General features: G+C 36.1%; 1 protein-coding gene across 2 annotated transcripts; it reads left to right on the top strand.

Annotated features, from left to right (window-relative positions):
* Positions 1–41,018: 41,018 nt before the first annotated feature.
* Positions 41,019–94,817, top strand: LOC101251361 (rab GTPase-activating protein 22-like). 2 transcript variants are annotated; one of them, XM_004234727.5, is made up of 12 exons: positions 41,019–41,208; positions 41,643–41,816; positions 43,796–43,894; positions 54,568–54,671; positions 87,713–88,524; positions 88,625–88,747; positions 88,835–88,923; positions 89,031–89,231; positions 89,947–90,348; positions 91,391–91,474; positions 91,656–91,876; positions 94,269–94,817. In XM_004234727.5, the coding sequence occupies exons 2-11, from the start codon at positions 41,694–41,696 to the stop codon at positions 91,695–91,697; spliced, it is 2,079 nt and encodes a 692-aa protein (XP_004234775.1). In that variant the 5' UTR covers positions 41,019–41,208; positions 41,643–41,693; the 3' UTR covers positions 91,698–91,876; positions 94,269–94,817. The 2 variants fall into 2 exon arrangements, with proteins under 2 accessions (XP_004234775.1, XP_010317875.1); XM_010319573.4 differs by lacking the exon at positions 91,656–91,876.
* Positions 94,818–142,802: the final 47,985 nt, after the last annotated feature.

Here is a 142,802-nt window from a genome sequence, read left to right as displayed (position 1 = left end):
TGAATATAAACATCATCGTCAATGTTAACATCAATGTCCACATCAACTTCAACATGAACGTTGTCGCTAATGTCAGCGTCAATAAAAACATTAATGTCAATATAAACATCAACGTCAATGTCAATTTTAACATTAATGTCAATGTTTTGATAAACAAACGTGATCGTCAACGTGAATGTAAACGTCAACATAAAAATCAATGTCAACATGAACGTCAATGTAAATGTGAACATGAACATTAATGTAAAAATCAATGTCAACATTAACATCAATGTAAATATCAACGTCAACTTCTATGTGAACATCAACGTTAACATTAACATAAAAGTCAACCTTAGTATGAACGTCAACGTTAATATCAACGTAAATATGAAAATTAACGTCAGTGGCAACGTAAACATGAATATCAACATCAATGTAAACTTAATGTCAGTGTGAACATCAACATAAACATCAACGTGAATGTGAATATGAATGTCAATGTCTAGGTAAACATAAATGTTAACGTGAACATCAATGTGAACTTCTAAATGAGAACGTACACATGAACAAAAATGTCAATGTTAATGCGAACGTTAATGTGAACGTCAATATGAACATTAACATTAATGTCAACATCAGCATCAACTTAAATGTAAACGTCAGTGTGAATGTCAATGTCAACAACTACGTGAACGTCAACATCAATATTAATGTAAACATCAACATAAATGTGAATGTCAACGTGAATTTTAACGTGAACGTTAACTTGAATGTCAATGCTAAAGTTAACGTCAATGTGAAATTTAACATGAACATGAATGTCAACATCAACGAGAAGATGAACAACTATGTCAACGCCTATGTCAATGTATATGTGATTGTGAATGTCAACATCAATTTCAATGTCAATGTCAACGTAAACTTCACGTGTACACCAACGTCAATGTTAACGTGATCGTCAAAGTAAATGTGAACGTAAACATCAATGTAAACTTAACAATGAATGTCAATGTCTACGTAGATTTAAATGTCAGTGTGAACGTCAACATAAATTTCAGGTGGAACGTGAATGTGAACGTCAACATAAATGTCAACGTCTAGGTTAACATAAACGTTAACGTGAACGTCAATGTGAATGTCTAAACGAGAATGTATACGTGAACAAAAATTTCAAAGTAAATGCAGACGTCAAAGTGAACATCAACGTGAACGTGAATGTCAATGTGAACGTTAACGTCAATGTCAACATTAGCATCAACGTAAACATAAACGTCACTATGAACATCAATGTCAACATCAATAATAATGTGAACGTCAATGTCAATGCAATGTAAATATCAACATAAATGTGAACGTCAACATAAATGTAAATGTCAGCATCAACTTAAATGTCAATGTCAACGTGAATGTCAATGTGAACATCAATGTGAACATCAACATGAAATTCAAAGTCATCTACAACGTCAACGTAAATGTCAACATCAACGTCTATGTGAATGTAAAGGTCAACATCAACGTCAACATCAAAGTGAACGTTAATGTTTACATCATTGTTAACATAGATGTAAATGTCAATGTAAATGTCAATGTCAACGTCAATGTCAACATCAATGCCAACATCAATGAAAACATCAGCGTAAACGTGAATGTCAACATAAAAATAAACATTAGCATCAATATGAATATCAACGTCAATGTCAATATCAACGTGAACATCAACGTAAACATCAACGTGAACATCAACATAACATCAATGTGGACATGAACGTCAATATTAATGTCAACGTTAATGTCACTGTGAACGTCAACGTCAACGTGAATGTATATGTGAACATCAACTTCAACATCAATGTGAACGTCAACATCATCGTAAACATCACCGTGAACATAAATGTGAATGTCAACATAAACGTCAATGTCATCGTCAATTTTAACGTCAACATGAATGTTATCCTCAATATCAGCATCAACAAAAATAACAATGTCAACATGAACGTCAACGTCAATGTCAACATCAATATAAACTTTGACATGTTGGCAAAACAAGTGATTGTAAATGTCAACATAAATATGAACGTCAATGTGAACATCAATGTTATCGTGATTATCAATGTGAACATCAATGTAAATGTCAACATGAACGGAAACATCAATATCAACGTAAACGTGAACTTCAATATGAATATCAATGTAAACATTAACATAAAAGTCAATGTTAGGATGAACATCAACGTAATGTGAACATTAACATCAGTGTAACCGTAAATTAGAATGTTAACATCAATGTAAACTTAAATGTCTATGTGAATGTCACCGTAAACATACACATCTACGTGAACATAAATGTTAACATGAACTTCAATGTGAACGTCTAAACGAGAATGTACATGTGAATGAAAAGGTCAACATTAATGCAGACGTGAACGTGAACGTGAACATCAACATGAACGTCATAGTAAACATTAACATTAATGTCAACATCAGCATCAACTTAAATGTAAATATCAACATCAACAACAATGTGAACGTCAACATCAACGTTAATGTAAACATCAACGTAAATGTGAATGTCAACATAAATTTTAATATGGACGTTAACGTGAATGTCAATGTTAACGTGACGTCAATGTGAACTTTAACGTGAACATGAATGTCAATATCAACGTGAAGGTGAACGCCAATGTAAATGTCTATGTCAATGTTAGAACATCAAAATCAAAATCAATGTGAACATCAACTTAAACGTCAATGTCAACATAAACGTGAACGTCACATGTACACCATCAACATTAACGTGATCATTAAAGTAAATGTGAACGTAAACGTCAACATCAACAAGAATATCAATGTCAAAATGAACATCAACGTGAACATTAAAGGCAATGTCTGTATCAACATAAACATCTATATCAGCATGAACATCAATGTCAATGTCAACATCAATATCAACGTTCACGTAAAATATCTACGTGATGGTAAACACTAACCTGATTATCAACATCAATGTAAACATAAACATAAATGTCAACGTAAAAATGAACATGAACATCAACGTAAACATCAACATGAACGTGAATAATGAATATGAACATAAATATGAACATCAATGTGAACATCAACGTTAACGTTAACATCAATGTAAATGTCAATGTTAGTATGAACATCAATGTTAATGTAACCGCTAATATGAATGTCAATATCAATGTTAACATCAACGTCTATGTAAATGATAATGTCTTGGTAAACGCAAACGTATCGTCACTTTCAACATAAATGCAAACATAAATGTCAACATAAAAATGAACATCAATGTAAATGTCAGTATGAACGTTAATGTCAATGTAAGCATCAGCATCAACGTACACGTAATCGTCAGTGTGATCATCAACATCAACGTCAACAACAATTTGAACGTCAACATCAAGGTCACTATTAACATCAATGTAAACCTAAAAGTCAACATAAATGTAAAGGTTAGCGTTAACATGAACATCAATGTCAACGTTAGTATGAATATGAACCTCAACGTCAACGTCAATGTCAACTTAAACGTGAATATCAATGTCAACATCAACTTAAATGTCAATGTGAACGTCAATGTAAATGTCAGTGTGAATGTGAATGTGAACATCAACATCAACGTCAATGTTTAAGAGAACATAAATCTCAATGGGAACGTCAAAGTGAATGTCTAAACGAGAATGTATACGTGGAAAAAAAGGTCAACATAAATGGGTACGTCAACGTTAACGTCAAGGTGAACGTTCATATCAACATCAACATCAGCATCAACGTTGTCACACCCCGAACTACCCCCAAGACGCAGACACAGAACCTAGGTCCACAAGTGATCCCAAGCTAACTCTGTTGGCAAGATCATGAGCATACTAAAGATAATAAACTGTTGCAAAAGCTAAATCATGCTTAAAATGAAAAGATGGGGAATACCCATATTCTATAACTGAGATATTTGAAAACAATGAGTTTAATACAAAAGAAATATTAACTCAATACTAAGCTGAATCAAACTATGTCCGAAAATAGCCTATAAACTAGACTAGAAATACTGGGACAAGCCCAAGCTAAATCTAGCAAAAATTGAAACTAAATGACTAAAGACTGAAATAAAACTCATGGCTGTTGTCCTCGGAGAATGAGGACCCACCAATGAATCTGCTGAACTGGAGATCGGGAAATCTATCTATGCGTGATCTGGATGTTGAGAACCTGAACCTACATCATGAGAAGATGTAGCGCACGTATGCGTTAGTACTTGAAAGGTACTAAGCATGTAGGATAGATTGAAGCATAAATAAAACATAACTGGAGAAGAACAAAAATAAGTAAAATAATTTGAACGTGATATGCTAATTTCTGAGGTAATTGGATGCAATGACCAATTTATAACATGGTGAAACTGAATACTGAATATACTTGATAAATGGTCAATGCAGAGAATCTGACTGAACTCTGTGAGCTACTAATAACCGATAATAAAACCACATGAGCTAAATGTGGAGTCCATTGTATATGCCCCATCGAGAGGACTCAATATACCCGGCCAAAGGTATAAAGGCATGTTGACGTGATCACTAAACTAATTTCCCACAGAGGGGACTTACAACCTACTTGGCTAGTAGTTCATGGACTATTAGGTACGCTAAACCCTAGTCCAACTCGGTATGATGCTACTCCCAATGAATTCTGTAAATTAACTGATTATATCTGAATTTCTGTAAATACTAGATAGCTTGAAACTGAACTTGCAAACTGAGAATGCAACAATTAATCTGGTAATTATGCATTTATAATTGAGGCATGTATATCTGAAGTGTCTGAAATATATGACCTAGCATGTGTAATTCAAGAACTAAAGAAATACAAAGCTAGGGTTCTAAAATTCATGCGATAATCTGAGTAATAACATGATTCTGATTTGGAACATATATTTAATAAATTCATAAAGTTATATCCAAGTTCGAGAAACCCTAGGTTTAATCATGATAAGAAAATCAAGAACTGACTGAAACTAAGGACTCAATGGGTGAAAGGAACCCACTAGTGAAATCCCACATACTTGGTGATGAAATCCATGAAAAGATACTTAAGTTTCGGGGCTGGAACTGCTGGAGCTTATGGCGTTCTTGAACTAGAGTTCTTGAGCTTTTTTCTCCTCTTTTGCTTCTAATTTTCTAAGTTTTGATTTAATGATTTGACTTGGATATGTTTTATTTATGTTTCTAGGCTTAAACTGACTAAAATCTGATAATTTAGGGTCAAAATGACGTAACTTAGGGTTTAAACAGAGTGGGAAAGGTCAAAAAGACCCCTGGTAAGGTTGCTGTCAGGCCTCACGACGGCCAAAACTGATGGTCGTTCGTGCGCCCGATGCCCTGTTGTTGGGTCCGTCGTGATAGCCTGTTCGACAGGCCTTTACTAAAATGGGCATAACTTTTTACTCGGAGGTATGAGTTTAGCAAAAGTCGGTGTCTATGGAAAGATAATTCAATTATCTATCTGTGTGTAGGTCATGGGAGACCTAATTCATTTTGTGCTAAGAGTTATGATCATTTTAAATTGACCCAATTGCATTTCCCCTAAAATAACTGCAAATTTTCAAACTACGGACCGTAGTTCCACGTACGAACAATGTTGGTCATCCATAGCTCTTGTAGGAGAGTGGTTGAAGGGAGTCTTGATCGACAGTCACGGACTACGGACCGTCGTTTGACCTACGGACCATAAGTCCGTTCGTCGTCCAAGACTTAACCAATTTTTCTAGGCTGGAATTTTTGGGAGTTTCTGATTCCATCGACGGTTATGCAGGATAGACCGTGGTTCAGGCTACGGTCCGTCGATGCCACCGTTGGTAGCACCTGAAGATTTTTCTGAAAAACTATTTTTTTGGTGTGTTTTGGCTACGGAGTGTTACAAACGTAAACGTAAATGTTAGTGTGAACGTCATTGTCAACATCAAAAACAATATGAACATCTACATAAATGTCAATGTAAACATCAACCTAAATGGAATGTCAACGTTAACGTGAACGTCAACGTGAATGTAAATGTCAATGTCAATGTAAACATCAACATAAATGTTAAAGTCAACGTCTATGTTAACGTGAAGGTCAACATCAACGTCAATGTAAAAGTGAACATAAATGTCAATGTCATCATTGATGTAGACATAAATGTCATCATTAACATAAATTTCAATGTCAATGTGAACATCAACGCCAACGTCAACATAAATATAAACATTAGCGTCAATATGAACATCAATGTCAATGTCAACGTGAACATTAATGTAAACATCAACGTGAACATAAATGTAAACATCAACATAAACATCAATGTGAACGAGAATATTAACATTAATGTGAATGTGAACATCAATATGAAAAACAACGTGAATGTGAACGTCAAGCTAAATGTCAATTTGAACATCAACTTTAACATCAATGTGAACGTGAACATCATCATAAATATCAACGTGAACATAAATGTGAACATCAACATGAACGTCAATATGAACGTCAACATCATCATCAATGTTAACATTAACGTCTACGTGAACGTCAATATCATCGTCAACGTTGATATCAACATCAACATCAACTCAAATGTTATCGGCAACGTCAGTGTCAACAAAAACTTCAATGTCAACATGAACATCAATGTCAACGTCAATATAAACTTTAATGTTTTGGTAAATAAAATCGTGATTGTCAACATGAACATAAACTTCAACGTAAAAATGAACGTCAATATGAACATCAATGTCAATATGAACGTCAACATAAATGTAAACGTGAATTTCAATGTCAATGTCAATGCAAACGTGAACATTAACATGAACGTTAATGTAAATGTCAACATAAACATTAACATTAGTGTAAACGTCTGCGCCAATGTTAATGTGAATGTGAACGTCAATGTCAATATCAACGTAAACATGAATGTCAAAAACAATGTGAACTTAAGTGTTAGCATGAACATCAATGTGAACGTCTAAATGAGAACGTACACGTGAATGAAAATGTCAACATTAACACAGACATCAACGTGAACATGAACGTTAACGTGAACATCACCGTGAACGTCAATGTAAATATTAACGTTAATGTCAACATCAGCATTAACTTAAATGTAAATATCAGCATCAACAACAATGTGAATGTCAACGTCAACGTTAATGTAAATATCAACGTAAATGTGAATGTCAACGTGAATTTTAACATGAACATTAACGTGAATGTCAATGTTAAAGTGAACGCCAATGTGAACTTTAACGTGAACATGAATGTCAACAGAAATGTGAAGGTGAAAACCAATGTCAATGTCTATGTCAATGTTAGAACATCAATATCAAAATCAATGTGAATATCAACTTCAACGTCAATATCAATGTAAACGTGAACGTCACGTGTACACTGTCAAGATTAACGTGATCGTCAAAGTAAATGTGAGCGTAAACGTCAATGTCAATAAGAACATCAACGTCAAAATGAACATCAACGTGAACTTTAAAGTCAATGTCAGTATCAACATAAATATCTATATCAGCATGAACGTCAATGTTAATGTCAAAATCAATACCAAAGTCCACGTAAATATCTATGTGATGGTAAACTCTAACTTGATCATCAACATCAATGTAAATATAAATGTAAATGTCAACTTAAAAATGAACATCAACATCAACGTAAACATCAACATCAACATGAACATGAATATGAACGTCAATGTGAATGTTAACATCAACATAAATGTCAACGTCAGTATGAACGTCAATGTTAATGTCAACGCTAATATGAATGTCAATATCAAAGTTAACATTAACGTACATGTAAATAATAATGTGTTGGTAAGTGCAAATTTAATCGTCAACATCAACGTAAACACAAATATAAACGTCAACGTAAAAATGAATGTCAATGTTAATGTTAACGTCAATGTTAGCATCAGCATCAATGTAAACATTAGCGTCAGTATGAACGTCAATGTCAATGTCAACAACAATGTGAACGTCAACATCAAGGTCAATGTAAACATTAATCTAAACATAAAAGTCAACATAAATGTAAAGGTCAGTGTTAACATGAACGTCAATGTTAACGTAAATGTCAATAGTAGTATGAATGTGAACGTCAACGTCAACGTGAATGTCAACGTCAATGTCACCTTATATATGAATGTCAACGTCAACATAAACTTAAATGTCAGTGTGAACGCCAATGTAAATGTTAGCGTGAATGTGAATATGAACGTCAACATCAATGTCAAAGTTTAGGAGAACATAAATCTTAACGTGAACGTCAAAGTGAATGTCTAAACGAGAATGTATACGTAAACAAAAATGTCAACGTAAACGTGGACGTCTACGTGAACATAAACGTGTACGTGAACATCAACATGAATGTCAATGTGAACGTTAACGTCAACATCAACATTAGTATCAACGTAAATGTAAACATCAGTGTGAACGTCATTGTCAACATCAATAATAACATGAACGTCAATATAAACGTCAATGTAAACATCAACGTAAATGTGAATGTCAACATAATCATAAATGTCAGTGTCAATTTTAATGAGAACGTCAACGTGAATGTCTATGTAAACATCAACATGAAAGTCAATGACAATGACAACATTAACATAATGTCAACGTCAACGTCTATGTGAACTTGAAGAACAATGTCAATATCAATGTAAAAGTGAATGTTAATGTCAATGTCATCATTAATGTAGACGTCAATGTCAGCATTAACATAAATGTCAATGTTAATGTGAACATCAATGCCAACGTAAATGCAAAATCATCGTACATGTGAACGTCAACATAAATGTAAATATTAGAGTCAATATGAACGTCAACGTCAACATCAATATCAACGTGAACATCAATATGAACGTAAATGTAAGCGTCAACATAAACATCAATGTGAACATGAACAATAACATTAATGTCAATGTGAACGTCAATGTGAAAATCAACATGAATGTGAACGTCAACCTGAATGTCAATGTGAACATCAACTTTAACATCAATGTGAACGTGAACATCATCATAGATATCAACGTGAACATAAATGTGCACATCAACATGAACGTCTAAAAAAATGTCAGCGTCATCGCCAATGTTAATGTCAACGTCTATGTGAACATCAATATCATCGTCAATATTAAAATCAACATCCACATCAACGTCAAAATGAATGTTATTGGCAACGTCAGTGTCAACAAAAACTTCAATGTCAACATAAACTTCAATGTCAACGTCAATATAAACGTAAATGTTTGGTAAATGCAAATGTGATTGTCAACATAAACATAAACTTTAACGTAAACACGAACTTGAACATGAACATCAATGTCAATGTGAATGTCAACATAAACGTCACGTGAACGTGAATGTCAATGTCAATACAAACATGAATGACAAAATGAACATTAACATGAACGTTAACGCAAATGTCAACATAAAACTCAATGTTAGTGTGAACGTCAATGTCAATGTCAATATTAACGTGAATGTCATTGTCAATGTCTTATCAACGTAAATGTGAATATTAAAAAAAATGTAAACTTAAATGTCAGCATGAACATCAACGTAAATATCAGTGTGAACGTGAATGTGAATGTGAATGTCAATGTCTACGTGAACATAAATATTAGTGTGAATGTCAATATGAATGTCTAAACGATAATGTACGCGCAAAAATGTCAATGTTTACGTGGATGTCAATGTGAAAATCAATGTGAACGTGAACATCAATGTGAATGTTAATGTCAATGTCAACATCAGCATCAATTTAAACGTAAATGCCAGTTTCAACGTCAATGTCAACAACAACGTGAACCTCAATGTCACGTTAATGTAAACATCAATGTAAATGTGAATGTCAATGTGAATTTTAGCGTGAAAATTAACATGAATGTTAATGCCAACATAAACGTTAATAAAAACTTCAACCTCAACATCTATGTAAACGTGAATATCAATATCAATGTGAAGGTGAACGTCAATGTCAACGTCTCTGTCAATGTCTATGTGATCGTGAATGTCAACTTCAATATCAATGTGAACATCAACATTATCAATATCATCATAAACATGAACGTCATGTGTACACCAACGTCAATGTTAACATGATCGTCAAAGTAAATATGAACGTAAACGTCAATGTCAACATCAACATCAACATCAACAAGAACATCAACATCAAAGTGAACGTCAACGGGAACATTAAAGTCAACATAAACGTCAATATAAAAATGAAGGTCAATGTCAAATTCAACATCAACGTCAATGTCCATGTAAACATCAACATGCTGGTAAACACAAACCTGATCGTCAACATCAATATAAATGTACACGTAAATGTCAACATAAAAATGAACATCAACATCAATGTGAACATGAACATCAAGGTTAACATTAACGAGAACATGAACAGAAAATAAAATTCAATATGTATGTCAATGTAAACGTTAACGTCAACGTAAATGTCAATGTCACTATGAACGTCAACATTAATGTCAACTTTAATATGAACGTCAACATCAACATTAACATCAATGTCAATATCAATGTCTATGTTGACCATAAGTTGGTAAACGCACGTAATCCTCAACATCAATGTAAAAATGCAAACATAAATGTCAACATAAAAATTAACATCGATGTGAACATCAATGTTAATGTCAATATGAACTTTAACATCAACATCAACATCAGCATCAACGTAAACATAAACTTCAGTGTAAACATCAATGTCAACGTTAACAACAATATGAACATCAACGTCAAGGTCAATATAAACATCAACATCAACATAAATGTAATTATCAGCGTCAATATGAACGTCAATATCAATTTAAATATCAATATTACTGTGAATGTCAATGTCAACGTCAACAACGTGAATGTCAACATCAACGTCAATGTCAACATAAACATGAACGTCAATGTCAACATAAATATAAATGTCATTGTAAATGTCAGCGTGAACGTGAATGTGAATATCAACATCTAGCTAACCATAAATATTAACATAAACGTCAATATGAACATCTAAACGAGAATGTATACGTGAACAAAAATGTCAACATAAATGCAGACGTCAACGTGAACATAAACGTGGATGTGAATATCAATGTGAAAATCAATGTGAACGTTACGTCGATGTCAACATTAGTATCAATATTAACATAAATGTCACTATGAATGTCAACTTCAACATCAATAACAATGTAAACATCAATGTCAACATCAATTTAAACATCAACATAAATGTGAACGTCAACATAAACATAAATGTCAATATCAATGTGAACATTAACGTAAACTTGAATGTCAACATGAATGTCAATGTGAACATCAGCGTGAAATTCAATGTCAATGACAACGTCAATGTGAATTTAAACGTCAACATATATGTGAACGTGAATGTCAATATCAACATAATTGTCAATGTGAACTCAATGATCAATGTAAACATAAATGTCAGCGTGAATGTAAACACCAACATCAACGGGAACATTAACGTAAACGTCACCATGAACATCAACGTGAATATTAATGTGAACATCAACATAAATGTCAATGTAATGTCAATGTGAACGTGAATATCCATGTGAACATGAATGTGAACTTCAACGTTAACGTTAATATGAACGTCAACGAAAACATAAACTATAGGATCCCCATAATATGTTACGGTGTCTAGAGCCTCACTTTTTCCTATGATCTTGTTAAATATTAATTTACTGTTCTAAAGTATGCATATGTTATTTGAAGTCATTTGGAAATCAAACATCAAGGGACGATCAAGACGTTCAACGACTAGTCACCTAAGGAACTTTATGTATTTTTATGTGCTTATGTGTGTGTAATGAGCTTATGAGGCCCTTATATTATTAATAATAATGTTCATAGGCAGTGACTTGAGTTTCATAATGTTTGAAGGTCAAACATCCAAGACGTTCAAAAGTTAGCCTTTGAGACGTTCATGTGTGTCTTGAGTGTGCCTTGCATGTTTGGATGTGTTTTATGTGGTAATCTTTTGTTAAACTTTCATGGAAGGTATTCAACATGTTAAGGTGTATATTTACATTGTAAACATCTGGGTATGAATTTTCAAGGGCCCCTAAGAGTCTCTCAAGAAGGACCCAATGGCTGTCGAGACAATGCCTTGGCCATGTCATCGACCAGCTTAAATGACTCCTTGTCGTCCACCAACGCCCCGTCGATGGGGAGGCGTAGATGGAAAATTATCCTGGTGTATGGAAAATTATCCTGGTGTAGGCTTAAGTCATTGTACTAGCCTCAAACCCAAACGACGTCCAACAGAATGGTCCGTCGATAGACCTACTGGGCGTCGAAAGGTCGTCGATGCAAGCCTGCAGAATTGCCATGCACACTGCCTAATTATGGAGTGAATGGAAAATTCACCCCACATGCTAACCTAAACCTAGACGGTTTATCTAACTATCTTTGGGTATATTAGGTTGATTAAAAACATGAATAGCCCATACCAAATCCTCCATTCAAAATCAAAACCTCCCTCTCTTAAAATATCTTCTCTAAAAACCTCCATTGAAGATGAAGTTCAAGCTCAGCTTGTAGATGGGATCTCCACGGGTTCTTCACCAAATATTAGTGGATTCTTCATCTAATAAAGTTATGGTGAACCTTTATCTCTATTTAATCTTTCATCTAGAGAGTCCTCTTTAAAGTTTTCAAAGAATTTCCATGATTAAGTCTCTTCTTCTTCAATCTTGTCATGGCTTCTTTCTTAAACTGATTTCGAAAGAATAATATTAATGTATTGGTGATCATATAATGATTTGGATGTGATTTTCATCCAATTGCATGATGAACCCATTCTCTTTCACAAACTCAATTTTAGCCTATGTATCGCTTTATGATCTTGATCTCATGTATAACGAACTGTGATTCAATTATGTTAATATGCTTATACTTACTACCTAGTATGTGTATTGATGATAAATTGTTGAGGAATGATCCATGAGGGTTAAGTTTGAAGGATTTTGAATAAGGCTGCCTATCATGTAGTAACTTGTGATCTTGACGTTAGGATGGTTGTCATGTAACTCTATCATTGTGAATTGTCTTATCTACTGCCTATATGTGTAATGTGATAATAATTACGTATAATTGATCCAATATGAATAAATAACATTAATTGGCAAAGATTGATTTAGGTAATTATAACCTATAGACTTGATAGAGTAATGTATATGTTGAGATCTATATTCTAGGGTGGATGAAACATGACTTAGATATGATGTTCTATATATTTAGATTCTGCCCTAAACGTATATTATTGATAAAATGTAATCGATGAACAAGACAAGGGAAATTGGTTGATGATATATAACTCTCTACTTTTTAGTATATATGTGATGTATTGTATTAGATTGTACTATGATCTAGTAGCCACTTGTAGATGGTTTCTTTCATGATTGAATATACATTTAGCTAATTCCCTATAATGTGTGATGATGATAAAGGTGTATTGATCAATGATTATCAAAGGTTGATGAATTGATAAGAATGGATCTTCCTCTATACTTTTCTATGTTGTTGTAGTTGATGAAGCCTTGTATGGCATTGTGTGGTATTCTCCACTTATGGTGGTGGTCTTTACATTATCGTCATTATATATGTGTTGACTATGGTCTTGAAGGCAAATTTATGAATTTATGAGTATGTGGTTATGACGATCACACTATGTGAATCTTATGCCTACTTTCATATTCTAGTTGTGATCTAGGTTGTATGGCTATTGTATAGGAATGTATATATCTATGTTAGGTTAAAGTGTAGGCGCTGCCATTGAGGAGTTATAATGTTTAATAATCCCTTACCTATATAGCCCTATGTGAGTGCGAGAATAGCTAAGGTTAGGAGTTTTGAATATAATGTGAAGATTATCTTGTCTCCTATGCTAAATTGTGTTGTGTGGTCTATGCTTGGTTGTGCATTGTGGTCTAAAGATTGTGGCTACCTCAATGTGTTGTTGATAGGTATTATGTGATCATGTTGACCTATGTACACACACTCACACATTATGCATGCTTATAATGTAGTAAAGGTTCATAGTGTCTAATAAAGGGTTAATCTCATATTCACTAAATGTCTACTACTATGTATGTAAGATATATGTATGTGAAGCACGTTATGTATTCCATTAACTATGATGACTTAATAGGTATACTAGTATGGTCAAGGGTATGGGACCTTGTCTATGCATTGCATATGTGTACCTTGATAGGATAGTTCCTAGGTTTGGTTTCTATGTACATTAAAATGAATGTATGAACATGTTATGAATATGACTTATATGCAATGATGTTTAGTATATGATATGATGAAGTATGAATGTTCGTAGTGTCTTAGTGTGTTTATATGAAAGGATTGCTTATATAGTTATACTTATGGACTTGTACATTGATATATGACCATGTGTGACATTCATTTGTTATGTTAAAGGTTTTCTCACATACAAGTATACACACACATGTATGAAGATCTAGTCAATAGAGGGGGCTTAAAAGCGTGCTCATGTGTACCCTAAAGCATGTTCAGACATAGGTGCTTGAATATGCTATAATAATATAAGGAATCAATATCCTAAGCCTATGTTTTATGAAGTAAAGTAATAAAAACTTTTCAGTAAAGGGAACTTATCTTAGTACTGAGTGAAATTTACAATGAGAGGTGTTGTCTTCCCTTTGAGGAAGATTCACCATTTGGTCCTCATATGGTTTTGACTTCCCTTGGAGGAAAATTCACCTATCATTCCACATGAGGTGTTGACTTTCCTTGAGAAAGAGTCACCCATGGTTTCTCATGAGATGAGACTCCAATGCCAATGAGCATGTAGATGGTTATGTATATCTCTTAGTTCCATAAATTGTGCATACCACATAGGATATAGAAAGTGAATTCACTAGTATGCTAGCATGTGTTAATGTTCTACCTTGGCTAGGTAAGAACACCATTCCATTGGTGTAAGTCTCTATAACACCAAATTCCATATTTAGCACCCATGGTCTTAGTGTCGGTTAAGGCTATAATTTTCCTAATGTAAAATGGGCAATGGAAGTAAAGTATAGACCCTAACAAGGATAAACTAAGGGTAGTTTCTTAGTGTAGGTGGGGGTATGGGACTTCATCTATACATTGAACAAGTGGCTCTTGAGGGAAGTCCTAGGAAGATGTTATGATGCATATGTATATGTATATGTTCCATATGCATGACTTTGTAGTAATTGTTTACTTGTTGTGATGAAGTGTATGGTATGAGTCCTAATGGATCTATGTGATGTGATCTTGTCCTTATATGCACTATGTTGATCTTAATGAATATATGATTAACGTTTTGTTGACATGAATTAAGTTCTTTTCACCTAATTGTTGATGTATGAAAAAGAGTGTTAAGGCTTGTGGTCTTATGATATGTTCACTTAGTATGTATGAGGTTATGGGGATCCACATATACATTGCACTAGTAGACTTAGAGTAGGATTGTGAGTAAGGTCTTATAATGCATTTATCTTAAGTGAAGTGAATAAGTGTGCAAAATTGATGTAGCTTACTGTAATATTTCTTATGGTATTAGCTTAAGTGTGTCTTCAATGTATTATACTTTTATGATGGTATCTGTTGGCTTATGTAAGTTGCATGTATAGTTTTCCTTGTTACCTTGAGGTGATGCATTGCACCAAGTATCACTAAAAGGTAAGATTGGAGTATAATGAGTTAAAAGAAGAGGTTCATTGTAAGGAAGAAGAGCTTATTGTAAAGTGTGAACATTGGGGAACTTTACCAAGTAACACTAAAAGGTAACATTGGAGTATAATGAGTTAAACGAAGTGGCTTAAATTCTTTGTATGATCTTATGTGAACATCAATGTCAATGTGAACGTCAAAGTAAGCGTTAATATGAACGTGATCATCAATGTCAACGTAAACGTGAACATCAATATGAACATCAACATGAGCATTAACGTAAACATCAATGTGAACATAAAGGTTAACGTGAATATCAATATGAATTAGGGGATCGGGTGTCACGAACCGACACGTAGAATTAGGGGATCGGGTGTCACGAACCGACACGTAGAATTAGGGGATCGGGTGTCACGAACCGACACGTAGAATTAGGGGATCGGGTGTCACGAACCGACACGTAGATATAGGGGATCGGAGTGTCACGTACCGACACAAGAGGAATAATGAATATGAGGGATCGGAGTGTCACGTACCGACACAAGAGAATTAAAGATAATGAATCTTGAAAGATGTTAATATACTCAATCTAACGAACATAATTCCCAAATGAGTATGGTGTTGAGGCTTGAGCCCTCATGGATGAACTTGATGGTACTTATTGATGATTATAATACTTGTTGTGGCTATATGTTGAGTTTTATAGTTGATTTACGATAATATTGATATATACTGTCCCCTATTTTGAGTTGGCCAATGATATCTACTCAGTACCCGTGTTTTGTACTGACCCCTACTTTTATGTTTTCTTCTTGTTTATTTGTGGAGTGCAGCAAACGTGCCATCGTCTTCAACTCAACAGTAATTCAAGCCAGTCTTACTACATCGGAAATTCAGGGTGAGCTAATGCTTCTAGCTTGGACTGGATCTCCTTCTTCAAGTCTTGATGCCTTGAACTTCCGGCATGGACTAGCTTCTTATGTATTTTTAGCTTTTAGAATACTCTTAGTTTAGTCATTTGATCGTAGATGTTCTTGTGATGATGACTTCCAGGTTTTGGGAATAATAGATGTTGAATATTGATAGTTATTGAATTGGTTTTTATTAATGAGTTAAGTCTTCCGCATTACTTTCTGTTGTTATTACATAGAAATGTTAAGGTTTAGATTGGTTGGTTCGCTCACATAGGAGGGTAAGTGTGGGTGCCAGTCGCAACCCGGTTTGGGTCGTGACAAACTTGGTATCAGAGCATTAGGTTCGTTGGTCTCATCACACAAGAACAGGTCTAGTAGAGTCTTAAGGAACGGTAGGGGGACGCCTTTACTTTTCTTTGAGAGGCTATAAGACTTTAGGAAAAATTTCACTCTTTCATTCTTTCTTTCGTGCTACTACTTGAGTCCAATTGGTATCTAGGCGATACGAATTGGTATCTGACCATCTTCACTCTCTTTTGCAGATGGTTAGAACTAGAGCAACGACTACGCCGACACCAACACCGGACAGACAAGAAACAACTGAACCAGCCACTGGGGCTGTGGCTCGAGGAAGAACAGCGACAAGGGGTCGTGGTAGAGGTCGTGGGAGGACGTCCTCTAGGGGAAGAGGACGAGCACCTAGCCCATCTGATACTAGGGCAGTGACTCCTCCACCGACTGAGGAAGTAATAAGAGAAGGGGAGGATGGGGAAACTGAACAAGTGCAAAATGAGGAAATGCCACCCCAACCTACCCCAGAGATGATCAATCAGGTTCTGGCTTATCTTAGCGGGTTATCTGATCAAGGTCAGGTACCTCCAGTGTTTTCTGCGCCAACACCTCCGGTTTCAGAAGTACAACATGCGGCTACTATGGCTCCCCGCATGGATGTTCCATTGGAAATAGGCACGTTTCCACGTCTGACTACTAGGCCTATAATGACAAATGATCAGCATGAACTTTTCAGTAAGTTCTTGAAATTGAAACCTCCAGTCTTCAAGGGTGCGGAATCTGAGGATGCTTGTGATTTTCTGGTTGACTGTCACGAGCTACTGCACAAGATGGGTATAGTAGAACGGTTTGGTGTGGAGTTTGTGACTTATCAGTTTCAAGGGAACGCCAAAATGTGGTGGCGGTCACATATCGAGTGTCAACCAATAGAGGCACCACCTATGACTTGGGCCTCATTCTCTAGTTTGTTTAAGGAGAAGTATATCCCCCGAACTTTGAGGGATAGGAAAAGGGATGAGTTCTTGAGCCTAGAGCAAGGTAGGATGTCGGTTAATGCTTATGAGGCTAAGTTTCGTGCACTATCCAGATATGCCACTCAACTCTATTTCAGTCCTCAAGAGCGGATTCACCGGTTTGTGAAGGGGTTGAGGTCAGAATTGCGGATCTCGGCCTTACAGATAGCGGCAACGGCAAAATCCTTCCAAGAGGTGGTAGACTTTGTGATAGAAGTGGAAGGAGTGAAGCCAGACGACTTCACCACAACATCGACATCAAAAAGGCTTCGAAAGGGAGGTGAGTTTAATGGTTCTTACACTAGAGGACAGGGTTCGGGAAGTTACTCAGTCCGACCAATTCAGTCTTCACTACAGACTGTAGTTGGGGGACCACCTCAGACCGGTCAACACTTCTCCGAGGGGCATATGATCGACTCCAAAGAATGTTATGGATGTGGGGAGATTGGACATATTAGGAGAAATTGTCCCAGACCTAGTTACAGACCCCCAATAGCTAGAGGTAGAGGTGGTCATGGTAGAGGCCGTTTTTCTGGAGGGCGTGGTGGTCGAGGTAATAGTGGTCACCAAAATGGCAGAGGTTATGGGCAAACTGGGGCCACTACATCACAACATGGTAGGGGCAACGGACAGACGAACGATAGGGCCCATTGTTACGCTTTCCCTGGGCGGTCTGAAGCGGAGGCATCTGATGCTGTCATCACAGGTAATCTTCTGGTTTGTGATTGCATGGCTTCTGTACTGTTTGATCCTGGATCCACGTTTTCTTATGTATCTTCCTCATTTGCTAATGGTCTAAATTTACATTGTGAATTACTTGATATGCCTATTCGTGTCTCTACTCCGGTGGGTGAGTCTGTGGTAGTTGAAAAGGTATATAGGTCTTGTTTAGTAAACTTTGTGGGGAGCAACACTTATGTAGATTTGGTTATCTTAGAAATGGATGATTTTGACGTGATTCTGGGTATGACTTGGCTTTCTCCGCAATTTGCAATCTTGGATTGTAATGCTAAAACGGTGACGTTAGCCAAGCCTGGGACAGACCCGTTAGTGTGGGAGGGTGACTACACTTCCAATCCGGTCTGCATCGTCTCCTTTATTCGTGCTAAGAAAATGATTAGTAAAGGGTGTTTAGCTTTCTTGGCACATCTCAAGGATGACACTACCCAAGTACCTTCGATTGAGTCGGTTTCAGTAGTTCGTGAGTTTCTGGATGTGTTCCCTGCAGATCTTCCTGGTATGCCACCGGATAGGGATATTGACTTCTGTATTGATCTTGAACCCGGTACTCGCCCCATTTCTATACCCCCTTATATAATGGCTCCCACGGAGTTAAGAGAGTTAAAAGCACAACTTCAAGAGTTATTGAACAAAGGCTTCATTAGACCAAGTGCATCTCCTTGGGGTGCTCCGGTTTTGTTTGTAAAGAAGAAGGATGGGAGTTTTCGAATGTGTATAGACTACAGACAACTGAATAAAGTAACTATAAAGAACAAGTACCCTCTTCCCCGCATTGATGATTTGTTCGATCAGTTACAAGGTGCTTGTGTCTTCTCTAAGATTGACTTGAGATCCGGTTATCATCAATTGAAAATACGGGCAACGGATGTGCCAAAGACTGCTTTTCGAACGAGGTATGGTCATTACGAATTTGTAGTGATGTCCTTTGGTCTTACGAATGCCCCTGCTGCGTTCATGAGCTTGATGAACGGGATTTTTAAGCCATATTTGGACCTCTTCGTGATCGTATTTATTGATGATATATTGGTATACTCAAAGAGCAAGAAGGAACATGAAGAGCATTTGAGAATGGTATTAAAAATGTTGAGGGAGAAAAAGCTTTATGCCAAGTTCTCTAAGTGTGAGTTTTGGCTAGATGCGGTGTCCTTCTTGGGGCACGTGGTTTCTAAGGATGGAGTGATGGTGGATCCTTCTAAAATTGAGACAGTGAAGAATTGGGTAAGACCCACTAATGTGTCAGAAATAAGGAGCTTTGGTTGGTTAGCTAGCTACTACCGCCGATTTGTCAAGGGATTCTCTTCTATTGCTTCCCAATTGACGAACTTGACTAAGCAGAATGTCCCATTTGTATGGTCGGATGAATGTGAGGAAAGCTTTCAGAAGCTCAAGACTTTGTTGACTACCGCACCTATCCTTACCTTGCCAGTAGAGGGTAAGAACTTCATTGTTTATTGTGATGCATCCTATTCTGGTTTGGGTGCAGTACTAATGCAAGAGAAGAGTGTGATTGCTTATTCTTCAAGACAATTAAAAGTGCATGAACGTAACTACCCCACTCATGATTTGGAATTGGCCGCGGTAGTGTTTGCATTAAAACAATGGAGACACTATTTATATGGGGTTAAGTGTGAGATCTATACGGATCATCGTAGCCTTTAGTATGTCTTTACTCAGAAAGATTTGAACTTAAGACAGAGGAGATGGATGGAGTTACTAAAGGACTACGATATCACTATCTTGTATCATCCGGGGAAGGCGAATGTTGTAGCAGATGCTTTAAGTAGGAAGGCGGGAAGCATGGGAAGTCTAGCTCACTTGCAAGCTTCTAGACGCCCATTGGCTAGAGAGGTTCAGATTCTAGCTAATGACTTGATGAGATTAGAAGTAAATGAGAGGGGAGGATTGTTGGCTTCTGTGGAGGCAAGATCTTCCTTTCTTGACAAGATTAAGGGAAGACAGTCTGATGATGAGAAACTGCGCAGAATTCAAGATAAAGTATTGCGAGGAGAGGCTAAGGAAGCACAAATCGATGAGGAAGGTGTTTTGAGAATCAAGGGAAGGGTATGTGTACACCGCGTCGATGATTTGATCAATACTATTCTGACAGAGGCTCATAGTTCAAGGTATTCTATACATCCGGGCGCAACCAAGATGTATCATGACCTAAAGCAACACTTTTGGTGGAGTAGAATAAAGCGTGACATTGTGGATTTTATTGCCAAATGTCCAAACTGTCAACAAGTAAAGTATGAACACCAAAGGCCCGGAGGAACACTTCAGAGAATGCCCATTCTGGAATGGAAGTGGGAAAGAATTGCAATGGATTTTGTGGTTGGTCTTCCGAAGACAATGGGTAAGTATGACTCCATTTGGGTGATTGTTGATAGGTTAACTAAATATGCTTATTTCATTCCGGTCAAGGTGACTTACAATGCAGAAAAGTTAGCCAAACTTTACATCTCGGAAGTGGTGCGATTGCATGGGGTTCCACTATCCATCATATCAGATAGAGGTACGTAGTTTACTTCTATGTTTTGGAAAACATTGCATGCAGAATTGGGTACTAGGTTGGACCTTAGTACTGCGTTCCATCCCCAGACCGATGGTCAGTCTGAGCGAACGATTCAAGTGTTGGAGGATATGCTTCGTGCGTGTGTGATAGAGTTTGGTGGTCATTGGGATAGCTTCTTACCCTTAGCGGAGTTTTCATACAATAATAGCTATCACTCAAGCATTGATAGGGGCCCATTTGAAGCATTGTATGGTAGGAGATGTAGGTCTCCCATTGGTTGGTTTGATGCGTTCGAGGTCAGACCTTGGGGTACTGATCTCTTGAGGGATTCGATGGAAAAAGTGAGGTCTATTCAAGAAAAGCTTCTAGAGGCGCAAAGTAGACAAAAAGAATATGCAGATCGAAAGGTTAGAGACTTAGAGTTCATGGAGGGTGAACAAGTCTTGTTGAAAGTTTCACCCATGAAAGGGGTGATGTGGTTTGGAAAAAGGGGTAAACTAAGTCCAAGGTACATTGGACCATTTGAAGTACTTAAGCGAGTAGGGGAGGTGGCTTATGAGTTAGCCTTGCCTCTAGGGCTGTCCGGAGTACACCCGGTATTCCATGTGTCGATGTTGAAAAGATACCATGGGGATGGAAACTACATTATCCGTTGGGATTCAGTTTTGCTTGATGAGAACTTGTCTTATGAGGAGGAGCCTGTTGCTATTTTAGATAGAGAAGTTCGCAAGTTAAGGTCAAGAGAGATTGCATCCATCAAGGTGCAATGGAAGAATCGACCGGTTGAAGAAGCCACTTGGGAGAAAGAGGCGGATATGCGAGAAAGATACCCACATCTGTTTACAGATTCAGGTACTCCTTTTCGCCCTTGTTTTCCTTCTTTTGATTGTTCGGGGACGAACGATGGGTAAATTGGTATCTAATGTAACGACCCGTTTAGTCGTTTTGAGCAGCAGACTTTATTTCTGGAAAAACTGGCAGAAGCGACGGACCCCACGACGGACCGTCATGGGAACGACGGACCGTCGCAGGGTCTCGTTTCAAAACACTTAGAAAATCTGAAATTGGGTACTAAAAATCGACTCTCTGAACTTTGTGACGGAATGGCTGGACGGACCGTCACAGGTGTGACGGACCGTCACAGACCCTTGGTGGAAATTTGGGTCTCTGAACTCTACGACGACCTGCAGGACGGACCGTCGCAGGCACGACGGCCCGTCACAGGTTGCGCAAATCCCAGGCAGAGTTGGATTTCTGGTTAAGTTTTAAGGGACGTTTTTGACTATTCTTGCCTTAATTATAAAGTTCGTGGGTTTATATTAATAACTCAAATTCTTGAGGGGTTAAAAGTGGTAACCCTAAGTTAATTAGTGGGGTATTATTGCCATCTTTTATTTTTAATTATATACTAATTAGGGTAAAAGAAAGAGGGTTGGAATAAAGAAAATAGAAAGAACAAGAGAGAGAGGGAGAATCGAACGAGAAGGGAGAAACAACAGTAATTCAAGCCAGTCTTACTACATCAGAAATTCAGGGTGAGCTAATACTTCTAGTTTTGACTGGATCTCCTTCTTCAAGTCTTGATGCCTTGAACTTTCGGCATGGACTAGCTTCTTATGTATTTTTAGCTTTTAGAATACTCTTAGTTTAGTCATTTGATCGTAGATGTTCTTGTGATGATGACTTCCAGGTTTTGGGAATAATAGATGTTGAATATTGATAGTTATTGAATTGGTTTTTATTAATGAGTTAAGTCTTCCGCATTACTTTCTGTTGTTATTACATAGAAATGATAAGGTTTAGATTGGTTGGTTCGCTCACATAGGAGGGTAAGTGTGGGTGCCAGTCGCAACCCGGTTTGGGTCGTGACAGGGTCTTACAGTGATATTGTGAAGTTCTTTATGTACTTGATTGTGTGATTGTGTAGCTTGGTTGTGTGGTTTGTGATTGGTCTGAAATTGTGAGACCGTGGAATTTATAATATTGAACCCTCTCTATCGGAGTGATGCCTTGAATAAAGAAGTTTTGATGAAATATTGTTAAATGAAGTAAAAATTGGTGATAATAAATGATAAATTAACGATATATTGAATCAGAAGCTAGGAACCGGCATGGTTTTATTGGATCAGGTGTCACGTTCCGACACGATATTATTGGATCGGGGTGTCACGTTTTGACACGGTAACATTAAACGAAAAAATATTGAATTAACTAAATATACTCAATCTCAAAGAAACCATTTCCCAAATGAACAGGGGGGCATGAATCCTCGTATGTGTCTTTGATATTGTGATTGATTGCATACTTGTGTTTGTTGTCACTTGTTCATGTTGTTTATTGCTTGTCACCTGCTAAGTGTCATAGTTTATTTTATACTATTATTCATTGCATATTAATTTCTATTTTGGTTTGGTCAATGCTACCTACTCAATGTGTGTTCCTTGTACTGACCCCTACTTATGTTTTCTTCTGTGGAGTGCATCAAGTATACCATCAACTTTGACTTGCCCTCAGCCCTAGCCAGTCTCTAACACATCATATTTCAGGGTGAGCTATTCAGTTTCAGACATAGACCATCTTATTTACTTATGTTGGTGTCTTTAATCCTCTTAGACTAGGTATTTTCGAACGGATGTCGTTGATGTGATGACTTTCACATTTTGGAGATAATATTTTATAGGTTTTAGAGGTTTATCTTATTGGTTACTTTAATAAGTGTTGAGCTTCCACATTATTGTAGTTATTCATAGTTGAATTATTGATATAGTTAGGGGTTTGATTTGTTGCTTCGCTCACTTAGAAGGTTAAGTGTGGGTGTTACTCATGGCTAGTTTTGGGTCGTGACATTTTCTGTGAAGGAAAATGACAAATTAATTTATGATTATTATATAATATTTAATTATTAAAATATTTTATAACTTGTTAATTTATTATAGGAGTAAAATGGTAATCCAACTTTCAATATTTGAGTTTTCAACTTTTAATAAAATACTATATTATTTATTACTTATGGTCATAAGATTATAAGTTAGGAAAATGAAGAGGTGTGAAATCGAATTTAAATGTAAAAAATATTTTTTAAATGATTTTAATAAAGTCAATTAATAGGTAAATGATATATATATATATATATATGATTCTCTTACCACATTTTAAATTGGCATCTCAATTGCGAAAAACATCATATGTAGCTTGTGCAACCATATTGAATCTAAAGTTATAGTTCTTGTAAGCATCAAATATCCCATGTCAAGAATGGAACTTTGTGTAACAGTAGAACGAAGATGAATTCTACTATAGAAAATCTGTGTAAATATACCTATATGGAGTTCTCCTAGAAAAGCCTGTTAAATAGGAAAATATGTTAGTGTCATCACTTCTCTTTCTTCGTTCAAACATGTTTTTCGAGCCAAGGGTCTATCGATAAGAACCTCTTTGATTAGAGATTTGCACACTAGTTTTTAATTGCAATATGTCGATTGACCAAGAGTTATAAAATTTCATTTTAATTACTTTCAGTAAAAATGTTGTAATTTCCCAAGTTGAATGTCGTCTACTTTGGCTTCTTTGAGATGAAGCATGACTTGATGCAAATGGAACATACCCACTTATGGAACCCAAAGGTACATTATCAACTAATTGTTTAAATAGAAAATCGAAAATCGTATTAGTAAAATATCATTACCACAAAATCCTAGGCTAAAACCATCGGTTACAAAATATTGCGTATGTAAATCTTGTCCGTATTTAAATGTATTTCAAGAATATGCTAAAAATACCAAACTAATATTGACAAAATGTAACGAATAAAATGAATATTAATAAAAGTAACAAATAAAATAAATGAAATGTAAAAAGTTCAACTTAAAAAAAAATAATGATTTAACCACAACATATTCAACTGATTGTGATTTAACTAATGTAAAAGAAATTAACCGATAAAAAATTAATATTTTGAGAAATAAGGATAATTACCAATAAATTGCATTTAAATTATAAAACATGTATTTTGAACTATTAACAAATAAAATACTTACAAGTATTAACTGTAAAAATATTATACCAAAATTTGGTTTCAACAATTTGCCCCTTAGTATGATTAGGATCAATGAAAGAGATCTTAGTCAAACAAAGTTGGTGAACAGAAATTTTGTTTGATTAACTTTGAACAAAACAATATAAGACATTAGTAGAGATTTTGAACAATACTATATATCCGCCGACGGGGCTGAAAATAATAAACAAAAATCAAGGACTGATTGTAAATTTAAAACATTAGCATACCTTCGATGTTACTTCTAAAATTGCACAAGGAAAGTAGTATACCTCGTTGAGAGAAAAATAATCTGAATAACATGTCATTTTGAACAAGGTTACAACTTAACTTGTCTCTTGAAAGGCAGAAGATGACCCAACTTGAACTTAAGGTGCCACTTAGAGGGAGGTGACAACCCAAGGTATCTATTGAAAGGCAGACGACCCAATTTTGAAGTTAAAGTGCCACTTAGAGAGAAGTGACAACCTAATATGTCTCTTTAAAGTCGGACGACCCAACTTGAACTTAACATGCCATTAAGAGGGAGGTACTAACCCAATATGTCTCTTTATAGGTAGACGACCCAACTTCAACATAGCATGCCACTTAGAGGAAGGTGACAACTAAACATGTCTCTTTAAAGGCAGACGATTCAACTTGAATATAATATGTCACTTTGAGGGAGGTGACAACTCAACGTGTCTATCCAAAGGTAGACGATCCAATCTTGAGTTTAACATGTCATTTTGAACAAGATGACAATCCAACGTGTCTCTTTTAAGGCGGATGAACTAACTTGAACTTAACATTTCACTTTGAGGGAGGTGACAACCCAACATGTCTCTCTAAAGGTGCGCGACCCAATCTGAAACTTAACATGTCACTTTAAACGAGGTGACAACTCAATATATTTCTTTAAAGGCGGAAGAATCAACTTGAACTTCACAAGTCACTTAGAGGGAGATGTGAACTTAACGTGTCTCCTTAAAGGCAGACGACCCAATTTGAAGGTAATATGTCACTTTGAATGAGGTGACAACCCAACATGTCTCTGGAAAGACAGACAAACCAATTTTGAATCTAATATAACACTTGAAAGGATGTGACAACCCAACATGTCACTTCGAAAGACGGACGACCCAATTTGAATTTAACATGTCATTTAAACATATATGAAAACTCAATATTGAACTCATATGTCATATGAAGGAATGTGACAACACAATGTGCTCTTTGAAAGGCGGATTACCCAACTTGAATATAACACAGTTTGCTACACAATTGTTAATGACAAAGGCAACATAAATTATGGAAACATGGGAACAATGAACAAGGTGATGAACCAATCTAACATTTTGAAATAATAACATACGGAAAAGAAAAGAAATTTCAATTTGAATGGAATAACAGATTAAATAGTATAATTTTGAATGATATGACAATTTAACGTACAAAAGAGAATCATTTTGAATGCCATGAGAAACAATTTTTTTAAAAAAAGAAAAATATCTAAAATAACAAATCAACTTCAAAATGTGTCATTTTAAAGGGTATAACTACCCAATTTTAAAAGATTAATTTTATTTGAGATAACCAATTAATTTTTAAAAGATGTCATTTTGAAAGGTATCACACATAAATTTAAAATGATGTCATTTTGAAAGGTATGACGACCTAATGAAACCTAAATTTAAAATGATGTCATTTTGAAAGGTATGACAATCCAAAAGAATATATTTAACAATGAAACATTCCACAAAGTCACCTTGGACAAGTATCAACAATGAAAAGGTCCACAAAGTTGATTTGGACAAATATAGAAAGTTTGTGCCAACCCATTTTTATTTTATGAACAACGAAACATATTTTAACTTGGTTAGCACCAACAATAGTATTGTACAAAAATTTCTCACAATTCTTTCTCTTTAAACTAAGGGTTACTTCGAGATAACTTCTATGGATTCAAGTGGCACCTCAAATATACTTAAGTAACGACAAAATTTGTTCATTTTGCTACAACCAAGTGTTTTGAACTTACCTAACATCATACTTCAAGTTTCCTAACCATAAAGAAAGTCTCAATTTTCACATATTTAAAGTGTTTTGGTTTGAGGACATGTAGCAAAAGGGTTAAGTCATATGCGGCCCCTTAAATTTGTCTGCTAGTTTCACTTAGACACCTCCATTTATTTTTGTACCTATTGAACAACTTATATGTTCAAAAAGAATTCCTATTAGACACAGAATAATGATCTAGCAAAAAAATGTATTCCACACTCTATAAGCACGTAGAGACATTAAAATTAACCTTTTTTCCTTTTCCTTTCCTACTTATAAACTTAAATTAATAAATAATAAATAATATTTATAATAATGAATAATCAAAATAAGTAAGAAACATCTCGTGCTAGATGAACTATTCATCATCACTCTCAAGTCTCACTCTCTTCCATTCTTCTCGTGCTCTTTCCTTCTTCTTCTTTTATGATAATTTAATTAAAATCTCAAATATTTTAGGAAAACTCTATTATTTATAATATTTCAGTGAACCATTTTACTATTTCTCGTAAAAATATATATTTTTTGTGCATTGTGATAAATGATTACTAGTGGAAACAAGATGATAATGCTATTAGAATGAAAGGTAATGAGGGGTTAGCTTAGATGAACAACAATGATATATTATTGACGCTGGTAGAAGTGATAAAATTCGGTGAAGAAGAATTATGAAAGGGGTTGAGGTGTAGTGGCCCAGTGAAAAGAGAACGTAGAATAAAAAGAAGAAGAGAAGCGTGGAAGTGATGGTTTACTAGCGGGTAACATAAATTAGTGGACATGAAAATAAGTTACTGCGGAGAAAAAGGAGAAGGTTGGGTGGGTGTGGGGTGGATTATTTCAAAAATTATTTGTTGTTTTCTTAAAATTGTTTTCTGATTATTTAAATAGAGTTATTTAAAAAAATAACCCATGTGAGACATGTCATAGTTTCTAGTTCCATTTGCTATATATAAGCGTTTGAGATCAATGCACGTATATTTTTCTTTTTATTGATTATCATTTGTGTCAAATAGGTATAAATTTGTTAAGATTTAAGTGTTCAATAGGTACAAACCCAGATCGAGGTGTCTGAGATAAATATATGGACAATTTTAAGGGGTTGCATATGACTTAAGCCTTTAGCAAAATCTACTCACACTAAGAAAAATATTCAACGCATGCAATTGTAATGTCATAGGCTTGACCTTCATGTAAATCTCCACTAATGTGAGATCATTTGAACTGAAATCGTGTAAGGCTTGTTATTGACTTGTAATGTAGGCTTAGGAACGGGTAGGATATTTATTTGGGAAAAAAATAACTTAATCACTCCTTGAGAATTGCTTACTTGAACTTGTGAAGTTTCTTCAATTTGTTTGGAGTGTTTTTTTCTTTTGTTGAAATTTTGCTTACTTGAACTTGTGGGGAATTCTGAACTCTTTCTTCTTTTTTTGAAGTCATTTTTGTATTCTTGACTTTTAGGGACTTTGTAAACTTTGTTTTTGACATATTTAAACTTTGAATCTTCTTTTGTAACTTGAAATTCTTCGGTGCGCTCAAGAAAGTTAGGCCAAAAGAGGGATAGTGCGTATAAGCAATGGAAAAGGGTATAAACTAAAATGTGATTGTCCAACGAAAAGGTTTAAAGATCAAAGTGGGGACATACTTAATCATTTTCTAGGCTATGAAATACTAGTGGCTTGTACACAACAACCATATTTTGGGATATTAATAAAAAATAATAAGTTTTCCGCTTTTATCTTTGGTCTTGTGTTATATTTCCACATTTTTTTTGTTGGGTTGAGGTTGACTTGTCTTGGTGGGAATAGACAAGTGTCATCACATCCATTTTTGGATCGTGACAATATATAAGTAGAGTTTCCAAATGGGGGGGGGGGTGTTAGACAGAATCTTGGCGGGTCAATTAGGTTGAGTGAATCAATAGACAGGTTATTGACTTGCCCATAAGCTACTTGGGCTGAAATGAGCTTTTTTTTTGTCATAATTCAACCCGCCAATTTTTAAAGGTTTAATTGTTTTATTTGATCTTTTATAATATATAAGAAAAAATTACACAACAAAATTATTGTAGGTAACAAGCCATAACATTTGTTTAGCACTTCTCCATAACAACTTAATAAAATTATTCAATATGGATAAAAGATCCATATTTAATGTAATTAATACAGTAGCCACAGTGACGACATCCATGTTAGTCTACTTGTACTAAAAATGATGAGCTTCAATACATAATCAAGAATATGTTTATCACGAAAGAGGTGTCCAAATTCAAGCCATTAATAAATAAGATTGGGCCACATGAAGCCCAACAAAATAGCCCAAAAAGCTGAATGCCTAAGTCCAAATTTCCTATTTTAAAAGTTTCCTAGTTTAAAATTTTCCTTGTTTAAAAAGTTTCCTAGTTTAAAGTTTTCTTGCTTTCCTACTTTGAAGTTTCCTAGTTTCAAAGTTTCCTAGTTTTAACTTTTCCTAGTTTAAAATTTTCACAAAATTAGAATGTAAATCCTATTCTATTTGGGATAGATTTTCCTATATATAGGGGTCGATTTTATTGTTTTGAAGAGACATGATTAATATTATTTGAGAATTTCTCTTCTTTACATGTGTGGTGACTATGAATTTATCTTACAATCTTATAAGAACTATTCTTCAAGAGGCAAGATTAATTCTTAATTCAGTATCTTTGGTTTCTTATTCGTAAGTTAAAAAGGGTAATTAGTCTTATACTAATTATTGTCTCTAGTTTCTTCGTAATAGGGGTCTAGACTACTTTTGATCTAAGTTCTTGAATTGACTCTATTAGTATCATAATTAGTTTTAGTCCATTAATTTTGAATATGAGATCAATTAGGGTTTTTAGCACTTTAACCTGAAATTGAAAATTTTATATTGAATTCCACATATCTTTCAATTTTTGTCTTTAAGCTTTATAATTTTACTTCTGCATTATTTTCTTGTTTATTTTGGTAACCAGATTCATATCAAGTGGTATCAGAGTCATTCTATCAAGGTCCCGTTTTTTATAATATTGAAAGTTTTAAAACAAAAAGGAAAAAATTGTCTTTTTATAGTTGTTTAAAAGCTAAGCTACAAGCTACAAAACAAAAGCAAAAAGCAAAAAGAAAATTAGGAGGAAATAAAAAGTGCAATTACTTGAGAAATAAGGTATTTCAAGAAACTTCAAATTTGATTTGATTCCTGATTTTCTACCTCAAAGAAGAAATCAAGAATAGGAAAATTTTGAAGTTTTACTTATTTCACAAAGTTATCTTTTTCTTGTCTCATCAATTCCAATTTATCTGAAGTTGATAAATTGTTTTATTTCTACATCTTTTTTAAAAGGTTGTTATTAGTAGGGTTTATATATAATTTATGAAGGATCCATCCAAATGTAGTAATTTGAGTGGAAAAAAGGCAAGAGATAGTGGGATCAATAGAGAAAAGAAAAAAACCAAATTGAGAGATATTTATTTCTTTAATAATGTTTGAGATGTTTGAAATATCTCAGGAAATTGAAGCTAGAATTCAAAACGAAATGAATTGTGTTGATGTGTTGATCAAACGATTGAAGGAGTTGAAGGAGAAGAATGTCACCATAGCTAATTTAAGAAGAGAAACAATTTTGCATACAAGGTGTGGGATTAATGGTAATCTTTTCTCTATAATTATTGATAGTTAAAGTGGTACTAATGTGGTAAGTTCATACGTTGTGGAGAAGTTGAAACTTACATTCATTAAAAATATTTTTCCTTATAAGTGGCGATGGTTAAATGATTTTAATGAGCTTAAGGTGATTAATCAATGCATAATTTCTTTTTCCATAAGAAGATATGTTGATAATGTTCTTTGTGAAGTAATTCCAATGCAAAATTGTCACATCGTGCTTGGGTGACCATGGAAGTTTAATAGGATTGCAATTCATGAAAGAAGAAAGAATACAGTTTCTCTTTAGCTAAACAAAAGGAAATATACACTTGCACCTTTAACTCCAACCGAAGTTTATGAAGATAAAAAACACGTGAAAGAAGCAATGAAGAAATTTGGGAGAGAAAAGAGTGAGAGGAGAAATGGAGTCAATTATGACTTTCCAAGAGAGGAAAAAAGGAAGAGGTTGTGTTATGTGAAGAGAATGAGATTTCAAGTGAGAAAAAAAGTTAAAATGAGTAAAAAGCAAAGAGAGATGACCATGAGAGTAAAAAAAAGGGTGATAGTGAGGTCGAGAGAGAAAAATAAGAGAGTTTGATTGAGGTTATCTCTTATTCTAAATCTAGCATTCATACTTTTATTTCTAGTTGTTTTGAATCTCTTGTAGATACTCATGGGAAAGTATGCATTGAAAAATTAAAGTCATTGGATGAACTTAATTTTGAAGTAGTTGGTACTACAAGTGCAATTGAGAAAGTGTATGATAATGAGAATGATAAAGGTAAAAATAATTATTTGAATATATCCAAGGTAAGGCTCATATAAAGAAGTTTGATAAGGCAATTGTGGATCTAACACCAATGAGAAAGGAAAAAAGAGGTGATGTTATTCCTTTGCTACATAAGACCAAGTATGATATGTATAATTAGTTTATTCACATTCTTGTTATTCCTAAAAAACTAATGTCTTCTTAGAGTAATGAACTACACTCTTAATTTTTATGTTGGTGACTGCATTGATTTTGAGGATGATGTGATATATAATAAGTCAATAACTTCAATCGACAATTTCAATAAAAGTACTGTGAGATTTTTTAAAGTTGAGCATTTCATAGTTGATTTTGAATTTTCACTTGTTGAAAAGATGTGTGATATTTGTGTGTGGAAGATTGTGAATGAGTTAGTTGATCCTTCTCTTACTCAAGTGTTTTTGTGTGATAACTTGTCGGAATATGATTCTTTATATATAATGAGTCATAATTCTGAAAGTGTTGGCTTTTGTGAGTTGAAAAAGATGTTTGCTACTAGTGATGGTGAGTTACATGATTATGAACACTTCAATGCTTATTTAGATACAATGTATATTGAATAATGGGTGAATAATATGTATGTAGAAGAATCTTTGAGAGGTATAATTGAAGATGCTTCCTTATATCACAAAAGTGTTCAATTTAATAGGAATTTTATTGTAGCAACCCACAAAAATATCGAACTAAGACTTGAACCGTTCATTGTAGTGATTAAGATTTTACCAGGGAATTGAAAATTTATTAAGTATTAATGTCAGTTCACTAGATTTAGCACCAAGAGTTCCAAAATAATTAAATTGGAAGTAGCAAGAATCGAAAAATTTACCAGTTAAGCAAAATATGAGTTTTGGATCAACTTCAAACGACTATAACTCCTAGAACATGGTGATTCAGGTGTGCTACAAGAAACCATAAGAAATATATTTGAATTATCTTTCCATAGTCGTCAAGTTTGCTAAGTTTCGAGTTCGGTTGAAAGAGATATGACCTTTTGAAGTTAGGTTGTCCAAATAAGAAAAGATAGCCAAAAATAGTGAAGGTTATTTTGGTCATTTCCTTACTCAATCAGATTTAACTCATTTTTAGTCATATTTTAGGGGTCTAATCCTTTTAGGTTCAGTTTTATAATCATAATAAACACCTAAGGTTTTAGTTGAGAGTTCAAAAAGAGGCAAGAAAAGAAAATAGGAGAAAAGAAGCAAGCATAAAGGTGTTCGTCGACATTTTTTAGTCTAGTTACGGATTTTCGCCATGGTTCTAATCCCAAAGAGGTATATAAGCTTCCATAGTATTGGTTTTGTTCACCCACACTGCAATCATGTTATTTTTCAGTGAAATTTCATGCTTAAAGTTTAAATATTAGAGTTCTTGATGAGTTCTTGAAAGGTGTTCTTAAAATTCATTCTAAATCTTGTTGTGTTAGAGTTTTGATGATTTATTGAGATCAAATTGAGTAATTTTAGTGTTTTTTACAGTATATTAGAGTGTAATTAAGTTAAGTAATCGAATTCAAGCGATTGAGAAATAAATCGTTTGATTTTAGGCGATTTAGGGTGACAAAACGAGCAAAAGTTCTCGGCAGAATTTTCTGGGTTGGGGCCTGGCATGGCGCGCCTGCCAGAGTGCCCCAAACCCATCTCTATCCATCAGGGGCTGGCGCCCCGCTCAACCCATAGCCCCAGGGTCGCCTTCCCCATTCAGTTTGCCTCTGGTTGCTCCGTTTGAGTTCCTTTAAAGTGCACCTTCACCTCTTTATTCTAAACACTTATAAATCATTCATAACCTGAATCATAACTTTGAAACAATAATTCAAATTCAAGATTAAGTTTTGAGAGTTTTTTCGATCTCAGTCCTTTTGAGGAGTCTTCTAGAACTTCTAGTTAATTGTTTCAAGACTCAAGCAAGTGACCATAAGAGTGAAGAGTATGTATTCATGACTCTAAAATATCACCTAGATCCTTCATATCATGAGCCATAACTCTTGAATTCATCATTCACTTTCAAGAAAGAGTTAAGAGTAAAGTTCAAGAAAGACTTTGAGTCCAATAGTAAATCCTTTGAGATCAACTACTGTCACGACCCAAATCCGGGCCGCGACTGGCACCCACACTTACCCTCCTATGTGAGCGAACCAACCAATCTAAACCTTAACATTTCAATGTAATAACAACAGAAAGTAATGCGGAAGACTTAAACTCATTAATAAAAACCAATTCAATAACTATCAATATTCAACATCTATTATTCCCAAAACCTGGAAGTCATCATCACAAGAACATCTACTTTAAACTACTAATTCTAAGAGTTTCTAAGAAGCTAAAAATACATAAGAAGCTAGTCCATGCCGGAAGTTCAAGGCATCAAGACATGAAGGAGAAGATCCAGTCCAAGCTAGAAGCGTTAGCTCACCCTGAAGATCCGGTGTGACGAAGACTGGCTTGAGTTACTGTTGAGTCGAAGATGACGGCACGTTTGCTGCACTCCACAAATAACAAGAAGAAAACATAAAAGTAGGGGTCAGTACAAAACACGGGTACTGAGTAGATATCATCGGCCAACTCAAAATAGGGAACAGTATATATATCAATATTATCGTAAATCAACTATAAAACTCAACATGTAGCAACAACAAGTATTATAATCATCAATAAGTACCATCGAGTTCATCCATGAGGGCTCAAGCCTCAACACCATACTCATTTGGGAATTAAGTATATTAAGTTGAGTATATTATCATCTTTCAAGATTCATTATCTTTCCTCCTCTTGTATCGGTACGTGACACTCCGATCCCCTACTACTATGTGTCGGTACGTGACACTCCGATCCCCTAATTCTATGTGTCGGAACGTGACACTCCGATCCCCTAATTCTATGTGTCGGAACGTGACACTCTGATCCCCTACATGTGTCGGAACGTGACACTCCGATCCCCTACATGTGTCGGAACGTGACACTCCGATCCACTAATACTATGTGTCGGAACGTGACACTCCGATCCACTAATACTATGTGTCGGAACGTGACACTCCGATCCACTAATATCATTCTGTAAATCATCAAGCCTTCTCTATTCCAAGGCATCATCAATCCCATTACTTTAATTCATCAAGCCTTCTTCTATACCAAGGCATCATCATTAATAATGTATATTAAAGTTTCTTTCCAAGATTTGGGATTCAATATTTTCATCATGCTTATCTTATCACAATCACATAATCATGTTCATGCAAACATACCATTAAGCATATAGTAGGGTTTACAATACTACCAATACATATCATTCACTATTAAGAGTTTACTTATGAAGCATGAAAACCATAACCTACCTTCACCGAAGAATTGGAATCAACAAGCAATTTCCCAAGCTTTGATATTCCCTCTGCCTCTTGATCGATCAATTTCTCTCTCTCCTTGTTCTCTCTATTTTCTTTATTCAAACCCTCTTTCTTTTACCCTAGTTAACATATAATTAAGTGTAAAAGATGGCAATAATACCCCACTAATTAAGTTAGGGTTACCTCTTTTAACCCCCAAGAATTTGAGTTATTAATATAAACCCACAAAATCTATAATTAAGGAAGGAATAGTCCAAAAACGTCCCTTAAAACGCGTAAGGAAATCCGATTCTGCTTGGGATTTGCGCAACCTGTGACGGGCCATCGTGCCTGCGACGGTCCGTCCTGCAGGTCGTCGCAAGAGTCAGAGAGTCAATTTCCACTGAACAATCTATGACGGTCCGTCACGCCTGTGACGGTCCGTCCTGCCATTCCGTCACGAAGTTCAGAGAGTCGATTTTCAGTACCCAATTTCAGATTTTCTAAGTGTTTTGAAACGAGACCCTGCGACGGTCCGTCGTGCCCATGACGGATCATCGTTTGGTCCGTCGCCTCAACCTGTTTTTCCAGAATTGAAGTTTGTTGCTCAAAACGACTAAACAGGTCGTTACAACTACTAAGTTTGAGCTATGATTTGAGGAAGTAAGTAAGAGAATGTAAGAGTCGTGTACATGAGTTCTATCTAGTTACTTGGACCTTCGAGTCAAGTCGTTCATGCCCGTAACTTTCGCATGAGTTCCATAAATTGAGTATCATTTAGAGGAGTAGTATCTCCAAATCTAAGTATTGAGTATTGAGTTTCTTATTCCTTTTGAGATTTTTTTTAATTATGGGACTATTACATGTCACTCATGAATTCCTTGAGTTGAATTGTTCATGCCCATAATTCTTCATGAACCATATAAGTCGAACAATCTTGAGATAAGAAGTGTCTTTGAGTCCTTGAGTTGAGTAGTTCATGCTCATAATTCCGCATGAACCCTCCAACTTGAAAATTATGAAATCATCCATAAATATGAGATCATGAACTTTGAATCGATACTTCAATTCAAGGAAAGTTAAGAGTCAAGTCTAGAAGTTAAGAAGCAAGTCAAAGTAAATTGATAAAGTTTTCTAAAGTCTTTCACAAACGTTTTCACTTTGTTTTAAAGGCTTAAAGCTTAAGTCAAGTAAAGAGTAAAGAGTTGAAGATCTTTCTTCAAAGTAATATAAGGGAACTAAGTATTCCCTAAGAGTGAAGTTTCGAGTTAAGTAAAAAGCAAGTTGAATTCATTTCTCAAAAGTTATAAGGGGACTAAGTATTTCCTAAAGGTTTATAACTGTTTCACATTTAAGTAAAATGGGAACAGTTCCAAAAGAGTTTTGAACAAAAATGGGCTTTTTAAAGCTACAGGGTTCAGTAAATTATCTCAACCCAAAGGAAGAAAGTTTTATTAAAGGTATGAACTAAAGTATGTTTGGGGATAAGTATTGAGCACCGATGTGGGGATGAAAGTTCATATTAACTCAAGTCTCCGTGTAAATCATTCAGTCATCATGGGAATTGATGGGGTCATACTTTTTAGATGATCATGTAAGTTTATCTAGTGGATTCACTAAGCTAAGTAAGGTCCTATATCGATGGTAAGGTATAGGACAGTTCTGGCAGCGTGGGAAGACGTATCACCACTTCGGCTTATAGTGATGGTTGTCGGTTTGAGAAACTCCCACAGTATTAGTTACATGGTTTCTCAAAGAATTCTGCTTAGTATGAATGGGGGATATGAGACTTAATTCATGCATTGCACAAGTAAACTTTGAGTGGGAGCATGATTATGTATTTTATGATATTATTATCTTAGTTAACATCATGTTTTTAAACATTTTTAATTTATAATGCACTTGTTTTAAACTGTTTTATATCGAAATGAGTTCAGTTAAGTAACAAGAGTTAAGTATTGTTAGTTGAATACCTTAGTTGAGTATCTTGAGTTCATTTGTGCTTCATTGATACAAGTATCATATATTTGAGTTGAATATCTAATCTTTGAGGTGAGTATCTTATTCTTGATTTGAGTTGAGTTGAAAAGAGGTAAGTATGTTTCCTTTTTATTTCAAGTATCAAGCTTATGTTATGTTTTAGAATTTCCCTTACATGCTTGTAGATTTCACGTACTCAGCCAATTGGCCTGCATCTTTTGATGATGCAGACACAGGTATTCAGGATCATCAAGAGGAGCTTTGTTGATACATCCCAGAGTTCGAGTTAGCCATGGTGATCCTCCTTGTTTTTGGAGGACTTCATTTACTTTTCATTTTAGTTAGGAGGTCGTGGGTTTTGTCCCGACTTTCATCTTTATCAATTTGAGGCGTCATACATAGTCAGTATAGTTGAGGAATATGTATTAATCATTCATTTTATTAAATGTTTTAAAGATTAAGTTGCCTATTTTATGGCTATTAATATATTAGTTTTATTCAAAGTTGTTCATTTTGGTTTTAAGCTTTTGTATGCTTAAGTTAGTCTTTCGCTTGTAGTCAGCTAGGATGAGTGTTTGCTTGGGGACCAGCGATGGTCTTTGAGTGTCGACCACGTCTAGGGAATAGACTCGGATCATAACATTTATATTTTCTTTGTCATGTCCATTGGAGAACTTTATTTATAGAGCTAAATTGAAGTTGCATGTATCATTCACAATGGCGTCTAGACAAGGAGTTTGTTGTGTTTATATAAGTAGGAGAATTTTCTATTGGGATGATGATATTTACATGCTTATAAGGGTGTACTTATACATGCATGTGGACACATGACCACTATCTTGTTTTGTTCTTATGATTGTTGCTTTCGAGTAATCTATGTTATTTGTTAATGCTTGTCTTCTTGATTTTGAGATATTTAAATTCGACGATGAACTGTATTCAAAAAGAGGGTAATGATACCATACATGTCGATCTACTTGTACTAAAGATGACAGGCTTCAATATAAAATCCAGAATTTGTTTATCACCAAAGAGGTGTTTAAACTCAAGCCCAAAATAAATAAGATTGGGTCACATGAAGCCCAATAAAAGAGCCCAAAAAGCTAAATGATTATAATCAAAATTTCCTATTTTAAAAGTTTCCTAGTTTAGAGTTTTCCTAATCTAAAAAGTTTCCTAGTTTAAAGTTTCCTGTTTCCTAGTTTAAAAGTTTCCTAGTTTAAAATTTTCATAAAAGTAGAATTTAAATCCTTTTATACTTGGGATAGGTTTTCCCTATATATAAGGGTTGATTGTATTATTTTGAAGAGACATAATTAGTATTATTTAAGAGGTTTCTTTTCTTTACACCTTTGTGTGTGGTGACTACTAATTTATCTTACAACCTTATAAGAATGAAATTCTTAATTTGATACTTTTGTTTTCTTATTCGTAAATTAAAGAAGCTAATTAGTCTTATACTAATTATTGTCTCTAGTTTCTTTGAAACAGGGGTCTAGATCACTTTTAATCTAAAATTTTGAATTGAATCTATTAGTATCATAATTATTCTTAATCCATTAATTTTGAATACTAAAATCAATCAGGGTTCTTAGCGCTTTAACCTGAAATTGGGGATTTTATTTTTGAATTTCACATATCTTTCAATTGTTGTCTTTAATCTTTATAATTTCGCTTCCGCATTATTTTTTTGTTTATTCTGGTAATCGATTGATATCACACGGTTTATCACTATTTAGCTATGATTTAACCGTGGCTAAATAATGCTATTAAAAACAAAAGCTTTTTTGTTGCACTTTTTATTTTCTAATCATTTCTCTTTTTTATGGAAAAATAGATATTTATATTGTTTTATTAATTTTTTTTTATTAAGGTGAGGATGGATGATAGTTACATTTATATAATTCAATACATGATTATACATATTTATACGATATCTATATTACATATACACTACATAAATATTTGTACATTATATATACATATTTATATACCATTTTTACAATATTAATACATATTTATATACGATTCGTACAATATAGATACATAACATATGCACTTAAAACTATTTATACAATAACGATACATCACATATGCTCTACATAACTATTTATACAATATCGATACATTTTATGTATATATATAAATTTGTTTATACATCACATATGCATATTCATACACCATTATACAATATCTATGCATACAACATTGACATATTACAACTACACTACTTAACGGTTAGTTATTAAAGAATAAAAAGAGTTATTTAGCCACGTTTAGCTAATAAAAATTAAAAGTAAACCGTGACTAAATAGAGAATTTGATCATGTTTCATCTTATTATTTTCGTGGCTATACTTTTCTGTAAACTAATAATTTTTTGGTACATATTTGAAATCATCCATTTTTAACACCTAACAATTTATTATTTATTTTTTATGGCTGTATATGATATATCAAATATAAAAAGAGAGAAATTTCTGTTGTTAAACAAACTTATACTAATAATTATTTATCATAGTTATAGTTTACCATAATTATCACTCGCGATTAACATTAAATATTAATTATGTGGCTGACTTCGAATTTGTATAATTAGTCATTTTTATATAATTCACCACATTTGTTAAATTCACATTTAACAATTCTTCATTTGATTTGTAGTTGTATATGATAGTTTCTATTTGTATATGACGACGATTTCCTTTGATTTTCTAGTTTTGTCATCATATACATTCAATTTTTTTGTGTATAACTTTTTAAAGTTTGTACAAATGCGCAGTTTTCGAATTTTGTGTAATATAATTTATGTAATGTAATTTGTACAATATATTTTGTAGTTTTGTCTAAAATTCATATGTTTATGTTTATATTACTTAATTATACAAAAACACACCAATTATACAAACATACCTGCGAATTATACAAATGAGATTTGAATTATACAAATTATTGCCCTCTCTAGCTCGCTCCTCTCCTCCTTCTCCCAATCTCGCTCGCTTCTCTCCTCCTTCTCCCAATCTCTCTCTCCAAAATATACAAATACGTATGTATAATATATAATTATCTAACCAATATAAATATACAATTCACCTCTCTCCCACTCTGTCCTCTCTCGCTTGCCTCTCTCCTCCCTGTCTCAATCTTGCTCGCCACTCATCGCGTGATAACATGTAGTTACGAATCGTAATTAACAAACTATAGCTATAGAGCGTAATTAGACTATGTTTGAGTGACTATATGCGAAGATTCCTCCAAAAGATATTTTAACAAACTATCTTATGAGTCAATTTTCGCTACATATCAATCACGTTCTTTATGGACTGAGATGGATTAAACCTAATTGAAGTGAATTGAGCTAACAAATGACCCACTTAAACTTGAACAAATTAGGTGTTTGGACATGATTTTGATATCTCTAAACGTTATGTATACAACTTATAAGTAGAGGTGACAATAAAATAGATTGAGTTAAATTTAGACGAGTTATAATGAGTTAGGACATTAGTCGCATCAAGATTCAATTCAATTTAAATTTGCTACAGTCAAAACGACTTTGGTTAAAATGGTGTTAGGTAATAAGTTATATTTCGAGTAAAGACCCAAACCAACTTAGCTTAATTATTTTATTTGTTATTTTAAACTATTTTTTTTTGAATTTGGTAACATAGTTTTTTTTAGTATGTACTGAAATTATTTGTTTCATTACTATGACTATATGCAATATATTAAATTGATTTTTTTGAAAAAATATTTTGACAAGATTTTTCATGAGTCAATTCGGATAATATATCAATCCAATTTTTAGTGGGTTGATATGAGATGAGTTGAACTAAATTGAAACTAATCAATCAATAAACCGCCCAAACTTAAACAAATTCGACCGATTGGACTAATTAAATTTGATTTTGTCACCAATTACTTACTTATATTTTATTATTTGAATATATTATAATTATATTATGTAATAAAATACAATATAAAATACAACCCCAAAATTTGGTTCAAAAGAAAAGGGAAAAACAAAAACAAACGGCGAACGATAAGAGTAAACACCAGAATAGGCATTTCTTTGTTAATGGCCAATCTGTTGTTTCACCGATCTCCATTCTTCGGTGCTCTCTATTTTTGTTCATACTTCACTGAGGTAATCGCACTCATTGAATTCGGTATTTGCTTATCTTTTTGTTACTGAAAATATTGTTATGTATCTTGATATTAACCATTTATAACTTCTTGTTGAATTCGGTAATTGGTGAGGTGGTGTCTGGATTCTTGATCGGAGAACGGGCTTGTTTTTTGAATTTGTGAACTATTCTTTTTGTAAATTGATGGCGTTTGGGAGTTAATAATATTTAATCTGAAATTAGATCTCTCTGGGTATTTGAAATGATTCTTTTGTGATTCCATTTGACCAGTGAAGAGATTTTGGGGTTTACAGAAAGTTATAATATGCATTTTGGCCAGGTCTCTGCGTTGCATTTATTAAAATTAAAGAAGAAACTGTGTTGATTTAATAAATTATTTTCTTTACTGTAAGGATTAAAGTTGTGAATTAAGTTATGCTGGTTGATTTATCAGACAAGTTAGAAGTTGTAAAGCTTGGTTAGAGAGAGATAAACCTTGCACGTGATGTCTTTTGACGGAGCTGAAAGGCCATGGAAATGTGGGAAAGGGGGTACTGTGAATTTACAGAAAGTGACTTCCATTGTTCGGGACATTGGGGAACCTTGTCTTCATCAGTCATTAATAAAGGTAATGGCTTTTAAGATTTGTTATGCTCAATTATGGTGTTTTGAAGGATGTCATAGTTTGTATCTCTGAACTCTAGTGCTAGCCTGATCAGTTCTCCTAATTAGTTTTGCGAGGAAATTATGTGATCCTTTTGTGTTTTGGGTATTGAGTGTTTCGTATTTGAAGTCTCGCACTGAACTGGTTTCTTTCACTATTCTTCCTTTACTCTATTTGTTACTTTACTTTGTCAATTTGTAAAATAGTTGGATTCTAGAAAATTTGGATGTGTATGGTTGCATATGTTGATTTTTTATCCATGAAAAATTATTTAATCTTCAGATAAAAACATAATGGGATGAAGAAGATGTTAAGGGGCCGTTTGGCAGGACTTATTGCCAGTTATTATGCACAGCATATAACTAAACATTCACAATACAATGTTTGGTTGTCTCTTTCTTACCTGCAATAAATATGGCATAAATAATACACTGTTTGATACGGTTTCTCCCTTTATTCACACAAATATATCTGCATAAATTATGCTAGAATCTATATATAATTTTATGCAAGATAGATCGTGGAATAAGAATGTGGGTATTATATATATACATGGATTAAACGATTGAGATGTCAAGGGTACGTTTTGCTTTATATCTTTTGTTTCCTCTAAAATAATTTTTTATTTTGTTTAAAAATTAAATACATTTATATGCACAACAAACTATACATCCAATAAGGAAAACTCCCTAATTTACGATCCCTGGGAAATCTTAATACTCTGGCTAGTTGGTTAATTACCTAAACTTACACTTTGTTGGTGAGAGTCCGATTCCCTACTTTGTAAGCCCCTCTCGATTCCCCATTCGCCATTCGCCCATTCCCCTCCCCCCTTTTAAAGGATAGAAGGTGCTAGGACAAAATTTCATCTTGCTCATCGTTAAGTTAAGCAAATAAGGTCTCTCATCGTATGAACGACCTTTTAATCTCAGGAACTTTATCCTCATCATAATATTGAACTAGAAGTTTTAGCTTTATTTGTGGAGGGTGTTTGAATCGAAAGAAGCATACCTCTTATCCATATGATATCACACCTCTGCTTGGAGCCCGTCATAGTCTGCTCTTGATTTGTTTATCAACTGGCAGAGATTTATCATCCAGACACAAAAGGATTTAGTTGGAGAAGCCACCAACCTTCAAGTGCTAATATAGAAGTTGTAAATACCCATAAATTTGTTATCAGCAGGAGAATTTCCTGAATTTGGCAGTTCAGCCATGGTGCAACACTAATTTGTTTGGTTGCTATCAAAAAAGAAAAAAAAGAAGTAGTTGGCCATCATTATAGGGCCCTTTGAGTATATCTGAATAAAGCTTGTCTCTAGTGGTTCACCCATTTAATGTAATGACACAACATTTTAAAGAATTCAAGAGACACTTTTGCATGAGTCTTCAACTTGAATCGAACAATTCATGTTTATTTCTTGCTTGCTAATGATATTGTGAGTGCTAATATTAGTTGTTGAGAAAATGTTACTCTCTCTATCCCAATTTATATGACACTCATTCCTTTTCAGTCAATCTAAAAAAGAATGCCACATTTCTTATTTCATAAATATTTGATGACGCTATGGACATTTTACCCATGTTGGGTCCCGCTAATTTGGCAAAAAATCAAGATGTGTACTTTTCTATTTAAAAATTCATTTATTTGAAGGGTAGTTTGGATTATTTCAAAGTCTTCCCATATTTCTTGAACTCTATGTTCAGTCAAACTACATCACATAAATTGGAATTTAGGGAGTATGATTTATTTAGAGAAAGTATCATGGAATTCAATATTTATTCATAAGTCTGCTAATTTCTTCCTTTTTTTGATTAATAACAACATAGGGATTTTTGCTTCATACACTCGACTTCTGCATTGTTGACTTTTACTTTGTGCTTTTTATGGTAAACTCAATATTCATGCTGGGAATATTTTCCTTGTGTTTTTGATGATATAGATGAGCAAAATGCTTAAGCCTGATAGGTGGCAGACAATCTTTGAGAAGGATGGGAAGGTACATGGTTTTAGAAAAGTGCTGAAATTGATCATATTAGGGGTAAGGCTTCTATTGTTGTAAGTTACTTTTTTTTTGTTAAAGCCCTTTGTGCTTAATTTTGCTTGTGGGAGAGGTGGATTAGTCGAGGCTTTCGTATTGGGAACATATAACACCATTATCCAAAAAAGAGAAGACAACGAAGACACTCTCATAGAGAGTGAAGGATAAATGCTATTAAGAAAAATAGGTTTAGACCGAAAGAAATAGCTAGAATAGTGAGAGATTTTAATATCGAATCAATTTCGTTAAGTTTCATTATTATTAAGGAACAATATACCAAGTTTAACCCCACAAGGTATTGCATAAGGCTACCTACCTCAGAAGGTAAAGAGGTTGTTTCCAATACCTTCGGCTCAAGGAAACACATTTCAAAAAAGAAAATAATGGGAGTGAAGAAACCATGGCAAAATACTAAAGTAAGCAAGACTAAATAATACGAATAGCAAGAAACTACAATAATTATACGAGGTAAGTGTCAAAAATACATCTAAATTATCTCATTTTATTGAGTTTCATACCTAACTATTGAGAGGGTGAATTTCATACCTAAACTATCGCTTATTAGTTGGAGAAACACACCTCTTTTTTATTACACTCTTGTCGATGGTGTGTGTACTACACTCTTTTATTTTAAAATAATTGACACACGACACTCCATATGGATAAAATATTCCATTTTGAAAAAAATTTAATTAAATTATTAGTATTGGTTAAGATTAAAGATTAAAGTATGATAATCTAAAAAGAAGCAAATTAACTTTTTTTAAGAATAAAATTAAAATTTTTTCTTACCTCACTCCACCACCTTTGTAAAAGAAATTTTAAAAAGGGGGCGCGACGAGGGGGGGGGGGGGAGTGGGGTAAGAAAAATATTTTAAATTTTATTTTTTAAAAAATAGTTTTTTTGGAGATAGTGATATTTTAATCGTTAACTTTAAACTAATACTAATAGTTTATTTAATTTTTCTCAAGGTAATGTTTTATCCACGTGGAAGCCATGTGACATGGTTTTTCTGAATAAAAGAGAGTGTATTACAGTCACCAGTGAGGTGTGTTTCTCAAATTAATGAGTAATAGTTTATATATGAAACTCACACTTCCAGTAGTAGTATGAAACTCAGAAAAAGGGGATAGTTTAGGTGTGTTATTGACACTTCACTCATAATACAACAACTAATAGTATGAAAGGATAAGTGGGATAATACTCAATTAGTTACCTACTAACCTTCTACCCTTATCCGTGTCTTCCATAACCTTTTTCATCCCTTTATATAAGGTCATGTCCTTGGTAAGTTGCAACTGTGTCTGGACTCTTGTCTAATCATTTCTCCTCAAAACATCTTTTGCCTACCTCTACCTCTCACAAACCATCAATAGCCAATCACACATCTTTGCATTGGGGCATCCGTTCATGTTCTCTTCACATGTTTGAACCATCTCAGTCACACTTCTCGCATCATGTCCTCTATTGAGGACACTCCTACCTTGCTTAGATATTTTGGGCCTAACTCACATCCAAAAGCTAGCTCAAAGGAAAGAGGATTGTCCAAGCCTTATAAGGAGCCCACCCATCTCATTAACCATCAATGTGGGGCTTTTGTCATTCTTTAACACCCCACCGCACGCCCAATAAGCATTGATGTATGGACAGTTTTGATTTTACGATCCCCAACATATGATGAAATGGGCCCTGCTCTGATACTATGTAAAAGATGGGTCTTAGGCCTAACTCAACCTCAAAAGCTAGCTTATGAGGGGAGGATTGTCCAAGTCCATATAAGGAGATCAAATTCTAATCCCATTTTCTATATGGGAGTTCTTAACACTCCCCGGCACGTTCACACCTTTTTAACTGTAGTGTGGACACTATAATATGGGGGGCTTACCATCGGCGAACAAAGAATTGGGATGAGCTTGGCTCTAATATCATGTGAAATTTGTTAAAAATCATCATTTCTAATCTTATCTCTCTTAATATTGCCAGTCTTAGTATTGCCGATCATCAATCTCAACATCCTCATTTCTGCAACTTTCATTTTCAAAATGTGAGAGTTCTTAACTGACGAGTACTTCGCTCCTTAAAATAAAGTCGACCTAACCACCACTCTATAGAATGTCTTTAAATTTTGGTGGTACTTCTCAATAAACTAGGCTTTGGATAAAAGCCTCCATTTCATCCATGATCCACCCTGCACCAATAAGATAAGTGATATTCTCGTCAATCTCCACAATCCTTGGATAATATTCCCAGGATACTTGAAACTTCCTTTCTTTTGGATGACCTAAGTATCAAGCCTCACTTCCACACCAACCTCATATGTTTGTTACTTAATATGCAGTCCAAGTATTTTTATTTTTGCCATGCTCAAGCTGCGCCCTTTAGACTCTAGGGTTTGTCTCCAAACCTTTAGCTTTGTGTTAACGCAACCGTGAGTCTCGTCAATTAGGCTTATGTCACTTGCAAATAGCATACACTAAGGGATCTCATCTTTGATTCGCTATGTCGATTCATCCATCATCAAGGCAAATAAAAAAGGGCTAAGAGTTGACCGTTGGTGCAATCTCATCGCCACATGAAAATGCTTAGTCTATTCTTCCCGTCCTTAATCGGGTCTTGGGTCCATCATACATGTCCTTAATCGTCCTAGTATACCCCACTAGGTACACCATTAGCCTTTAAGTACCTCCAAAGAACCTCCCTCTAGACTTTTGTCGTAAGCCTTTTCTAGGTCAATGAATGCCATGTGCCCCTCTTCCTATTTCTATTCTACACCAGCCTCCTTACAAGATGAATGACTTGTATAGTGACAGTCAAAATCACGACATGAACCTGAATCGGTCCTTGTAAATAGACACGCTTATCTTCACCCTTCTCTCCCAAATTTTCATAGTGTGGCTCAACAACTTGATACCCCTATATTTATTGCAATTTTATGTCGCCCTTATTCTTGTACAATGGGATCATTGTAGTCGACCTCTATTCTTCAAGCATTTTTTGCCATCTTAAAAACAACATTAAACAACTATGTCAGCCAATCCATAACAACCTTAAGTGTGCCCTTCCAAAAATTCCACCAGGATCTTGTCTGGCCTCGTCTCTATTCCCCTGTGCATCCTACAAATAGCACCCCCAACCTCCTCAGCTTCTTTACACCTATAATACCCAAAATCGTGATACCTGTTATAGTGCTCTAAATCTTCCGGTCCAATGTCTCTGTCCCTCTCTTCATATAATTATTCATGGAATTGTGTATCATCTCTGTCTAATGAGTGCTTCCTCTACTAACACTTTGTTGTCTACGTCCTTCATGCACTTCACTTGGTCCAGGTCTCGAACCCTCGTCTCTCTCACCTTGGCTCGCTTGCACCAGCGTTTTGGACGACGAACGAAGAAAAAAGGTGACAAGGGCCTGCCTCACCACGAGGCGGCGCTCGCCTTTGAATTAAGGCGCCAATTAATACAAAAAATTAAAAAATTGAATTGCATATATAAATATCCAAAATCTTAATGACAATAACATATATTAGCAAATATTTCAATTCAATCCAATGTCCCTCTTTTTGACGCCATTAAATTCACTATTTATCGACAAATAAATACTATAATAATTAGTATAAAACTGAATTAAGTAGGGTGAAGCAGAAGCTAGTTGGAGTCCTATGTAAACTTGATATTGAAAAGGCATATGACCATGTCAACGGGTCATTCCTTCTAAAAATTCTGAGAGACATAGGTTTTGGAAACAAATGGACAAACTGGATCAAAACTCGTATATCTACCATGAAATTCTCTCTTATCATTAACGGTAGTCCAGAAGGTTTCTTCCAATCACAAAGAGGTCTAAGGCAAGGTGATCCGTTATCACCCTTCCTATTCATCATAGCAATGGAAGGCCTCAATTCTATGATAGAAAAGCAAGTGAGAATGGGTGGATAAAAGGCTTCCCTGCAAATGCTAACAGGGGAAATACTATGGAAATCGCACATCTGTTTTATGCAGATGATTCCTTGGTTTTCCGTGAAGCTGAAGTAATGCAAATCAGGCACTTGAGGGCCATCCTAACCATTTTCGAGGGCATCTCAGGTTTACATGTTAACTGGCATACGGGTTGCTTGTACCCTGTTAACCAAGTTACCAATATGCAGATATTGCTGAGAACCTAGGATGCCAAGTGTATTCCTTACCAACTAAATATCTTGGAATGCCTCTTGGTGCAAAAAATAAAGGAGTGGAAGTATGGAGTGCAGTGTTGGAAAGAAGTGAGAGAAAGCTAACAAGATGGAAGAGGCAATACCTATCTATGGGAGGCAGATTAACTCTCATAAAGTCAGTAATGGATGCCCTCCCAACTTACATGATGAGCCTATTGCCAATCCCAGGAAACATAGAGAAGAAAATCAACAAAGTACAAACTAAGGAGAGTCTTCTTGTGGCAGGGGAACAAAGAGAAGCTTGGGTACAACTTAGTCAAATGGGAGGAGGTGACCCTCAACAAAATACAAGGGGGTATGGGGATTAAAATTTGAAAGTACAGAATGTTAGTTTGTTGACAAAGCGGCTTTGGATGTTCTGTATTGAAGATTTGGCATTATGGAGAATATTCATCTCAAGTAAATATGATCTTCAAAATAATTGGATCACTGATGAAGTGACAGGTGTTGTTGGGTGCTCTGTTTGAAAAACTATTAGAAAACTATGGCCTTCTTTCGCCTCTAATATATCATTCAAAATTGGAGATGGGGTTAAAACTGATTTTTGGAATGAGACTTGGATAGGACTTGAAAACCTTATTCCCGGATCTATTTATTTTAAGTCTACAACAGATGGCTACAGTGGCACAGTCCTCAAGGGTGGAGCCTGATTTTCAGAAGGGCTCTAAATGACTGGGAGATTAGTAGAGTAGCAGGGCTGTTGCAGGTGCTGAACTCATTCCCAGGTGTCACAGAAGGATCTGACAGTCGAATACGGAAGCTGCACAACAAAGGGAGTTTCACAGTGAAATGCTATACAGATTTGCTCAAGGTGTTATATGTGTGAGAAAGAGGCAGAAATTAACAGTCACTTATTCCTACATTGCAAAACAGCTGTAAATCTGTGCCACCTGTTCTTATGTATACTTGGAGTTAGCTTGGTACTGCCAAAAACTTCTTTAGACTTGCTGAAACACTAGGAAGGAATGAGCAAAAGAAGCAGATCAAAAGAGGACTGGTGGAAATATATTCCAGCTTGCATCTGGTGAACACTTTGGAAGGAAAGGAATGAAAGATCCCATGGCGGGCAAGCTAGCAGCATTCAGAAGATCAAGATGAAGAGTCTGAGTTTGCTGTATTTTTGGTGTAAACAGGATATGGTGGGGGAGGTAGTAAGTACAGTGGACTTCATAGGACAATTGTAAAGTTCTTTTTTCGGTTTTTGGTTATCAAGATGCCCTATGGGGTTGTAAGTCCCACCTCATCTGTTGTTACTTGATGAGTTTGTTTTTTGGCGATAATTATAGAAGATTCTTTTAAAAAATATAGGCCGTGAGCAGCAGAGCACTACAATATAACAAAAGAACAGAGCGCTCAGTTCAGTCTACCACTAAAAACAGAGGTCTGTAAAACAGAGCATAGTCCTACTGCTGAAAATCAGAGAATAAGAAGAAAAGAAGATAAGAACTAGATGAGAAGAAGAGATTCGCATAAGTCTCCAGGGGTCGTACCTGAGCAGTAGTCACGTAAGTCGTACCTAAGAAGCAGTGTCGCGATTCGCGAAGGTCGCGTAAGTCTCCCGGGGTCGCGACTTACGAAATCTGAGAAGTGGAGCAGCAGTGCGACGCTTAACCTGAGGTGAGTTTCAAAAATTTTACCCTAATTTTGGCTTTTAATGTTTAAATCATACTTAAAAAACAAACAAAAAAGCAACGCCTATTGCGACTCCACGCCACATCGCCAGTCGCCTTTCGATCCCCATGGTACGCCTTTCAAAGGTCGCCTTGCCTCGCTAGAAATAGGCGTTGAGGCCTCACCGCCTCCCTTTGTCGCCAAAGGCGAAAGACGCTCTCTTTTAATAACAATTAGTTTGTACAACTTCTTATCCCCGCCTTTGTCCTCTAGTTCTACGTGTAGGCGTTCAAAAGTTGTTTTTGCCATCGTTACAACGATTCTTGCCTTCTCTATCTTATACTTTTTCAATTCTTTTGCTTTTCCTACTTGTCCTTACTCTCAACCAACTTCACATACACACCTTCTTTGCTTCCACTTTACCTTGGACGTCCCCATTCCACCACCAATCCCCTCGACACCCCCGTGGATGAACTCATGTGACCCTCACCACCTTTCTTGTCGCTTACCTAATGTAATTAACAGTCCTATTCCACATACTATTGAAGTCTTCCTAAAAAAATGTACATAATCGAGTTAGACGATGTTCTGAGAAGTTAGAACTCGTAAAGTACTAGTCAAGCTGTGTGAAAACTAGTCTAACACCACGGTCATAAAAAAAAGAAAATGAAACTCTTAAAGTACTAGAAGTTCATTTGAAAATACAAGAGTAGGTTAAACCCTTAAAAAGATTATCTCTAAACAGGTGAAAATCATTTCCCCCGTTCAACTTTGCTTTTGAAAATTAAATACTTCCCCGACTTTGAATAATTGACATCCTTTACTCTTATCTCAATTGAACATTTTAAATATCTATGTTACCATCTAAATTATCAACATTTTGTGCTTTTTATACTTGTTAAATATTATGGCACTTTCCTCTTTTTAATCTATGGCTTACCTATAACACTAATAAGTCTTATTTATGGGAACATGAAAAATAGTTTTTGAGGATATAAGATGTTTGGATAACAAAATAATTGAGCAATAGAAGATTTAGAGGGTGTTTGGATTGGCTTAAAAGTTGGTTAAATCTACTTTTAAGTCAGCTTTTGACTTCTGAAAGTGTTTGACAAATATAAAAAATAATTTAAATAGGTCAAAAATGATTTAAAATAAGTTGGAAAGTGTTTGGTAAGGTAAAAAATGACTTAAAAATAAGTTTAAAATGACTTAAAATAAGTCAAAAACCAAAAGTAGGGCTCCCTCTACTTTTTATTTTTTTTACTTCGAAGTCATTTTAGTTTGACTTTTTATTTTTGACTTAAAAATTGTTTTTAAGCCAGTCCAAACGGGTTCTTAATTAGAACAATATGTTTGTATCTATATATTTTTTATAATAAGAACCAAAACTCAATTTTATTTACACAATTGAGAATGAGAGAGAATAATTTCTTTATAACAATTCTTAATGATGTCGATTATACTTTAAATGAATTTCAAATGACAATTCAACTAAAAATGTTACATTAATGGATGAAAAAACTCTAAAATATTAATATGCATAAAAAAATAGTTATATTTATAATTATTTTTTGTGTGAGAAAAGGAGATGTATGGGTGCTCCAGAGCAAAGGTGTGCGAGGTTGAGTATGGATGGATCCAGGAGAGGTATAGGTAGGATGAAGAAGTATTAGACATAGGTAATTAAACAGAACATGGTGTTGTTTTAGTTTACCAATGACATGACCTTAGATAGGAGATTGTGGAGGGACACCAATTATTACTCGTTTTCTGGCAGTTTCTTGTTCTTCAATGCCTATTATTACTCGATTTTTTCTTGCATTATAGTATTTTGTTGTAGTTACATTTTTTTCCAGAATGCTTTGACATACTCTCTATAATATTTTGCCATGACTTCTTCACTCTTGTTAACTCTTTTTCCCGACATGGTATGACTTTTCTTGATTCAAGGGTTTACTGAAAACAATCTCTTTACCTCCCGCATTAGCGGTGAGGTCTTTGTGTAATTTACCTCCCCAGACCCCACTTGTGGAATTACATGGGGTATATTGTTGTTATATTTCATTCACTTAATAATAAAATAACAACATAGAAAAAAAGTGGCCGAAAATGATTTTTCTGGTGTGATGAGGGATGGGAGTGAGTGGGGTTTAGTGATGAAGAAGATATAATTATTAGAGAATTTTGATAATTAATTAGAACTAATTAATGTAAAATATAGTTGATAAAAGAAAATTTATGAATAAAGAAAGAAAACAAAAAGGATTTTTGAAATTACAAATTCTTACAAGACGCTAGCATAGTGCTGACTTGGCGGCGAGTGTAATACACCACATACTGTGAGAGTGTTGTTACACGTCTCAGGTTGGTACTGAATACACTTTTAAGTAGTGAAGGGTGTGGAATAGATCACCATGATAGTTCAAGCGTGTATTTGTCTTTTTGTGACAAGTTCAGAAGGAAATCTATGCCTTTCTCCTTTAAAATAGGATATAACTTAACTTAAATTATATCCAAAGGAGATAGGTGAAAAATTGAGTATTACCACAACAACTTACCCATTGAAATCTAGAAGTGGGGTATGGGGAGAGTAAAGTGTAGGTCGACCCTATCATTACTTCGTGGAGGTAGAGAGACTATTTTCGAAAGACCCTTGGCTCGAGTGTAGCAGATCCAAGTACAAAGTAGAAGAAAACAATGTAGAAAGTATAGCAACTTATATGAAAAAAATTAAATATTACATATAATATAAAATATATATGGCATAGGTAATTAGTTCAAAATTTACTGAAATGTGAAATAGCAAATAAGATTGAAAATAACAAGGGCAAAATATAGAAAAAATAAGTGTATATGACTAATTTGTGCTTAACTAGAATATGTATAATACTTATCCACTTAGAAAGTCACTTTTGGCTTCAACCATGTTTTCCATAAATTTATGGAACAATACCATGCTGCAGTTTGAATTTTTCCTCTAAAAAGAAATAAGATGTGGAAGATATTACCAAAAGAAATATTAGATTATTCCAACCGAAAAGTTCAACACATGGAATATTGTTGCAAAGTAGATAAGTTTGAAACAAAACATTTAAGGTACCAGAGAAACTGGAGGTGGCAATGTCAGTTGTAAAGAGGGAGCAACAGATGAATCCTTGTAATGTATATATCTGGGATAACATGTAAATAGACACTCAAACTTGGCCTAGAAAGCAAGCACTCCAACTTTGAGTATGCATATCTAGTCAACTCAACTCGTTTATTGCGTGTCAGTTGGAAACTCCAACTAACAAAGTGATCATCTAGATACATATGGATTTATGTGCCACGTCGACGTCGGGTGTCCACAAGACATAGTGAGGGCATGATGGTGAGTGATTAGTTGCCAGTTACCAAGTTGAGGTTTCTAGATGTGCATTCTCAAAATTAGAGTGCTTATTTGCCAGTTGAGGCCCTACTTTAAGTGTCTGCCTATGTATTAGTCTATGGACTATTGTTGTTGTCTTTCAAAGTGGCAATCTGAAGCATTCAGAGAAACAACATCAAAACTTGTTTCCCTCAGCATTCCTACCTCTAAAAGTAAGGGAATATAAAAAAAAAACCTTAGCTTAACTTTGTCAGAACATTACTATTCTCTTAAAAACGTTCCCGGAGGATGAAGGTTGGGGCGAGGAGACATACAGGGATGGTAAATCCAACACTTCGTTTTATAAATGTTGAGTTGTTAACCGGAGGATGGTATTGTGTTGGAGGCATGGGAGTAACAACGTAGAGATCCAGATCCGAATCCCAACTACAACGGGTCTGAGTGAATCTGTTCCAGTCCTTGGAAAATATGTTTATGCACTGAACATTCTACATAGTTGATTAGTCGAGATTCGAACAAATTGATCTGGATACCAACATGATATATATGTGTAATGTTCCATCACAAATTTGAGACATGAAAGTTCCATTCAAATATAGGTTTCTTGAGGATAATGTTTCCCGGTTCTCGCGTGAAGTGGGAAATAAAGTCGAGAGCTTTTCAAAGAAATGATATAAATGGATGTCCACAAACTCTTAGGCAGGGCTCTAAGGTGAATGATATTGTTTGCTTACCCCAAGCTTCGTATGAGAGAGGAATAAAGACCAAGGAAATAGCGGTTTTCCTGTCATCACACGTAATCCCTCCTTTTTTTCCTCGCTCGAAGCCCACAATGAAGGAAGTACAAATAGAATAGTGAGTGCAATTCAGGGACAAACCTATGAAGAAAAGAAGAAAAGAGATTGAACATGAACTTCTTTTTTCCTATTTTCCGAAAAATGTTTTCAGAACATTGTTTAATTATATATTAGAATGATTTGTTAGTTTTTGAGGATCTTTATTTTCGACTCACAAAACTTCAACCTTTTTTCAAGTGAAATGCATGTTCAAACACAATTTCTACTTTCAAAATACTGTTTTTCAACTTCAACTTCAAATACTACCTGTTTTCAAATATCACTCTATTCATGTCCAAATGCCTACTTGAACTCTCTGTTGATACTAAACAGGAGAGGCATAAACCATATCACCATCCTCCCAAAAAACATAGCTGAAATAGCCTCTTGGGAAGCTTTTGGAATACTTGGAGAGTAGTGAGATGATGAAAGAATTTGACAGAGTACAACATACGTTGGCATTGAGTTTAACTTGCAAAACACACTTTTCTCAACTTCTGCTCCAAGGTTCTTTAACGTGGTTGCTTGAAAAGAGTATAATTTGCTAAAAGAGAAGTATGTAATATTAAAATTTAATATGCGTGAACCTTCTGAGTTATGAGTGTATCTCCGCTATAACATTAATTATTTTCCTTGCATGGTAGGGTGTAGATCCAGCTATAAGACCAGAAGTTTGGGAATTTCTCTTGGGCTGTTATGCTTTGGGAAGCTCCGCTGAGTACCGAAAGCAGTTGAGGACTGCTAGAAGGTATTTGCTTTTCAGTTACTGCTATATTATATTGAAAATTATCTTCTCAATTTGGTCAATGTGAGGCAGCTTCATGTTTTCTGTCCTATTATCCATTTTGGTTAAACATCTTGATTAACAGTCTGGGTCTATGTTGAAGTCGCTTCCCCCCCCCCCCCCCCCCTTTCTTTTTCCGGTTTATTTGTTTTTTGTTGTTGATTTTAGGATGTATAAACATAGGAATGCTGAAACGTGTAAGCATGCAAGGAAATTGACAACCAAATTTACTGATGTAGTTGGGAACTCCTCTATATGCTGAAAATAATATGATTCTCTAGAAAGAGAATCAAGTCTTCAGGATACCGTATATGCTCTATAAATATACATCTATTATAAATATACATCTATTATTATTTCTTTTGTGTTTCATTAATAATCCTACAAAGGTGTCTTCTTCCTTTTTAAGCTGCTCTTCTTTACCTTTCTTTCCTAATTGTTCACATAAGTGCCCAAGACACTGCATCTTATGCCGTTTTCATCTCCTCCTAAATATCACCCTAGCATCAAAGCTCCGATGGCTGACATAACTCGTTCGACTTTAAACCAATTCCACATCATGCACCATATAGCCTATATTCTCTCATGGTTTATGAATAATCAATTTGACTTGACACATATTTCTGCATCCTATGCTGTTTTCATCTCCTCCTAAAATATCACCCTAGCATCAAATCTCCGATGGCTGACATAACTCGTTTGACTTAAAACAAATTTAACATCATGCACCATATAGCCTATATTTTATCGTGGTTTATGAATAATCAATTTGACTTGACACATATTTCAAATTATGCACTGTAGCCTATGTGCTGTGTCAGAACCAGACCTCAATTCAACAATTATCAAACTAAGATTTGATCAAACAACAGAGTTTTTTGGGACAATTTTCTATTAATCAACTGAATTGAAGGAATTAGAACTTAAAACAATGGACGATGAATCTAAAGTTTGGAAGTTTCCATAGACGAGTCCTTAATCTGCAGAAGAAGAATGAGTGAGATTAGAAACGAAGAAGAAGAAAGAGATCTGGGAGAAGAGGTGAGAAATATACCAATTATCCGTTCAGCTTCTCTTTCCTCTGTAGAGTTGGTTAAATCAATGTGGCCTGTGCTGGTTTTGCACATTGATGACGTGGCTGCATCTTCACCCTCTAATCTCATTAATCTACGTCTAATCTGGGCAGTTGCTTCTACCCGGTAGTTATAACTACTTAGTGTAAGCCCAAGGTCATGGCAATCCCTCCCCTGCAAAGCATCCTTGTCCTCAAGGATTAATAACAAAATCAGGAAACAGGGCCTTAATGAAATGATAATCCTCCCATGTAGCATCTTCATGAGGTAGATTTGACCACTGTATGAGCAATTTCACATTGGCTCTATTGTTCAGCATGACTATCTGCCGCTGAAGAATAGCCACTGGTCTAACCAAAAAGTTGACAATCCTCTCAGTAACTGGTAGAATGGATTGCACAACCTCTTTAGTCCCTTCTTCTTTTTGAGAAAAGATACATGGAACACTGGATGTACTTAGAAGTAGGCGGAAGATCTAGCTTATAGGCTACAGGTGCAACCCTTTCTAGAATCTTGTATAGGTCCATAGTATTTGGAGCTGAGCTTCACATTTCTTTGTAGAGCAGTTGAGAACTGTCGGTGAGGTTGAAGCTTGAGGTATACCACCTCACCAGGTTGAGACTCCCTTTCTCACCTATGTAGATCAGCATATTTACTTCATTCTTTCTTGAGCTTTCAACAAATTTTCCTTAATAATTTGTTGCATCTGTTGCTTCCTTGTGATCAAATCTTCAGCAACAGGCACCACAGTATCCATCATTGGTCCCATAGATAGTTGAGGAGGTGAGTACCCATACTGAGCTTCAAAAGGGGTGCATTGCAAGCTTGTGTGGTAGTTGATGTTGTACCATCACGGAGCTAGGTGCAACCACTGCTTCCACTGATGAGGTCTGTGACTAGTCATGCACATCAAGTAATTTTCTTTACACCGATTTACCTTCTCAGTTTGCCCATCTGTTTGAGGATGATTGGAAGAACTATATAGGAGTTGAGTGCCATTCAATTTGAAGAGAGCTTGCCAGAAGTTACTCAAAAAGAGATAATGGACTTAGGTGCACCATTAAGCGCGTGTACTCTCTTCCAGAGTTTAGTTGCGACTTGTAGAGCTGTGAAAGGGTGGAATAGAGCTATAAAATGAGCACCTTTAGTTAGCCTATAAACCACTACAAAAATAACATCCTTGTTTGAGGATTTAGGCAAACCTTCAATACAATCCAAACTTATGTGTCTCCATTATTGATTAGGAATGGGCACGGGTTGATTGATTGTGGCATAGTAAAAGCAGAAAAACTGTAATGCTCCCAGGCGCAGCTCCCAAGGGGAACCTGTCCTAGGCTGTCTCGCTTACTTTCTTTGATCTTTTTCTGGCAACTCCTACCGGAACTAGCTTCTTTTTTACCATGGGGGACAAAATTATTTACTTTGTGGTGGAATTTTAAGCATACGATCTCTTTGTATGTGTGACAGGGTGTGTATGTGTGACAGGGTGTGCTTTTTCATTTCCAGTGATAAGTCTTTTGAAATAAATGATATAAGTGAAGGTTCTTTTAGGTGGTTCTTGTTCAAGGAATTCAGTAGTCGCTTTGCCAGTAATATTAAGATCGACGAAGTCATTTTAAGATGGGTATGCAGTGATATGAGATTAGCTCCCAAAGGTGCTGAGACCTTCATAGAAGATGAGCTAGGCTTAAAGAGGGGGATCTATTCAGAGTTTATCATAACTTCAACTCTTATGGGAGATTTCTTCGAGTAGAAACATCTAGGGACCAAAGAAAATCAGCTATTATCATCCTGGAGATGGATTACAATGTTGGGTGGAGTGATTTAGCCGACAAAATTATAAGATCTCTGGGTGAGCCAGTTAACCCAGCTCTCCGGAAGTTTGTCACCCCAGGGAAATCTTTCACGGATGCTGCAAATATCCAGAAATGGCCGGTTATGAGCTCTGTCTCATTCTGAATTGGAGAATCGACAGGAATACTTGCAGTGTTGCTTAGTTGGAACCTTCATTGACCCTTTCAGCTCGAGTCCAAATCCAACAGTCATCCATCAGTGGTTCCTGAAAAGGTGGAAGATGACGGCAGGGTTGCCCGTCTTACAGCTCACACATAATCAGATGATGTTCGAGTTTCCATCTAGGCAAGAAGCGAAGAGGATAATAATGGGGGAATGGCTTTGGAATGGGAGAAGATTATCACTTGAGTGGTGGGCTCCAGATTCTGGTATAGATAACTCTTAAGAAGGTTAGTAGCAAATCAGAGGTGGATTTGGGATTTTGGCATCCCGCTTCACGCATGGTCGGAAAAGTCTCTGAAATTTATCGGGGATTGTTGTGGTGGTTATATTGGTGCAGACGAGGACACAAAGAAGAGAAATCATATTCTCTGGGCTCGGATTTGTATTCCAGCAGTAGAACGAGAACCTCCACACCAAATTGACTTGAGATAGGCGGCAAAATTTACGAAATATCCATTATTGCCAATGCCTTCTCGATAATCTCAGTTGCCAGTGATTCTGAGGAACAAGGTTTTAACCGACGGTCCAAACAAGTTTGTGTCTCGAAAACTGAGCAGTCTATTAATTCAAATTTAAAATCTGCTGATGCCCCTAGGGTTGGGCCCAAAAAGACAACCTTGGGCCAACTTAAAGCAAAGGCCCAGTTGCAGCAGAAGACTTCTGACCAAACTTATGTTTTGAAGAATGAGCAGCCTATTGATCCAAATCTAAAATCAGCTGAGGACCCTAGAGTTGGGCCTAAAAGTTCTAAGGCAACTTTAGGCCAACTAAAAACGAAGGCCCAGTTGCAGCAGAAGTCTTCGGATCATCTTTATTATTCAAGGAGGAAAAAGGGGAACTTGATCTGTTGAAAGGACTCTCAGGCACTAAGATCGAGGAAAACTTTTTCTTAGCCTGCCTTCAGTCAGCTCTTGATTTCTTTCCTTTCTGGGGGGTCCTTCTCCGGGAGATGGCCGGAGTTAATGCACTAGGGGAAAACAGCATTTACTACAATGCTGGATTGAAATCATATGAGATCACTAAATGCCATTTAGGAGCAGAAACATGGTATGAGTGGTTTGAACGCAGCAGGAAATTAATGAGGAGTGTTACAGTCAGTCACAAAAATCTAAAATGGTTGGTATCAGTTTTTATTGAAGCTTCAAAAACACAGGGGAAAGAGGTCAGAAGATGGAAGACAAGGGACCATTTTTCAGAGCTCTTTTCTACTCTCAAGTACAATGAAAATGGAAGATACATTAGTTTTATTGCACTTCAAGGACAGAAAAAGTCCATAATTATTACACCTGAATGCTATCACAAAGGAGGATGGAGCAATATTGCCCACAAAATAGCAAAATTCATATATACAACAAAGGAGGCAGAACAACCCCAAACAGCAGCAACAAGCAAGATAACAAGATCCTTCAAAGAGGTCTGTAACACAAACAGATGAGCAACAAAGGCATCAAAGAAGGCGCAACCCTAAATGAAGTTAAAAGATGGGCATGCAACACATGGAAGGTAGCCGGCAGTCCCAATGTTTTTGCCATGAATGATGGAATGTTCCTTTTCGAGCTCTTCTCCAAGAAAATTGCGGAACACGTACTTACTGCAACTTGGAGCTTGAAGAAGATGAACTTGTCACTCGAATGGTGGAATCCAACCACAGGATGGTGGCCAGAAGAAATCACCAGAGATTGGGTGTGGATAAGAATTCTAGGGCGACCACTGTGTCTGTGGTCACAGAACATCCTCGAACAGATCAGAGAGCAGTTTGGTGGCTACATCGAGACAGAGGAGGGAACGTCTCTGCAAAACCATTTGCATTGTGCAAGAATCAAGGTGAAAGGAGACGGGAAGTTGATTCCGCCGGAGATATAGGGGGCCGATGGAGGCATGTGTTCACAATCCCTATATGGGTGGAAGCTCCAGTCACTTTTAGAGTAGAGAAGGAGAAGACAAAGGTCGGGGCCCTAAACTAGTGGGTAATTAGAAGCAGAGACCTATTTTGATGAAAGACTCTACTTTTGGCGAGACTAGTCATGTGGGTGCAGCAGGAAGTAAGGAAAGTTCAAATAAAAGGGCACATGGAGGTTTAATGAAGGGGAAAGGGCCATTATGGGCTGTGGCAGGCAACGTAAAAGAAAATTTTGGCCTAAACTTGAGCCTAAATAATTTTACAATCCAGGAGACAATTAAAATAACACAGAAGGAGGATATAACGATGGAAACATAAATTCAAGCCAATATCTCTCATCTTAACACTGCAAGTGTAGAGATGGAGATTTTTGAAGGGGAGAAAGAAATTTCGAATGATCAAACCAACAATCCAGCAGACAAGTCAGTAATAATAGGCTCGAAAAGGGCGATGAAGGTGAGATCTTAGTCACACAGGCAGATGATCAACTCGAAGTGGTGAATTGGAGAAGAACCAACCTCACTGAGAATGAAATTACCAGCAGAGTATATAATCAAGCTAAGTATAGAATTTGGGGTAGATTTCAAAGGGCGTGAGAAGAAGGCAAAGGAGTTGTTCATGAAAATAGACAACAACAAGCAACACAACGGAGGTATGCAAGTCACAGTAAAGAAGTAGGGGGTAACAGAATTGAAAAGGCTAGAAATTGACAGTAAATTCCGGAGCTATGGCTCTAGAAGCAAGGGTGGATGTCTACCTATAACTGATCAATGAATTTGAAAATTATTTCCTGGAATGTAAGGGGGTTAAATTGTAGTAGAAAGAGGGGAATAATCAGGAATATACTTAGATCTTGGAAGGATGATATTGTTTGTCTCCAAGAAACCAAATTGAGAGGGGATATCACAAACATAATAAAGGAAGTATGGGGTAGTAGGTGGGTTGATTTTGTGTAGTTGGAGGCTAGTGGAACCAGAGGGGGTGTAGTGATTATATTGGATAAAAGGAACTGGGAGGGTGTAGAAAGCAGTGTGGGGATGCATTCTGTCACTTCTAGATTCACTGGTAAGAGCCAAAGCCTGAATTGGCACTTAATAGGAGTCTATGCACCAAATGGTCGAGTGGAAAGGGAAAGATACTTGGGGTGAGCTAGGTGCTGCTAGGGATCTGTGCTCAGGGCTGTGGGTCCTATGTGGGGACTTCAACACCACTAGATATCCATCAGAGAAAAAGAGATGCCTCAGAATCAATAAAGCAATGACAGACTTCTCTGAGTTTATAGAGGACATGGAGTTGAGTGACTTGGAATTGAAAGGAAATAAATATACATGGCGAAAAGGGGATAGACAAAATATTGCAGTTAGATTAGATATCTAATCTCAGAAGAACTGGACAACTGCTTCAAGAATTTCAAACAGACAATCTTATAGAGGGTTACCTCAGATCACTCCTCTATCATGTTACAATGTGGTGCTTGGAAAGCCTCCAATTCTTACTTTAAATTTGAGAATCGGTGGCTTCAAAGAGAAGGATTCGAGGAAAAGATCAAGACATGGTGGGAGTCTTTTCCTAGCAATGGAAGCTCTGACTTTGTTCTAATCTCCAAATTTGAGGGCATTAAAGTATACACTAAAGGAGTGGAGTAAATCGACTCAAGGGAATCTGGGAATTCAGAAACAGCTTGTGCTGGCATAGTTGGCAGATCTGGAGGAAATTCAGGAGCATAGAATGTTGCAAGAAGAAGAAATAGTATCAGGAATGACGCTCATAAATGAATTTGGAAGAAATTGCAAAGAAAGGGGAAATAGCTTGGAGACAAAGGTCCAGGGTAACATGGCTTAAGGAGGGGGATAGAAACACCAATTTTTTTCACAAAACTGCAAATGCACACAGAAGGGCAAATACAATAGACAAGTTAAAAGTGGGGGAGGTGATGAAGGAGGATCCAGAGGAGATCAAAAAGGAAATAGTGGACTTTTATGAGAACTTGTACGTGGAGAGGTGGAAGGAAATAGTGGACTTTTATGAGAACTTGTACGCAGAGAGGTGGAGACCCCAATTAGAAATGGTGAACTGCCCCAAAATTAATGCAGAGAATAGGTCCATGCTAGAGGCTCTTTTTGAACCACAATAGATCCTAGAAAGCATGAAGGCATGTGCTGGGGATAAAGCTCCTAGCCCAGATGGTTATTCAATGGAATTTTTCAAGCAATGTGGGGATGTCATCAACTCAAATCTGGTTGGAGCTATTCAAAACATTCATGAGAAATGTTTTTTTGGAGAAGAGGTTGAATGCAACATTTGTAGTCTTGATCCCAAAGAAGGTAGATGCTGAGGAACTAAAAGACTTCAGGCCCATCAGTCTTATCAGGGGAGTAGACAAGATCATTGCAAAGCTTCTAGCAGAGAGACTCAAGAGTGTGATACTTAGCCTGGTTGATAGACATCAGATGACTATTATCAAGGGCAGACAAATTATGGATGTCGTTTTGATAGCTAATGAATGCATAGAGACCAGACAAAGGAGCAATAAGCCAAGATTTGTATGCAAGCTGGACATACAAAAAGCTTATGACTTCTTAAATTGGGACTTTCTTATACAGATGTTGGGAAGTATGGGTTTTGGGGCCAGGTGGATAAGATGGATAAAACATTGTATTGGCACTGTTAGGTTCTCTATACTTGTGAATAGAGTAGCCACTGGATTTTTCCCTTCCAAGCGAGGCCTGAGACAGGGGATTCTCTTTCCCATTTTTATTCATCTTAGCCATGGAAGGAATGAGCAACCTCATCAATACAGCAAGGGAAAAGGGGTGGATCAAGGGGTTCAAGCAGGAGAACTTTTTAGATTGGAGGTAACTCATCTACAATATGTAGATGGCATATTGGTATTTTGTGGAACTGAGACAAAACAATACTAATTTTGAGGGTCATTTTAGTCATTTTTGAAGCTGTCTCTGGTCTCCACATTAACTCGGGGGAAAAGCTTCATCTATCCTATCATTAGTGTGCTTAATACAGAAGTTTTTACCAGAACACTAGGAGGCAAGGTTGGGGAGCTCGAACTACTTACCTAGGTATGCCTTTGGGAGCTAAAAGCAAGTCCAAAGGCATATGGAATGAGGTATTGGAGAAATGTGAAAAGAGACTCACCAGCTGGAAGAGTTAGTACTTGTCCTTGAGAGGAAGATTGACTTTAATTAACAGTGTGATGGATGCATTACCCTCTTATATGATGTCAGTCTTCCCTATGCTTGCTAGTGTATCTAATAACATTGATGCTCTTAGAAGACATTTCTTATGGCAATGTAGTGAAGATAAGAAGTTTCATCTTGTTAAATGGAAAGAACTGATGGTGAGGAAAAACACAGGAGGCCTAGGCATAAGAAATCTGAGGAAACAAAACCAGAGCCTAATGATGAAGTGGTTGTGGAAGTTTGCAAATGAAGATAACATGCTCTGGAAAGAGGTCATGATAGCAAAATATGGCATGGAAGATAAGTGGATGACTAAAATGATAAGTACTCCATATAAATGCACTGTATGGAGGGGAATCAGAAATTTATAGCCAGTGCTGTATCACAGAACCAAGGTAGAAGTGGGAGATGGGTCAAAAACATCCTTCTGGGAGGGTAAGTGCAATGGGTCTGTCCCTATGAAACAGTTGCATCTTGAATTGTTCACTTTATGCCAACATCAACAAGTCACTGTGGCTACAATGTGGACTGGACAAGAATGAAATTTGTTCTTAAGGAGGAACCTTCAGGATTGGGAGATCGACAAAGTGCAGAATTTCAAGATCCAGTAGGCTTTTTCAGCAACCTCATTGAAAATGACTTATTAGTTTGGCAGAATGATACCACATGTTAATTCTCAGTAAGTTCAGTGTATAAGGAACTCAACAAGAATGCTGGACAGGAGATGGAATGGCCATGGAAGATCACCTGGAAACCAAAAGTACCTTACAGAGTAAACTACTTCATGTGGCTATTAACAAAAGAAGCAGTTTTGACTAATGAAAATCTATAGAAAAGAGTCTATCAGTTGGCTTCACGATGTACTTTATGTGGAGAACATGCTGAGATAATTAACCATCTTTTTTTGCATTGTACATGGACAGAACAATTATGGGGAATTTCATTTGTCTAAAGGGGATAAGATGGGTGAAACCAGGGAGCATTAAAGGTATCTTGAGCAACTGGAATGGAAATGACAATGCTCCTGACTAAGAGAAGAGATAGAAACTTGTCTCGACATGTATTTGGTGGACAATCTGGAAATAGAGAAACAACAGGAGTTCTGAAAATTGGCAGAATAGCTAGAATAGCTTATAGAAGATCAAGATCAAGATGGATTGCTTAGTTCTTTTCTATTTTTGGTGTGAACAAGATATATTAACTAGGACAGAGGATATCTTTGATATGCTAGTTATAGGTAGCAACTTAGACTAAGACTACTTTATTCTGTAAGTTGTAAAACTTTTGAAGGGGAACTAGACTTTTGTTGTAGTATACCTGTGGATATATAGACTAAAGTTACCAGTTTAAAGAAAAAAGGGGGAACTTGCATATCGATAAAAAGAAGGATATTAAAGGAGTGGAAGGCTATTAGACCAGCCCAAGCCCAATCTACAGTGGCAGAGACACAAAAGCTTTCTAAACAACAGTCGAATGCTAAGTTGTCTCAAAAGCCATTGTTGGCTTCTTTAACGCACACTAATTCCCTTGAGGAGTGCGAGGGAGATGCAGACGACAATGCCGGATGCTTGCGACCTCTCTCTTCTCTCTTCCTCTTATCCACTCTGATTTCTCTATTGGGTGTTCTCAAGATTCAGGTTTCTCTTCCACAATTAGTAGCGACATTTTGTCACTACCCTGGTCCGGTGACAACTTGGAGGAACATGTTATTTCACACCCAAGAGTTATTGAAACCTCTCATTGGACCAAGATAGTGATGACCAAAGCTTGTAAAGCCTTTGGGGTCAATTCAGTGGGGTTTGAGTACAAAATCTTCGATATGATATTGCGAATGGAACAAAAGAGGAAGTTACAGTTGTAGAAATCAAAGGGGAAAGAGCAACAGAAGAAAAGATCAAAGGAAAAGGGTGAGATTGTGGGCAAGAAGTTGCTGTGCACAATTAATTATGAGAATGGAAAGGCTTTCTCAGAATGAAAGCAAAAATTATTAGTTGAAATATAAGGGGGCTTAATGATGTAAGCAAAAGAAACACTATCAAGCTACTTGTTCAAAATTGGAAGCATGATATCATGACGTGAAACAAAAACAAAGTGTTGTTCTGTGGCAATTGCAAGGCATATATGGGGATCAAGATGGGTCGAATGGGTTGGATTGAAAGCAAGTGGTATGAGGGGTGGCATTATTATTTTGTGGGACAAAAGACGGTGGAAATGCTTAGACTCTTACCAAGGGCAGCATACTCTTTCGGCCATGTGGGAGGGTTTTCAGGTGGAATCAGATTCTGTTTCTCTGGGGTGTATGGACCTCACTCAACTCCAGAAAGGTGTGACCTATGGGATGAGTTGGCTGCTGTCGGAGGCATTTGGGATGGATGTTGAGCCATAGGTGGTGACTTTAATGTATGTAGATATGAACATGAGAGGCACAATTGTATAAGGAGATCCTAGGACATGAAGGACTTCTCTGTATTTATTCAAGACATGGGTCTTATTGATCTCCCCTTACATGGTTCAACTTATACATGGACAAGGAGAGAGGAATTTGTGCAGGCTTCCAGAATTGATAGGTTCTTAATTTCCACTTAATGGAATGAATTCTTTGGAGTTGTGAAACAGGTGGCCTACCAAGGGTTGTCTCCGACCACAGTCCCTTAGCCTTATAGAGTGGTGATTGGACTAGCCCTATAGAGTGGTGATTGGACTTCTGATCCTTCCTACTTCAAATTCGAGAACATGTGGCTACAGCATAGTGTTTTGGGAAGCGAGAAGCGGAAAAAAGCGACGAGGGCTTGCTTCACAGAAGCGAGAAGCGTGAAGCGAAGCGTGCACTTTTTTAAAAAAAGCGACATTTAGTATAAAAAAAATATTAAATAACTAAATAGAGGTAATATAGTCTTAGATTGAAAGAGATTACATAGGCAAAAATACTCATAAGTCATAACATATAAAGTAAAAAATCAAAAACATAATTAAATCACAAAGATTCAAACTCCTATTCTTCAACAAGGCTGCTAGACTGATCACAAAAAAAAAGAAGCAAAAGAATTGAAAAAAAAACAGAGGAGGTAGCAGTCAGTAATTAGAAACAGAGCAGGCAGCAGAGATGAAGAAAATAAGAGAAGAAGAAGAAAAAACTAGATTAGTCGAAACTCAGAAAGATGAAGAGATGAAGCACAGGCGAAGATTGTATAATAAGGAGAAAAGAAACTCATATAGATGAACTAATAAACATTAGCTAAAAAAGAGATGAACAAAAAGTTACCTGCAATCGCGATCGAGGTTGAAGAGAGAGGCAGCCTCAGTCAAGATCGTCATAAGAGAAAGAAGGGAAAGAATTATTGGGAAAGAAGAGTTGCGAGGAGGGAAAGAAGGGAAAGAGTCGTGAAAGAAGAGTCGTGAGGAGAGAGAAGGTTATATTTCAGATTATTTTTTTTAAAGAAACCTAATTTTTTTAAAAAAAACTAATTGTCGCTATTTTTATAAAAAGTGCACTTTATTGCGCTTTTGCCTTAGGGTCGCTTCTCGCTTCTTCATCTGAAGCGAGAGCTTTTTTCAGATCGCCTCGCCTCAAGATAAAAAAGCACACAAGGGTCGCCTCACTTTGAAGTGCGCTTTAAGCGCGCTTTTCTGCACTTTTCACAACACTGCTGCAGCATGAAGGTTTCCATGATATGGTCCAAAAATAGTGGCAAGGTTATATAGTAAATGGCTCTCCAGACTTTATACTCTCCCAGAAATTAAAATTTTTGAAGAAAGACCTTGTTACCTGGGACAAAGAGGTTTTTGGTAATCTAAATTCTAGAATCAGTAAAACCATAGATGATCTTCTGCTAACAGAACAAAAAGCAACAACAAACTGAAGGAAGAGTCCGGTCTCAAGTTGAAAAGAACAAAATTTTACAATTACAACTAGAGATTCAACAATCAGCAAAGGCAAAGGAAACCTCTAGGAGACAAAAATCGCGGTGTCTATGGTTAAAAGAGGGGGAAAGGAAAAAAATTACTTCAAAGAATAGCCAACTCCCACAGGAGATACAACCACATTGACAGATTGCAGGTAGGAAATGACCTCATTGAAGGAAAAAAGCAGGTGAAAGAGGTAATTCTTGACTTCTACCAAGAGTTACACTCTGAACACGAATAATGGAGACCTACTGTTTCTTTTGAGGGTCTGGGTAGTTTGAGCTTTGAAGAGAAGACTGCTTTGGAACAAACCTTTGAAGAAGAAGAAATATTGAATGCAATCAACTTATGTGCCCCAGACAAAAGTCCAGTGCCAAATGGCTTCTCTATGAGGTTTTATCAGAAGTGTTGGGAATTATCAAGGAAGATATTTTAGGTGCGCTCAATCACTCCACAACAATTGCCACATGGTGAAATCTCTTAATGCCTCTTTTATTGCACTTGTCCAAAAAGAAAGGTGCGATAGAACTTAAGGATTTTAGGCCTATCAGTCTTATTGGTTGTGTACATTGGCCAAAGTGCTCTCAGAAAGGATAAAGAAGCTGATCGGGAATCTAGTCTATGGTTTTCAGAATGCTTTTGTTCAGGGAAGGCAAATCGTCCTGATGCAACACTTATTGCCAATGAAGAACTAGATTGGAAGCAGAAAAGTGGTACTCCAGGGCTGCTTTTTAAACTTGATATTGAGAAGGCGTTTGTTAAATTAAGTTGGTCCTTCCTTGTTTCAATCCAAAGGCAAATGGGATTTGGAGAGAGATGGATTAGGTGGATCAGGTATAACTTCTCCACCATAAAGTATTCTGTACTAGTGAATAGAAGTCCTATGAGTTTCTTCTCTCCTGGTAGAGGCATCAGTTAAAGGGTTCCCTTATCACCCTTCTTTTTTATTCTAGCTATGAAGGGTTTGAGTAAGACGTTGGAGAAGGTTAAGCAACTTTAATAGATAGAAGGCTTTGAGGTGGGCAATGGTTATGGTCCACCAGTCTCGATCTCACATCTTTTATGTGCTGATGACACCTTGGTTTTTAAGAAATCTCAAGTGCAATATCTTAGTCTCACCCTTATGCTCTTTGAAGCATTTCAGGTTTCCACATCAACATATCCAAGCGAACTATATACCCTGTAAATGAGGTCCCTGATCTGGAAGATATGGCAGATATCATGTGTTACCCTACTGGCTCCTTTCCCACCACATACTTGGGTCTGCCTTTGGGTGCCATGAATAGATCATCTCAAGTTTGGAACGTGATTATGGAAAAGTTTGAGAAAAGGTTAGCCTCCTGGCAACAACAATATCTCTCTCCAGGGGGAAGATTAACACTCATCAATAGTGTATTGGACAACATTCCCACCTATTTTATGTCTTACTCCTTATTCCAGCTTAGGTGAAACAACGACTTGGCAAAATCAGGAGAGACTTTCTTTGGGAAGGCAACAAGGACCACAAAATTCACCTTGTTAAATGGGCCAAAGTAACTTTGCCAAAACAATATAGAGGATTGGGGATAAAAGACTTGGTCTTACGTAACAAGTGTATGCTATTGAAGTGGCATTGGAGATACAATCAAGAGGCTGCTGGCTTGTGGAAGGAAGTGATCCAAACAAAGTATGGTAGTGATAGTCATTGGTGCTCTAACAAAGTTAGTACCTCTTATGGTACTGTTGTTTGGAGATATATAAGGAAATTGTGGGAACTATTCTTCAGTGATGCCTCACTTATGGTGGGAAATGGGGAAATATTACGTCTTGGAAAGATATTTTGCTAGGAGACACTTCTCGAATGAATGTTTTTCCAAACATTTTCCTGGTTGCATCTCATCTAGACTCAACCATCTCGCAGTACAGGGAAGACAATGTGTGGAATCTGGTCCTAAGGAGAAATCTTAATGACTGGGAGTTGGAGGAGGGTTTTAGCCTTATGGACACCATTCAGACTAGTGCAATCAACACGCCGGGACAAACTTATCTGTTGACATAGCAGGGAAGGATTAAAGCATGCTACCTTCAACAAAGCTCCAAGAAGACCTTAATTGATCAATGGCCATGGAAATTAATCTAGAGAACTAAGTTGCCACCTGAAGTTATTTGTTTCAGTTGGATTACTCTTAAAGATTCTTGCTTGACTCAGAATAATCTCATGAGGAGGAAATTCCAAATAGTCAACAGATGCTACATGTGCTTGTGCAACTCAGAATCTATAATCACTTGTTCCTTCATTGCATAGTTGCAACAGGCATATGGAACATGTTCTCCCTTTTTGGACTCACTTGGGTCATGCCAAGGTCATTTTTTTAGTTAAACGACCCTTGTGGTGGGTCAGGGGCTGAGCAACACCCCGGGCTTTATTATTAATAACAAAAACAAAATACAAGGAGGGGGGCATACACCTTACCTCCTACCTAAGATGGTTCGGAGTCAACTTTCCAAAGGAAGTCAACTCTTTCCCTTACAAAAAAGATGTAATCAAAATAATAAGCACTAATGAGAGGACTCCTCTCAATACACCGTATCTAGAAAACATAAACTAGGGAGACTCTCCCTTTACAAGAAAGCATATAACTAAACTAGTCTATTCAAAGTAGCTGTAAATTTTAATTATAGCTAAGTTGAAAAGAAGTGAGAATAATCAAGGAGGTTCCTTAATTCTTTTGGTCTTCTTCCTTCTAAAGCTAGGCATCTACGACAAGTCAAGGTGATAGTATGACCTTGCTTCTTTAGGCATTTGTTGGATGTTGAAGTAAACCTGTGGAGTGGTTGTCTTGTGGCTGTGTTTTGTAAGTGCATCAGCCACCCAATTAGCTTCCCTGAATACATGTAGGCACTTGAAATTCTGGGTTTGAGAAATGAGGTTCTGTAACCTTCCCAGCTGTGTGATAATGCTCCATTGAGGGGCAACCTTCTTTAAGATCCAATGCACAACCAATTGGGAGTCTAGTTCCAATATTATATTCCTATATCCAAGTTCGAGTGCCCAAGTCAATCCAAGGATGGCTGCCTCTAAATTAGCCTTGTTGTTTGCCTTCTCTCCAAGTGGTGTTGTGAATGCCATCACCAACCTACCACTTTTATCTCTCAGAATACCACCAACCCCCAGCTTGCCTGGATTATTGATTGCGCTGCCATCAGTGTTTACTTTGATCCACTGATCTTTAGGTCTAGTCCAAGTCACCATGTTCACCTTGATGTCATGCGAGCACCTTTCACTCATTTGGATCAATTCTGCCCATTTTGCTGGCCATTTAACCTGTGGGAAGGCATTGCTAAGCATCTTGTAATTGTCTTTGTATATGGCATATTTGACCCTGCGTATGTTGGTTGTTTTGCCCCCATATTTGGCTGCACATCTGTTCTTCCAAAGGTTCCAGCATATGAAAATAGGTGTGGCTTGTAGTAGTGTCTTGTGTGCTGCATTTCTTGGCCTGACAGCCCACCATTGCTGTATTAGGGCCTGCAGGGAGGAGCAGACCGGCAGCATGCCTGCAGTAGCAGCAAAACTGCTCCAAACTGCTGCTGCAAATTTTCCAGTGTGGAAGATATGCTCTATGGAATCCATTCCTGACCTGTCAAAACAGCAAACACAAGTTGATGGCTCAATGCCAAATTAGTAATCTTATCATTAGTAGGGAGTTTAACCCTAAGGGCTCTCCATAGCAAAAAAGAAGATTTAAATGGAATGTTCTTATGCCAAAGAAGAGAGTTGAAGTGATTCTTAGCCCTTTTTTCTCTAATCTCTTCCCAAGCTGATGAACAGCTGAAGCCACCATGGGTGTTGGGTTTCCATACTGCCTGATCTGGTAGGTGTTGGAGGGGGGAAATTTCTGTGGTTAGGATGTTGGAGAGTTGACTGGCTGGTGCCTGCTCCATCAGTCTGCTCCAACTTCATCTCCCTTCTTCCCAAAAATCAGCAACTTTGGAATTATTGAGTCTGTTACTGCTTGGGGTAAAGTGTGCTAATGGTCCACAGCCTAGCCATATCCCACCAAAATGAGCTGTTTCCAGCTTGCAACTTCCATTGGATGTGTTGCTCAACTTGTGGCCTGTTTATCAACAAGTTTTTCCAAGTTAATGAATCCCTAGTATTCCTTTTTTTGCAGACTGGATTGGACCTTTGGCAATATTTTGCCTTCAAGAAATCACCCCACAATGTTTGCGTTGATCTGAAAATCCATCATTGTTTGAATTGGAATGCCTTGCAAACATCTTTTAAGTTCCTCATACCTACTCCTCCCTCATCATATGGGAAGCTTAGGTTCTTCCATGACGCCCAATGATATTTCTTCCTATCACTATTCCACCCCCAGAAAAAATCAGCCATAAGCATTTGGAGTTCTTGGAAAGTTGGGAAGTCCATCAAGCGGATTTGGTCTTTGGTTCCAACCTGTATTTTGTGGTGCTTATGGACGGAGAGGAACAAAAGATGTTTTGATGGCACCCCAACTCCCATCTCTAGCGTTAAAACAAGATGTTTGATTACTCTTTTTGGTTGGGTTAATCTCTCTCCTGTACTTAGTGTCGATTCTTACCTAGAATTTATCAGCTTTATAGATCTCTGTTGTTAGATGTGTAGATAGTTTTTTTGCCTTTTTGGGAGATGATATTTCTTTTTTTTTTAAATCTGTGCATCTGCTTGATGCTTTGTTAATGACATTCTTCTTACTTCATAAATAAAAGGAATGGGCACGGGTTGCAGAAAACCTGGATAGGGAACATTCTTATCCTTGTTGCTATGAAAAACCTCACATTCAGATGTAAACTGCACCACCATTTGTTTCATTGTAGGCCAATAGAATAGTAGATACAACCTTTTGGAAGTTCCAAGTTGGCAAGAGCGCCTTCCTAAGTTAGAAGCATGGAAAGTCTGGATTAACTAATGCCTAAGAGGTCCATTTGAGCGCACATAAATCTTCCGCTTCCTTCTCAATACTTCCGAGTGAAACTGCCACATGTTAGGACTATTAGTATCCACGGTCAACTATGTAATGAGCTCCACAGCCATAGGATCACCTTCATAGCTGGTTGCAATCTCTTGGACCCGCAATTGAACTGCTACACTGATGGCATGTAACTGGCCTTCTTCACTCAAGTGGTTCTTCTCCAAAAGATCACTTAGACCTTTTTGCATACAATGATTGAATAATAAAGTGTTGGACACCAACAGTAAATGCTCTACATGCTCTGACAATGATTTAATATAAATGAGGATATCATCAAATAACACCAAAACAAACTTCCTCGGGTACAATTCAAAGACCCGATTCATTAGGGTCTGAAAGGTGGCAGGGGTATTGGTAAGCCTAAAGGGCAATAACCATAAATTTATATTGCCCAATGTGAGCCCTGAATGCTGTTTTGTACACATCTTCAGCCTTCATTCTGATTTGATGATAACCTGCCCTGAGATCAATTTTAGAATATACCATTGCTCCATGTAACTCATCTAAAAGGTCATCAACAATCGGAATTGGGTACTTATCCTTCACTGTAATCTCATTCTACCCTCTATAGTCTATACAAAACCTCTAAGTACCATCCTTTTTCTTAACCAATAGAGCTGGTGAAGTAAAGAGGGATTGACTATGACAAATAATCCCATTTGTAAGCATCTCCGAAACTTGCTTTTCTAATCCCTTCTTTTGGTAGTGATTGTATCTATAAGGTCTTAGACTAACTGGTGAGGCTCCAGGCTTTAAGTTAATAGCATGGTCAAGTTGTCTCACTGGTAGTAAAGACTTTGGCACAACAAACACAGACTGGTACTTATTGGAGTTGTCCCATTTATGGCATCCACCTGCTCATTGTAGGACTCTACTCCTGGCATGACTAGATGAGCTATCAATGTTTGGCCTTTCCGGATAAGCTTGCCCATGTCACTACCACTGATCATACGTCAACTACTCTTGCTTGGAATAACATGTAGCATAATTTTGTTTTCCCTTTCTATCATTTGTCACACTTTTTCTCATGATCGAACTTGGTAGAATTATTTGTCTTCATCCAATCAATTCCTAACACTATATCACATCCTCCTAAGTTGATTATTCTTAGATCCTCCCGGAAGGCTTTTCATTCCATTGTCCAACTAAAACAAGGGCAACTAGTATGGCACATCACAAAATGCCCATCAGTTACTCCTACGATACTCCTGGTGGTTCAGGTGCCCTTTATTTCATTTGGCAGTATGGCCTCTTCTTTACCCCTCATGCAATTCAACTGCTTAGCCTTACAATTGTGTCCTTGTTAGGACTTCTCTCCGCACTTGGAACATAAGTTGTTGCTCTTTCTGTATTCATACGCTTTTGGGGTTAACATAAAAGTGTTGGTCGAGGGTTGTTCACAGTAGTAGGTTTGGAGTAATTTGAACCACTAGAAAAAGTAGGAATTGGATTGCTTCCCATAACATTTTTTGTAGAGCTAGACCCTTCCACCTGAGAGGAAAAATTTTAGCTGTCATCCTGTTCTTCTTTTGAGCTGCTTCTATTACTTTCTCATGTAGTTAGCCTGCTCCATAGCCGTTCTGAATGGTTTCGGCTAAAACATTTTAATCCCAAACTTAATTTCCTCCTTCAAAGCCCCCAATAAAACTTGACATGAAATGAGCGTTATTCAAGGTTGGATTCCTTATTATCATTTGGGCTTTCAAGTCTTCGAACTAGCCAAGGAATTCATCGACCTTCCCTATTTGAGATAGTTTAGTAAATTCCTCAACTATATGTTCAACCTGACTCCCTAAATCTCACACAGAGTTCCTCCTTAAATTCAACCTAAGTAACTACTCCTCTATCCAAAACAAGTAAATTATACCATGTCTCGGCAAGTCCGTTCAAATAGAGTGCGACTCCCTCTACGTTTTGATTATCAGCAGTTTTGTATTTGTTAAAGTACTTTTCACATTTACGCAACCATACCTTAGGTTCATTCCCTTCGTAGCTTGGTAGTTCCCATTTAGGAGGTGGAATTGGCAATCTGGCCATAGCTTCCTGTATGGGATTTCGTAGCAACCCATCTTTAATTGGAAAAGCACCTTCAAGAGCTCTGTCTAGAGTTGTTCCAAAATAAGCTCCAAGGTTCCTCTGATTCCTGCTTGAGTTTCGTTGAGTTCCCTACAAGTCGTAGTGAGATCTCCCAAAATTTCGTCATGATGCAGCAACTTATCATCTAATAGCTTCATCCAGGTCCCTTCAACCATTTTCACCTTCACAAGTTGAGCGAAATTTGGCTCTGATATCAATTGTTAGAACCTTACCTCGATTCAACAATTATCGAACTGAGATTTAATAAACCAGTGGAGCTTTTTATAAATTTTTTTGATCAACTGAATTGAAGGAATTACAACTTATTACAATAGAAAATGAATCGAAAGTTTGGAAGTTTCTATACATTGAGTCCTTACACTGCAGAAGAAGAGTGAGTAGGATTAGGAAGGAAGAAGAAAGGAGAGATCTGAGGAAAGAGAGGGGGTGAGAAAGATACCAATTATCCGTTCAACTTCTCTTTCCTATGTAGAGTTGGTTAAATCAACATGAATTATGCTGGTTTGGCATTGTGATGGCGTAGCTGCATCACCACCCTCTAATCTCATTAATCTACATCTAATCTGGGTTGTTGCTTCTACATGGTAGTTATAACTACTTATTGGAAGCCCAAGATTATGACATATTGAACAGGTAAGCGATTAATAATTGGTTCTCCCCCTCCTTCCTGAAAAGCATTTGGGGATGTAAATTTGTGTTCACATTCTCCACTATTAGGACAACTCCCATGTTGTTGTCTGAGCAAAGACGATTTCCTCGTTGTTTAGTGATCCATATTGATTCTAGCGGAAATGTGTTGTCAAAGGCAAAAAGCACAAAAAAGCTCTAAGGTCCGTGGGGGCTTTAAGCATAAAATACAAATAAAGTGTAGGCTTAACTGAAAAAGGTGCAAAGGGAGAACAAAATACAAATATATATATATATATATATAATTTAAAACTAATAATTATAACATGAATGACAAATATATGATGAGAAAAATTGAAAAAAAACTATGATAAAGTGAAATATCAATTGTTTAGTGTCACTTTTTCATATGAGGCTCATTAGCAAGGAAAAGCTTGCCTTAGATACTTGACGACGACATTGAAGCGCAGATAAAGCAAGGCAAAACGCTCAACATGTTTTGAGCCTCGCTTCAGGGTTTAAGCGAGCTTAAAGCGTGCCTTTGATAATACTGAGCGGAATGCTCTTGATCTTTCTTCCATATCAATCATAACTATAGTGATACTGCTCTTCTACAGTTCTTGATTTTGAGGAAGGACAATCTTTTTGCTTATATCTTTTGTTGGATCAAAATAACATGGAGTCATGCAGAAAATTAACAATTGCAAACCTTAAGCGATGATAAGTCAAAATCAAAAGCGAAATATATTAAATGAGTGTTTGATGCTTAATATGATTTGACCAATCTACTTATGAGAAAACTAATAATATAAAAGAAAGCATTGAAACTATCAAGAGAAAAATCTCTTCCTAAACAAGACTTTTTAACTCTAAAAGATTACATTGCGGATGCTATTGTGTTCTTGTGAAAAATCTTCAATTTATAGAATCCAAAGCCTTTTCTACTACGAAAGAGGGTAACTCAAATATCAAAGCTATTTTTATTTTTTCTTTTGGGAAAAGTAAAAAATTAATTATGATGAACTCTATTCCCTTTCTTCAGTAAAAGGTAAATCCAAATATGGTAAGAAAATTTGGGCAAACCTTAATAATTCTTCCCTTTGGCCTTGATATTTTTGACAACAATCGTGATTCCCTTTCTTCACATAATTTCATTGCTACTACTTCCGAATTCCAATAATTAAAATTAGGTATTAGTTAAAATTGGAAATCTGTGTGTTAAAGTGAGCATGGGTTGTGTAATTAAAACATGGAATGGAATAACTTGTATTGAACAATGTCAGAAGTAGATGTATATATATACAATTGCTAGAGGTTCTATCATAAGGTAAGTAAACATCTTACACATCTCTCCTATGATTTAGCTAACTATATAAGGTAAGAGAATATCTTTACATATCCTATAATCTTTTGTAATACACCACTCAAGGTGGAGCATTGATATTAGTCATGCTAAGCTTGCTACACAGATAGTTAACTTGAGATTCATTGAATGCCTTTGTGAACAAATCAACTAGTTGCTCTCTTGTCTTCTCGTAGCCAATGGAAATAAAGTTTTCTACGAACTTCTCACGAATGAAATGACAAGAAACCTCAATATGTTTAGTTCTTTCATGATACCCCGAATTTGAGGCAATATGAAGAGTAACATGATTATCACACCAGAGTTCTGCTGGTGTTTCATATTTCAATCCAATTTCAGTTAAAAGATGATATATCCACATAATCTCATACATAGAGTGTGACATAGCTATGTGACATAGCTCCGTATTTGGATTCGAACACTGGATCAAGATACATCACTATGCTTCTTACTCCTCTATGATTTTATGTTTCCTCCAACAAAGACTAAATAGCCTATCGTAGATCTTTCATTAAATGTAGATTCAGTTTAATCAACATCTGCAAAACACTCAAGTATGTCTATGATTGTTATACAGTATGCCAAGTCTAGGAGCGCCTTCTAAGTAACATAGAATTTGTTTCAAAGTTGGTTGACTAATGTTTAACTGTAGGTGCAGACATGAATTGTCTGACAACGCTTACAACAAACGCAATGTCTAAATGAGTCATAGTGGGGTAGTTTAACTTCCTAACTAACCTTATTTATCTTTTTGGATCATCGTAGGATATCACCATCATCTTTTATAAGATGCATATCGGGAATCATTAGAGTATTGCCAAGTTTTGCTTCCAATTTTCTAATTTTTGCAAGTAGGTCAAGAATTTACTTTCTCTAAGGTAGAAGAACTCCATCCTTGCTTTGATTGGCTTCTACAAAAGCATTTCAATTGGATGAAGTCCTTCGTATGTAAACTCGTATGTAGGAAAGACTTAAAGGGAAAAGATTCATGTTAATGTTTTCCTGTGATGACAATGTCATCAACATATACAACAAGGAGGATAGTGCAAGCTGTTGGTAGATTGAATGATCAAATTCTCATTTTCAGTCCAAATCGTGAACCATCTCACTGAACTTGCCAAACCAAGCTCGAGGGCTCTGTTTAAGCCATACTTCCCCTTGAGCAACAAAATTGGGTGGTTACTCCATATACAGTTTCTCTCGAAAATTACCTTGAAGGAATGCATTCCTGATATCTAATTAATGTAAAGGCCAATCCTCAAAAGTAGCTGGAGTATGAACAAGCAGACAAAATAGAGTTTGGCCATCTGGGAGAAGGTGCCGAAATAATCCATTCCATATGTCTGAGCATACCCTTTGGTAAATTAGAATAACTAAAAAGACGATATCATGATGTAAGTTTGTTATTCCTTGCATTATAGGTGGTGCTGCGTCTTGAGATCCTAATTTCCATGATTTCACTGCATCACAAGGAGAAATTGTGAGGAATAATCACCGGTCTTGCCAAAAAACCATTTGGATCAACTTTAACCGAAAAAGACCAACTTACATGTCACTAATTTTTTCCCTTTGGGTAGATCCACCGAATCCCACAAGTGGTTTTTCTCTATGGCATGTATTTCCTCAAGTGTTGCATTAGACCATCTAGAATGACTCAAAGCCTCCTTCGCTGCTTTAGGTACAAGATGGAGTCTATAGAAGCAATCAAAGATCTAGATGTGGAGGGTAAGCGGTTATAGGAAACATATTAAGTAATTGAATATGTGGATTTGCAAGTACATGTACCTTTACGAAAAGCAATTTGGAGGTTAGTGTTTTCTGAAGTATCAGGCGGAGGAAAATTTGATGATAAAGGAATTGGTGCAAGACATGTATTATTGGTATCTCTTCTCTTTGAGTAAACTTGAACAATTGGCACTTTTGCTAGCGCAAATAGAATAACTATTGAAGGCACAATAGTGGATAAGTGCTCAATAAAAGTATTAAGAAACGAAAGAACGTCATCTGATACCACATAAGGGCATCTCCAATCTTACACTCTATTTTACTCTCCAATATAGAGTTTTCTATTTTTTCAGACAATCAACTCCAACCAATTTTCTTTTTTTTTCTCTAAAAAAGAATCTTTTTCTCTCCTCAATATTATATTATTATTTATATTTCTATTTAATTTTCTTATTTCATAATATAAATCATTCGTTCTTTTTTTCAAAATAATCACTCTACAATTTTCATGCAATATAAAATTATTACTTTTCAAATTGTTTATTCAATATAAAATTATATTTTATACAAAAATTTTAAAGAACTACGTATAATTGAGAAAAAGAAATCAACAAACACAACAATTTTCTTGATCATACACTAATTTTTTTTCCAAGTGTTGTTAAATCTTAAAACGACCAACTAGATTACTAAATTATTTTTGTGATTTTTTAAAGTATTATGTTATGCGTTGTATTTTTATCATGTATTTAAATTATTGTGTCATGTATTGTATTTTTAAATTGAATTTTTCACTGTATCATTTAAATTTTGTGCGTTCTACATAGTGAAAGTCAATAATAATATATAATTATCTCTTAAAGTGATGAAAATTGAAAGAAAAATTGAAATATTTTTAATTCAGGTTAAAAGTAGTATAAGTATAATTTTTAAAATATTAAATTACATTAAAAAAGAATTAGAAATATTAGAAATTTAATTAATAGTGTTATATGAAAAATAATATGTTAGTCACAAATGATAGAAATAATATTAAATTAATGAAAAAGTGAAATAGAGAGGATGAATAGTAGTTCTCCATAAATAGAGAATAGAGAGCTTTTTAGAGGGTGAGTGGTTGGAGATCCAATTCTCAATTTTTCTCTTAAAATATAGGGAAATGAAGAGTAAAATAGAGTTGAGTTGGAGATGTTCTATGTTGATGCCATATATTTTCCAAGTCCAGTAGAATAATGCTTATACCTTCCTAAAGGCAAGAATATTACCAAGAAAACACACTCCAATGTGGGAATCTGATTTGTTAACGAATGATCGAACATCTTAAACGGAACATGTACTTCCATACACCTTAGGTTCCACTAGAAATATTGACTTGTTTGGAAAGAACATGATAAGTCATATCACCACCATGTACAATAGATGACATGTGATTAATTCGAAAACTAGTCATTGTGACCGGATTGGCCTAAATTGTTTAGGAACCTTCATTTGGAATAAGAAGGCACAAGCTGTCTGAAGAAGATGTCTATTCTTTCGCTCAACAACTCCATTTCTAGATGGTGTATCAACACATGGAGATTGATGGAGAATACTGTTGTCTCACGTAGGACCAAATCAATTTTGACATGTATACTTCCGCATTATCACTCTTCAGAATACACATAGAAGCATTGAATTGAGTTTTAATTTCAGCATAGAAGGCACTAAAGTGAGTAAACACTTTAGAGCGGCTCATTATAAATTAAATTCAAGTCATCCAAGAGAAATAATCTGCATAAGTGACAAAATACTTGTGCTCAATTTTGGAAATGACATGATGTGGTCCCGAAACACTAAAATTAACTAACTCAGCCTGCTTATTAACTCTTGGACCTACAGAGTTGTATATTTTGCAAACAAACATGACTCACATTCCAATGAAGAAATACTCTGAAAAACTGAGGACATAACTTCTTTAGCAGAGGTAGAGAAGGTTGTCCCAATTGACGATGTGTTTCTTGTGAGACATATATTGGGAAAAAGATATTATTGAATTGTGTATCTAAATTTTACATTGAGACCCTATTTATAGACACTACATTAGAATCCTTTTCCAACTAGGAATCCTGTTCCTGTTCTTATTCTTATTCCTATTCCTATTCCTATTCCTATTTTGAGTAGGAAATACTTATTCTATTCAGACATCCCCCCTCAAGCTGGTGCATACAAATCATATGTATCTAGCTTGTTACAAATGTAATTAATACGAGGACCTATGAGGGACTTGGTGAAGATATCTGCAAGCTGATCATTTAAATTCACGAATTTTGTAACGATATCTCCTGAGAGTATTTTTTTCTCTAATGAAGTGACGGTCAATCTCAATGTGCTTAGTCCTTTCATGAAACACTGGATTGGATGCGATATGAAGAGCCGCTTGATTGTCACATACGAGTTCCATCTGATTAATTTTGCCAAATTTTAGTTCTCCCAATAACTGTTTGATCCGAACTAGCTCACAAGTTGTCACCATTGCTCGATATTCTGATTCTGCACTAGATTGAGCAACCACATTCTGTTTCTTACTCTTCCACGACACCAAATTACCTTCTACTAAAACACAATATTCATATGTCGAATGTCTGTCAAAGGGTGATCTTCCCAATCAGCTATATAAAGTTAGTCCTTTACCAGGAACTAACTTTATATATCGTAGAATACGAACCACTTCTTCCCAATGACTTTGGCAAGGGGAAGTCATAAACTGACTTACAACACTCATAGGAAAAGAGATGTCAGGTCTAGTCACTGTGAGATAATTCAACTTTCCAAGGAGCCGTCTATTCCTTTCAGGATTACTAAGTGGCTCCCCCTGTCCTGGAAGGAGTTTAACATTGGGATCCATAGGAGTGTCAATAGGTCTACATTCCATCATTCCCGTCTTCTCAAGAATGTTTAAGGCATACTTGCGTTGGGAAATAACTATACCTGGACTAGATTGACCAACCTCAATACCTAGAAAATACTTCAATCTGCCAAGATCTTTAGCCAGCCATAGATAGAAAAAGGCGGACAGATGCTATTTTAGCCACAGGAGCGAAAGTGTCAGTATAATCTAGCCAAATTATCTGAGTATACCCTTTGGCAACAAAACGAGCCTTAAGTCGATCAACCTGCCCGTCTGGGTCAATTTTGACTGCGTAAACCCAACGACAACCAACCATAGATTTACCTGCAGGAAGGGATACAAGCTCTCAAGTACCACTTTTATGCAAAGCAGAAATCTCATCAACCATAGCCTGTTTCCATCCAGAATGAGAAAGTGCCTCACCTGTAGTTTTAGGGATGGAAATAGAGGACAAAGAGGACACAAAGGTATAATGGGGTGATGATAGACGATGATAACTTAAGAAGGTATAATGTGGATTAGTATTATGAGTGGATCGTATACCTTTTTGAAGTACAAGTGGTTGGCTAGGAGGAGTCAAGTCCGCAGTAAGAGCAGGGTCTAGCGCATGACATAAATCATCTGGGACTAGGGCTGGACGTGGACGGCGATGATACGTTAGTAGTGGTGGCACTACAATCGGAGATGTAGAAGTAACCATAGATTCTTCAAAGGTTGGCACAGGTAAAACTTAAGGTATGGGTAAGACCATAGATACATGAGGATGACCAGAAGATGTATAATAAGGATGAGACTAAAAAAATGTAACATCAACGGACATAAGGTATCAATGAAGATCATGTGTATAACACGATACCCTTTTTGAACTCTAGAGTAACCAAGAAAGACACATTTGAGGGCTCGAGGAGCTAATTTATCTTTCCCTAGGGCTAGAATATGAACAAAGCATGTGCTCCCAAAGACACGAGGGATAGGATAGAGATGTGACTAAGGAAACAGTATGCAATGTGGAACCTTATTTTGAATAGAAGAAGAGGGCATTTTGTTAATTAAATAACAAGATAAAAGGACTGCGTCGCCCCAATAGCGCAATGAAACATGGGATTCAATGAGGAGAGTGCGAGCAGTCTCTATGAGATGTCTATTTCTTTCTGCGACACCATTTTGTTGAGGAGTGTATGGACAAGATGTTTGGTGAATGATTCCGTGGTGAGACATAAATTCCTGAAACTGGGATGATAAGTATTCTAAGACATTATCACTACGAAAAGTACGAATAGAAACACCAAACAGATTTTGTATTTCAGCAAAGAAACATTTGAATATAAAAAATAACTCAGGACGATCTTTCATTAAGAAAACCCAAGTGCATCTCGAATAATCATCAATGAAATTAACAAAATAACGAATTCCTAAAGGTGGAACCGACTCTACTAGGACCCCAAATATCATAATGAACTAATTGAAAAATAGACTAAACGACCCTCAGTACTACGTGAAAATGTAGCATGAGTGTGTTTCCAAAGATGCCGCAAATCAGTCCCACGATCTAATGTGGGTAAACTAGACAAACTAGGCACCATCTTTTGCAGTTTGGATAGATTTGGATGTCCCAAACATTTGTGAATTAGATCTGGGGAATTTGTAACGGAGCATGCTGTTAGGGAATTAGAACAGGTAAGATAGTACAAGCCTTGTGATTCATGCCCTGTTCCAATCATCTGTCCTATACTCTGAACCTGCATGAGAAAGAAATCATCAAAAAAAGTTATGCTACAATGTAGGGATTTCGTCAAACGACTAACTGATGCTAGATTAAACGGAGAACGAGGGACATAAAGAACAGAGTCTAGGGTGACAGAAGATACGGGTTTGTCTTTTCCCCCTTTTGGTTTTGTTTGGATCCCATTGGCTAAAGTAATAGCTGGAAGAGATTGTGAATAAACAATATCAGACGAAAGTGATTTATTACCAGAGATATGATCAGAAGCCTTTGAGTCTATGACCCATGATCCAAGAGTGCTAGACTGTGTGACACACAAGTAAAAGAATTACCCGCAACAGAAACATGAGGTTGTGCAACCAAAACTACTTATGGAGACGTTTGTTTATTTGCATGATACCGAATGAACTCTCTACATTCTTTTAGAACAACAGTATCATAATTGGGTGGTGGACCATGCAAAATATAACATATGTCACGAGTGTGTCTGGGTTTATGACAATGACTACACCTGGATCGAGTTTTCCAAAACGTTCTCTCCCTCGTCTATTTCCCATAGACTAGTATGTATGTCGGAAACTGCCAGAAGTTCTACACTAGTTTGAAAATATTGGAAGCTGTCGAAATCTGCCCATAGTTGTCTGAAAATTCTGATGTCGCCGGAATCTTACCCGAAACGGCACGAAAATCACCGGAACCCTAATTCGATGATTGGATCTAGAGAAAACTGGTCGGAAATACTGGGCGACCCCAACAGAAGAAAAATTCTCGAAAAAAAGTAACCGGAGAAGCACTCACTCGTCGACGCATGAACAAATTTCGCTGGAAAATTCCCACCTCTGATCGTCGCGTGGGGGCACGTGGAGGGGTATTTTCCGGTGGGTCTGGTTGGGGTTTGGTCAACTGAGCTTCCCGAGCCTCGAGACGGTGTTGTCTTTTGCACAACCCCTTCAGAACGAAAGATGCCGCAAATCAGTCCCACCGTCGTCAACGGAATTTGACACCAGTGACTTGAAGTTCTAAATGCTCTGATACCATGTGAGAAATATATGGGAAAAAATATTGTTGAATTTTGTATCTAAATTTTACATTGAGACCTTATTTATTTATAGACACTACATTAGAATACTTTTCCAACTAGGAATCCTATTCTTATTCTTATTCTTATTCCTATTCCTATTCCTATTCCTATTCCTATTTTAAGTAGGAAATACATATTCTATTCTAACATTTCTGATGGAGCCACGATACTAGATCAGCCAACTGACCGAGTCCTCATTCATCAAGTATGTAGAGTTAATTGGATACATATCTTTAAGCAATAACCTGATTCGTGGTACGATTACGAAACAAACAATGATCAAAATAAGGTCTGGGGTAACTTTGCTAACAAAAATCAAATTAAAGGCAACTTTGGTAGACTAAATACAAATAATAGGGCAATCGATGAGGGTGCTTGAACTATTCCAAATCTGCCACTTTTACAAGTTGATCCATCATCTAACTGGAGAGGTTGCTTTGTCTGATCAAACGCTAGAAAAAATATTAGGATTACATGTCATGTGATTTGTGGCATCTAAATCAATCACCCATTTACTTGAAGAGGTGATAAGACATGTTGTATCTTGCTCAAGAAAGACATTAATTGAAGTGTGGATCCTTTAATGATTTTTGATGTTGAGAGAATTTAGCACACTCCTAGCCGAAACCAAAACTATTTTATCTGATAATGGACCAGAGGCAGTCATTTTCCTAACTAATATATTCATAGCAAGTATCAGAATAAATTCATTGAGAATCCTCCAAAGCTAAAATATACCCAAGCCAGGTCTTTTTAGACACAAATAAAACTCCAATCGAGTAAACCACTTGAAACATTGTAATGTCTGAACACACAGACAATATTACTACTAATAATTCACATTTCTTTTTTCTTGTTGCTATTCCTTTTCCCAAGTAAAGTGAAAAATAAAACAATCCAACACACCATTTGCTTAGAGGAACCAAAAAGTTAAAAGTTTGAACCAAAAAATGGGTTTTGCTTAAAGAAAGTTTTTATCTTTTTTCTTTATTTCTAATTAGCAACTAATTACATAGATCTGCAGCTCAAAACCCTTAACTAGGGAACTTTATCCTTTTACACTTCAACTAGGGAACTTACACAAAATCAACCACTAATGTCAAGGCAACTTTGGAGCTTGAAGCATGGACCGAGATTTGTTCCTTTTTTTCAATCAAGAACTTCTACCAACAAAATTGAATAACCGAACTTCACAAAATAGAAACCCTAGCCATAAATATCAGCCAACCAATAAGAGGCACAAGATGAAAATCGAAGAATTACTTCCAACACTTAATTTGAACAAGTTCAAACAAAACAGAGAACAAATCTTCTGAAATAAAGCAGAGGACTTAATCAGGTTCTTCTCAAACAAAAAGAGGACTAATATGATCCCTCAACTAAAGTTCCTCTCGCCGAAATCAAAGAGTAGAACCTTCAAAAGAAATTACCATTATTATATATTAGTTATAGATCTATATATATTAGATTAGAGAAGCAAGTAGAAATTGGCAATGAAATAACCACTTATAGATTAAATTCGAGAAACGATGTAGAGAATCGAAGCAAAAAAAAAATGATCTGACTAGATCTAACTAAGAGGACCACAAAATTCTTAGGCTGGAAAAGGCAGGGTGATGTTAGAGAGGAGAACGGTGTACAGGAGTAAAGCTAACTCCGGCGAAGCCAAAGATCTGGCTTTGATACAATGTAACTAATATATGGAATTCAAGAGCTTATATTTCACTATTTCGGAAATACATGTATTTATACAATTACTAGTGGTCTATCAAATGTAAGTAAATATCCTACACTTAATGAACTAGTGGTTTGTGTATATGGATTTGGGCAATCCGTCCCTCTTGAGTCAACTTTTGAAGTTGAGTTAGATCAATGTGTCATATCTTTACATGGTATTAGAGTCGGAATTATCCCTATTTGGGCTCTTAATCTACGCTTTAGTTGGGCGTGGATGTGAAGGTGGTGAGTGGGTCAGAGTCCCACATCGATTGGGGAATGAAGGAGTGGTCCATTTGTTTAGATTTGGACAATTCTCCCTCATGAGCTAGCTTTTGGAGTTGATTTAGGACTTAGGCCTAGGTGTCATTTGTATAGGGATAATATTGGAGCCCATGCATTCAAAGTAAACATGGATTGATCATTGGAGCCCAAGTGTTGAAAGTAAGTAAGAGTAGAAAGTGAAGCTTATGCATTAAAAAGTAAGCATGAGCTGAAAATTAGAGCCCATGTGTTAAAAGTAAGCATGACTTAAAATAGTTTTTAAAGATGTAGCAACATGATTGTTGAAAATTATCTCCATATGTTGTACTTCAATCTTTTTTTTGACAATTCTTTTATTGGCAAATTGGTTACAACTTGAGCTGAACTTGCTCTGAACCAATTTTCGACCACATTGAACCATTTGCTCGAACATAACAATGTGTTATGCGGAAACTAACAATTGCAAAACCTTAAATGAGGATAGATCAGAAACAAAAGAGAAGTATTTTAAAAGAGTGCATAACACTTAATATGATTTGTTCAATGACCTACATATGAGAAAACTAATAATATTAAAGAAAGTGTAGAAACTATTAAGAGAATAATTTCTCCCTAATTCTAAAGGACTACATTGTATATTGCATATCATGGTTAACGGTGCCATTTGATGTGTGCTCAAACTTGCAATTGTACTTCATTAAGAGTTTTCAATTCTTTATCCTCTCATTGATATCTTCTAGCTTTTTGTAGAATTTAAAACACTATGCTGATAATTTTTTCATTTCCTGCTATCCACTTATCCATCATATGAAACATCCAATCTTGTTCTACTGTACTTTTGGTTCCTCAACAATTTTGTTCATCTCCTTGCACCTCTTTTTTGCGATACAAAACTTTAACTTGGTGTGGTGCTTCGTTCTTGGAGCATGTTAACCTACAACCTCGACAAAAATTGAAAGCTATCCATAAAATTGACACAGTTGAAAAAGGAAGCCCAACACCATTCATCCATCGTGTAAACATACATTGCAACTGCACGATCCGTCAAAGTCTTCTTGGCAATTCTATGGGATGTTCAACTCTTTGTTTGCCTGACCACATCCTTCAGATTCTTCGTGAAATAAACTTCTATAGGACCTACCACCGGTACACATCTACAAGTTGAAGGAAATATTACGCTTTTCTTTTATTTATTTTCTTGAGAGAAAGGGTGTTGATAAATCATGACCCTCATGTTCGTTCATTTAATTATCCTCATCATCAAGATTAGTCACGAATGTTTGATGATTCATTTGATGTCTTATCTCATATTTTTTCTCAACATACTTTCCTAAATCTTCCTTAACATGCTCTTTGTACTTTGGACGGTATATGACGTTGCTATTACCATCTCTACGATGTCTGTTGAGAATATAATTAAGTAAATAAATGTGTACTCTCTCGAACAACTTAACCTCTTAGATAAGATAGGGACACACTTCAACATGATATTTTAGAGCAGACAGAGGTCCCAGGATGGAATCTCACCAACACCCATTATCAAAATGAACTTCCACGTACTTGGCTCATGAAAATATTTCAGGCTTGCACATGGAGGGGGGCATGTTGAGAATATAATTAAGTAAATAAAAATGTGCTGTTTCTAACCATTTAAGATTTTTGATGAGATGGTTACACGCTTCATCGGTAACCTTGTTATGAAATACGTTGGATTGAACTTTGCTTCCATAAGTTCAAGCTGGGTCACTCCTTTCATCAGATGATTCCATTTAAATTGCTGTTACTAGAAAAAGGAAATCCAGTGAAGTAGAATAATGAGGCAGAGAGACGAAAATTATATCAAATAGAAAAAGGACTGCAAGAGATAGAGAGAGGAATAAATATAATAATTTAGAAAAGACTGATATCTTGTCTAAAATCTTCGTATTATTTATTGAATTATATCTTCAACATCTTCAGTGTCTTAGAGAATGACTCCCATCCCACTTTTTCCTCGGGGAATCTATTGTATCTTGATCCCAACATTTTAATGGCTCATCTGTCCTTCTGAAAACCCCTCACATCCCCACTTAATTGTTCTGTCCTCACTTTTAGCATCTGCATATCCATTATAGTAATTTATTCATGAAAGATGCGAGCAAAGTTGTCCAATGCATTGTAGAGGACTCAGACTCATGCTTGTTATATCCGACATACCAAATTATCTTAGCTTTATTCTCAAATATCCATTGTGCGAGGGACTTCTTAGTTCTGAAAAGGATTCTAATTCCTTCATTTGTTATTTCTTTTTCTGTGTTTTAAAAGAGGGGGTAATTTTATTTGTCATAGAAAGTGTACCAGTTGCATGAGCAAAAAGAGGGACCTAAGAGAGATTTTTTCACTTTTCCAAATAACGAACTTTGACATATGAACTTCTGTATATCCATAATATCTCCTCAGGGAACGCTACAGAGACCTCATAAAGCAGTGCCAAGCAATGCATTCCAGTGTAGGAACTGGTTCCCTTGCATATGTTGTTGGGTCCAAGGTCATGGACATGAGAACAAGTTCCAAAGATGATTGCCAAAGAGAAGCTGATGTCAAGATTAGTCAAGCTTCTGATGTAAATACTGACAATTTATACAGTTACAGTGATTTTGATAATAATTGTATAGACACACCACATACACATCAAAAGGAAAGCTCTACTGATTCCGGTGACCTTATAAGTGCAAGGGGAAGCACAGATGGGGCAGCATTGGACTCTTTCTCTTCTGTGCCTACTTTGGGTCCATACTACTGCCGATCCAACGAACTTGGGGGTGAAGCATGTCAATCAGAATCGGTAAATGAGAACTATTTTGATTTTCCTGCCTTACCTGTGACTGATTTATTTGGAAAGAGTATCAAAAATAAAAAAGGTCATAGGTCATATGGTAAGAGAAATTTAGCAAGGCGTAAATTGAAATATGGAGAAGACAAGATGCACAGTTTCAGAATAAATAATAATGCAGATCTAGTCGCAGAAGCAAATGTTTCCTCATCATATGACGTGTCTCATTCCCTGAACTCTGAAATTGAGAGGGTTCATCCTAATGGGCCGGATTCAGTGTCATGGTCTGGAAAATTCCAAGAACGTGAAACAGAGATTCTTACCAAACTCAGAATATCTGATGCACCCGACACACCAAATATGAATGCGAGAACACCTCCAAGAGGTGGTTTCAGTGATGAAAGGGTGTCGGAATGGCTCTGGACATTACATCAGATAGGTAAGTTCAGCATTAGTGGTCACCTCTTTCCTACAGAAAATTTATTTCTTTTACCTCGATGTTAATGGTATTGAAATAGAATTTCCTTTTTGGCTTTTAGTTGTTGATGTAGTCAGAACAGATAGCCATCTTGAATTCTATGAGGATAGAAAAAATTTGGCTAGAATGTCAGATATCCTGGCTGTTTATGCATGGGTTGATCCGGCAACGGGATATTGCCAAGGTTGTTCCTTTTCTTCTAGTTCTTTTTGCTGTATCATTTCAAAGCTCTTAAAGTAATTCCTGTATTTTCTTCTATTATATTTTCTAGGAATGAGTGATCTCTTGTCTCCTTTTGTTGTTCTGTTTGAGGATAATGCTGATGCATTCTGGTGCTTTGAGATGCTTCTACGGAGAATGGTCTGTACAGAAACAACAATTCATGCATTATTTCAGTCTTTAGTTCTTCATTGTTTTTCCTTTTCTTTTGGTGCTTGTGACTTTATTTAGTGTTTCCTTTTCTTCAGCGTGAGAACTTTCAGATGGAAGGGCCAACTGGTGTCATGAAGCAATTGGAAGCTCTATGGCATATTGTGGAACTTACAGATCGTGAAATGTTTTCTCATTTGTCAAGCATAGGTGCTGAAAGCCTTCACTTCGCCTTCCGGATGCTGTTGGTGCTCTTCCGCCGAGAATTATCTTTTAATGAGGTTCTTTGTATGTGGGAGGTTTGTGTTTCTGTTTTTATCGACAATTGGAATGTTAGTTGCAAGGTGAAAGGACATGCCCTAATGAGGAAGCACCAACCCTTTAGCAGGAAAAGTACTATAGCGTCAGCAGTTTTCTTGTAATTTGATGGATTTGATACTTGGACCCTTTTCTTAATGAGTTCTAATTTCTGTGTTACGTCTCTTTCTATTTTCCTATGAATAGACAAAGAGATGATTGAAAAGTACATTGCCATGTCTATTAATAATATACATCCCAAATTTAGCTCTATCTACTATTTAGCTTTATAGCATCTTTTGGGAGTAGCCATATAATCAGCTAAGTTAGCCTTGTTCAACATTTCAGGGATACAGCTGTATCACCCTTCAAGCTCTCTACCATTTATCACCACTGGCTTATCCTATATGTATATCCATCATCTACACTCTAAAAAACATATCATTGTGAAGATTTGTAGAAAGGAAAAGGAAAAGAATTATAAAGGAGCGAAAATAGAGTTCAGAGATCTCATATGACTAAGATTCCATTCAACACGATTGTCATGCAATATTATTGATATTTAATATGGATAGTTTTTGTTCCATTTGGTCACAAGCATGTCTTCTTTCTCTTCAATATCATTAGATGTTCTGTGTTTACCAATTCTCAAAAAAAAAAGTATCATTAGATGTTTTGTGTTATTATTCATCTGCTTAACTTATTTGGACTTTGCAGATGATGTGGGCTGCAGATTTTGATGAATCAGTTGCTTTTCGTCTTGAGGAGAACTGCCCTGAAATATTGGTCATTCAGATTCCAAAGGAATCTGAGGCTGAATCAGGAGAAGAAATTGTTGAGAATAACAATAGTGATTCAAAGGATGACTCACCCTCTAAACATGGAAGTGGAGAGCGTACTGTCTCTGCAAACAACGGGATGAAGCTTTCCTTAGCTCATCCATTTTGTGGTCTTACAAAGAATTTTTGGTCCAAAAGTAGTGGCATGCACAGTGTTAATATAGTCTCATCAACAAGAAGTACTGTTGATGAATTACCAGTTTTTTGTGTAGCAGCTATTCTTGTCATGAATCACCAGAAGATCATTAAACAAACTCACTCAATTGATGATCTTATAAAGGCAGGTTTATTTAACTTAACATCGACTGTGTTTTATACTGATCGTTGAATGGATGCTTTTAATTGTGTGATTCCGTTTTTTTCATTGTTAATTACTTTGGTTTATGTGTCATTCTGATTTTGAAAGGTAATGTGAAGTGATCAGTTCAGCAACTCTATGTGGTGGTGCTTATTTTCTGTTTATTTAGTCTCTTCCTTTTTGTTTTGGACTCCACAAGAATTTGCGTATGTTTCCTATTAAATCTTCTTATAACTAGTCACTAGATTACACTACTACAGACAAAAACATTTTGTTGCAGTGAAGATTTCTCTTTATTTATTTCTTTATTTGTTTTTCATTTTACTTGATCCTGATGGTTTAGCTACTAATATCGTTAATTGTTTCGTGGAACGTGTTTCCAAAACATTAGCTAGTTATTATGCTAAAATGTCAGGTTTTGGCATTACATCTGAAACCTCCTCCTTAGTTGTGTAACTTATGAGCATGCTGTGATGTATCTATAAACTCGTGATTAACCATTACTTCCCTAAAAATTGCTTTGTGTATGTAAGTCCAAGTGTAGTCAACAGGAACTTAATGCATCTCTATTTGCTGCTGAAGGGTTAAAAGTAAATTTTGAAGATGCCAGATTATTTTTATTTTTATCATGCTTGTTATATTTTAAAGTGTGTATGTCCTACCGTTGATATATCAATTTACTATATTAACATGCTGATGGACCTTGGACTTCACCTCACTTCATGAACATGGCGTTGTTATCTTCTTTAGGGGCGGTGATTGATTATTCTGTCATTTTGGCTGGTTTTTCAGATGCCTCCTCATTTTACCTTGGTGCTATCCGATGTGGAAGTTAGTCTTGAATTATTTTGTGGCACCTCCCTCTCTCTCTCTCTCTCTCTCTCTCTCTCTTTGTATTTGCATGTCTTATGAATTATGAATTTGTTTGGAGTTTACACACATGTACGCATCACATGAATACTATAAATTAGTTGGGGTTAAATTGTTAGTATTTACTAATAATTATATGTTGAACATGTATCAGATATTCAACGACAATATGTTAAAGATTCGGGTCAAGAGGTGTGTACGGACTGCCATCAAACTGCGGAGGAAGTACTTCTATAAGGTTCTATCTTCTAACCTGGCATTGGGATTTTGATACTTTTTCCTGCTCAATGGGATCATTCAAGTTTTCATACGAGATGGCACCATTTTTTTAGTTCATATTATTAATATTTCATCTTGACAAGTTGGTCTTGCTAATAAAAACCTACTGTTTTTGAATGTCTCTCTCCTGTTTGAAGCAGCTGATTAAAGGTAGAAATCCAGCAGCCCAAAATGGTGACTGAGTGTTTGGACTCTTCTATTTGTTTAGATGGCAAGTCAGATCTCTCATGTGGAGTTGTTAACTGTAATATGATTTTAGCGTTGGAGTGCGGAACAATTATCAGATATAGTTTTCTTTGGAGTTTATATAACAGCATGTGGTTGGCATTGAGTATATGTCCATGCACTACCTTCATGCAAGGTACTTTGCAGTTTTTTGTTTCTCATCTGAACCCAATAAACCAGTCTTGTTTGATTCCCGAAATTCTTGTTTTTGTTAATTTATGAGACCTGACTTCTGATGGACCATACAAATTTCCTCTCTTTTGTTTTTCATGCCTCGGGTTTATTTTTAGTGACTGTTGGACAACAATTCAACCACATGAGAAATTGGCTGGAGAAGTGTAAAGGATTTTAGGTTTAAATTAGCCAAGAAAATATGATTTCTTGAAGTGATGGAATGACTCAAGAAATATCCTCTCAAAATGGAGTTGTTAAGAGGAAGAATAGGCATCTACCTGAGACAACTCGGGCACTTCTATTCCAAATGACAGTTCCTAAACAACTTTGAGTTGTGCATTCTCTACTATTTGTTTTCTAATATATTGTGTGTCATCGAATGTGCTTGTTGGTAATGTGCCTTACACTGTTATTTTTCCAAATAAGACACTATTTTCGATGGAACTTGGGGTATTTGGAAGCTCATGTTATGTTCGAGATGTTCAACCACCTATTATCTAGTTGGATCCGTATGCATTGAAGTGTGTTTTCTTGGGATATTTTCTCCTTCAAAAGGGTATCGGTGTTATCTACTGAACTTGGAAACATATGGCATCAATTGATGTGGTATTATCGTAGACCACCATTCTTCTATGCACCTCCCATATCTTCGATTCAGGGAAGAAAGATGAGTGATTGGTCTATTAGGTCATTCATGTTGTGACAAAACTCAGATGATGTTGTTCTTCCGTTTCTTAGTACTTCATTGAACACCAATCCACTACTGTTCCTTCAACCATTGTTCCATTTGCACCAACAAAACCGCCAACTGTTCAAGTTTACTCGAGGAGGTGGAAAACATATGAAACAATTCCTTCACCACTTGATTCCCCAAAAACTCTTAACCTTTCTATTGCTCCTCATGAAGGTACATGTTAGTGCAAATTCACATATTGCACTGCTAATTTTGTCTCTTATGACCACTTATTAGCGCTTTGATTTCCTCTCTAGACTCCATCTCTATCCTCAACTAGTGAAGAATGCCTTGAACCACCCTGGATGGCATAACGTAATGCTTGAGGAGATACATGCTTTAGATGAAAGTCACGCTTGCGATTTGCTGGGTTTATCCAAAGGAAAGAAATTAGTTTGGTCCAATTGGTATTTGCAGTCAAAGTTAATCTTGACGGCCCCGTCGCAAGACTTAAGGCCAAACTTGCGGCTAAAGACTATGCTCGGACTTATGGGGGTGGATTATTTCGACACCTTCTCCCTGGTAGGCAAGCTTACCTTTGTTCCCTTGTTTATTTCCTTGGTTGCTTCTCAACATTGGCCTTCAAATCTGTTGGATATGAAGAATGCAATTCTTCCTGCTGATCTCAGTGAAAAGAAGTGTAAATGGAGCAACCACTTGGGTTTGTTTTAAGGGGATTATGGAGAAGTTTGTCATATGTGAAAATCTCTATATGGTCCAAAGCAAACATGTTGTGCTTGATTTGGAAAATTTAAGTATGTAGTTCAGGAATTTGGATTGAAGAAGATTAAGTGTGATCACTGAGTTCTCTACGGACGATCAAAAGTTGGTATCACTCTTTTCGTTGTTTATGTCGACAATATTGTTATTACATGAGATAATTTGCAGGAATTTCTCCTTTCAAGAAGTTTTTACATGCCAAGTTTCATACCAAACAAGTGGGGCAGTTGAAATACTTCTTGGGCGTCAAAGTAGCAAGAAAAAGGATTTTCTAGTCCCAAAGAAAGTATGTAGTGGCCTACTTGCATAAACTGGAAACTTGGGAGCCAAATTGTGTCGTACACCAATAGTTCCTAATATACTTTTTACTAACGATGATGGTGACCCTTTTGATGATCCAGAAAGATACAAAAGGTTGATTGTGAGATTGAACTAACTTATAGTGATTAGATATTGCATATGCATCAGTATCATCGGTCAATCATGTCTGCACCGACAGTCAAACATTTGGGTAGTGTTGGATGAATCAATTTGCATTTGGCTGCAATTGATAATTTGCCTAATCCATTATGTTTCAAGTCTTCTCTATGGATATTGGGAGTACTTGGTAAATTTAGTCTTTAGAGGAGAATGCTATGTAAAGTTTACCTTAATGTAATTCTTACTATGCCTGATAATTTGTCTGTTGATATGATGTTCCCGATAGTAGAAGTACTGTAATCTGGAATTGGAGCCGAACACATATTTGGTACCTGTAATGGTTATACATGCAGATACTTTTGGTATATTTCATATTATAGCAAGTGTCTCAGTATGCTATTTCGTTTTTCAAATTTCGAATATTGTCATGTTAATTGTAGTGGAGAACTAAGATGCACCTTTTTTGTATTTTTTTCTGCAGGACTGTTAAGTTGCATGTTTCATTTACCTTGTTTGGTGAATACAATCAAGTGGCTAGGGAATACAAAATTTTGCTGTCATAAAGTTAGTGGTAAGGATTATGTATCAGCAATTTCGATAAACTTGTCAGCATTGAGATCTCATGGGAAAGTTTAAAGAGTTGATGAGGATTACGAATCCCTTTCGGATAATATTTTTGGTGGAAAAGAAAAGATTCTTTCATATCTTTGTTACCCAATTTGTCTTCAATCATCACAAGTTAGAAACAGTAAGAAAATATATATTTATCCGGGCCAAATGTATTGTACGGTACTTTATATGGGAACGTCCATGCTCGTTAATATGCAATCTCAGTGTAGGTTATAGACCTCCCATCTCGTTCAACGATGGGACTGAATGCTCTTCAGAGTAGGTTGCATACAACATATTGTTGTCATCTCTCTCACACACGTAGTAGTTGCTGATCAACTACAAAAACAGATTCATGAAAGAACCTTCTATTGTAACTTTGTTGGTGATTAGTATATTCTTGTCCTTTTTCTGGTGTGAATTTTTTTTTAGGTGAACACTTGATGAGAATAGATTTGTCATGCCGGCCTTTTTTTTTTTTACGAGAAGAGTTGCCAATGTCCTTTTTCCATTGCATGGAACAAGATGATCAAATACTGAAATTGTAGATAGAAAAATGAAAAACATCAACTTTGTTTTGTTTCATGAATCACTTGGTCAAGGCAATATTTTTATTTCCTTGTAAGAAAGATAAAGGGATGATGCACGAGTACCTCCTCAACCTATGTCCGGAATTTTAGAAATACATTTATATTATACTAAGATCCTATTATTCCCTGAACTTATTTTATAATAATTTTCTACCCCTTTTTGGCCTACCTGGCACTATCTTGCGGGTCCAACGCAGGTTGATTTTTTTTTCAAGATAGTGTCGCGTAGGTCGAAAAGGGTAGAAAATTGCTTATAAAATAAGTCTAGGGAATAATAAGACCTTAGTATAGTATAAGTGTGTTTCTGGAATTTCAGGCATAGGTTGAGGGGTACTTGTGTATTTTCAAATATAAAAATCTTTCCTTGCAACCACGAGGGAATGAATTCGAGCGAGAGATAGTCGTGGGAAAATTATGCAAAAATGATTTTAGAAATTGGGATGCTGGTGGGTATATGTGATTTCTTGTGGGTTCAACTTTAATTCTTAACTTTTTACATGTTATAAGAGTGAGAATATTATTTATCATTCTATAATTCTACTTAAGTATTTGAGATAGCATATGAAAATGGTTTAATGAAAAATAAAATAATTTTTTACATGTTTTTCAAAAATAAAGTTTTAAGTTACTATCCTATTAAATTAATATAAATTTTTAAAAAAAAGAAGGGAAAAGGTCCTAATTTACCCTTACCTTTATGATTTGGAGATGATATACCCTCCATTTAGAAAATGGCAGCCATGCCCCCTGCTGTTGGCTAATATGCCCTTTTAACTAATAAATTAGTATTGAATAAAGGAGAAAATGACAAATATACCCTTGAATTATTATATAGGGTGCGTCAATATCCTCTGTTATGCTTTAGAGCTATGTATGCGCTTACCGTTAATATTTTAGGTTGTGTATACCCTAGAGATTAATGGCGGGACACGTGATTTCATCGAAACAATTTGGATAACTTTATTTTAATTTTATCCAAAAATTAAAACCCACCCATATGACTTGCCCATGACCCATTTATCTTAAGCAAATTTCGATAAAATATAGCTACAAGATTCCCGTCAGTTTTCTTTCCTTCACCCTTGCGTCCCGGGCGGCTACAAGATTTCTGTCAGTTTCGATTCGCAAATGTTAGAGAGACATGAATTTGACCACAAAATTGATGTAAATAAAAATTGAATTCCCTGCAATATTCAATGAAATTATTTTAGTGCATTTGGTGCTTTGGGTTATGATGTGGGTATGGTTATATGGGTTTTTAAATTATCGGGTCGTTTAATTATGGGTAAGTTTTTAAATTTATGGATAATAATTAAAATAAATTTAGCTGAACCGTTTAGATGGAGAATTGTTGCTCTCTATACACAATCTAAAATATTAATAATAAGAGTATATATAACCGCAAAGTATAATAAAGGGTATTGATGTACCATTTATAATAATATGGGGTATATTTATTCTTTTTTCCTTTAATAAATTAAAAATTCATTTTTAGCTTGTAATTTAAGAAAATGACACATGGTTTTTAAAATACCCAACCTTCCACCATACCCACCCGATCCAATTAAAAACAATATAAATCCACCCACTCTAATTAACTCCACCCATTTCATTTCATTGTTTCCACCTCAATAGAAACAAAAATCAAAAGTTTTGTTAGGACCTAGTGAGCTCTACGATCCTGAGATCGGGAATGAAGAAGATCCACCATTGAAGCCAATGGTAAATTATGAAACGGAGACAAGGATGGTAATGATTTATGACAACTTTTGATGAATCTTATTAGGCCTTGTGTAATGGATTTGTCAACTTATGTATCATTTAGTAATGAAATGAACATGTTAGAAACATTCAAAATGAGTTAGAACCTTGAATGACTCATTGACATTCCACGTTGGAGCGAAAATCATATTTCAAGAGTCACTCGCTGCAGAAGTGCTTCTCATTTATCAAGAGCTCGGGGATAAAACAACTACTATTTTATCTACGGCATCATATAAGCTAGTGAAAAATGCTAATTTTCGTCGTAAGTTAACAATTTTGAGATCGATTGACTCTAGTTTAGAGCTCACCTGAATTCTCAGAATTTCTTTTTATTTTTTATTTATTTGAGCGTTGGAAGTGGAAATAACGAAATGAAATTAGTTGGGTTAATTTGAGCGGATGTGGTTTTTCGTTTTAAATGTGACATGACATTTTCTTAAATTGAAGTAAAAAAAATAAATTTTTAATATATTAAATATCAATCTGTTAAGTAAAAAAACAAAATTTTAATTTATTAAATATGAATCTGTTAAGTAAAAGGGCATATATGAGTCATTTCTATAAAGACAGGGGGCATATATGAGCCACTTTTTAAACGGAGGGTGTTTTAGCTCCAAAACATAAAGTTCAGGGGTAAACCATGTCTTTTTCCCAAAAAAGAATTTATTGTTATGAATATTATTTATAGTATCAATTTAGCTAGAAAAAATATTTAAAAAGTTATGTGGGCGAGTTCATGCGGAGCGGATTGAAAATGTAAAAGTTGTTATGAGGGGTGAGGCGTTGTTGTTTAAAAAATTTGCGGGTTAAGCTCAATCCGCCCCACAACCCGCACCGCCCATTGCCATCCCTAAGTATCAAATTTGAAAGAAAAAAATAGGTGGTATTTGAAAGGGAAAAGAATACTTATATCTAAAAAAATAAAATATTTACACTTCAATGTCTCATTATTGTTATACCTCTTTTAATTTTAAACGAAAAATTACCTGTCTACACACCTTTATTTACTATATATTATTGTATTCCTATCATTTCAAAATATTTTAAAAATCAATATTTTTCATTCAGAAGCCCAAACGTATGAATACTCTACACTCCACTCCAAACCCACCTTTCACCACTCCTTCAATTTGTCATTATTTCCACTTTCATAATCTAAGTAGTTATCTCCTAAATTTCAATTTGAATTTTAAAAGGTTTTTCTCTAGTCAATCAATTTCAAATCTATCAGTAGGCAGTTATCGTTTTATTCGTGCTACTGGACTTGTGAAAAAAAGTTCATTAGTTTCATTATATATATTAAAGATGCTTCTTTTAAAGTATTGAGATTATTCAATTAGATACATTTAGCACTGATCAAATTTATGATTCTAATGATCATAAATGCACGTAAAACAAATAAAAGCTTATTGATTCATTGACTATGACAAATCAATGTTCTATTTTATCTTTCAAAGAGAAAGTGAAAAAACACCGAAGAAAGGGGGTAGAAAAGTTGTCAATGCAATTTCTAGATCTGCATTATCCAGGGTATTTATTTCCAAAATGATACTTTTTTTTATGTTTGATTTCCTCTGTTGTTAGTTACTTCAAAAATTTCGCGTTGATCTAAAAGTGAGATTCTCATATTGCTATGTATCTTTGATTTAATTCTACTATGTTAATACATTAAATCCTAATTTTGTTCTCTCTTTGATTTGTTGTTATGAATGTATCAAATTATTAAGTTCAAATTGTGTGATGGGTTGTAATATGCAGAAAATTGAATCATGTTTTAACATAATTGATACTTAATACATAAGTACCACATAATGAATATATGATTTTATACTTAATATCATATACAAAATTTTGACGGTTTTTTTAGTTTATCAAGTTGTAATGAATATGAAATATACCTTTTATTATTATGTATTGATTAAAGAGTAAGATACTTTGTAATTGCAATTATGTATCATATACTTAAATTGTTATGTTCACATTTTTGTTCCAATATGATTTCAACCAGTTCAACATGTATCATGCAAATTGTTTTAGTTGATGAACATTATTTTGAAATTGCAGTTTCTGAAATACGACATATTAAACAGATTTTAGCGTCGGATATTCTTGTGGATAAATTGCACAACAAGTGCATGTAATTGTTCATGTACTAAAGTGACTCGTATAAAGAGACGACTATTATACCCACAGAACTTACGTCTAGAATAACTTAATTTCTCCAACTTTCAGCTAAGCATAAGTGTTATCCGGATTCCAAAAGTGATTTGTTTTATGATTCTAAGAGTTAAACAAAATATAAAAACACGATTTAATTTCAAGGATTTAAAGAATGATTGGGTAAGTGAGTCTTCATTACCTTCTCCAGTAGTGAACGAATCTTTCCGGTTTAGCTATAGAACTTACTAATCCTTGATCGACGTCCAGTTGGACTTTCAACACAACCTGCAACAAATGAGCCGCTAAGATCAAGTTGTCAACCCTTGATTTTTAACTTTAGAAATCAAAATAATCAAATACTTCCTAATTCTAAAGTCCTCGACAACGGCGTCAAAAACTTGTTGCGCCCAAATCGCACTTGCAAGTGCACGCCGTCATCTAAGTATTAAAGTGGCTCTTATAAAGAGCCAAGTATCGTACCCACAAGGACTTACCTCTGGAATACTTAATTTCACCAACTTTCAACCAAGCACAAGTGTTATGAAGATTTCAAAAGTAATTTAGTTTACAATCTAATTAAACAAAGTATAACATACATAATTCAATTTCAAGTATTTAAAACAATAATTGGATAATGTCTAGGGCTACAACTTTTATCAAGATTCAAGCAATTAATATCATTTAAATGGGTTTTTATCAACTATCGAATAAGTGAATCACAGGGTTAAATGTATGATCCTGGTCTCTCAACCTTTAATCGCCTATGATAATGACAATCTAACTACATCGTTGAGCGGAGATAGGCTATATCAAGCACCAAGCATTACGATTTCTTCCTGTATAGTGACCAAGCATGATTTCTAGGTATATTCCTATACTAGATACAAATTAACCCTAATTATTAAGAGAAAATCATACTCCTTATGCTTCACGTTCTATCCTCTTATTCATCTCCCGAGTTCAATTTTGACAATGTGTTTATTTCAAAGGTGACCAGGCACGAAATACAAAAAATATGAACATAAGAAAGATTCATATGATAATTGACATTATCCTAAGAAAACGTAATAAATTATAATCATCCTATAATCACAACCCTAGAACTAGGGTATTTAGCTACTATAATATTAGATTTGATTAAGCAATGTTTAATAAACATAAAAAGATCGAAAGTAAAGAGTTTAGGAAAGAACCCTAAAAAATGATGAAAAAGGTCTCCCAGTCGTCATTCTTCAAAACTATGAAAAAGAATGTTTAGTAAAAATAAAATATTAAACTCTTTATACTAAAAGTGGAAATGGCCAAAATAACACCAGGGGCGCAACACGGAGCAACTTTCAATTCCCATTCGAACACATTTGCTCACCTCCTTGACGCGGAAATTACACAGAATATTCTACCTAAATTTGAATCTCGTGTACCAAAATTAAACTCCCTCTTCGCGATGCGCAGAGGATACAAAGTGCTATGTCTAGAAATATACTAGCCCAAACTAAAATTCCTCTCTGTGACGTGGAGAGGACACGAAGATGCCTTAAATGATGTTTCTTCAATCTTTTTTCTTGCTTCTTTTCGACTCGGATCTTTTTTTTTCCTTTTTCCATTCTCTTTCTCATTTTTCTAATTAAGCTCACCTACACAAGTAATTATGTTGGTTAGCTCAAAAAAACCAAAAGACTTGATAAGATTATAAACAAACACACCTTGAATTCAAACTTAGCTTAAATATGGACGTTATTATAATTTTTTGCCATATAAATATTCCTAAGCTCAGATATGTTAGGTGCAACATTGTTATGGAAGTACAACTAGTATAAGGCCAATGAGGGATATGAGCGATAAAGATGATCCACCAAAGCCTAAGAGTCACTTCACTCCATTAACCCAAGATGATTTTGTTCATGTAGAATAGTGATTATGTATTAATACATTGATAACTTTTGATGTTTTATTTTCTTTAGGCTTAAGTCATATGCAACCCTTTAAAGTTATCGGCATATTTCACTTAGCCACTTTAGTTTAGACTTGTACGTATTGAACAATTTAACCTTAAGAATTATATATATATGTGACATTAAATGGCAATCAATTATATAACAAAGGCGTGTGTATTTCATTCGCATGTACTAACATATCTACCAATAAAATAATGACAAGTGGTATTGAATCTAATTTTTTACAAGCTTCATTTAAATAATTCAAAAAGAATTTTAAGAAACTAATATTTTATTTTCTTGAATTAATCCAAGCCTTCTTGTTTGAGACCCATTTTTCTTTTCATCGGCATTGATGCCGGCACCAACAAGTACATCGTTCACACAAGCTTAATACCCATTTTCTTTCATTTTGATAGCAGTAAAACTTTCTATTCATTGCCTTAATATTCTTTATATTAGTAATCATTCATCACAATTACAATAGATAATTTCAAACTTTCACCCAAAAAAGTTCAATTCATATCTTTTAAATCGAAACAAATGAAACTTCACTGAAATATTTGAGATGAATATATCTACATAATAAAAAAGAAGGACAATATATAAGAAGAAATAGTTATAAAGGGGTACATAAAGAGAGGGGTGGTTGAGGCTGGGTGGGGTGGGCACTGTGCGTAAAAAAGAAGATGAAAATTTTGGATGAGAATGATTATAGGGATCAAAATATTGGTTGGAAAAGAAAATTTTATTTTCTTTTTAAACAAATTAACTTTTCCCTTTTTATTAATTTAGGTATGTAAGTTAGTAGGAAAAAAGAAAAAAATAATTGTAATGCCCCAAAATGAACTAAGATGAACTAGAGTCCCATGAGTGTTTATTAAATTAACTTGAAGTTACAATTAGTTAATTTAGTGTTCTTAGACATTCTGTGAAGTTTGGAGGTTAAACGTCCATGACGTTCTGAAGGTGTGCCTTAGAAAGTGTTCTTGCATCTTGTCGTGTTTGAGTGAGTTTTACGTGTTCGTTTTTCTTGAAACTATGGTGGGATGTTCCTAAGACCTAGAAGACTTAGTTCAGGGGTTTAACGTTCAGGAACGACCCCACCTAGGACCCATAAGGGGCCTAGATGAAGGGCTCAAGATTTGGACAAAGCTGCCAAGGACACTGCCAAATCGACGAAGTAGTCTACTGGCTTAAGTCCATCGACGCCCCGTCGACTAGGGGGAGGTCGTTCCTTACTTAGTGGGAGGCTCAGAAACTCCCTTCACCATCCTCTGATGCCATCGACGCCGAGCATCACGGGCCGTCGACTCATCGACGCCCAGTAGCTTGGGTCGTTGATTGGCCACTTCCAAAAAGCTGTAAATTTGCTGCCTTGGCTTGGGGTGTTTGGTAAATGCACCCCAAGTCTTGTATGATCGTAGGACGTTAGTTTTAGTGTTTATTAGATATATTAAAGTTTAATAAACCTTAATACCTCATTTTATACCCCTCTTCCTAAAACCAAAAACCCCTCTCTTTTAGAATTCTCTCTCAAGTCTCCATGGAAGCTAGAAGTCAAGAAGTTCTAGAAGGGATGTGTATGGTCGTTCTCCATCAAAAATATTTGTTATTTCTTCTATGTAAGGTATGATATCCATCCTTTAACTCTCTTCCATTCAAGGAGTCCCTTCTAATGAATTTTCAAAATGAGTTTTCAACCCTAGTTTCTCTATCTTCAAATCTAAATATGGGTCTTGCATGAAAACGTTTATAATGACTTAATAATGGTATTTCTAAAGTTAGTTCATAATTTTAAAGTGAAAAATTCAATGAGATCATGTTAAAACTTTTCTTCAAATGGTTGGTTAAGAAATGGGTTAAATGAGCTTTGGTTTTCTTGTGTTGTTATTGTTGCTTAGCTACTTCCCTAAGGGCTACATTATGATGAAATGTTTAGAAAAGGTTATAGGTGATGAAATCTTGGATTAAAAGGTAAGTTGGTTATGACGTTTATCTTTATTTCGAAATGCTATTGAGTGGTATGGTCCAACTTCTTGGTGGCGGTGTTTACTTGAATTGTATGAATGTAAAAGTTACTAGTTTATTGTGAATGGCGCTATTAAGGCTTGTGATGTTAAGTAAGATGATAAACACTCTATTCTTGTTAAATGTGCCTTACAAAGTGATTAATTGAAGTAGACTAGAGTATATGCTTGAAGGAAGTTATTCTTGTTAATTATTTATGAAGCTTGTTATGAAGTATGTTAAGGATTATGTCTAAAGGACTTATATGATTATATGAAGTTTGTAAAGTATGTGATGTGATGAAGGAAGGTCTAAGCATGTATAGAATGAAATGTAAATGAAATTAAGCTTATGTGCAAGGTGTGCTCACATGTACACATACACTCTCACTTAAATGACTCAATGAAGTGAAGTTATGTCCTAAAGGGTTTTTTTTTTGGGGTGCACGCTCTTCGTGAGTTTAGATGAAGTGTTTAGTAGCAACCCCACTGCATCCCATGAGATTTATAAGATAGGTTGGAGGATGAATGCCCTTTGTTAGTTGAGATGTGATGTTCACTAGTTATCCTAAACCTATGGTATATAATGTAGAAAATTCGTGGGAAGTTATGCGTTGCACTGAGAGGATATGAAGGAGAGGTGGATTACACTTCGTGAGTTAAGATGTTGTATTCCAATGTACCTCTTGAGATTAGTACTCCTCATTAGTAGAGAATAAATTACTTAGTAGCAATCTACTAACCCTTAACTATGCGCCCGCATAGGTGTAGCTATTGGCAAAGCCATGTAAATGCTAAAAGAATGACCTCATTCTAGGCAAGTTAGGATCCCTTATCCAATAGGGGTTAATATCGGGATTCCATGTATATTTCTCATGGTCTATGTTGGTTAAGTTAAATCCCACAAAAGAATTGATTGAACAAAGTCATATAAAAGAACACACTACTTAGGGTAGGTTGTGGTATGAGACACTATCTACTCATTGCACTAGGTAGGACCTTCCGAATGGTAAGACTTGGTGCTAAACCTTCTAAAAGAATGTACTACTTGGGTGTCTATTAATGTCTTGCAATTGATTGAGAGGATTCTTTCTCCCGAGTTGAGTAATTCTAAAAGGGTAGTCTTGAGGATTCATTTGGTGTGTATTGAATGAGGCATATGCATACTTCCTTTATGTCTTACCTTAGTGAGGCTTAGGATAATTCCGAGGTAGGGAAACTCTTATGGAAAATGAGTTCACTTTCTCTTTTGCTTGTCCTTGGAAGTTCTCTCACTTAGAATAGGATAGTTTATTGTAGTTGCATACATTGTAAATGCTTTAAATAATATATTGTAAATGTTCAAATGGTTTCACTGTAAATTCTTAATTAGTTAACTGTATTGGCATTTTTAGTTTACTGTGAAGTTTTGGGAAGTTTCTGTAAAGTGTTCCTTTAGTTTAAAAATTATGGAAATGCTCCTTAAAGTGTTAAATGATGTTCCTTATGTTTTCTTATTTCTAAGTTCATGAATGTTTTACTTAATTTGACATTAAATGGTGTTTTACTAAAATGTCTCATTTCGCATGTTTTTGCATTTGCCATACTCAGTACATTATTTGTACTTACCCCATACTTTTCTATACTATCTAAGTATAGGTTGGAATCAAGGTTGAAGTCTAGAAGGCAAAGCTGGGAAAGTTCCTCTCAGCACAAAGTGTCCTCATATAATCGAGGGCATAATTTCTTTCTTCTTAGTTTCCTTATGTTAAGACTTATTATGAATTTCATTTCAATGTAAAGGGTCGTGTCCCTAAGTTATTTATGTCGTCTCTTTACGTTTGGCTTGTGATGATGATATTTTCTAGGTATTTATAAAATATTCCTTTTTATATTAAATGTTCGTTAGAAGTTTTAATTCCGCACTACTTTTCATGTCTTATGTAATGAATGCTAGTTGAAGGGATTGTACAAGAGCCCAAAGGGTCAAGTACGTCTTGTCACGAAACGAGGGTTCCTCCTAACTTCTAAGGGGTACTTTCGGCTCATGACAGATCTGGTATCAGATCATAAGGTTTTGGGAAATAGTTTAAGGTCTAAAAGTCATACAAGCCACGTCTAGTGGCATCTTGGTCATTGGTGTGAGTCACGACATATCCATGGACAACAGGCTATAGGACGATAGAGTTTCACTTTCTTCATTACTCTTGAATCGTTCCGTAGAATTTAACTCCATAAAGTCTCTCTGTCTTGTGTTCCCTTGTCCGGTTGTATTCTAGGTATGATTGCTTAGAAGGAGAGATGTTTCTATGTTTGAGGGAGAGAAAAGGTGAGTTTTGATGTTATGATGGTTTTGTGGCTAAAAGAGTAGAAATGAAGTTAAGTTTTGAAATTTGGGATGTGATGCCATTTATGGATAGGTGTGAATTATGAGGTTGGGAGTGTTGTGATGAGAAACTTTATGGTGATGTAGTTCTAAGCATAGTAAGAGTTATAAGAATGAATAAAGTGCTTTTGAGAATAAATGAGTTATCTTGTGATTATGTTCAATGACGGTAGATATGCTTTAAGGCGTGAATTTGAGGAATGTTGTAAGAATGTGGAAATTTGTAGGGGTAGAGGGAAACCCTCTTGTGTGGTTAATGTTTGAATAGTCATTCTTGTTATTTGGTGGATGTTGTGGTGTAGGCTTGTTCTAAGGAGAAAATGTGGTATGAATATCTAGTGGGAGAGCTTTCTTCCATGAGATTGAGTTATGTTTAAGAGAGTTTTTTTAGGATTGAATCCAAAAAAAAGAAGAAGAGGGAAGTGTTATGATTAAATTGTTTGATTGATGTTTAATCTTGAGGTGCATGAGATGAGGGTAGTGTGAGTTCCTACCTTGTGAGACACATAAATGGTTCTTTGAAGTATGAGGCCTTGAGGATGGATTTACCCTAAGTGGTGGAGAGTGAGTTGAGTAAAATAGCATGTAATGTACTTAGTCCAAGAGAATACTCAAGGGTCACTAAGTTTGAGTGGTAGTATGGATGCTAATCTCCACATTGCAATTAGTGAAACTTACCAAGTCTCATTGGAGTAAGTTACTGTGGTCTTTTCCCTCATAGTGTCATGCAATCTTGACGAAGTTGCTTGGAAGGTGCATTATGAAATTTTTAAGCATGTGACATAATGATGTTTTGAATTCACTATAATGAAGTTCCAATTTTGAGAAAATTGTATTTTTCATGAATTATGATTTCAAGGTGTTATAAGATGAGTTTATGTGACTTTATAGTTCATATGATCATGTCATCTTGATGAATTGATCAAAGAATGGAATTTTGAAATTTTTACCATGTTTGGCAGTGACATAGTGAATGTTCACTGTAATAATTTTGCATTTTGAGAAAAAATTATTTTGTCTTAATCGAAGTTTCAATGTGTGCAAAAATGTTGTATATGATCATGTTTAATGTTGGAGAAGGTAGTTCCTCCATAAAAGAAGGTTATGGGTGAGTTCTGAAGTTTATGAAGTTTTGCTTGAAGTGTTTGTGTTGCAAGTGTTTGAAAGTGTGAAATGATGCTCCTTGCTAGTTGATGCTTTGATTTGAGTGTTTGACCCTTGATTGCAATGTGTTATGTGATTCTAACACTATGTTTGGATCATTGTTATCCATTGTATTGTATTGTATTGTTGCTATACCTACAATGTGTGTTTTGGTTGTTACTTAAAATGTATTGTACCGTATTGTTAAATTTTGTTGTTACGTAACAATGGAAACCCCACTTTTATGGAACAACCAATAGATGTGTTCTCTATGTTACTTAATTTCTTTTTCAATTATATCTTTACATAATATTTTAAAATACTATTTTAACCTTTACTTTAATTATTTAAATCTAGTCACACCTCATACCCTATAATAATTAAGGATATTTAAGTAAATTTTTAAATTACAATACAGTACGATACAATCAAACCAAGCAATTAAAATGTTACTAAATAACAACAAACAATATAATCTAGCCAAACATTGTATCTACCATACAATATAGTACAATACAATAAAACACATTATGAAACAATGGGTAACAATGATCCAAAAAAAGCATAAGTGAGTCCTTGTTGTTTATAAAGTTAAAGTGTTATTCGAGGATGAATGTTATTCCATGTTGGGGAGAATGTAATGCCCCAAAATGAACTAAGGTGAACTAGAGCCTCATGAGAGTTTCTTGAATTAATTTAAAGTTAAAATGAGTTACTTTAGTGTTCTTAGGCATTGTGTGAAGTTTGGTTAAGTTTGGAGGTCAAACGTCCAAGAACGTCCATGGCAGCTCGGAAGGTGCGCCTTAGAAAGTGTTCTTGCGTCTTATCGTGTTTGAGTGAGTTTACGTGTTCGTTTTCCTTGAAACTAAGGTGGGTTATTCCTAAGACCTAGAATAATTATTTTAGAGGTTTAACGTCTGGGCACGATCCAACCTCGGACCCACAAGGGGCCTATATGAAGGGCCCCAGATTTGGACAAAGCGTCCAAGGACACTGCCCAATCGACGGAGCAGTCTACTAGGCGTAAGTCCATCGACGCCCCGTCAACTGGGGGGCCGTTGTTCCATACTTAGTTTGAGGCTCATACCCACCCTTGACAAGCCTATGATGCAATAAACTCCCAGCAGCACAGGCCGTCCACTCATCGACGCCCAATAGCTTGGGTCGTCGAGTGGCCACTTCCAAAAAGCTATTAGTTTGCTGCGTTTGCTTGAGGTGTTTGGTAAATTCACCCCAAGTATTTTATGACCCTAGGACGTTAGTTTTAGTGTTATCAGGTGTATTAAAGTGTTCTAAATCCTAAGACCTCATTTTAGACCCCTCTTCCTAAAACCCAAAACCCCTCTCTTAGAATTCTCTCTCAAGTCTCCATGGAAACTAGAAGTCAAGAAGTGCTAGGAGGGCCGTCGATGATCATTTATCCATCAAATATCTTTGGTATTTCTTCAATGTGAGGTACAGTATCCATCCTTGAACTCTCTTCCATTCAAGGAATCCCTTCTAATGAATTTTCAAAATGAGTTTCCAACTCTAGTTTCTCTATCTTCAAATCTAATTATGGGTCTTGCATGAAAATATTTCTAATGACTTAATAATGGTATTGCTAATGTTAGTTGATGATTTTAAGGTTAAAGCTTCAATGAAATCATGTTAAAGCTTTTCTTCAAATCTTGGCTTTAAGAATGTTTGTTTAGAGAATGAGCTTTGGTTTTCTTGTGTTGTTATTGTTGTTTAGCTACTTCCCTAAGGTCTAAATTATGATGAAATGTTTAAAAAATGTTATAGGTGATGAAAGCTTGTATTAAAAGGTTAGTTGATTTAAAAAATGTTATAGGTGATGAAAGCTTGGATTAAAAGGTTAGTTGATTATGATGTTTATCTTTGATTTCGAAATGCTATTGAGTGGTATGGTCCACCTTCTTGGTGGTGGTGTTTAAGTAAGGCTTGTTATGTGAAGTAAGATGATAAACATTCTATTATTGTTAAATTTTCCTTACAAAGTGATTAATTGAAGTAGACTAGAGTATATGTTTCAATGAAGTTATTTTTTCTCAATTGTTTATGAAGTATGTTAAGGATTTTGTCTAAAGAACTTATATGATTATATGAAGTTTGTAATGTGTGTGATGTGATGAAGGAAGGTCTAAGCATGTATAGAATGAAATGAAAATGAAATGAAGCTTATGTGCAAGGTGTGCTCTCATGTACACATACACTCTCACTTAAATGACTCAATGAAGTGAAGTTATGTCCTAAAGGGGTTTTTGGGGGTGAAAACTCTTCGTGAGTTTAGATGAAGTGTTTAGTAGCAAACCTACTACATCCCATGACATCTCTAAGATAGGTTGGATGATGAATTCCCTTTGTTAGTTGAGATGTGATGTTCACTAGTTATCCTAAACCTATGGAATATAATGTTGAGAATTTGTGGGAAGTTATGCCTTGCATCGAGAGGATATGAAGGAGAGGTGGATTACACTGCGTGAGTTAAGATGTTGTATTTCAATGTACCTCTTGAGATTATTACTCCTTATTAGTAGAGAATAAGTTACTTAGTAGCAAGCTACTAACCCTTAACTATGCGCCCGCATAGGTGTAGCTATTGGCAAAGCCATGTAAATGCTTAGAGAATGACCTCATTCTAGGCAAGTGAGGATCCCTTATCCGATAGGGGTTAATATCGGGATTCCATGTATATTTCTCATGGCCTATGTTGGTTAAGCAAAATCCCACAAAAGAATTGATTGAACTAAGTCTTATAAAAGAACGCACTACTTAGGTTAGGTGGTGGTATGGGACGCTATCTACTCATTGCACTAGGTAGGACCTTCCGAATGGTAAGACTAGGTGCCAAACCTTCTAAAAGAATGTACTACTTAGGGTAGGTGGTGGTATGGGACGCTATCTACTTATTGCACTAAGTAATCATTCCGAAAGGGAAGACTTTGGTGTTTTGTTGGGTGACTTTTAATGTCTTGCCATTGATTGAGGGGATTCATTCTCTCGAGTTGAGTAAGTCTAAAGGGGTAGTCTTGAGGATTTATTTGGTGTGTATTTAAAGAGGCATATGCATACTTATTTCATGTCTTACCTTAGTGAGTCTTAGGATAATTCCGAGGTAGGAAAACTCTTACGGAAAATGATTTCACTTTCTCTTTCGCTTGGCCTTGTAAGTTCACTCACTTAGAATAGGATAGTTCATTATAATTGCATACATTGTGAATGCTTTAAATAATTTATTGTAAATGTTCAAATGGTTTCACTGTAAATTCTTAATTAGTTAACTGTAAGGGCATTTTTAGTTTACTATGATGTTTTGTGAAGTTTTCGTAAAGTGTTCTTAAAAATTATGGAAATACTCCTTAAAGTGATAAATGATGTTTCTTATGTTGTTTTGTTTCTAAATTCATGAATGTTTTACTTAATTTTAAAGTCTTTATAGAAGATCGAATGAGTCTTAGTGAAGCTAGTCCATTTAGTTAGATAGATCACCTGTGCGTACGTTATCTATAATAAGAAAAACTGGCTCCAGGTAGCAGAAGGGAGTAGCAAAAGGGAAATTCATTAGGAGAGAAGACCACGATTCCCTTGGTCCTTCTAAGGACCAGCAGCATACCTAGATTTACCGTCCATCCAGAGAATACCAGTCGTCCAGCTTAGAAACCATTGAACTAGATGCCGGAGAAGGGGAACTTCAACTAAGAAAGAAGAAGAATAAGAAGAACTGTTTGAATGAAATGGTATTTTACTAAAATGTCCCTTTTCGCATGTTTTTGCATATGCCATACTTGGTACATAATTTGTTCTAACCCCATACTTTTCTATACTATCTAAGTATAGGTTGGAAGCAAGGTTGAAGTCTAGAAGGCAAAGCTTCGGAAAGTTCCTCTCAAGACAAAGTGTCCTCATATATCCGAGGGCATTATTTCTATCTTCTTATCCTTATGTTAAGGCTTATTATGTATTTTATTTCTATGTAAAGGGTCGTGTCCCTAAGTTATTTATGTCATGTATTTAAGTTTGGCTTGTGACAATGAGATTTTCTAAGTATTTATAAAATATTCTTCTTTATATTAAATGTTCGTGAAAAGTTTTTATTCCATACTACTTTTCATGTCTTATGTAATGAATTCCAGTTGAAGGGCTTGTACAAGACCCCAATGGGTCAAGTATGCCCGGTCACGAAACGAGGGTTCATCCTAACTTCTAGGGGTACTTTCTGGTCGTGACAATAATATTTATAATTATTTCACGCGCTTAAAGAGAGTGAAAACAAAAATAAGTTAAGGTTTTTAAGTAAAATATGCGAACAACTTTTAGAAGTTGCATATGACTTAAGTTTTTTTTCGAAGATACATTAACTCATGTGTTGTAGTGTTTGTTTATTTTATAAGATACTTGTACCCAAGTTTATAGTTTTACTCTAAAAACTTGTCGATTTTGACTTTAGTTTTAAGTATATTTAGTTTTTAATTATAGTATATATAATATTATATGTTTATCTCTTATACTAATGATTTTTGTGGTAAACATTACGACACTATACTATATAGTTTTTTTGATACAAAAATATCAAAAGAAGGTATCAAGGTCATCAATGCATACATGCACAACTATATTTTACATTAGTTATAAGTAGTTCATGATATGTTTGATATTCAACCACTGCAATGTATATTTTAAACATGTATTAACTTTATAATTTAATTTTTTTAATGTAATACACATAGCTACACTTCATTATAGTTTACACATAACATTTCATAATTACTTTGTATGAGATACATTATAATCAAACATAAAATCATACATTATATAAATATTGTATCTAAATCATAATATCTTGTACCAAATTCTCAAACTTTTATATAACTTTACAATGTAAACAATTAATACCAATCAGATATGTAGGCAAAATTCAAAATTGTAACATATCAATTAATTGTTTTAGAAATTAGTAAGCTAACATGAATTTGTAATGTATATATTTGTAACAATAAAAAATCTATAGATTGAAATTTTACATTTGAAAATTACTAATCTAAAATGTCACAGTGTTTCAAATAAAGACTACCGATCATCTTTTGAAAAGGGATTAGAAGTTCTTCGATTGCGACCTTCTTATCCACAAAATCTATAACAATTTATGTTTGTAGTTAAGGTTTCATCTAGATATTTTAAATTTTCATCTAGATTTTTCTACCCTTTTTTTTGTCATCCAAGCATCTTTTATACCTTGCTGGCAAGAAAATTCTTTCAAAACACATTCTGAAAATGACCAATCGTCCTTATTTGAAATTGGATCTTTTATGTTCATTATTGAAGTACCTCATTTTGAATATATCTAAATTTTTTCTAACAGATACCTTCAATTTCCAACAATAGTCATTCAAAAAATGCACTATTACATATCTGCAATTGTACTAGATATATTAAAAAGAAGCACTATTTCATGTATCATTCAGAAAAAAAAAGTTCAAAATATATGATTATCCCTAATCTTAATGGCTCGTAAATACTTTTTTTTAACTTAAAGGTAGGCAAAGACCTTTTATTGATGGGTGAAGAGCAGGACAAAAGACCCGACTCAACAAATTAGCATAAGGAAACAAAAATAAGAGCACAACCAAAGAAAACAGAAAGGGGAAAAGTAAATAGGATTGCTGCCTCCTCCATTTCAGCGAGCTTAAATCGACATCGCCGCAACCTCCTCCATCTTTGGCGAGCTCATTCAGAAATCATCCTCCACTGACTTGAAACCACAACATTAGAACAACGATTTTGGGGTGTATTCCATCTCGAACATTGTCTAGTCTCACCAACATCATGAAGTCATTCCAATCGGCGACTTCTCCAGCTCAAGGTACTTTAATCGATACTTCAAATCAGGTGATAGACTTACTCCCATGTAAATTTGTTCATCATTACCTAATAGTGACCTCACAACCTCAATCCGTAGCTTTGACAGGTTGAGCCCAACTAGGAGCTAATACCGCTATTGAAAACTTCGCAATGAAGTTACTGCACCCTTAGGTATTTTCTTTAACCTGATCAGTGCCATTTAACAATTGTTTTGCTACTCACTTATTTTTCAAACTTAAGAGTGGCGTATGAATATTAATGCAACCTATTTATGTATTAACATTGTTCTGAAATTTGCTCATGACTTTGTACCGTTATCTCAGCTAATATGATCCTAATATGTGTATTTTTTGGAATGTTGTATGATTGTTGTACTGCAACTGTTTATGTACTTCTCTTGTTTTGATATTTGTTCATTGTCTTTGTAAGGATAAGTTTGAAATACCTACTCTTTTATGTTTATATCTGAATCAACAATCTTGTGCAAAATATCCACTCTGAAACTTCGTTATCCTTAGATTTAGGAATTTGAATTTTATCCATATTTATTATTGTCTTTGCTTCAGTTTGATAGATTATTGGAAATCATTATAACGTATAGAATATGTATCAACAAAACACAATGTTAGACATAAATCTTTTAGTTTGTTTCCCTATCGTTGTGTACAATGGGCACCCCTAATATTTCTTTTTCACAACATGTATCATTCTAACCTCCATAGTCACCTCCCAAAGTCTATTCCAAACCCTTTCAGCCATTTTCATTGCAGCTAAGGAATCGGTTTCTATAATCAGTGGAAATAAGTTGTTATTTCTACAATATTCCAGCATTAATTTGTTTGATATTTCAATCATATTTCCTCTAGCATACACAAGGTTTCCTTGATCATCGCTAATGGCCCGTAAATATACTTAGTATTTGAAACGTATTATTATCTATTAAAAATTACATGTGTTAGATACACATAAACTAATTGCTACATTTTATACATATGTGTCTTAATTATCCATGTCTTTGTAATGATACATTAAAAAAATGAAAAACGAATTAACATGTACCAAACTCTTTGTACTAACCATATATTGATATACATATCTAAAAATTCAACACATATGCGGCAAACTAGTAGTGTAGTAGCAACTAGCAATGTGTCATCACTAATATAGTAACAAACACATTCAACAACAAAAAAAAAAGTATTACAACACAATAATTTTGATCACATAGCTTTTGTTATCATCTTTTAACTCAAAAATTGAAGTTATGATTTATTTTTGTATTTTGTCATTACAACCACTAGAGTTACTTTTGTACATTTGCTTCACCTTCACATCTGAACTTTTTGTGTCAGGTATTCCAATTCTGGTATATAACAAGAATTGCCAATTTTTTATTTAATCATGTTAAGGGCATGTGCGTCCCTTTTTCCACCTTCAACACACATATTTGCACGCATCAAATCTTTATGTCTCTTCATCATTTTAAAAAGGTTTCTTCGATGAATAGGGGGAGAAATTTAAATTTTGAATTTTTTCAATATGTTAGGATTAACATCTATATGACGTAAGAAGAAATGTAAGCATAATTTATTGGATTAAATTAGATTGTCAGTGTTATCTTCTGCTTCACCACTACCCTGTACCACCTTATCATTATCCTTTCTCACCTTTTCCTCATTAGACGACATAGGTGGGTCAATGGTTTGCTTACCACCCCGAGTAGTGATTGCCATATAGTGTGCATCATTTTTCAGATTTTGGATGGTGTTGCTAGGAAGAGTACCCGATTGCCGTGTGCTCACAATCATAGATAATTGGGCCATTTGCAACTCGATCTGCTTAATCGATAGTGCATGTGTATCGACTTTTTTCCCAATACCCGCTAAATCACTCCTTAACTCTTTAATATGCTCATCACTAGCATCGAACCTCCTCATCATTTTGTGCAACATATCCGCAACTCGCGCCATACTATCTCCACCATTCCTAGGATTAACTTCACAATTTTGAGGAGGGACATAGGGCCCATTGCTATCATTTATGTTACCGTAGTTACCCCTTTTGAAGTTGTTGTCACGGTTGTAGTTTCCATGTCGGACATAATGACCCTCACAGTTATAGTACCATAGATCCGACCTTGGTTCCCTTGACCTTAGCGCCAATTATCCTGATTTGAGACTTGGGCACTCGGTCGGAAACCCCCCGTCTGCTCATTTACTGCATAGGAATCCTACACATAATAGCATTCATCATTAGGTGGTGGTGGTTTAGACAAGTAGTTAACTACATTTATCTTTTTTGCACCCCCACTGATATGTTTTAATACCAACCCAAGCTATGTTCTCATCTGTGCCATTTCTTCAAGGATCTCATCTGTGGCTGGGTTGTGAGTGGATTGCACTGCGAAGATATTTCTCCCTGTATCTGACTTCCTAGTACTACAAGCTATATTGTTCTTGGAGATTTTCTCTAACTTTTCAGCAATCTCAGCGTAAGGACACTCCGCATAAGAACCACCCGCTATAGTATCCAACACCGCTTTATTATTATCATCCTGTCCCTGATAGAAGTATTCCTTTAGTGACTCATAGTCTATGAGGTGATTTGGGAAGCTTCTAGAATATATGGTGAATCAATCTCATGAACTACTAACTGACTCTCCTGGTAGTGCCACAAAGTTGTTTACTCTGTCTTTGTGGTTTAGTTTCTTGGAGACCGGGTAGTAGCGTGCTAAGAAAACATCCCTTAGTTGGTTCCAAGTGAAAATTGAGTTATACGGGAGCTCAGTGAATCAAATAGCAGCCTCTCCCGTCAGTTAGAGAGGAAACACTCTTAGCCCTATTACATCCAAGTCCAAGTCATGCCTCCCTACACAACTTTTACACACTGCCCTTACCTTAGATATATGAGCATGTGGATCCTCAGAAGGTAGCCCTAAAAACAAACCTCTGGCAGTAAGCATTTGCATCAGGCTACTAGTTACCACAAAGGTGTGGCCTGATGGTAGAGGGGGAAAGACAAGTGTCCCATCAGAGTCTGCTATATTGTCATAGCCTCTTTAGTATTCTTGGGGTCATGGAGTGGGAGTGTGTCCCCTCTATTGGTTTTCACCCGGAGCATCGAGTAACAACTGACCATGAACATCAACTTAAGTTGGGATGTTCTGGTTTAGATCATCATCATTAATTCCCAAGTTTCAATTCATGTTGCGTAGTGTACGCTCTAATTTGTGATCGTAGGGAAATAAGGGTTCTCTTCCTCTCCATGTATTTGGCATACAAGGAAGATGGTTCTGCAAGAATCAAAAACAATAAAACAAAGTAAAATCAAGAAAATATCAACTAAACTATAGTAATAAGTTTAAGTTAATCTAAAAGCTACATTCTCCGGCAGCGGCGCCAAAATTTGATACGCTCAAACTTACTTCTCAAATATGAAGTAAAGTGGTCGTATCAAGTAAAGAACCCAACTAATGAGCTTGGGATCGTTACCACGAGAAAAATAGTTCAGACTTAACTTGAATCTATTATTACTACTATTTAGCCATTTATTTCCTTGGAAAGCAAAGACAATAAAAAGGGTTTTTTTTTACTTCTAAATGATTAAAAATAACTAGATAAATTAAAGGAGACAACTAACAGCTTCAAATGTTGGAGTTTAATCAATTAATCAAAGTAACTAGGGTTTACGTGTTTCCCACAGGTTCATAACTTGATAATTCTAACTATAACAATTCTTTCCTAGTATCTTGCAAGCAAAGTGATAAGTTATGTATTTCTAAATCCTTGGTCTGGTATCTAGAAAATTTCACTCTGCACCTTGGTCCGTCTACGTGTGTTGCTATACTAACCCTTACCTTTACCTCATATTAAGCATCGTATTCGATATTTTACTAAGTTATTACCTCGTACCAATCAATACTAGCCTATTAGATAATATACACTAAATCTATGTTGGTAATGGTCCGGCAAGTAGCATTAAGGCGAGTTCTAATGTTCGCCATCCGTTAAAAAGACTTCTAAGCAAAAGAATTATCAATACATGAAAGACACTATTCTAGAATTATTATTTTAGTTAGGTTTTACCTCATTATTCGCCAATGGTTTCCACAACCCTAGTTATGGAGTTTAGTTACCTATAGTCATAATAATAATATTCATATATATTATATAAGAATTCATGCACTTACTTCAATGAAAAAGAATAAAATCCAGAAATTTACTTGATTAATCGACAAAATCACCAACAATCAACTCTAGAGAAAAGTGTAACAATCCAAAGTGTAATAATCAAAATAATCTCATCACAAAGAATATAACATAAAAGTGTCTAATAACCCAGAGTATAACAAAGAGTCTAAAAATAATGAAGAGTCTAACCACAAAAATGAGGTTTTTCAAACTATTTATAAAAAATAAAAACCTAATTAAATAAGGTCTCTATTTGCTGGAAATCTGTCAAAATGCGGCTGGATTGACGGATCGTCGAGGTCACGACGGATCGTCATGGATTCCGTCGTCTCATACTTGTGCAATTTCTTCTACTTCTCTCTTCATTACCCTCGACGGCAGGTATGACGGATCATCACAGGCACAACGGTTTGTCGAGGGTCCCCGTAATACTTGAACTCTTAGAATTTGGATATTGGACTACTTCTCTGATCTTCATGACGAACAAACACGACGGACCGTCATGGCTACGACGGTCGGTCATGCACTCCGTAACCCCACACTTGATCAGAATTCCCCATCTTTCTTCAGCAGCTGCACTACGATGCCACCTACAGACTGTCACGAGCATGACGAGCCGTCACAAGCTTTGTAGGTGGTACTTTTTTGTATTTCTTGCTCAAAATCCGTATTCATTTTTTAGACAGATTTCTTGCAAATAAAGAGAAACTTACATAAAAATTACTACATGGACACACTAAACTTAAGAAAAAAGCCTTAAAAATTTCGTGAAACCACAATATATCATCTTACAAATGGTGAAAAATGAGTTGATATCGCCCAAGGGTCGTTGTTTAGCTCTAGAAGTCTAAAGTGCTAAATAAGGTCGTTTAATGCTTTATTTATGAATTAAAAACCCGTCATCCTGCTACAGAGGTGTCCATCTCGCTGTAGCATCACAATCCTGCTGCAGTGGAACTTTTTGAAATAGTAAACTCCATTTTGAAAAATCCCTAAAATCTTATAATCTCATCTCGGCCTCGTCTGCTTCAGTGAAACCCATCTCGATGTAGCAGCGTCGTTGCTGTGATAATAACCCTGTTGTAGTTGAAGGAAGCGAGACAACGAGCTCCTTAAAGGATTTTCAATTCCTCTTATCTAAACACACTCGTAGCCCACTATGCTAAAAAAAACCTTAACGCTAAGATCGATTCCCGGAGATGTATTTATCTAAATTCAATTCGTAAAGTAGTACAATTTCCTTAACAAATTATCTAACTAATTTTGTAATAAATTTCCTATACGCTGCACCTGATTGATATTAAATTTCCTTATACATTGATGACTAAGATTTCCTCCAAACCTGGACAAGGTTGAGAAAATCCTAATACTACGAAAAAGCTTTTTCAGTCCCAATTTTTCCTCCTTGGAATTTTTATAACGCAAGAATCAATCGTAATATGGTTATATTCGTATCTAATATAAAAATCAACACTACTTTTTGAGACGATCATACTCTTTCTGGCCCATGTAATATCCCCTTATTTCTCTCCTGAGTTCAATTAGAACAATAAGTTTATTTCAATGGTGGTCAATCATGAAATACTATAATATATAGCTCTCTAAGTCGTTGTTCTCCAAAAACCTAAAAAATAATAAATAAAATAATAACATCAAAGTCTATATAGAATTTGGGAAAAGTCGCCAGAAAATCTGCACCATGTCGGCAATGCGCCAGTGCATTGTAAAATTTTCATTTCTTGAAATCCTCCTCTCTGTGATGTGGAGAGGATACACAGTTTTCTGTCTTGACATTTTCAATGTGGCAACAATTAAATCCCTCTCTACGATACGGAGGATACAAAGTTGGGTTTTCCTTATTTTGGACTTATTCTTATTCTTTGGCATTTCATCGATTTTTATTTCGCGCTTAAAACCAATCCTCACTGCATGTACCACAACTTTTTTTTACCATTCTCCTCTTTTTTCCTAACATACAAGAACTAATCATATTGATTTATTATAATGCAATAATCATGACTCGACACTATCAATAATTCATGAATTTTTCTCAAACTCGGTCAAAGCATAAGTGTTAGTTGAATCCTAGGTGTATAAATACTCCCAAGATCAGAGACCACTTGATATGCGTCTACAAACCCAGCTTCAACACCAAATAAATGTACTTAGTGCACCACATGTATGCCCCATCCCCATGTCTTTATTTTTATTTGATGTCTTGTAAACAAGGCATTGTTTTTGTGGGGGTTGATGGTTGCTAGATTTTGTTACGCAAAGGTTTTTAGTGTGTTTCTTTTTCTAAAGGTGTAGTTTAATTAAAAAACATGTTTAGAATTTTAGGAATGTTGTATAAGTAGAATAAACTAGGATGTAGTTAAGGCAGTCAATGTTTGTTGTACTTATACAACATCCCTAAAATTCTAAACATGTTTTTTTTAATAAAACTACACCTTTAGAAAAAGAAACACACTAAAAACCTTTACGTAACAAAATCTAGCAACCATCAACCCCCACAAAAACAATGCCTTGATTACAAGACATCAAACAGAAATAAAGACATGGGGATGGGGCATACATGTGGTGCACTTAGTACATTTATTTGGTGTTGAAGCTGGGTTCGTAGACGCATATCAAGTGGTCTCTGATATTGGGAGTATTTATACACCTAGGATTCAACTAACACCTATGCTTTGACCGAGTTTGAGAAAAATTCATGAATTATTGATAGTGTCGAGTCATGATTATTGCATTATAATAAATAAATATGATTAGTTCTTGTATGTTAGGAAAAAAGAGGAGAATGGTAAAAAAAGTTGTAGTACATGCAGTGAGGATTGATTTTAAGTGCAAAATAAAAATTGATGAAATGCCAAAGAATAAGAATAAGTCCAAAATAAGGAAAACCCAACTTTGTATCCTCCGTATCGTAGAGAGGGATTTAATTGTTGCCACATTGAAAATGTCAAGACAGAAAACTGTGTATCCTCTCCACATCACAGAGAGGAGGCTTTTAAGAAATGAAAATTTTACAATGCAGTGACGCATTGCCGACATGGTGCAGATTTTCCGCCGACTTTTCCCAAATTCTATATAGACTTAGATGTTATTATTTTATTTATTATTTTTTAGGTTTTTGGAGAACAACGACTTAGAGAGCTATATCTTATAGTATTTAATGATTGACCACCATTGAAATAAACTTATTGTTCTAATTGAACTTAGGAGAGAAATAAGGGGATATAACATGGGCCAGAAAGAGTATGATCGTCTCAAAAAGTAGTGTTGATTTTTATTAGATACGAATATAAACATATTACGATTGATTCTTGCATCATAAAAATTCCAAGGAGGAAAAATTGGGACCAAAAAAGCTTTTTCGTAGTATTAGGATTTTCTCAACCTTGTCCAGGTTTGGATGAAATCTTAGTCATCAATGTATAAGGAAATTTAATAGCAATCAGGTGCAGCGTATAGGAAATTTATTTCAAAATTAGTTAGATAATTTGTTAAGGAAATTGTACTACTTTACGAATTGAATTTAGATAAATACATCTCCGGGAATCGATCTTAGCGTTAAGGTTTTTCTTTTAGCATAGTGGGCTACGAGTGTGTTTAGATAAGAGGAATTGAAAATCCTTTAAGGAGCTTGTTGTCTCGCTTCCTTCAACTACAGTGGGGTTATTATCACAGCAGCGATGCTGCTACATCGAGATGGGTTTCACTGAAGCAGACGAGGCAGAGATGAGATTATAAGATTTTAGGGACTTTTCAAAATGGAGTTTACTATTTCAAAAAGTGCCACTGCAGCAGGATTGTGATGTTACAGCGAGATGGACACCTCTGTAGCAGGATGACGGGTTTTTAATTCATAAATAAAGCATTGAACAACCTTATTTGGCACTTTAGACTTCTAGAGCTAAACAACGACCCTTGGGCGATATCAACTCATTTTCACCATTCGTAAGATAATATACCGTGGTTTCACGGTATTTTTAATGCTTTTCCCTTAAGTTTAGTGTGTCCAAAAGCCTTTCTGTAGTAATTTTTATGTAAGTTTCTCTTTATTTGCAAGAAATCTGTCTAAAAGATGAATGCGGAGGTTTTTGAGCAAGAAATACAGAAAAGTACCACCTACAAATCTTGTGACGGTTCGTCGTGCTCGTGACAGTCCATAGGTGGCATCGTAGTGCAGCTGCTGAAGGAAGATGGGGAATTCTGATCAAGTGTGGGGTTACGGAGTGCATGACCGACCGTCGTAGCCATGACGGTCCGTCGTGTTTGTTCGTCATGAAGATCAGAGAAGTAGTCCAATATCCAAATTCTAAGATTTCAAGTATTACGGAGACCCTCGACGAACCGTTGTGCCTGTGATGATCCGTCATACCTGCCGTCGAGGGCAATGAAGAGAGCAGCAAAAGAAATTGCACAACTATGGGACGACGGAATCCATGACGGTCCGTCGTGACCTCGACGATCCGTCGCGAGGTCCGTCGACCCAGCTGCGTTTTGACAGATATCCATCAAATAGAGTCCTTATTTAATTAGGTTTTTATTTTTTATAAATAGTTCAAAAACCTCGTTTTTGGGGTTAGACTCTTGATTATTTTTAGACTCTTTGTTAGACTCTGCGTTATTAGACACTTTTATGTTATATTCTTTGTGAGGAGATTATTTTGATTATTACACTTTGGATTGTTACACTTTTCTCTAGAGTTGATTGTTGGTGATTTTGTCGATTAATCAAGTAATTTTCTGGATTTTATTCTTTCTCATTGAAGTAAGTGCATGAATTCTTGTATCATATAAATGAATATTGTGATTATGACTATGGGTAACTAAACTCTATAAATAGGGTTGTGGGAATCATAGGCGAATAATTAGGTAAAACCTAATTAAAACAACAATTCTAGAATAGTGTCTTGCATGTATTGATGATTCTTTTGCTTAGAAGTCTTTTTAACGGATGACCTACGTTAGAACTCACCTTAATGCTACTTGCCGGACCATTACCAACATAGATTTAGTGTATATTATCTAATAGGCTAGTATTGATTGGTACGAGGTAATAACTTAGTCAAATATCGAATACGATGCTTAATATGAGGTAAAGGTAAGGGTTAGTATAGCAACACACGTAGCCGGACCAAGGTGCAGAGTGAAATTTTCTAGATGCTAGACCAAGGATTTAGAAATACATAACTTATCACTTTGCATGCAAGATACTGGGAAAGAATTGTTATAGTTAGAATTATCAAGTAATGAACCTGTGGGAAACACGTAAACCCTAGTTACTTTGATTAATTGATTAAACTCCAACATTTGAAGCTGTTAGTTGTCTCCTTTAATTTATCTAGTTATTTTTAATCATTAAGAAGTAAAAAAAAACCTTTTTATTGTCTTTGCTTTCCAAGGAAATAATTGACTAAATAGTAGTAATAATAGATTCAAGTTAAGTCTGAACTATTTTTCTCGTGGGAACGATCCCAAGCTCATTAGTTGGGTTCTTTACTTGATATGACCAATTTACTTCATACTTGAGAAGTAAGTTTGAGCGTATCAAATTTTGGCGCCGCTGCCGGAGAAACTAGCTTTTAGATTAACTTAAATTTTTAACTTAAACTTATTACTATAGTTTAGTTGATATTTTCTTGATTTTACTTTGTTTTATTGTTTTTTATTCTTGCAGAACCATCTTCCTTGTATGCCAAATACATGGAAAGGAAGAGAACCCTTATTTCCCTACGATCACAAATTAGAGCGTACACTACGCAACATGAATTGGAACTTGGGAATTAATGATGATGATCTAAACCAGAACATCCCAGCTTCGGTTGATGTTCATATTCAGTTGTTACCTGATGCTCCGGGTGAAAACTAATAGAGGGGACACACTCCTGCTCCACGGCCCCAAGAATACTACAGAGGCTATGACAATATAGCAGACTCTGATGGGACACTTGTCTTGCCCCCTCTACCATCAGGACACACCTTTGTGGTAACTAGTAAACTGATGCAAATGCTTACTGCCAGAGGTTTGTTTTTAGGGCTACCTTCTGAGGATCCACATGCTCATATAGCTAAGGTAAGGGCAGTGTGTAAAATTTGTGTAGGGAGGCATGACTTGGACTTGGATGTAATAGGGCTAAGAGTGTTTCCTCTCTAACTGACGGGAGAGGCTGCTATTTGGTTCACTGAGCTCCCATATAACTCAATTTTCACTTGGAACCAACTAAGGGATGTTTTCTTAGCACGCTACTACCCGGTCTCCAAGAAACAAAACCACAAAGACAGAGTAAACAACTTTGTAGCACTACCAGGAGAGTCAGTTAGTAGTTGATGGGATAGATTCACCATATATTTTAGAAGCTTCCCAAATCACAACATAGACGATGAGTCACTAAAGGAATACTTCTATCAGGGACAGGATGATAATAATAAAGCGGTGTTGGATACTATAGCGGGTGGTTCTTATGGGGAGTGTACTTATGCTGAGATTGCTAAAAAGTTAGAGAAAATCTCCCAGAACAATATAACTTGGAGTACTAGGAAGTTAGATACAGGGAGAAATACCTTCGCAGTGCAATCCACACACAACCCAGCCACAGATAAGATCCGTGAAGAAACGGCACAGATGAGAACATAGTTTGGGTTTGTATTAAAACATATCACTGAGGGTGCAAAAAAGATAAATGCAGTTAACTACTTGTCTAAACCACCACCACCTAATGATGAATGCTATTATGCGGAGGATTTCTATGTAGTAAATGAGCAGACGGGGGTTTCCGACCGAGTGCCCAAGGCTCAAATCAAGATAATTGGCGCCAAGGTCAAGGGAACCAAGGTCGGATCTATGGTTACTATAACCGAGAGGGTCATTATGTCCGAGATGGAAACTACAACCGCGACAACAACTTCAACAGGGGTAACTACGGTAACATAAATGATAGGAATGGGCCATATGTCTCTCCTCAAAATCGTGAAGTTAATCCTAGGGATGGTTGAGATAGTATGGCACGAGTTGCGGATATGTTGCAGAAAATGATGAGGAGGTTCGATGCTAGTGATGAGCATATTAAAGAGTTAAGGATTGATTTAGCAGGTATTGGGAAAAAAGTCGATACACATTCACTATCAATTAAGCAGATCGAGTTGCAAATGGCCCAATTATCTGTGATTGTGAACACACGGCAATCAGGCACTCTTCCTAGCAACACTGTCCAAAATTCAAAAAATGATGCACACTATATGGCAATCACTACTCGGGGTGGTAAGAAAACCATTGACCCACCTATGCCGTCTAATGAGGAAAAGGTGAGAAAGGATAATGATAAGGTGGTAGAGGGTAGTGGTGAAGCAGAAGATAACACTGGAAAAGATGCAGAAGTCACTATAAAGGTAATTCCCATGCCTAGACCACCACCACCCTTTCATTAGAGATTAGTGAAAAAGATCGAGGATGGTAAATATCGGCATTTTATAATTATGTTGGAGCATTTTTCTATCAATGTCCCTTTGGTAGAAGCTCTAAAACAAATGCCCAGTTATGCTAAGTTTATGAAAGATCTGGTTACAAAGAAAAGATCAATCACTTTTGAGGATGATGATAGAATGCAGCATCGTAGTTTTATTGCTACAAGATCTCTTGTACAAAAGAAAGAAGATCCGGGTGCGTTCACTACTCCTTATACAGTCGGGTCAATACATTTTGCGAAAGCATTATGTGATTTTGGGGTAAGCATAAATCTCATGCCCCTCTCGATTTACAAGAAGTTGAGTTTGGGTGACCCAAAGACCACTGCAATGCGGCTACTGATTGTTGATCGAACAGTAAAAAGGCCTATAGAGATACTCCACGATGTGCTAGTAAAAGTTGAGTCGTTCATATTTCCTGCAGATTTTGTTATTCTTGGTTGTGAAGTCGATTTTCAAGTGCCTATTATTCTTTGGAGGCCATTCCTTGCTACAGGTAGAGCCTTAGTTGATATGGAAGAAGGGCAGATGAAATTTCGGTTGAACAATGAAAAAGCCACCTTCAACATTTGTAGGTCCATGAGGCAGAGTTGGGAGCTCCAATCGGTATCTGTTGTATCCTACAAAGAAAAGATGGAGAAGGATAATGACCTAAAAAGTGAAAAATGAGAGTTTATGGTTGGGTATTTGGTTTCGTTGGCTTCCGGGCAAGTTCAAGTCCAAACGGACTGGCCCTTACTTGATTACCCAAGCATTCCCTCATGGAGCAGTTGAGTTAGAAACCAAGGAGGGAGTGAGGTTTAAGATGAATGGAGAACGAATAAAACTCTATTTTGGGCATACTGCATTGGTGAATGAAGTGATAGAGGCATACCATCTTGATGAAGGCTGAGTAATCAAGTGTCCTCAGTCGTGCCGTGACGTTAAATCAGGCGCTTGTTGGGAGCCAACCCAATACATATAGTTTTTTTCTTTTTAGTAATGGTAGCATTTTCTATTAATGGGTTTTAAATTGCAGGCACATCACTAGCAAATTTTGCAAAAAATCACTCTGCAGCAGTCACTGACGGATACATCGATGGCCCGTCACGGTTGTGACGGACCGTCGCATGAATCCGTCGTGCCAGGTACGTCTTTTTGTTATTTTCAAAACTAGGGCACACACAATGGAACGAACAACGGACCGTCACATCAGCGACGTATCATCGTCGGAGACTCGTCGTGTCATTAATGAAGCGTACCCGACCCGACCCGGCTGGGTTTTTTTTTTAAATTCTTAACATTTAAAACCCCCACCCCTTTCATTTCACCCATTCCTTCCCTCTTCCTCCCATTTCCCTCCTTTTTCAAATTCCAAGTTCATAACCCCCTCTCTTACAACCATCATTCTACCAAATTCCCCATTTCCTAAAATTCACTATCTACTAGTCGGAATCTACCGTTGTGGTTCTTTACTTGATCACCAAGTACCTTCCTCGCTTCTTTTTCTCAAATTCTGAGGTATGTGTCTCTAATTTCTGCTCATTTACATTGCATTTTTGTTTATCAATTAGTATTAACCTAGTTCTTCTTGATGGGTTTATTCTTTAATAAAATTTTGTCTGACCTAGGTTAAGAATCCTCAAAATTGCTGTGTTAAAACTCTAGAAATAGGTTGTTTAGCATTGCTAGTTTACTAGGTAGTTGGGTTAGATAAATGTAGGTTAAAACACCAACAACTCCATTTGGGTCATTGGGCATGAAACGGGAATCCCCAGTTCTGTCACTGAATGACAGAACGAGACCCCGATAACGGAGTGTCGTACCCACGACAGACCGTCATTGGGTCTGTTCCAACATCCCTAACACCCTACTGTCCAATTTTCTCCAAGTGTCCACAAACGAACACATGCGACGGACTGTCGTTCCCACGATGGTCCGTCCTACACAACCGTTCGGGTTGTCAAAGACCCTGTTCCTAAGGGTCTTTCACTTTTTCTAAGTGTCCTCCAACGGACACATGCGACGGACCATTATTCCCACGACGATCCATCCTACACAACAGTCTTGTTGTCAGAGACACTGTTCCTAAGGGTCTCTCACTTTTTCCAAGTGTCCTTCAACGGACACATGCGACGGACCGTCATTCCCACGACGGTCCGTCCTGCACATACTGTCATGAAAGTCAGAGACCCTATTTCTCAGGGTCTCTCACTTTTTCTAAGTTTCCTCCAACAGACATCTACTACGGACCGTCATACCCTCAACGGTCTGTCCTGCATAACCCTCATGACGTTCAGAGACTCCTCTCCTAAGGGTCTACAATTTTTTCCAAGTGTCCCACGATAGATATCGATGACGTACCGTCATAATCACAACGGTCCATCCTGCATATAACATCATACTTGTCAGAGACTTTCCTTCAGGGTTCTCCACATAAACATAGTTTAAGTAAGACATGACGGATTCCATGACAGTCCGTCGTACTCACGATGAGCCTTCACCTGGTCCATCGTGTTTCACTATTACTATAGAAATGTCATTACATCTTAAATATTTTATTTATTTAGTGTCGTTTTGCTTGTCTTGTTTGCTCCTTTTAGTACTATAATGATTCTTTATAGGTACTATCTATTATAGAACCAAAATAAGATCGAGTCTATGCACGCGAGCGATCAAAGTCTGTCGTCCCATCTGCCCGCCTGGTCATTGGCTCTGATGATGAGTGTGACCCTGAGTACGTGCCCCCAAGCCCTTCCACCCCATCCCGAGCTGCACATGATGCCAGAGCCATACCCAAAAAGGTGGTGTCCAGTGTAGTCACTGCCTCCCAGTCTGATGAGGAGCGCACACTGACCGACACACCTTCTGGGTCAGCTACTAATGAAGAAGGAGTGTTTGGCTCCTTAGGAGTTTCGTGGTCGGAGTAAGCCTCCAGATCTGCTGAAGTCTCTGCACCAGCCACCGCTGCACAGCCTTCCTCATTTGATGAGGCTGACAGTTAGGAATCCACACCCGGTTCACTGTGTGCTCTCACCCCGGTTGCCGACTAGCCCAACCGGTGGTGTGTCGACGGGCAGTATCAAGTCTATTCTAATGCAAAGTTTCTCAATGACAAAGGAGTCATGACACGTACACTTACATTGGAGCAGTGGGTCCTTACGGGAAGTCTCTCGACTATGACAGAGATCCACAATCTCTTCACCAGACATCGACGGCAGTGGACAACGCGTTTGTTGGGATGTTATAGTGAAGAGTTGGTCTGAGAGTTCTACGCCTCCTACGAAGCTACTCTCAGATCACAGATTGATAGGCGGGCTGCTCCCGCCAAATAGGCCCCACTGGAGCATGTCTGAGTACGTGGCATTCAGATTGATATCTCCCTGCCTTCCATCCGCCGGTATCTATACGACGAGAATGTTGATGCCAACCGGACCCCTCTCACCGCCGAGTTTGACTACCACTGGAAAATTGTCAAAGATGGCCAATTCCTTTAGCCATCACTGAGAGAGACCACCAAGAGGTGGATGGCCCTGCACTTGTCCATTGATGGAGAGGGTGCTGACTGGGTGACCGAGCCGAAGGGAGCCATCAAGAAGGCTAAACTGACCTTCACGGCAAAGTTTCTAAGGTTGATTGTCCGCCACTACCTTTCCCCCATAGCCGCTGATAATATAGTCACATGGGATCGTGCAGTACTGATGGTGGCGATGATAGACGGGTTTGAAGTGTACTTTGCGTGGCTTCAACAGGCGATCATGCACGAGAGGGCTTTTAAGGTCACAACTACTTACCCTTTCCCGTGCATGATATTTTCTCTATGCATGTCCGCAGGTGTGCCTATATGGCACCTTGATCAGCTCAAGACCCCGCTGGGCACTGTTGATATCGGCCTCATCAGGGATGAGGCCAATGAGTTTGCTCCACACAGAGGGACCCGTCTAGAGTTGCCTCCACTTGGTGATAATCTGGCTAATACGGTAGCACAGGCCCGCACGGCTATGCAGGCAGCTTGCACTGACACTACCCCGATTGAGTTTATCTCGGGTAGTAACACTGCCCTGAGCTCCTCTCGCTCAGCCCCTTTCCCCGCTCTTGTCCTGCTTGCTAGGGTCTAGAAATTAGAGGCAAAGATGGCTACACTTCTGCATCACATCCAGCCTTGGATGCAGAGATCTATTGCTGAGGCAGAAGAGATCTTGGAGCGGAGAATTGTCCAGCACACAGAGCGGAAGATCGCTGAGGTCCATCAGCGCTTGGATGCTTTTGAGTTGCGGGTGCTATCCCGGCCAGCCCCTCAGGTGGATGTGTCGACCCTTCAGGCTGCGGTCGATAGTCTTCGTGCAGACATCGATATGATCTTAAAGTCTAGGGTGCCTGAGTCTGAGGCCCATTCTGCACATCCTGTTGAAGACACAGTATTGGCGGCCTTATTCGCCACTTTTGAGATTCCACCACCTCCCCCTCGAGAGCATGAAAGAGGCATAGGGGTCAAGAGGAGGATGAGACTCAAGCATGGAAGAAGGAGCACCGTGAGATGGAGGCTGTGAGGAGATCCTCGCTTGCTGATGAGGAGGCGCGTCAAATGAGGGCATTAGAGTTAGCCGTTGGGGAATCTAGCTCCAGAAATGTGAAGATAACGGGAGGCACTGTTGATAGTGTTGTTGATGTTGTGGACACTAGTGAGGGTGTCCAAATTACAGAGGTAATGGGTTCCGGGGAACCGTACCCACCAGCTTGCTGATCGTCAGCGCTTTGCATGCTGGTTTGCTTCACCTACCACTTTTGTATTTCAATTTTTTATGCATTGGGTACAACTGCGTGTCTTTTTTTGGGGGGTGGGGTAAATGGAAAGTGACTGCTAAGGTGAAGTCTGAGTAGCGCATTTCACTATCCTCTTTTGGAGTTTTCTTGCTTGTGTTCTTTTTCCCCAAGAGACTGATTATTTTTTCTGTTGAACCGGCATGTCGATATCTTGTGTACATAGTTTAATTCTGAATCATGAAGGCTAAAATGATATCCTAATCAAATGAAAATGAGGCATTACTAGGCATTGTAATTGATAAATGTGTGGCTCTAAGTATGACATAGAGGTACACCACTGCATGACCCTATGTCAAAAATTTGAACTAGGTGTCTTATAATATGGTAGAGTAATGAGATGTCAAGTGAGTGTGAGAAAGATTTGAATAGTCCACTATTTGTACTGAGTCCTGCTATAAGCTATAATAGACAATTAGGAAAGGATCATAAGCCCTTGTTCAATATAGCCCATTTTTAGCCTAAATAAAAGAAAACCAAATTAAATTAATCCTTCTTTGGTCCAAATGTTTTGAGCTTAAACTAGACCTTTCTTTTTCACCCTAACTGATCTTTTCTAAGAATAATATGTTGGACCTGGTCCCTCGTTGGATATGTGCACCTCAGCTTATGCCAAAAGCATAAGTTGAGGGTGGCTAATGCAGTAAATAATCCTTTTTACGGCCCTGACCCAACTTTGGGTATTTTTTACTTTGACTCATGGCAAAGCCATGAGTTGAGGGTGGCTATTATGAGGAATGCTCTGGAAAGTGGGGTAGAAAGAACAAAGAAAGAGAGAACAAAAGTATAGTGACTTAAGAATCAGTTGAACGATAAGTGAAAATAATAATAATAATAAAAATAATAAAAAAAAATACAAGAAATACAAGCAAGAAAAGAAGAGAGTCACTTACACAAATGAAGAAATAAGGGAAAATAGCAAGGTGAAAGAATATGAGAAACTGGACAAAATAAAATGAAAAAAAGGTATGTTTAGCCGATATGTCAAGGAGGGAAAAAAGTCACTAAATTATACTTAAATATACCCTACCTGACCCTGAGCCTATGTTACAAGCTAAGAAAGTCCTATCGTTATCCTAAGAGTTGTATATCGAACTTAAAGCAGTGAAAATAAGGGCAAGGTTATGGCAATATGTATGAATGAGTGTGAATTTGTTCTGAGACTGAGTGTTGAAAAGTAATCCTTATACTCAAACTGAAATCATTGTGTGAAAAATGAGGATTTTGTTTTGAAGTGAGGACACTAGTTGCAATACCGGAAATATTAGCACCTTGGTGAGAAATTGAAGAGGATAGGTGTTAGTGCATGGTGAGTCTGTGTCATGGTATGATTCCACATAATTCAAGCCTAATAGTGATAGCATGCATAAATATGATGAGATTGATCGGGATTAATAGCCAAATTATTGCCAAGGATAAAACATGGATACTATTGTACAAAGATTTTGTATTGAGTCATAGTGCGTCGCTTGAGGACAAACACGAATTTAAGTTGAGGGTGTTGATATACCGTGGTTTCATGGTATTTTTAATGCTTTTTCGTTTAGTGTGTCCATAATCCTTTTTGTAATAATTTTTATGTATGTTTCTCTTTATTTGCAGGAAATCTGTCTAAAAGATGAATGTGAAGGTTTTTGAGCAAGAAATACATAAAAGTACCACCTACGGATCTTGTGACGGTTCGTCGTGCTCGTGACAGTCTGTAAGTGTCATCATAGTGCAGCTGCTGAAGGAAGATGGGGAATTCTGACCAAGTGTGGGGTTACGGAGTGCGTGACGGACCATCGTAGCCATGACGGTTCGTCTGGCTTGTTCGTCATGAAGATTAGAGAAGTAATCCAGTACCCAAATTCCAAGAGTTCAAGTGTTTTGGAACGGAGACCCTCAACGAACCGTTGTTCCTGTGAAGATCCATCATACCTGCCGTCGAGGGCAATGAAGAGAGCAGCAAAAGAAATTACACAACTATGGGACGACGGAATCCATGACGGTCCGTCGTGACCTCGACGATCCGTCGCGAGGTCCGTCGACCCAGCTGCGTTTTGACAGATATCCAGCAAATAGAGTCCTTATTTAATTAGGTTTTTATTTTTTATAAATAGTTCAAAAACCTCGTTTTTGGGGTTAGACTCTTGATTATTTTTAGACTCTTTGTTAGACTCTGCATTATTAGACACTTTTATGCTATATTCTTTGTGAGGAGATTATTTTGATTATTACACTTTGGATTGTTACACTTTTCTCTAGAGTTGATTGTTGGTGATTTTGTCGATTAATCAAGTAATTTTCTGGATTTTATTCTTTCTCATTGAAGTAAGTGCATGAATTCTTGTATCATATAAATGAATATTATGATTATGACTATGGGTAACTAAACTCTATAAATAGGGTTGTGGGAATCATAGGCAAATAATGAGGTAAAACCTAATTAAAACAACAATTCTAGAATAGTGTCTTGCATGTATTGATGATTCTTTTGCTTAGAAGTCTTTTTAACGGATGACCTACGTTAGAACTCACCTTAATGCTACTTGCCGGACCAAGGAGGTAGATAATAGGAAAAGAATTATCAACATAGATTTTGTGTATACTATCTAAAAGGCTAGTATTGACTGGTACGAGGTAATAACTTAGTCAACTATCAAATACGATGCTTAATATGAGGTAAAGCTAAGGGTTATTCTAAAAATGACCAAGGTGCGGAGTGAAATTTTCTAGATGTTGGACCAAGGATTTAGAAATACATAACTTATCACTTTGCATGCAAGATACTAGGAAAGAATTGTTATAGTAAGAATTATCAAGTTATGAACCTATGCCAAACACGTAAACCCTAGTTACTTTTATTATTTGATTAAACTCCAACATTTGAAGCTGTTAGTTGTCTCCTTTTGTTTAGCTAGTTATATTTATTCATTTAGAAGTTAAAAAAACCCCTTTTTATTGTATTTGCTTTCCAAGGAAATAATTGACTAAATAGTAGTAATAATAGATTCAAGTTAAGTCTGAATTATTTTCCTCGTGGAACGATCCCAAACTCATTCGTTGGGTTCTTTTTTTGATACGACTGATTTACTTCTTATTTGAGAAGTAAGTTTGAGCATATCATAATACTAAAGGTAAGCATTTCATATCTTATATTTTGCTTTTTGTTCTGTAGAACTTTTTAGAATGGGTCATAGTTAATTGAGAATTATTTCTTAATGGAATTTAAGGTGGGAACAATTTATTTGGCTAGTTGGGGTCATGGGTTTGTCCTTAGGTTCATGAATTTCTAAGAATTGCAAGAAATTAGTGATTAATTGTTGATTCCCGTATAGTTTTGATTTTTGTAGACCAAGAACAAGCGGAACGAATCCTAAAAGGGGTGAATCAAGATTCTTAGGGTTCCAAGCTTATTTCGAGGTAAGTGATGGTTGTGATTATATGTTTGTGTGATATCTACTTTCCCTTGGTTTATTGTGATACTTGTATATATATGCATGTTGCAGTATGGATCATAGATGTTTAAAAGATAAAATCATGACTAAAATGTGTGATCTTGATGTGTTATTGTTTTCTGTGACTGAGATAGGAATGCCATATTCTGGCATGCTAACTTTTGGATCGGATTGCCATGTTACGGCATGCTAATAGTTGGATCGGATTGCCACAAGCCTATATTCTAACTTTGGATCAGATTGCCACATTTCAACATGCTAACAGTTTGGGTTTGGGTTCTATGAGAGAACCAACTATGTGATTTAGCAGGTGACGAGTGTTGTTGACTTCTTATGATGATATTGAATATGTTGATATATATGTCTGTTATTATAATGTTGTTTGACTTGTTTATGTTACACTAGTGGGATAGTCGTGTGGTCCTACAAGTACGTCGTGGTTATTTATTGATTCTGTAAATGCTTTTATTTTTGTTGAGTACAGTACGGTTGTTGATAGACCTCACTTAGGAGATCAGTGATCGTTGACGAATTCAATGGTGAGCCATTCCGTTAGGGCTTCCATGGAGTCGCTTTGGTAGACGTGTTACTATTTTTGGATCTAGACGTTGTTTTAGTTAGTTTATAATTCATAAGTCACACACCCCGAGCCTATACCTTGGGAGAGAATGTCACTCGAGACCATTGTTAGCCTCGAGCTGACCCTTGGCCTAACTTACTTACTCAGCGGAAGAATTAATACAAGAGATAAAACTCATGAAATCAACTTAAAGTAATAATTTAGCCAAAATGACAACTCGTCTTAAATGTTTACAATGAAAATAAATATGACTAAATAACTCATGCTATGTGTTTATAAAGCCTCTAAAACAAGTAGGGATGTTGGTACAGGGCCCCAATAATCATAACAACTTAAAACAGAAAATAAGTGATAAAAAATATCCTCCGAAATGTAAGGAGGCTCACCAACTGATTCTTAGTTGCTAACTAGATCAACGGTACACCAGATGCCGATTCTAGTTACCTGCGTCTACATCATAAGACGTTGCAAGCCAACTGGCTGCTGTAAATTAAATGAACAAGTATGCGAGTGGGAATGCTAAACACAACTTAAGCTTGAAAACAATATGAAGGGAACACTTACCTTGGCTCTTCTCAACTATATGAGTAAGTTACCTCTATATAAAGTCATAAGACACATGCAATATATATAAATCTTGTAAAACAGTGGAAAAACATAGTTCATTAATAGAAATGCAATAACAAACTCAAATTTACTGATATAATGAAGTAACATAGTTTCTTTTAAAGATTCTCGAACCGAAAACCACCACTATGAGCCTAAGTGGTGATCGAACGTCTTGCCCACACTGCCATAAATATCTATACTTTGACTTTATATATGAATACTTAACTTAGTGGATCCACTAGCTTAACTTAAGTGATCATCTACAAAGTATGATCTTTTAGTACCCATGATGGCTACACGGTTTATGGGCACTTGAGTTAATATGAACTCGCGTCCCCATACTAGTGCTAAATACCACTCCCAAAAATAAACTTAGCTCATTTTTTAAAAAACAAAATTGTATTTTGGTTTGAGATGATTACTCAAATCTTAGTTCACAGACTCTCTCGTAATGGATGTTCCTTTTCTTGCTCAAATGTAAAAACATTTATAAACTCTTAGGAATACTTGGTTTCCTTATAACTTTCTAAGAATGAACTAACTCTTTAATCTTTACTTAACTTGAAACTTGAGTCTTAAAAACAAATTTAAAACATTGTTAAAGACACTTGAAAACTTTCAATAAAATTTGCTTTAACTTGGTTCTTAACTTGTAGACTTGACTCTTTATTTCTTTGACTTTGATCTTAAATTTCCTTGATTTGGATTATGGGTTCAACGTTCATGATCTCATGTATATGGATAATGTCATGATATTTAGATGTATCTTAGAGTGTTGGAATCAATTAGGAAATATAGGTACATCATTAAGGAGCTAGTTCAAAACAATGGGGAAAGAATAGGGAGAACTGGCGTCCTTGGCGCTCTGAGAGGCGAAGGGTGCCAATTCTCAAAATTTAGAGGGATGGTTGGGGATATCTGGATGGAGTGTCTCCCCAAAGACCAACAGACAGAGGTTTCTTTGGGGCGCACTGGCTTGCATTTTCTTAGCGTAGTGGGTTAAGAGTCTGTTGTGAAAGAGGATATTGAAACTCCCTTAAGGAGCTGACTGCCTCGCTTCCTGGCGTTGCAGCAGGGTTATTGCCGCTACAGCAGTATGGGTGCTGCTATAGCAGATGAGACGAAGATGGAATTATATGAATTTTGGGATTTTTCAAAACAGAGCTCATTGGTTCAAAATTTTCGTTGTAGCAAGATTGGTGCCGCTACAGCTGGATTGGAGTCGCTATAGCCGGATGATGTGTTTTTAATTCGTAACTAAAGCCTTTAACGGCCTTATTTGGCACTTTTCGACTTTTATATCTAAATAATGACCTTGGGCAAATTCAACTCGCTTTCCACAATTCTTAAGTCTAAAGGTAAGCTTTTCACCCCCCATTTTTGCTTTTCGATATGTAGAACATTCTAAAATGGGTCGTAGTTGATGGGAAATTGTTTTTGATACAATTTATAATCGGAACAACCCCAGTGTCTAATTGGGGTCATGAGTTTGACCTATTGTTCATGAATATGTTAGAATTTTGGGAAATTTGTGATTAATTGTTGATTCTCGTATATTATTGATTATTTCTATACCAAGAAATGTTGAACGAATCTGGAAAGGGAAAGATCAAGTTTCTTAAGGTTCCAAGCTTATTTTGAGGTAAGTGATGGTTGTGATTCTATGATAGTGTGATATAGACTTGCCTTTGCTTCATTGTGACACTCGTATCTGTATGCATGTTGCAATATGGATAATAGATGTTGAAAAATGAAATCATGACTTAAATGTATGATCTTGATGCATTATCGTGATGTGTGATTGGTATCAGATTGCTACGTTCCAACATGCTAACTTTTGGATCGAATTGCCACGTTTTTGTATGCTAACAATTAGATTGGATTGCCACGTGTCGGCATGCGAACTTTGGATCAAATTGCAACATTTTAGCATGCTAACAGTGTGGTTTTGGGTTCCGTGAAAGGACCAACTATGTGATTTAGCATGTGAAAAGTGTTGTTGAATTCTTATGATGATATTGAATATATTGATATATGTGCATGTCATTTAGTATTAATTCAATTGTTTATGCTACACTAGTGAGATAGTCATGTGACCCTACCAGTACAACATGGTTGTGTACTGATTCTGCCCTTGCTCTTATTTTTGTTGAGTATTGGGAACTTTCACGCGACTATTGATAAACCTCACGTAGGAGATCAATGATCATTGACAAATTCAAGAGTGAGCCATTTCGTTCGGGCTACCATGGAGTTCTCTTTAGTCTACGTCCAATAATTTCGGACGTAGACCTTGATTTAATTAGTTGATAATTCGTTAGTAATATCTTCTAAACATGGATATTGTTATAGTTTTGGCACATTGACTTTCAAATTCTAGGTTTATCTTCCATAGTTTTAGTAATCGTTCGATCTTGATTTAGTAATGGAACGTAACTTAGTTATTTAACATTCTTTCGTAACTTAAAAGCCTTAGTTTTAGATTTATTGCTTATTTAGATAGTAGTAACAATTCTCATACTGAGTAGTTGGTGTGGGTGTCAATCACGCCAGTCTGGGTCGTGACAAGACCTAGATTGGTTATATACAAGACTAAAATGTAATACTTGGTAATTGATTCAGTCGATCTGTGCTCAATGATATAGTTAGACTATCAACTTTGGTACGTATTTAGAGGTCACGAGATCATTAACATACATTTAACCTTGTAATCAGTGACTCAATAACTAGATGAGATCTACTAAATTATTAATATGCATGAACCTAAAGCTGACTGCATGCCTGGAATTTACAAGTCATTGTTTTGAATCCAAGTTTAAATTAAACCATAGTAGTTTAATACAATATTGCATTAATTGATCATTTATAATAAAATACATCACTCTTTCTAGAAGCACTTACGTCAATTAATAGCTATTTAATGAATCAAGGGTAACCTAATCTTAAGTGTCTGTGGGTACGACATAAGTCTCTTATAAGAGCTACTTTATTACTTGCACGATCACATACACTTGCGTGTACGTTTGGGTGCAACAAGTTTTTGTCACCGTGGGACTTTACAATTAGGAATTATTTAATTGAACTAATTTTTGAAGTTATTGTTCAAGTGTTGATAACTTGATCTTAGATATTGTATTTCAGATTGTGTTTAAACTTTGAGCAAGATGATAGATGGGAAATGGTAGAGATACTTGTTGCACTGAAAAGATTTGTTCATGATTGGAGAAATAAAGTATGAATAATGTAGCATGTTTCTCTAGTTGGGAGTGAACAAGTAACACCAATTGTAAAGGTTGAACAAGTTGCACTTGTAGCAATGGCAGGGATGACAATTCGAGACGCTGAAAACCCACGCACAACTAATATCACTCCAAGTATTAAGAAACCACCAGCTAGTGGTATGTTTTAATTGAAGTAGAGTATGGTGCAACTATTGCACATTTATAGAAAATTTACCGACTAATCTCATGAGGACCCATAAGTGCACATTTAAAACGTCCTCAAAATCAGTGACACATACACTCCAACTAGAGTAAATCTAGATTATGTGAGAGTCACCTTGTTCCCTTTCTCTATTAGGGAAAGCTAGAAGATGGTTGAAATTTGATACAAAAAACTCCATTACTTCATGGGATGATCTTGCGTGAAATTCTTCTTATAAGGTTCTTTCCATCTGAAAAAAACAAGCTTAGGAGCGAGATTCTGAGTTTTAGGCAAAAGGATGGGAGAATTCATATGGGGCATGTGACATATTCAAATAAATATTGTAAGTTTATCCATTCCATCATCAAGCAAATAAATTGTTGGTCCACACCTTCATTGAGGGTTTTGGAAAAAAACCATGTTTTTTTCTTGATTCAATTGCAGAAGGAAAAGCTTTGGAGAAGACATATGTTAAAATTTTCACATTGCTTAATAGAATGTCAAAAACAAAATCTTGAATGAAATAGATGAGGATCTAAACTTGTTGTGCACAAGAATGTTGGGATGTTAGAAGTAGATGCAATTAAATTTTGACTACACAAATTATTGCAATGTAGAATATGATGAACTTTCATTCTAGCATTTTTTCACTGGGACAATATCCTGCTCAGGTAAATCTGGTAAAAAAACCACAAACATGAAGTGAAATATATTGAAGTGGTGATTATATTATAGATTGTTGTGGGGATGTAAGATCCCGTACTTTTTCTCTATTCTTGCATACTATGTGTTACATAGTTTTTAATGGTTGTATGAGGTGTATATGACTTGGTAGCGTACATTGGAGACTAAGATTGAAAACAGGTGGTAACATCAAGGAACTAAACTAAAGTTTTAGGTCAAAATCTAAACTCGTTTGAAAGGTTTAAATTATTTCATACCTTGGGGTAAGCCTATGAGTGTCTAACATGATAATAATAGTGTGTTATGAGGTATTATAATAACATAAGGCTCACATGTTAGGTTTTGAAGTCAAGAAAATTAGCGAAACTAAGGTTTGCAAAAGTTATCAAAGTTTCTCGAATAATATTTTCTTAATTTAGGGTCAAATGTCTTCTATGTTCTCTCCAAGTATATAAAGATATAGAAGGAATGTGACCTAGAGAATCAAAGACAAAGTATCTAGTATGCAAAGCACAAAACCACGTGTCCAACCGACATCAGAGTGAAGCGTTATGATGGTTTTACCGCGGACTGCAGGGTAGAATCCAGGTAGCATTTCGAGTCGGGTAAAAAATGTGGTATGTCGGCTTACTCAATGTTTTAAGCCATGAAAACATTTATTTCACTCCCTAACTAGAAAGAAAGCTTAATAAAAGGTTCTAATGGAGTTCTTGCATGATGAAGGTTAGTTTTTGACAATTTCTACCATTAAAGGTTGCCCTTATGCCTAGAAACGTGATCTCTACACATGGAAATCATCTTCCCCTTCTTTTACCTGGCTTTGGAGCTTGTGTTTGAACATATAAATTTGTTTTATTGGTGTTTATTCAAGGTATTCATCTCAGGACTCTTTCATGACTGTTTTAAAGTTTTATGGATTTTTTGTCAAGTTGGGCCATATGACAAATTTGCTAATTTAAGATAAATTATGAATTGTTTATAGGAGTGTGTCAGCTGTGTATATATAGTTTTTGAAAATATTAGGCCACAAGGAACAACTGTCATGAAGAACTACGGTCATTCGTGCATTCATTAGAAAGTCATGTTAAGGCTAAGCTACATCCCTCATTTAAGAACCACTCCTGGGAATTCCTAAAACGACAAATGTGATATTTTTCTATTCTCTTACTAGAAAGACCTTCAGTGAAAGTCATTGGGACCTCAGCTCAACTATTTTCACGATTCTATTATTTTGATATTCCATTCATTCGGATAAATAGGTATTCGACATCTACATGTCATATTATCGGTTCCTTGATTATATATCCACATGTATGGATTCTTATTCTTCTTTGGGTGATGTGACTTAAAATATCATAAGATACCCTTACTACTTCTAACAAACCCTTTTTCCACACTAAAATTATTTAAAGTAACTCAAGATCTTCAAAACTCTCTAATATAAAAAAATATATAAAATATTAGAACACTTGATTTTTAAAATACTTTTTTTATAAATTTTCTAGGAACGAAGTTAGGAACTGAGTAAATCACCTTAAAATTATTCTGAATATCTTCAGTTTAGGTTATCTTTTTAAAATTTGAGTTAATTTTTCAAGATTTTCAGGAAAAAACATGTGTCGTTGCATGTTATACGAATGTGATTATAGGGTTACTGAGAACAAGACTACAAATGGGTCAAGATTGGAAACATGAAAACAGTAACATATAGGTGTTATAAATCTATGACATCACATTCTATGCATTCTAATCCTGGTCTATAATGGGGAGGTATGTGGCCTATTGTGTATATTTATACATATAAGACACAAATGTCCACAATTTGGCAAATATGATGTCGGTTCTCTATCGAAAGGTATCATTATTGCTAGCATTTGGTTGGGTATGTTATGCATTTGCATCTAATATATGTATTCACGACATAAAATTATACGAGCATACCATGCATATTTATATAGTAGGGGGCAAATGTCAACCATGAAGATTATATGAGTTTTAGTTTCAGGTGCTACCTCTATTACCCTTTTACCGTAAATATTTATGAACCTATTTTATTCTTCACACACCAGTATATTTTTATTTGTACTGACGTCCCTTTTTCCAAGGATGCTTCTTTTTGTTTGACGCGAGAAGTACATGCAAGGACTCTGATCGACCCACCCTCTATGATTTAGGTTCAATTGATTCGGTAAGCTCCATCTTATCTTGGGTTTATCAGAGGATGTGTAATTTTGTTGTACAATTTGGGTATAGTCGAGGCCTTGTCCCGACAGTGCTTATATAACTTATAGATGCTACTGTGGACACAATATTTTAGGTTTTAATTTATATGTTTTAATCCCCAATCCATAGTCTTGGCATGTATATATATATTGTGCGTAAGTAGGCATATCTTCAGTTGTGGCCTTGTTGGCTAGCTAGTACTTCTCTAGTTTTTTGGGGGATTGTCCACCGTTATTTGTATGGTTTATTCTCACTCAGGTGATAACCTTCAAGGTCCAGGCTTCACTTTTTGGAAGTTGTGCTGCCCAATTGTTTTGTCTCATAGTTTGGTTAGCTAGTATGTTTTAGTGGGTCACTCAATCTTATAGGTATCAAAATCTAGTTACTCACCTATTTCATTGTAGGTAATGTACAATCAGAGGATTGGGATAGAAAGTTGGATGATGAATTGTGGGAGTCTAGAACTGCGTATAAGACACCAATATGGACTTCACCCTGTTGTAAGGTATTCTGAAAAACATGCCATCTTCTCATAGAATTGGAGAACCAAGCCTATTGGTCCATAAAAAGTTTAATCTTGATCCTGAATTAGTTGCAAAGAAGAGAACAGGTCAGTTACATGAGCTTGGGAATTGAGAAGAACAAGTGGCATGACAAGTATATCATCTCATACACCTTTGAGCCACGCTAGGTGGTGTTTTTTTTAGTTCAAGATTGAAGTTATTCCTTGAAAAAAATTGGTCAACGTGGAGTGGTCCATTTGAGACGATATGAATGACTCAACATCAGGTTGTGAAGCTAAGAATAAGGAGAAGAGCTCCACATTTCTAGTATATGGACAACGAGACAATCACTACTTCAAAAATAATGTATATCATGAGAAAGAAATGATCGAGTTGAATGATGAGTGTGTCATAAGTTGAGTCGAGTTGCGATGTAAAATGAAATGCTACATGGAAGGCAACCTGTGATCATATGTATAGGATAATGCTTTTTTTCTTTTTCTTTCTTTTCGTATTTTCATTTGTAGGGCTTGGTTGAATTTTCATTTTTCATTGTAATAATTAGGATATTAAGAAAACAAAATATAGAGAAAAAAAATTGATCATGCCACGACCAGAACTATGGCGCTGGATGGGAGGCAACCCATCAGATTTTCGTTAACTGTGTTATTCTTAAAGGTTACAGGAAAGTGTCTCCATAGTGGAGTCGCGTAGTTGAGGTGTTCAATGGATTCTTTGCGCATGGAATTGATTTTTTGTCGTAAAAAGAGGATGTTGTAATTGGAGCGGGTCGCCGAGATGGAGTATTAGTTTGGTTTTGACGAAAATTGATATTTCTGTCCAAAATAAGGGGTCTCCGTGATGGATTCACATCTTAAAGGGAGTCAATGTTTTTATTTTCACAAGGAATTAATTTCCTAGAAAAAATAGAGGACTCTATAATAGACCGCATCGGGCCTAGCATATAAGTGTTTTTATTCTCATTAAATAGATAGGTTTTACCCATCTTCCCTTTAAGAATACAAACCCATTTCCTCTTTTAAACCCTGAACTCACTCTAATTCCCCCATTTTTCCCTCAACTCCAAAATTTCACCCTTTCTTTCTCCCTTCATGATTTCTCAACTCCAAATCCTTAATGTTGAGGTATTCCACCATCATCTTTTTGCTCCATTATCTTCGACCCTTCCAGGCATCAGGTAAGTTCTCGTTACTTCTTAAATTTGTTTTGAAGAATAATATGTAGAAAATGATGTTTGAAGGATTATGCATAGATTATTTGTGGTTTTGTAATTGTACGAAAGCGTAACGAAGAAACTCCTTTATGTTGTTCAGCCTGGGTTATGAGTTCCTATACGGGTGTTCGGACATTTAGGTGTTAGGGTTAGCTTATGATTTTCATATGTGTAGTGAGGGTACGTATGTGTTATGTTCTTGGCTATATGTTCAATCGAACATGTGGTATTGGATATTGTTGTAAAGTTTTTTATGCTTAGTAAGGTTTCATTGTTAGGTTGAGCGTAGTGATGGTGAGGCTGATATGTGAGTATAAATGTGAAGTGTTAAATTGAAAAAATCGTGTTGCGCACCTTGTGTTGATTTTAATGTTGGGAATTCTTAAATACCCAATTATTTAGCGTGGGTAGAACATATGAATAAGTGAAGGGTGCTCCATTCACAGCCCACGTTTCTTGTCTCTTAGGTGTATTTTTATGGGCTAACTTGTTTTTTGGTGCTGTTTGTTCAATATACAGGTGATCATCACTGGAACTCACAGACCCAACAAAGAGGTAGCATCCTCAAGCCAAAGGAAGAGAGTTAGGAGTGGGAGGATGTCCCTCCCACACCAACAGTACCTCATGGATAAACTCACTGATTTTGATTGAAGAAAGTGTCCAAAGACCGCTAAACATGGTGGAAGAATCACATTGGACTAAGATAATTCTTTGTAGAGGGATAGTTTGGCCAGGAACTTTCCCTGGATAATGATGGGGATCCAAGAGCTCCACATGGAGTTTGATTTTTCAAGCCAGTAGAGTGCAACTTGTACGTGGTTCTTGAGTTCTATGCAAATTGGGCAACTAAGTCAAGATCTCATTTTTCGAAAGTGCGAGGGGTTGATGTGACGCTAACTCTAGCTATTATTAATGACATTTTGGGAATGAATGAGACTGATCCCTTAGTGTTGACGGGGCTTGAAAATTTTTCCACCTTACCATGCTATTCGACACATACTTTGTGGGTCTTAGTCTATGTTTTGGTAGACCAAGAATAGTTCGAACAAGTTTTACTAGTCACTGTCAAATGCCCATTACATTATATAATTTGCATAAATCTGAAGCATGATACAACCCTGAAATTTCCAAGTCATTGTTTGAAATCCAACTTGAAATTGAACCATAGTAGCTTAATTTAGTTTTGAGTTAATTGATAATTTAGAATTAAATATATTACTCTTTCCGGAAATACTTCCGTTAATTGATAGTTATTAGAATAATCAAAGATAACCTACTATTAAGTCTATGTGGGTACAACATTCGACTATTAAAAAGGCTACTTTATTACTTGTACGACCACGTACACTTACGTGTGCATTTGTGTACAACAATCTCGGTACCGGCAATGTTTAGCACATTCATAATAAAAATCCAAAATCTA

Source organism: Solanum lycopersicum, chromosome 3 (genome assembly GCF_036512215.1).
Source record: "Solanum lycopersicum chromosome 3, SLM_r2.1".
Taxonomy (NCBI): Eukaryota; Viridiplantae; Streptophyta; class Magnoliopsida; order Solanales; family Solanaceae; genus Solanum; species Solanum lycopersicum.
The sequence above is the reverse complement of the archived record's forward strand: the minus strand, read 5'-3'. Positions and strand labels throughout refer to the sequence as shown.

Excerpts from the sequence above, each read along its gene's own strand:
- LOC101251361 (XM_004234727.5), top strand. The coding sequence starts at position 41,694 with ATGTCTTTTGACGGAGCTGAAAGGCCATGGAAATGTGGGAAAGGGGGT. Across the intron at positions 41,817-43,795 it reads TTCATCAGTCATTAATAAAG|ATGAGCAAAATGCTTAAGCC; the intron begins GTAATGGCTTTT and ends TTGATGATATAG. Across the intron at positions 88,748-88,834 it reads GGCAACGGGATATTGCCAAG|GAATGAGTGATCTCTTGTCT; the intron begins GTTGTTCCTTTT and ends TATATTTTCTAG.